This window comes from Eumetopias jubatus, unplaced genomic scaffold (genome assembly GCF_037043125.1).
Source record: "Eumetopias jubatus isolate StellerSeaLion01/CBP00866 unplaced genomic scaffold, mEumJub1_p1.0 scaffold_9, whole genome shotgun sequence".
NCBI classification, from domain to species: Eukaryota; Metazoa; Chordata; class Mammalia; order Carnivora; family Otariidae; genus Eumetopias; species Eumetopias jubatus.
The window spans coordinates 77170809-77314507 of record NW_028274815.1 but is presented as its reverse complement, the minus strand read 5'-3'; the positions used below and the strand labels follow the sequence as shown (position 1 = coordinate 77314507).

Genomic DNA, 143699 nt, shown 5'->3' with positions numbered 1-143699 from the left:
AAGAAGCTAGCAGGTGCCATTTCCCTCCCTACCCAGGCCCTAGCATAAACATATGTCTACGTGTGGGAACCAGCAATGTGCCAACACTTGCTACCTAACTGGCTAACATAGCTTCCTGCCACTCCATCCCTCCAGGTCACACTTTGACAGATCCACCTCCACCAGACAGACTTGCCTCAGTCCTGGTGCTGCAAGGCCACTCCCAAAGAGAAGCTGTGGCATGCAAAGCTTGCTAATGCCATGGCCTGCCACACCAACCCCCCCCCACCCCCAAATATCATGGATCTGCTCCCTCCAAAATGCTCTGGGCCAGAGCCCATCCAAAGCAGTGCTGCAAGCCTGGAAGTGTGGAAGCAGCCCTAAAATGGGCCAGCACCACCACTCCAAAGTGACTCCTGTCCCAGAAAGAGAGAAAGATAACCCCACACACAGTCAGACTGTGGTCCCAGCAGTGGGCTGGAGGCAGTCAACTGGTCTGACTGCAGGCCCCACAAACCAGTGAAAATTTCTCAGGGGACAAAACAGGGAAAGTGCCCTGCAGTTTGGTGCTACTGCATCTCTGGAAAATGCCTGGTCTGACTCAATTCAAGCCCAAGGCATTCCCAGAGGGGCCTATTAACACCAGAGGGACTAAACACTGCCCACAACTAGCAGAAAGAGGCATTGCAGATGATTGGACCGAAGGAGAAAGTGGCTCAGCTATAACAGCAGGGTACACACATCACACAGAGGAGACATCCCTCAAGTTCCAGGTTCTGGTGAACGGGGACACTGCACTTAAGGGCACTACAGGACCTCTTCTTCGTAAAGACATTGTTTTCAAGAACAACAGGTGCTGTGGATGACATTCCTAACACAGAGAAACAAACACAGAGAGTTAGACACAAAATGAGGAGACAGAGGACTATGTCCCAAATGAAAGAACAGGACAAAATCACAGCAAGAGACCTAAGTAAAATGGAAATCAGCACTATGCCTGATAGATAACTTAAAGTGATGATCATAAAAATACTCACTGGACTTGAGAAGAGTGTCAGACATAGTGATACCCTTAACAAAGAGATAAAAAAGAACTAATCAGAGATGAAGAACACAATAAATGAAATTAAAAGTATACTAGATGGAATAAATAGTAGGCTAGAGGAAGCAGAAGAATGAAGCAGCAACCTAGAGGGCAGACTAACGGAAGGTAATCAAGCTGAGCAGATGAGAGGGGAAAAGTTATGCAAAATGAGAATACACTTAGTGAACTCAGCAACACCATCAAGTGTAATAACATTCATAATATAGGGATCCCAGGAGAAGAGAAAAAAAGGGGGAGGGTCAGAAAATTTATATGAAGAAATAATAGCTGAAAACTTCCCAAATCTGAGGAGGAAACAGAAATCTGGATCCAGAAGGCACAGAGATCCCCCAACAAAATCAACCCAAAGAGGTACACACCAAAATATATAGTAATTAAAATGGCAAAAAGTAGTGATAAAGAGAGGAATTTTAAAAGCAATAGGAGAAAAGAAGACAGTTACATACAAGGGAAACCCCATAAGGCTATCAGCGGATTTTTCATCAGAAATTTTACAGGCCAGAAGGGAGTACATGGTATATTCAAAGAGCTAAAAGGCAAAAAAATATGCAGCCAAGAATACTCTATCCAGCAAAGCTATCATTCAGAACATTCATAATAGAAGGAGAGATAAAGATTTTCCCAGATAAACAAAAATTAAAGGAATTCATGACCACTAAACTAGTCCTGCAAGAAATGTTAAAAGGGACTCTTTGAATGGAAAGGAGAAACCATAAACAAAAGTAAGGAAAGTAAGTAGAACAAAAGCAGTAAAAAATAAATATTATCTATAAAAATCAGTCAAAAAACTCACAAAATAAAGGATTGTAAATATGACGCCGTATACCTAAAACATGGGGGGAGATGAGTAAAAATGGGTTCAAACTTAAGTGACCATCAACTTACTATAGACTACTATAAGGAAAAGACGTTATATACAAACCAAACAGTAACCACAAATCAAAAAAACAGTTATATGCAAAAATCAAAGAAAAAGGAATCCAAGTATATCTCTAAAGAAAGCCAACTAATCATGAGACAAGAGAGGAACAGAAAAAAAACTACAAAATAACAAAAAAACAAGGAACAAAATGGCAGTAAATACATACCTATCAATAATTACCTTGAATATAAATGGACTAAATGCTCCAGCCAAAAGACATAGGGTGACGAAATGGATATAAAAAATAAGACCCATCTATATGCTGTCTACAAGAGACTCCTTTCAAGACATAAAGATGCATGCAAATTGAATGTGAAGGGATAGAGAAGATTTATCACGCAAATTGATGTGAAAAGAAAGCCAGGGTAGCAATACTCATATCAGACAAAATAGACTTGAAAACAAAGATGGTAACAAGAGACAAAGAAGGACACTACATAATCATAAACAGAACAATCCAACAAGAAGATACAACAATTGTAAATATTAATGCACCCAACATGGGAACACCCAAATACTTACAGCAGTTAATAACATAAAGGAAGTAATCAATAGTAATACAATAATAGTAGGAGACTCTAATACCCCACTTACGTTGAAGGATATATCATCCAAACAGAAAATCAACAAGGAAACAGTGTCTTTGAATGACACACTGAACTAGATAGATTTAACAGATAAATTCAGAACATTCCATCATCAAACAGAATACACATTATTTTCAAGTGCACATGGAACATTCTCCAGAATAGATCCACCCATGTGGAATTTAAGAAACAAAACAAACAAAGGAAAAAAGACACAAATAAAAAAAACAGACTCTTAAATATAGAGAGCACACTGGTGGTTACCAGAGTGGAGGTGGGTGGGGTGATGGGTGGAATAAGTGAAGAGGATTAAGGGTAGACTTATTGTGATGAGCAATGAGTAACATACAGAATTACTGAATCACTATATCATAACCCTGAAAAAAAAAGTCATTTTGTTCCTCCCAATTATCCGCACTAGTGTTGGCATGTACATGTCCAGAGTCTTAAATACTACAGAGCAGACACTGTCACAACAGATGGCTCAACGTGTCATCTAATGGCCAAAGGGGGAAAAAGTAACTAGGTTGCAAGTGCAGACTATGTTCAATCTATGTTCAATAGACAGTCTTCAGACATTTCTTTTTTTAGATAAAATTCACATAAAATAAAATTCACCATTTTAACCATCTTAAAGTGTAAAATTCAGTGATTTCTAGTATATTCACATTGTGATTCAATCATCATCACTATCTAATTCCAGAAATTTTCAATAAATATGTCATAGGGAATATAATCAATAATACAGTTTGTATGGTAATAGATGGTAACCACACTTATCATAGTTAGCATTTCATAATGTATATAATTATCAAATCACTATATTGTACACCTGAAACTAACATTATATGTCACTTATACTCCAATTTTAAAAAGCATTTATAATTCCAGAACATTTCATCATCACTCTCCCCTGCCAAAAAAAAAAAAAAAATTCTCATTAGCTGTCACTTCCTACACCCAGCCCTGAGCAGCCACTAATCTACTTTCTGTTTCTATAGATCTGCCTACATTTGATATATCATATAAATAGAATCATACAATATAAAACCTTTTGTGTCTGGCTTCTTTCACATAGAATAATGTTTACAAGGTTAATAGATGTTGTAACACATATCAGTGCTTCATTACTTCTTATGGCTGAATAATATTCCGTTGTATGGATATACCACATTTTTTCCATTCATCAGTGGTTGGACATTTGGGTTGTTTCTACTTTTTGGCTATTATGAATAATGCTGCTGTGCACATAATATATTTATGTAAGTGTTTTGTTAAACCGATGTTTCTAATTCTCTTGGGTATTATCTAGGAGTAGAATTGCTGAGTCATATGTAAATGTGTTTAACTTTTTAAGGAACTACCAAATTGTCTTTGCAAAGCAGTTGTACCATTTGACATCCCCACCAGCAATATATAAGTGTTCCAATTTCCCCATATCTACTCCAACATTTGTAAAGTTTTTCTTTTTCTTTTTTTGAAGTGTTATCTCATTGTGGTTTTAATTTGCATTTCCCTAATGATCAGTGATGTTGAACATCTTTTCATGTGCTTATTGGCCACTTGTATGTCTTTGGGATATGAATGGACCATTAATGGGTGTTATGCCAAGTGAAATAAGTCAGACAGAGAAATATAAAATATATTTTTTCACTTATATATGGAATCTAAAAAACAAAACAAATGAACAAACAAACAAAAAACAGAAATGCACTCCATTAATACAGAGAACTGGTGGTTGCCAGAGGGGAGGGGGTTGGGGGTTGGAGAAATAGGCAAAGGGAATTAAGAGGGACAAATTTGCAGTTATAAAATAAAGAAGTCAAGGAGATGGAAAGTACAGAATAGGAAATATAAAATGTTGTATTAATGTTGTATGGTGGTACATAGTGATCACACTTACCATGGTGTAGTATAATTGAACTATTGAATCACTATGCCATACACTGAAATTAATATAACATTGTATGTCAATTATATGTCAAAAAAACTTTAAAAAAATAACCAATCAGAAATTCTGGAGCTAAAAATACAATAATTAAACTGAAAAATTCATTAGAGGAGGTCAAGGAGACTCAAGAAGACTTGAACAGGCAGAAGAAAAAAATCAGCAAACTTGAAGACAGGTTATTTGCAATTATTGAATCTGAAGAACAAAAAGAATCAAGAGAACAGAGCCTAAGGAACTTATGAGAAACCATCAAGCAGATCAATATATATACATTATGAAAGTCCCAGAAGAAGAGAGAACAAAAGGAACAAAGAAATTATTTGAAGAAATAATGGCTGAACATTTCCCGAATTTGAGGAAAGAAATGGATATAAAAATCCAAAAAGCTGGGGCACCTGCATGACTCAGTCTGTTAAGCATCCAACTCTTGATGTCGGCTCAGGTCATGATCTCAGGGTTGTGAGATCAAGCCTTGTGTCAGACTCCACGCTCAGTGAGGAGTCTGCTTGAGATTCTCTCTCTCTCCCTCTCCCTCTGCCCCTCTCCCCTCTCTCTAAAATAAATAAATCTTTTTTAAAAAATCCAAACAGTGAAAGAATTCCAAGAAGGACTAACCCAAAGAAACCCACACCAAGGCACATTATAATCAAACTGTCAAAAGACATAGAATCCTGAAAGCAGTAAGAGAAAAGTGACTCCTTATATATAAGAAGTCCCCAAGAGGACCATGAGCAGATTTCTCAGCAACCACCTTGGAGGCCAGAAGGCAATGGGATGATACATTTAAAGTGTTGAGCGAAAAATAACTGGCAACTGAGAATTCTATATCCGACAAAATTGTCCTTCAAATATGAGAGAGGATACAAGATGATGGCATAGGAAGACTCTGAATTCACCTCCTTTCATGGGCACACTGAATCTACACCTACATGAGAGCAATTTCTCCTGAATAAGAACTGAGGGCTTATTGAACAGCTAATACACAACAAGGATAGTGGGACCACATAGAGAATGGCTAGAGAGACAGAGAACCCGTAACAATGGGAACCCCACCTGCAATGCTATAAACTATAGAAGAGGATAGGACCAAGGGACCTTGCACAGATTTGCCTGACTTGGGGCCCAGCTAAAAAATAGTGATTTAAATGGCAACTAGACTTTAAGTGAAGGAAAACCATTTACTCTAGGGTTCTAGAGCAACTGCCAAACAGTAGGGAACTACTGGAACTCTCTCTGGGATCAAAGTGCTGGTGGGTACCATTATTTACATTCCCCCTTCACCTTGATGATACAGATGAGAGCAAAGTCTGCATGCTTTAGCTGGCTTGCCACCTCAGCAAGCCCAAGGCCTTTATACTACACTAGCTCTAAATGCTCCCCCAAGGCAGGCACCCCATCTGTGCCTGCACCAACTCCTTCTGTCCCACCAAGGCTGTCCTGGTGCAGCATACATCAGGACAACCCTGACTTACCATCAACTTCAGCTCTAGCTGTCCCACCAGGGCACCCCCTGCAGAGGACCCTCTGGCCTGCACCCACCTGAGCTATAGCCATCCCACCAGAACAACCCTGCTGTGGCATGCCCCAGGAACCCTTGGCCTGTGCCTGCTTCAGTCCCAGCTGTCCTGCCATGGTGGCCATAACACAGGGTGCTCAGAACCACCTGAACCATATCTACTACAGCTCCAACCATCCAACCAGGGTACCATCCACAGAGAGTACTCCAAGCCATACCTCCTTCAGCTTCAGCCACTTTGCCAGGGCAGCCTTAATGTGGGTTCTATTTAATATTTTATATCCCTTTGTTGTTCTCACAAAGGGTTTATCCATTCTTTTCTCAAGTCCAGCTAGCATCTTTATAACCAATACTTTTAACTTTTAACAGTAACAAATGAAAAATAGACTGGAGGGATTCAGTAGTAGATTAACAGATGCAGAAGAACAGATCAATGATCTGGAAGACAGGGATATGGAAAGCACCCAAGCTGGAAAGAGAGGAAGATAAGGAGGGAGACAGGGAGAGAAAGAAAAATAAAGAAAAGAAATGACAATAGGTTAAGGAATCTCTTGGATAACATTAAGCAATCATTCTCAATATAGGGGTCTCGGAGGAAAAAGAGAGAAAGAACGAAGACAGAAAACTTATTTCAAGAAATAATAGCTGAAAATTTCCCTAACCTGAGAAAGGAAACAGATGTCCAGGTCCAAGAGCCACAGAGAGTTCCAAACAAGATGAACCAAAGCAGGTCCACACTATGACACATAATAATTTATCTTTTTTTTGACAGATTTTATTTATTTATTTGAGAGAGAGAATGAGAGAGAGAGAGAGCATGAGGGGGGAGGGTCAGAGGGAGAAGCAGATTCCCCGCTGAGCAGGGAGCCTGATGCAGGACTCTATCCCGGGACTCCAGGATCATGACCTGAGCCGAAGGCAGTCACTTAACCAACTGAGCCACCCAGACGCCCTGACACATAATAATTAAAATGTCAAAGCTTAAAGATAGAATTTTGAAACCAGCAAGAGAGAAGCAAACAGTTACATACAAGGGAAACACCATGAGGCTATCAGCTGGTTTTCCAGCAGAAACTGTGCAGGCCAAAGAGAGTGCATGAGGTATTCAAAGTGCTAAAAGAAAGAAACCTTCAACCAAGAATACTCTACCTGGCAAGATTATCATTCAAAACTAAAGGAAAGATAAAGAGTTTCCCAGACAAACAAAAGTTAAGGCAGTTCATCACACCAAACCAGGCTTATGGGAAATGCTAAAGTGATTTATTTAAGTGGAAAAGAAAAGGCAATAACAAAAAGAAAATTATGAAAGGAAAAAATTTAATGGGCAAAGGCATACACATAGTAAAAGTAATAGACCAATCACTTATAAAGCTAATATGAATAAAACACAAAGTAATAAAATTATATCTGTGAAAATTAGTTAAGGGATTCACAAAGTAAAAAGATGTAAAATATGACATCATATACCCACAACATGGAGGGAGAGGAGTAAAAATGTGCTTTTAGAATGTGTTTGAACTTAAGTGAACATCAACTTAATATAGACTGCTACACATTTAAAGTGTTATATATGAACCTCATGGTAAAACTAAAACCTATAATAAATACACAAAAAATAAAGAGAAAGTAATACAAGCATTATACCTAAGAAAATCATCAATCCTAAGGGAAAAGAACAAGAAGAGCAGAGAAGACTACAAAAACAACCAGAAAACAATTAACAAACTAGCAATAAGTAAATACATATCAATAATTACTTTGATATAATTTATCTAAATGCTCCACTCAAAATATATAGGATGATCGAATGGATGAAAACACAACACTCATTTATATATTGCCTACAAGAGACTCATTTCAGATCTAAAGACACATACAGACTCAGACTAAAGGGGCGTTTCATGGTGTCACTTATTTCTCTGATTCTATTTTCATGGATTCTGAGTTGTTTTTCCCTGGCCTCCTCTTTTCCCTTTTTATCTATTAAATTGTCTTCCAGGTCACTAATTTGTTCTTCTGTCTCACTTACCCTAGCTGTTCAATTATCTAGATTAGATTGGATCTCATTGCTAGCATTTTTAAGTTCTGCCAATTCAGCTTTCATTTCTGCCCTTAGAGACTCTATGTTGCCATTAATTGATTTCTAGCTATTGTCTTCACAATCGCTAGCCTGAATTCCATCTCTGACATCTTGGTTATATCTAAATCCATTTGTAAATCTGTGGCATAAGTCATAATCTCTGAGTCTTTCCTATTTTGGGGGCTCCTCCTCCTAGTCATTCTGTTTAGGGGTGGTTGGAGGAATGTATAGAGTCCAAATTATTGACCAGAACCCAAACAAGGTGCACCTGTTTTCTAGGGACCTTAGGGTTGCTGGCCTGTTATTCTCTCAGCCTGTCTTCTGGGGGAGGGGCCTGCCACGCTGTTACTCAGGCAACCCTGTTTGGGCAGAGTTGCCCTGCCCCCCTGTGGCAGGGGATGGGCTCAGTGGGAACCAGTTTTGGGGGGCTTTTGTTCTCTGGTGGCTTTCCGCATCTCTTCTGAGAGTCAGAGCAGAAGAGACCATTTCCAACCCTCTGCCTCAGAGCAGAGAGATTGCAGTCAGTTCTTCAGTGAGCACTCCAGGCCACACTATCTCTGTTTCTGTCTGTGCTGCTATAAACTGCAGCATCCTGGGTTGTGCACCCCTCCACAGGGCTCCCAGTCCTGCCTCCAGTTCGGGACACATCTCTGCCCTTTGTGCTTCTAAAACCACCAGCCACCCCCAGTTTGCATGTGCAACCCCACCGCTCCAGGTTACCATTGGGGACCTGCCCTAAAGTCCTTTCCCTTCTGCTACTGGTCTGTGAGTCCGTGCCTGTCCCTAGCATGGGAGGCTCTTGCTCACCAGCGGTGTCAGATCCCCACGGCCAGGCTCCCTCCCGCTGCCATTTATCCTCCTATATCTGCCCGTGGAATCACGACTTCCCGCGTCGTACCTCAAAACCAACCACCTGCGATATTCTGTTTGTAGAGATCCAGATCTTCTTATATCTCAGGCTGATTTCGTGGGTGCTCAGAGTGGTCTGGTAGATATCCAGTTCAATTCTGGGGACCAGTTGGAATAGGGTCCCCTACTCCTCTGCCATCTTTTCCCCCCTCCTGCAATGGTATTGTAATTGAGCATCCAGAATATAAAGTAGTCCAGCTACAAGGTGACCAGCACAAGGATACATGCCAGTTCCTCCTAGAGACTGGACCAGCTAAGGATGACCAGCTGAAGGTTCATGGGTTTTAAGAGCTTCTGGCTCACAGAAGCTTAAGTGAGAATTTCTTTGCAATGAGTAGAATTTTCCTTCTGTCCCTTGTCACAAGTTTAAAAACCTGTAACCATTTGAGGTCTGCTTTTAACTTGGACTAGTGTAACTCCTTCCTTCAATAAGCTGAAAAGAACCTGAAGTCCCTCTTTTATTTTTTTTAAGATTTTATTTTATTTATTTAATTGACAGAGAGAGAGAGACAGTGTGAGAGGGAACACAAGTAGGGGGAGTGGGAGAGGGAGAAGCAGGCTTCCAGCCAAACAGGCAGCCCAATGCAGGGCTCGATCCCAGGACCCTGCGATCATGACCTGAGCCAAAGGCAGTCACTTAACCACCTGAGCTACCCAGGCACCCCTGAAGTCCCTCTTTTAAACAGAGGTCAAGCAGTAGGTGCCTGGCAGTGTCCAGTCTGAAAGCAAGGAGTAATGTGATGTTTTGGCCAAGCCCACAGCCCCAAGATCACAGACAGCTATGTCTGGCCAGAAGCTCCTTGGCTGTCCCTCAGTTCAAAATGTTACCACCTGAACAGCCCATGGTGAAGCTGAGAGGACAGGATGTGGTAAGACCACAATGGCAGCTGTGCTGCCAGAAGGAGTCATTGGTAGTCAAAGACAGATCCCTGGTGTCTCCAACCTGACCAGCTAGGCAGAGCTTAGAACAGCCACCTTCCCTGTAGTGCAGTGTGATAAGACATCTGGCTTGCCACCAAGGTCTTTTTGACCAGACATATCCTAGCTAATCGATGTCCAAACTCCAGAATGTGAGGCCAAACTTCTACCAGAGTTAAACGTTTGACAAGGGAGCAAACTTCAAACTGATGTAACAGTCATGTATCTAGCTGCAGAGCCTGTAATTTACTAGCAACAACTGCCCAATTCCATGGGAATATGCCAAAAACTTATGGGATGCAGTGAGAGCAATGGTAACAGGGAAATTTATTGGTGGAAATGCTTACATTAAAAAAGAGGAAAGGTTTCAAATCAATAACCTAAATTTGTACTTGAACTAGAAAACAAAAATGAAATAAAACAAAATCTAGCAGGAGTAAGGCAATACTAAAGACTAGAACAGAGATAAATAGAATAGAAAAACAAGAGAGAAAATTATTGAAACCAAAATTTGGTTCTTTAAAAAGATCAACAAAATTGGCAAACCTTTGGTTAGACTGACAAAGAAAAAAGAGAGAAGAACCAAATTAACTACCACAAAAATAAAAGAGGAAGTGTTACTCCCAATTTTACAGAAATAAGAAGGACTGTAAGAGAGTATCATAAATACTTGTATGCCAGTAAATTGGATAAAATGGACAAATTTCTAGAAATACAAAGTCTACCAGGATAGAATCATGAGGAAATAGAAAATCTGAATAGACCTATAACTAGTCAGGAGATTGAATAAGTAATCAAAAATCTCCCAAAAAGAAAACCCAGGTCCAGATGGCTTCCCTAGTAAATTCTTCAAAACATTTACAGAAGAATTAACACCAAACCTTTTCAAATTTTTCCAAAGCATTGAAGAGGAACAGTTGCTAACTCATTCTGAGACCAGCATTACTTGAATACCAAAGCCAAACACAGATACTACAAGAAAACTATAAATCAATATCCCTAATGATATTGATGCAAAATCCTCAACAAAATACTAGCAAATTGAATTCAACAGCATATTAAAAGGATTATGCACCACAACCACAATAGATACCACCACAATGGTATCTATTCCTGGACTGAAAGATGGTCTAACATATAAAAATCAATCAATGTAATATACTACATTAACAGAATGAAGGAAGAACATCACATGATCATCTCAAATGATGCTGAAAAAGCATTTAATAGGGTGCCCGGGTGGCTGAGTCAGTTGGGTGTCTAGCTCTTGGTTTTGGCTTAGGTCATGATCTCAGGGTTGGGAAATCGAGCCCCATGTCAGGCTCCATGCTCAGTGTGGAGTCAGCTTGGGATTCTCTCTCTCTTTGCCCCTCCTCACTGCTCTCTCTCTCCCTCTCCCATAAATAAATAAATAAATAAATAAATAAATAAATAAATAAATAAATAAAATCTTTTAAAGAAAAAAAAAAAAGCAGATGCCTGGGTGGCTCAGTCGGTTTAGCATCCGACTCTTGATCTTGGCTCAGGTCTTGATCTCAGGGTTGTAGTTTCAAGCATTGGGCTCCACAATGGGTATGCAGCCTACTTTTTTAAAGAATGCATCCAATTTGGAAAGGAAGACATAAAATTAGTTTTGTTCACAGATGATATGATCTTACATGCAGAAAATCCTAAAGATTTGAAAAAAAAAAAAACAAAAACCCTGTTAGAATAAATGAATTCAGGAAAATAGGATACAAAATGAAAACACAAAATTCAGTTGCATTTCTATACACTAACAATGAACAATATGAAAAGAAAATTACAAAAACAATTCCATTTATAGTAACATCAAAAAGAGTACAATACTTAGGAATTAACTTAACCAAGGAAGTGAAATGCTTGTACATTGAAAATTACGAAGCATTGCCAAAAGAAATTAAAGACATATACATGAAAATACATCCCATGTTCATGGGTTGCAAGACTTATTATTAATATATCAATAACACTGAAGTAATTTACAGTTTCAACACAATCCCTATCAAAATCCTAAGAACGCTTTTTGCAGAACTAGAAAATCCATCCTAAAATTCATATGAAATCTCAAGGGACCCTGAATAGCCAAAAACAATCTTGAAAAAGAAGCACAAGATTGGAGGCCTCACATTCCTGATTTAAAAACATATTACAAAGTTATAGTAATCAAAACAGTGTGGTAATGGCATAAATACAGACATCTAGGCCAAAGGAATAGGATAAAGAAACCAGAAATAAATCCCCTTGTATATGGTTAAATGACTTCTGACAAAGGTGCCAAGATAATTCAATGGGAAAATGACAGTCTTTTCAATAAGTGGTGTTTAGAAAATTGGATATCCACATGCAAAAGAACAAAACAGGGCCCTTACCTTACACCATACACAAAAATTACTCAAAATAGATCAAAACTTAAACATAAGAGCTAAAACTACAAACCTATTGGAAGAAAACACAGAGGAATTTATGACATTGGATTTGGTAATGATATTTGAAATACAACACCAGAAGCAAATTCAACAAAAGAAAAAATAAATTGGGTTTCATTAAAGCCCTGTGCCCCAAAGATACTAACAACAGAGTGAAAATGCAACCCATGGAGCAGGAGAATATATTTGCAAGCCATGTATCTGATAAGGAATTAATATCTAGAATATATAATTATCACAACTCAACAACACATACACACAAAACCTCAATTGCAAAATGAGCAAAGGATGTGAATAGACATTTTTCTGAAGAAGATATGCAAATTACTAATAAGAACATGACCAGATGCTTAAGATCATTAGTCATAACAGAAATGCAAATCAAAACCACAGTGAGATACCATTTCACACCCATCAGGGTGGCTATAATTAAAATAAAAATGAAATGAAATCATAAAATACCCAGAAAATAGCAAGTGTCAGAATGTAGAGAAATTGGAACCCTTGCTGGTGGGAATGTAAAATAGTGCAGCTTCTATGGAAAACAATACAATGGTTCCTCAAAAAATTAAACATAAAATTACTATATGATCCAGCAATTCTACTTCTGGGTATTTATCCAAAAGAATTGAAAGCAGGGACTTGAACAGATACTTTTACTCCCATGTTCATTACAGCACTAGTCACAGTAGTCAAAAAGTAGAAACAATCTAAGTGTTCATCAGCAGATGAATGGATTAAAAAAATATGGTCAATACATGCAAAGGAATAGTATTTTGCCTTTAAAAGGAAGGAAATTCTGACTCATGCTACAATATGATAAAATTCAAAGGAATTATGCTAGATGAAATAAGCTGAAAGGACAAATATTGAATTGTTTCACTAATATGAAATATCCAGAATAAGCAAATTTTAAAAGACAGAAAGTAGAAGGGTGGTTTTCCAGGGGCTGGAAGGTGGGAGGAGAATGGAGAATTTTTGTTTAATGGATATAGAGTTTCAGTTTGGGAAGATGAAAAAGCTCTGAAAATGGACGGCAATGGTTGCAGAACAATGTAGATGTACTTAATGCCACAGAGCTGTACACTTAAAAATGGTTAAAATAGTAAATTTTATGTTACGTACACTTCACAATAAAAAAATTTTTTTTAATTCTTCACCAAACCCAAAGTCATCTAGATTTTCTGTTTCCTTCTATAAGTTTTATACTTTTGTGTTTTACATTTAAGCCTGTGATCTATTTTGAGTTAATTTTCACGATAGGTATGAGGTATGTGTTTAGGTTCTTTTTTTGCTTATGGACATCTAATTGTGTCAGCACCTTTTGTTGAAAAGACAGTTATTTCTCCATTGAATTGTTAGTCCTTTCTTCTTTATAAAAGATCAGTTGACTACATTTGATTGTATCTATTTCTGGGCTGTCCTGTTCCACTGATTTATGCATCTATTCTTTTGACAACACTATCTTTTGCTATCTTGATTATTGTAGTTTTATAGTTAGTCCTGAAATTGGGTATCGAGTCCTCCAACTTTGTTCTTATTTAGTATTATATTGGCTATTCTAGGTCTTCTGCCTTTCCATGTAGATTTTAGAATCAGTTTGTTGATATCTACAAAATGGCTTATTGGGGTTTTGATTGGGATAGTGTTGAATGTATAGATAAATTGACATACATATTGACATCTTAACAATATTGCATCTTCCAATCCATGAACATGGAATATATATTTATTTAGATCTTCTTTTATTCCATCAAAGTTGTGAAGTTTTCCTTATATAGATCTTTTTTATTTCAAGTTTTTATTTAAATTCTAGTTAACATACAGGGTAAAATTGGTTTCAGGTATAGAATTTAGTGATTCATCACTTATGTATAATACCCAGTGCTCATCACAAGTGCCCTTCTTAATACCCATCGCCCATTTAGCCCATACCCCCCACCTCCCTCCATCAACCCCGGGTTTGTTCTGTATCATAAAGAATCTCTAATGGTTTGCTTCCCTCTTTTTTTCCGTTCCCCTATGTTCATCTGTTTTGTTTCTTAAATTCCACATGAGTGAAATCATATGGTGTTTGTCTTTCTCTGACTTACTTTGCTCAGCATAACACTCTCTAGCTCCATCCATGTCATTGCAAATGGCAAGAATTCAATATTTTTGATGGCTGAATAATATTCCATTATATATAGATATGTATATATATGCATACACACACACACCACATCCTCTTTATCCATTCATCAGTCTACGGACACTTTCTCTTTCTATAGTTTGGCTATTGTTGATAATGCTGCTATAAACATTGGGGTGCATATGCCCGTTCAAATCAGTATTTTTGTATCCTTTGGATAAATACCTAGTAGTGCAATTGCTGGGTCATAGGGTAGTTCTATGTTTAACTTTTTGAGGAACCTCCATACTGTTTTCCAGAGTGGTTGCACCAGCTTGCATTCCCACCAACAGTGTAAGAGGGTTCTCCTTTCTCCACATCCTCACCAACATCTGTTGTTTCCTGTGTTGTTAATTTTAGCAATTCTGACAGGTGTAAGATGGAATCTCCTTGTGGTTTTGATTTGTATTTCTCTGATGATGAGTGATGTTGAGCATCTTTTCATGTGTCAGCAATCTGTATGTCTTCTTTAGGAAAATGTCTGTTCATGTCTTCTGCCCATTTCTTAACTGGATTATTTATTTTGGAGGTGTTGAGTTTGATAAGTTCTTTAGATTTTGGATACTAACCCTTTATCAGATATGTCATTTGCAAATATCTTCTCCCATTCTGCAGATGACATGATACTCTATGTAGAAAGCCTGAAAGACTCCAAAAAATTGCTAGAACTGATACACAATTTTAGCAAAGTCACAAGATATAAAATCAACATACTGGGGCACCAGGGTAGCTTAGTCCATTAAATGTCTGCCTTTGGCTCAGGTCCATGATTCCAGGGTCTGAGATCAAGCCCCACGTCAGGCTCCCTGCTCAGCAGGGTGTCTGCTTCTCCCTCTACCTCTACCTCTCCCCCTAGCTTGTGCTCTTTCTCTCGCTCATTCACTCTCTCTCAGATAAATAAAATCTTTAAAAAAAATAAAATCAACATGCAGAAATCTGTTGCATTTCTATACACCAATAATGAAGCGGCAGAAAGAGAAATCAAGCAATCAATCCCATTTATAATTGCACCCAAAACTGTAAGATACCTAGGAATAAACCTAACAAAAGAGGTAAAAGATCTGTATTCTGAAAACCATAGAACACTTATGAAAGAAATTAATGAGGACACAAAGAAATAGAAAAACATTCCATGCTCATGGATTGGAAGAACAAATATTGTTAAAATGTCTATACTTCCCAAACCAATCGACACATTTAATGCAATCCCTATCAAAATACTAGCTATATAGATCTTATACCTATTTTATCAGATATCAGTTTTTGTATGCTACTTTAAATGGTATTGCTTTTTTATTAAATTTCAAATTCCCAGTGTTTATTGCTGGTATATAGGAAGGCAATTGACTTTTGTATACTAACCTTGTATCTTGAAACCTTGCTATACCTGTTTATTAATTCCAGGAGTTTTATTTTTGGGGGGGAGGGAGGGGGTGCTTTTTGGTTGGTTGATTCTTTGGGACTTTCTACACAATCATTTCCGTGGGAAAAAATTCTATTTCTTCCTTTTCAATCTGTATATACTGGATTTCCAATATAATGGGAATGTAAATGCTAAAAGACAACAGTCTTACGTTGTTCTCCTCTTAGGAGGAAAGTGTCCAGATTTTCACCATTAACCTTTGATGCTAACTGTAGTGTTTGTTTAGTAAGTCTTTAGAGTAGTTTTAGGTTCACATTGAAATTGAAGGGAAGGTATAGAGATTTCCCATATATTCCCTGCCTCAACACATGGATAGCCTCCATCACTATCAACATTCCCAACCAGAATGGTACCTTTTTAATAATTGATGAGCCTATGTTGACACATCATAATCACCCAAATTCCATAGTTTACATTATGGTTCACTCTTGGTGTTGTACATCTACAGATTTGGACAAAAGTGTAATGATATGTATCCCTCCCTATAATATCATAGAGTATTTTCACTGCCCTGAAAATTCTCTGTGATCCACCTATTCATCCCTTCCTATCCCCAACCCCTGGCAACCACTAAAATTTTTACTGTCTCCATAGTTTTGCCCTTCCCAGAATGTTAGCTGGAATCATACAGTATGCCATTTTTTGGTTGGCTTCTTTTACTTAATAATATGTATTTAAGGTTTCTCCATATCTTTTCATAGCTTGATGGCTCATTTGTTTTTAGCACTGAATAATATTCCATTGTCTGGATGTACCACAATTTATCAACTCACCTACTGAAAGAAATCTGGGTTGCTTCCAATTTTTGGCAATTATAAATAAAACTGCTTGAAATATCATATGCAGGTTTTCAACTCCTATGGATTAAATACCAAGAAGGACAATTGCTGGATGATATGGTAAGAGTCTGTTTAGTTTTGTGAGAAACCACCAAACTGTCTTTCAAAGTGGCTATACCATTTTGCATTCCCACCAGCAATAAAGGATAGTTCCTGTTACTCCACATCCTCAGCTCCATATCCACCAGCATTTATTGTCAGTGTTCCAGATTTTGGCCATTCTAATGAGTGTGTAGTGATATTTCATTGTTGTTTTAATTTGCATCTTCCTGATGATATATGATGTGGAACATCTTTTCATATGCTTTTCATTTACCCTCTATATATCTTCTTTAGTGAGGTATCTGTTAAGATCTTTGTCCCATTTTTTAATCCAGTTATTTATTATTGTTGAGTTTTAAGAGTTCTTGTGTATTTTGGGTAACAGTCCTTTATAAATGTGTCTTTTACAAATATGTTCTCCCAGTCTGTGGCTTGTCTTCTAATCATCTTGACATTATCTTTCACAAAGCAGTTTTTAATTTCAATGCAGTCCAGCTTATCAATTATTTATTTCATGGATTGTGACTTTGGTGGTATATCAAAAAGAAAATCATGATACCCAAGATCACCTAGGTTTTCTCCTATGTTATCTTCTAGGAATTTAAGTTTTGCATTTTATATGTAGGTCTGTGGTCCATTTATGTTAATTTTTATGAAGGGTGTAAGGTCTATGTCTAGATTTTTTTTTTTGCATGTGGATGTCCAGGACCATTTGTTGAAGACTATCTTTGCTCCATTTCATTGCCTTTGCTCCTTTGTAAAAGATCATTTGACTATGTTTATGTGGGTCTATTTCTGGGCTCTCTATTCTGTTCCATTATCTACTTGTCTATGATTTCACCAACAGTACACTGTCTTGGTTACTGTAGCTTTGTAGTAAGTCTTGAAGTCAGGTGGTGTCAGTCTTCCAACTTCGTTCTTAAATATTGTGTTGGCCATTCTGGGTCTTTTGTCTCTTCCCATATAAACTTAAGATTGTTGATATTTACAAAATAACTTGCTGGGAATTTAGTTGGTATTGCCTGGACTCTATAGATCAAGTTGGGAAGAACTGACCTTTTTTGTTTGTTTTATTTAAATTCAAGTTAGTTGATAAATAGTGTATTATTAATTTCAGGGTAGAATTTACTGATTCATCAGTTGCTTATAACACCCAGTGCTCATTACATCAAATGCCCTTCTTAATGCCCATCACCCAGTTACCCCATTCACCCACCCACCTCCCCTCCAGCAACCCTCAGTTTGTTTCCTATAGTTCAGCATCTATTATGGTTTGTCTCCATCTCTGTTTTTATCTTATTTTATTTTTCCTTCCTTTCTCCTATGTTTATCAGTTTTGTTTCTTGAATTCCACATATGAGTGAAATCATATGGTATGTCTTTCTCTGATTTATTTTGCTTAGCATAGTACACCCTAGTTCCATCCATGTCATTGCAAATGATTTCATTCTTTTTGATGGCTGAGTTATATTCCATTGTATATATACACCACATCTTTATCCATTCATCTGTTGATGGATATCTGGACTCTTTCCATATTTTGGCTATTGTGGACATTGCTGCTATAAATATCAGGGTGCATGTGCCCTTCAAATCACTATTTTTGTATCCTTTGGGTAAATTCCTAGTAGTGCAATTGCTGGGTCATAGGGTGGTTCTATTTTTAACTTTGTGAGGAACCTCCATACTATTTTCCAGAGTGGTTGCACTAGTGTGCATTCCTACCAACAGTGTAAGAGGCAAGTTGGGAAGAACTGACATCTTGACAAGACTCAGTAGTCTTCCTATCCATGAATATGCAGTATCTCTTCATTTACTTAGGATATGCATCAGTTTTTTGTTTTTTGTTTGTTTGTTCTTTTTTAAGTGGGCTCCATGCATGAAGCCCAGTGTGGGGCTTGAACTCACAACCCTGAGATCAAGACCTGAGCTGAGATCAAGAGTTGGACACTTAACCAACAGAGCCAACCAGGCACCCCTGATGTGCATCAGTTTTGTGATTTTCCTCATATAGATCTTGTACATCTTCCTTTAGATTTATACCTAAGTATTTCATTTTGGGCAGTACTAATGTAAATGGTAATGTGTTTTAATTTCAAATTCTACTTGTTCAATTCTGGTATACAGGAAAGCAATTGATTTTTTAACCTTGTGCCCTGTAACTCTACCATAATTGCTTATTAGTTCCAGGATTCTGTCATTGTTGATTCTTTTGGATTTTCTACATAGACAGTCACATCACCTGCAGACAATGACATTTTTTTCCGAATATTCAGTACTTTTTTTAAAAGATTTTATTTGTCAGAGAAAGGGAGCACGTGCACACACAAGCAGTGGGAGTGGCAGGCAGAAGGAGAAGCAGGCTCCACACTGAGCAAGGAGCCCAATGTGGGACTCAATCCCAGCACCCTGGGATCATGACCTGAGCCGAAGGCAGACGCTTAACTGACTGAGCCACCCAGGCGTCCCAGACAATGACATTTTATTTCTTCCTTCCCAATCTTTTATTTCCTTGTGTTGTCTTATTGCACTAACTAGAAACTCCAGTGCACTGTTGAACAGGAGTAATGAGAGGAGGCATCTTTGCCTTGTTCCTTTCTTAGTGGGAAAGCTTCAAGTTTCTCACTTGATGTTAACATTAAGGGCTTTTTTAAAAATATATGTAGATATTCTTTATCAAGTTGAAGACATTCTCCTCTGTTCCTAATTTCCCAAGAGTTTTTATCATGAATGGGTGTTGGGCTGTAGATTTTATGTATGTCCTTCACCAAGTTAGAAAATTCCCTTCTATTACCAGTTTGTTGGGTTTTTATCATGAATAGGTATTGGATTTTTGTCAAATGCTTTTTCTCCATCAATTGATATGGTCCTCTGATTTTTATTCTTTTATTCTTTATAGTACAGAGGTTCCTCACAAGGTTAAAAGTAGAACCACCCTATGACCCAGCAATTGCACTACTAGGAATTTACCCAAAGGATACAAAAATAGTGATTTGAAGGGGCACATGCACCCTGATGTTGGTGGATTATACTAATTAATTAAAGAGTTGAATCAGGGGGCACCTGGGTGGCTCAGTGGTTAAGCATCTGCCTTCAGCTCAGGTCATGATCCCAGGGTCCTGGGATAGAGCCCCGCATTAGGGTTCCCTGCTCAGAGGGAGGCCTGTTTCTCCCTCTCCCACTCCCCCTGCTTGTATTCCCTCTCTCACTGTGTCTCTCTCTGTCAAATAAATAAAATAAAATCTTAAAAAAAAAAAAAAGTTGAATCAGCCTGATACAGCTGGAATAAGTCCCACTTGGTTGTGGTGTATAACTCACTGTTGGATGAATTTGCATCTATGCTCATGAGAGATACTGCTCTATAGTTGTTTTTTTTTTTAATCTTGTTTTAGTATTAGGGTAGTGTTGGCCTCACAGAATGAGTCAAAAATTGTTTCCTCTGCTTCTATTTTCTGGAAGAGATTGTGGAGAATTGGTATCATTTCTTCCTTAAATGTTTGGTAGAACTCACTAGTGAAACCATCTTGTTCTGGTGCTTTCTTTCCTTCTTGGAACATTATTTATTATTGCTTCAGTTTCTTTAATTGTATAAGCAATTCAGATTACTTATTTCTTGAGAGTTTTTGTAGTTTGTGTCCTTCAATGGATGGTCCATTTCATCTAAGTTATCAAATTGTAAGCACAGAGGTGTTGGTAGTGTTCCTTTGTTACCTTTTTAATCATTAGTGATGACCCTTCTTTCATTACTGATATTACAGATTTGTATGTCCTTTTTTTTCTTAGTTTGGCTAAAGCTTTATCAATTTTATTGACATTTTCACAAGCTTTTGGCTTTGGTGATTTTTCTCTATTGTTTTCAGTTTTATTGATTTCTGCTATAATTTCTATTATTTCTTTTCTTCTGCTTGCTTTGAGCTTCAACTGCTCTTCTTTTTCTAGCTCCCTAAGGTGGACACTTAGATTATTGATTTTAGATATTTTTTCTTTTCTAAAATATGCATTTAATGCTACTAAATTCTCTCTAAATACTGCTTTTGTTCCCTCCCCAAATTTTTGTTTTAAGTTCATTCAGTTCCAAGTTGTTTTTTTTTTCATTTCTTGTGATTTCTTAAACCAATGGGTTATTTAGAAGTGTGTTGGTTTCCAAATACTGGGGGATTTTCCTTTCTTTATATTTTAGAAATTAAGCATTAGCCTTAAAGTGCTACAAAGCTGTACTTTTTATCAAATAAGAACCAGAAATTACTTTTAGAGTGGTATGGATGTTGGAGCACTCATACTATACAACTTTTCCTTTGAAAATTTTCTAAGAAAATGCCACTTAACTACTTCATACCAGACAACAAAGCAGAAGAAAAATTCCTATAAGACTCCAGAACACCTTCTATGTGCCACATACAGCCCAGAGTGCTGTGGTCACAAAGGGGTCAGTCCAATATAATCATTAACTTTGAAAGATTGATATTTCTACTTCATAGACAATAACATCCCTGCAGTTCAGCCGACTAGCCCTTGGCCAGGGTGAAGAAAAATCAGATTATTCATGGCTTATTTTCTTGAGTGAATTCCACTTTCCTCCTTACTACAGGAAATTCCAAACAATAAGAAAAGCCAAAGTAAAGAAATTAGGGAAAGGAAGAAGAAATAGTTATGACATATCAAAAACAACAACAACAAAATGAGTATCATCTTGATTACATAAAACCTGCTTTAAACTTTCCGAGCAGGCTGAGGTTTTTGTCTTTAATTACAAGTACTGTACCAACACAGCAATTACGAGGAACTGCCTTCCCATGTCATGGCAGCATTGGGTTTAAATCCCATCATCAACATCATAAATAATTATTTCCTTACTCTTGCTTTCTCCCCTATCCTTATGAATTAGTAATAGGCATTCTATGAATTTGAAAATTTCACTCCCAATATTGGATGCTACCTTATTATAAATAAATATAATTAATTAATGAGGAACTCAGATGCCACCTCAGCTTTATCACAACACATACAAACTACATTCCCAAATCACCTACCTCCACATGATCTCTGGTACTGTTAAAAACTGACACGTCAATTTGATTTCAAAGTATTTATCCTTAGATTCTTATTTCCCTGACCAAAAAATATTCATCACCTTCTCTGGGATACTGGACATCCATTCCTTCTGGAAATCTTAAACTGAGGAGTTTTTGGAATCTTCTAGAAACTACTAACTTATGATTCTTCAATACAATTTTTGGTCCCCAACCCCTAAAATGACTAACTAAAAAAAATATATGTGTTTACTGGGTCACACTCTATAAATTGTATTTCATACTGTGAGTAATAGTAAAAATAAATGTGGAAGCCACTGACCTAATCTAACCCCATACTTTGCCTATCTCCAACTACCAGGGCACTTCCATTTGGTTCAGCAGCAGCAGCAAAATTCTCTTAACTTCCTCTGAATGTTCTATTCACCTCTTGTTCAAAATGAAACCTAAAAACACAGGTTTCATAAACATAATTGTGGCAAAGTAGACGTCATTAGATGTCCTCTAAGCAGGAAACATTCTGCTTTATCTTGATTCTCACTGGACTTACATAAAGCACATAGATATGTGTTCATTTCTTGAAAACATATGAGTTTTTAAAGTTTGTCATATATATAACACAATAGTTGCCATTTTAACCATTTTTAGGTGTATAATTCAGTGTCATTAATTACACTCACATTGTGCTATTACCACTATGTCTAAAATTTTTCCATTACCCCAAATTAAAACTCTATACACGTTAACCAATAACTCCTCACTCCCCATTTTACTTAGGCCCTGGGAACGTCTTAATCTATTTTCTCTATGAATTTATCCATCCTAGATATTTCATATAAGTGGAACCATACAATATTTCTTTTGTGTCTGGCTTATCTCACTTATTATGTTTTCAAGGTTTGTCCACATTGTAGCTTGTGTCAGGACTTCATTCTCTTTTTATGGCTGAGAAATATTCCATCATACGTACACACCATATATTGCTTATCTATTCATCTGTTGATAGATATTTGGGTTATTTCTACCTTTTGGCTATTGAATAATACTGCAGTGAACATTGGTGTACAAGTATCAGTGTGAGTCCCTGCTTTAAATTATTTGGGGTATATACCCAGAAGTGGAATTGCTCAATCATATGGCAATTCTATGTTTAGCTTTGTGAGGAACCATGAAATTATTTTCCACTATACTGCACCATTTAACATTCCCACAGGCAATTTATGAGGGTTCCAATTTTTCCACATCCTCACCAACACTTGTTATTTTCTGGGGGTTTTTTATCTAAATTTTTTTTTTATTCTAGCCATCTTAGTGGGCATGAAATGGTATCCCATTATGGTTTTTATTTGCATTTTTATATCTTCTTTGGAGAAATGTCTATTCAAGTCATTTGCCCAGTTTTTAATTGGGTTATCTTTTTGTTGTAAAATGTAGCTGTTCTTTATATATTCTCAATGTTAGATCTTTATCAAATATATAGTTTGCAAAGTGTTCCCCATCTGTGGGTTGTTTTTTCACTTTTGTAATAATGTCCTTTGATGCACAAAAGTTTAGTATTGTTGAAAGCCAATTTATCTATTTTTCTTTGTTATTTATGGTTTTAGTATCATATCTAAGAATCCATTGCCAAATCCAAGATCATGAAGATTTACTTCTATGTTCTCTTCTAAGAGTTTTTGGAGTTTGGTTTTGTTATTATTGTTGTTGTTGTTGTTTTTGTTTGCTTTTGGGGGGTTTTGGTTTTGGCTTGTTGAGGTTTTTTTTTTTTGGCTTTTATATCTAGGTCTTTGAGCCATTTTCAGTTAATTTTTATATATGATGTGAGGTAGAAGTATGACTTCATTCTTTTGCATCTGGGAATCCAGTTGTCCCAGCACCATTTGTTGAAGAGACTATTCCTTCCCCAATAAACAGACTTAGCTCCCTTGTCAAACATCAATTGGCCATAGTTGTATGGATTTATTGCTGGACTCTGTTTGGTCCCCTTAGGTGGCTGGAAACTCATTCCCTCTAAAGTCAACTCCTTCCAGATTGGTTAAGTTCACATAGTTTTTCTAAAATGGAGCTAAAATCTGTCTTCCCTGGGTCCTTCCCTCATATTCTTTGTTCTTTGAGTCCATGGAGAATCTCTCCCCACTTGGTTTCCAAAACCCTGACGGACTTGATGAATCAACTGTCACATTTTTACACTCCGATAGCCCCCAGTCTGCTTTCCTCCCTGGAAGTAATGTTTATTAAGCACCTACTATGAACCAACCTTGTGCGTTTTCTCACTTCACACTCATCTAGCCAGAGAGATAAGTATGATTATTGACCCTATTTTATAGATAAGAAAACTGAGACTCAAAGAGGCTAAGTGACCTGCCTGAGGTCATATACCCAGACTCCAGATCCCACACCTTCTCTAATATACCAGGTTAAACCTTGTCATATTTTTTCACTTCTGCCAAGGACACAGTTTTGAGTTTGCCTTGTATATCTGAGGGATAGAGATACTGATAGCTGTTACTCCCCAGCTAACAGAATTTTTTAAAAATTGGCCAAGGAACACATAGCTAGCAATGAGTCAAAGCTGAGATTAGCACCCAGGCTGTTAGATGCAGGGTAATGGAGAGGGTTTAGCCAGATTATAATTCTCCTTCCTATATGTGTGTTCTTGAGCAAGTCAGACCACCTCTATGAGCTTCCATTTCATCTGTGATATGTTTATAGATTATAAAATTGGAGTTCTATTCAAGATAGCAAACCAAGTACACACTGAAACCACCCATCTCACTCCAAACCTTAGAAATGACAGGAAAACATGAACATGAACAAGAGACAATAGCAGAGGTGCCCAATAACAGGACTGAAGCCCCCACACACACCAGTGGGAGGCTAGGACAGTGTAGAGGCCACTAATATACAAGGTCAAGAGTACGTGCTCTCATAATGCCCTAACCAGGTGTACCTGGGAGAAATATCTTAAAGTGATGGATTCACAACCACCTCTTCAGGTTCCCACAAACTCCTCAACTGCAAAAATTTACCTCTGAAAAAGCAGAGAGTAGGAGCAATCTAAAAAGGACTTAACAATGACTATATTAAATGATTCAAAGGAAGGAATAACCACCATAAAACAAGAACAGGAGACTATGAAGCAAAAACAGGTGAACAGAAAAGAGCTCAGAATTAGAGCTCAAATATAAAAAGTACAGTTACTAGAATAAAAATTCAATAGATGGGGAAATAGAGACCCAGAACTGAGAAGGAATTTAGCAAAGTCACATCAGATTTTAGTGACAGACATGGAACTGGAACCAAGGCCAAACTCAGGAGTTAGGTTCTCTGAGGACAATGGATGTTCTATTTTTCTCTCCCTTTCTCATTTCTCTCTTCTTTCTCTGAAGTATAAGACTGGTGCTAAGCTAAATTCCACAACTCCTTCCTAAATGAGAGACAAGACTTCTATTCCTTGACTGGGCAGAGTGAGACAATAGGTTTCTCTTCAAGATGGAGAGCTAGCAGCCTCTCTCCTCTGGAACTTAAACAGAATCTTGATGTCTGAAGATGATTTGGTTAAGTGAAGACTAGAAAAGCAGCCAATGGAATTGTCTCTTACATATTTGTCATTAGATGCTGGGTTTGTGTCTTAACATCTGTAAGCCTCTGTTTATCTGTGAGATGTATTTAAGGGTCCCCACCATAGGCAGATGTTTTAAAAATTAAATGGGAAATTTTTTAAAAGATTTTATTTTAGAGGGGGGGAGCACGTTCATGAGTTGGGGGAGGGGCAGAAGGAGAGGGAAAGAGAATCTCAAGCCGACTCCATGCTCAGCATGGAGCCCAACACAGGGCTCAATCTCACAACCCTAAGATCATGAACTGAAATCGAGTCAGATGCTTAACCAACTGAGCCATCCAGGCGCCCCAAGAATTAAATGGGAAATTTATGTAGCACATCAGAATTTTCTCACATGGAACAACTTCCTGGGACTTCACAGCCCTGTCCTTTGATCTCAAAGACACCCCAGATAAGGACAAAGCAATAAGCACATGGGGCCCCAGCCAACAGAGAAGAGAGAAATTTAAAACTGTGAAGGGACTTAAAAGGAGGGGGAAAAAAGATAAATCAAAGAATAGGAATATTGCCACATCACTTCCCCACCCACATGGCCAAAGAGCAGAGCTTTTATTTTGTTCCTGAGATAATGCACATTCTCTGGTGAGAAAGAGGCCTCATAATACCCACAGGCATATTTGAAAACATTGTTGAACCATGCCACTTACAAGAGAAATGTTAATTTGTCCATTCACACAATAAAATAGTATTTTCCCACCTGAAATTTGAAAAGATGTTTAAATGATAAAACCCAATGCTAGGGCTTTCTGGTCCAAGATGGCAATATAGGAAGAACCTGAACTCTTCTCCTCCATGGAACACACTAAATTACACCTATTTATAGAACATTCCTCCTAAAGAACCGGGGATCACTGAACATCTTTTGCACAACCAAAGTTAGACCACATAGAGAAGAGCAAGAGAAATGAAGACATGGTAATGAAGGGAACCTCACTCCCAACACTTCAAACTGAATGGGGAGGGATGGTACTGAGGGACCAGGAACAGATACCTCTGTTCTTGGGCACAGAAAAAAAGCTGTGGTTTACAAGAGCAATTGGCATATAAAAAAGCCAGCTTGATCTCCACCAAATGGTTGGGGGGAGATGCTGCAATGTTCTCCAGGTGGAAGGGGGTGACAGATATGATCTACACTCTCCCCCACCTTGAAAGCAGACTAGTGCACAGCCTGGCCAGTCTAACTAGCCTGCTGCCTCAGTGAACACTGGGCTCATAGCTCACACCAGCCCCAGCTGTCCCACCAAGGTGGCCAGGACACCCCTGGTTAGCATTCATTGCAACCCCAGCCTTTGTGCCAAGGTGATACAGGTGCAAAGCACCCTGGAACATTCCAAGCCTACACTACTTTGGCTTCAGACAGCTTGCTAGGGCACCTCCAGTGCAGAGTGCTCTGGAACCTCTCTGTCGACATCTGCTTCATATCCAGCTGCTGTGTCAGGTGCCCACCACGTGAAGCACCCTGGAACACCCACACCAGCCTCAGCTCCAGTCATCGTGCCAAAACACCCACTGTGCTAAACACCTTGGGGCACCATGGTTTGCACCCAATTCAGCTTCAGCTGTCCTTCTAGGGCATATTTTGTGCAGAGAGCCCAGGGACCAAACCAGCCCACACTTATTTTAGCTTTAGCTGTCCTACAGTGTACCCCCTGTGCAGAGAGTACTAAGACATCCCAACTTGTACCCTGCCTCATCTCCAGGCACCTCTCCAAAGAACCCTTTGTGCCAAGACCCTGGAACATCTCAGTTTACATCTATTTCAGCTTCAGCTATCTTGCCAAGGTGCCATTTGTGCACAGAGCCCCATATCCCCCCCATGCACCCACCTTAGTTTTAGCTATCCTGCCAGGATACCCTCTGCACAGAAAGCTCAGAGACTTCCTGGTCTACACACCACCTCAGCTCCAGCCACCTTGCCAGGGCATCCTAGGATGCCCCAGGTTGCACTCATTTCAGCTTCAGCTAACTACAAGGGTGCCCTCAACACAGAGAAACCTGGGACATGCTGGCCTGCATCCACTTCACCTTCAGCTCTCTTGACAGGGTGTCCACTGTGTGGAAAACCCCAGGATCCCCATCCCACAGTAGCCACAGCTCCAGTCAGCCAACAAAGTCACCAACCACACACAGTATACATAGGGGACAACCATACACAAGACCTTCACTTCAAGTTTAAAAGTAACTGTTCCGCCTAACCCATAGAAACAAACACAGAAAGTCAAGCAAAATAGGGAGACAAAGGAATATTCACTAAAAGAAATAACAACGATAACAAACAACTCAGAAAAACTAAGTGAAACAGAGATAAGCAATATGCCTGATAAAGAATTTAAAGTAATGATCATAAAGATACTCACTGGGCTAGAGGGAATACTAGAAGAACTCAGTGAGACTTTAAATAAAGAGATAGAAAATATAAAAAAGAACCAATCAGAGTTGAAGAATATGAAACTGAAATAAAAAACACACTAGGTGGGGGGCACCTGGATGGTTCAGTTGGTTAAGTGTCTGCCTTCAGCTCAGGTCATGATCCCAGGGTCCTGGGATCAAGTCCCGCCCTGTGTTGGGCTCCCTGTTCCATGGGGAGTCTGTTTCTACCTCTCCCTCTACCCCTCCCCCCAGCTCATTCATTCTCTCTCTAATAAATAAAGTTTTAAAAATCTTTAATTAAAAAAACACACTAGAGGGAATCAACAGTCCACTAGTGGATGCAAAAGAATGAATGAATCAGCAATCTGGAAGACAGGGTAATGGAAAGCACCCAAGCTGAACAGAGAAAGGAAGACAGAAAGATGGACAGACGGACAGAGGAAAGGAGAGGAGAAGAGAGGAAAGTAGAGAAGGAGGGATGGAGGGAGGGAGGGAGGGAGGAAGAAAGGGAAGAAAGAAAAGAAAGAAAAGAAAGAAAGAAAGAGAAAAAAAGAAAGGAAGGGAGAGGTGATGAGGGGAAGGAAAGGGAAAGGAGGGAAGGGAAAATTTTTTAAATGAGGATACATTAAGGGATCTCTAGGACAACATCAAGTGAATAAACATTCACATTATAGGGGTTTCAGAAGAAGAGAGAAAGGGGACAGAAAACTTATTTGCAGAAATAATAGCTGAAAGCTTCCCTAAATAGGGAAGGAGATAAACATCCAGTTCCAAGAAGCACAGAGAGTTCCAAACAAGATGAATCCAAGCAGGTCCACACCATGACACATAATAATTAAAACAGCAAAGTTTAAAGGTAGAGATTATTTTAAAAGCAGCAATAGAGAAGCAAAAAATTATTTACAAGGGAAAACCTACACAACTATCGGCTGATTTTCAGCAGAAATATTGTAAGCCAGAAGAGAACGGCATGATATACTCAAAATGCTAAAAGGAAAAAACCTACATCCAGGATTATTCTACCCAGCAAAATTATCATTCAGATTTGAAGGAGAGATAAAGAGTTTCCCAGACAAACAAAAGATAAAGGAGTTTATCACCACTAAACTGGCCCTACAAGAAATGTTAAAGGGACTTCTTTAAGTGGAAAAGAAATGGCCATAGTTAGATGTAAGAAAATTATGAATAAAAATATGTAAAATATGACAGTATATACATAAATATGGAGGGAGTAAAAAAAAAACAAAGTCCTTTTTTTTTAGAATGTGTTTGAATTTAAATGACCATCAAATTAATATAGACTACCATATACTTAGGATGCTATATAAGAACTTCATGGTAACCACAAACCCAAACCTCTAACAGATAGAAAGCCAAACATAACACTACACAAGCTCATTAATCCAAAGAAAGAGAGGAAAAGAAGAAAGAAACAGAGAACTACAAAGACGACCAGAAAAGAAATAACAAAATAGTAATAAGTACATACTTATCAATAATTACTTTAAGTGCAAATGGCCTAAATACTCCAATCAAAAGACACAAAGTAGCGAAAGGGATTAAGAAAAAAAAAAAAAAAAAAAAAACAAGACCCAGGGGCAACTGTGTGGCTCAGTCCATTGAGCATCTGACTCTTGATTTTGGCTCAGGTCATGATCTCAGGGTCATGAGATCAAGCTCCATGTCAGGCTCCACACTCAGTGTGGGATCTGCTTGTCCCTCTCCCTCTGCTCCTCCTCCCCTCGCTCATGCATGCTCTCTCTCTCTCAAATAAATTAAATCTTTAAAAAAAAAAAAACAAGACCCAGATATATTCTGCCTATAAGAGACTCACCTCAGACCTAAAAATCCTAAGTGATTGGGTGGAAAAATGTTTACCATGCAAATGGAAAAGGAAAAAAGAGCCAGAGTAGAAATACTTTATCGGACAAAATAGACTTTAAAACAGACTGTAACAAGAGACAAAGAAGGGCATTACATAATGATATATTGATCAATCCAAGAGGATATAACAATTATAAATATCTATGCACCTAAATACATAAAGCAAATATTAATGGACATAAAGAGAGAAATTGATGGTAATAAAATAAAAGTAGGGAACTTTAACCCCCCCCTTACATCAATGGTTAGATCATCCATGCAGAAAAATCAACAAAGAAACAGTGTCTTTGAATGACAGACCAGATGGACATAACAGGTATTTAAAGAACATTCCATTCCAAACCAGAATACACATCCTTTTCAAGTGTGCATGGAACATTCTCCAAGATAGATCACTTGGTAAGCCACAAGACAAGCCTCAATAAATTTAAGAAGACTGAAATCATACCATGCATCTTTTCTGACCACAGCAGTATGAAACTAGACTTCAGAAGAAAAAAATTGAAAAAGACACAAACATGTAGAAGCTAAACAGCATAATACTAAATAACCAGTGGGTCAACGGAACAATCAAAGAAGAAATTAAAAATACATAGAGACAAGGAAAATAAAAACATAATGACCCAAATTCTTTGGGACTCAGCAAAAGTAGTTCTGAAGGAAATATATAATGATACAGGCCTACCTCCAGGAACTTACACCTAAACAAAGTAGAAAAATAAGAACAAATTCCAAGGTGAGTAGAAGGAAGAAAATAATAAGGATCAGAGCAGAAATAAATGACATAGAGACTAAAAAACAATTTTAAAAGATCAACAAAACCAAGAGCTGGTTCTTTGAAAAGTTAAATAAAATTGATAAACTCTTAGCCAGACTCATCAAGAAAAAAGAGAGAACCCAAATAAATAAAATCAGAAATGAGAGGGAAGAAGTAACAACTGACATTACAGAAACAGAAAGGATTATAAGAGAATACTACAAAAAAATTATATGCAAACTAATTGAACAAACTAGAAACAGATAAATCCCTAGAAGCATACAACCTTCCAAAACTGAATGAGGATGAAATAGAAAATTTGAACAGATTGATTACTAGCAATTAAATTGAGTCAGTAATCAAAAAATAAAGTAAAAGTCCAGGACCAGATGTCTTCACAAATTCTACCAAACTGTTTCAAAAAAATAGAAGAGGAAGTAAAGCTTCCAAATACATTCTATGAGTCCAGTATTACTCTGATACCAAAAACACTACAAAAAAGAAAACTACAGGCTAATAGCCCTGATAAACATGGATGCAAAAATCCTTAACAAAATATTAGCAAATCACATTCAACAATACATTAAAAGGATCACTCACCACAATAAAGTGGGATTTTTTCCTGAAGATGCAAGAATGAATGAATATTTACAAATCAATCAATGTGATACAAAATGAAGGATAAAAATCATATGATCATCTTAACAGATGCAGAAAAAGAATTTGATAAAATTCCTTTGTTCATGATAAAACTCTTAACAAAGTGGGTTTAGAAGGAATATACCTCACCAAAATAAAGGCCATATGTGAAAAACCCACAGCAAACATCTTACTTGGTGAAAAATGAGAGATTTTCCTCTAAGATCAGCAACAAGACAAAGATGTCTACCCTTGCCAATTGTATTCAACATAGTACTGGAAGTCCTAGCCACAGAAATTAGACAAGAAAAATAAATTAGAGGCATCCATAGTGGTAAAGAAGAAGTTAATTTGTACTATCACTACTTGTCACTTTTTGTAAATGACATACTATATATAGAAAATCCTAAAGACACAGAAGACATGAATAGATATTTTTCCAAAGAAGACATACGGATAGACTAATAGACACATGAAAAGATGCTCATCATCACTCATCAGGGAAATATAAATCAAAACCACAGTGAGATATCTCACCTTACACCTGTCAAAATGGCTAAAATCAAAATGACAAGAAATAACTAGTGTTGGTGAGGATGTGTAGAAAAGGGAACCCTCATACACTGTTGGTGGGAATGTAAATTGGTATGCTACTGTGGAAACAGTATGGAGGTTTCTCCCCAAAATTAAAAATAGAAATGCCATAAGATCCAATAATTCCACTACTGGGTATTTACCCAAAGAAAAGGAAAACACTAATTCAAAAAGATAGATAGATGCACTCCTGTGTTTATTGCAGCATTATTTAAAATAAGCAAGATATGGAAGCAGCCAAAGTGTCCATCAATAGAAAAATGGATAAGAAAGATGTGACACACACACACACAATATTACACAATCATAAAAAAGGATGAGATCATGCCATTCATGACAAAATGGATGGACCTAGAGGGTATAATGTTAAGTTAAATAAGTCAGACTGAGAAAGATAAACACCATATATTTCACTTATATGTGGAATCTTAAAAAAAACAACAACAAAAGCAAAATCAGACCTGTAAACACAGAGAACAAACTAATGGTTGTCAGAGGGGATGGGGCAGGGAGATGGGAAAAGGATAGGGTGAGGGGGAGTGGGAGAAACAGGCTTCCAGTTATGGAATGAATAAGTCACAGGAATAAAAGTCACAGCATAAGGAATATAGTCTGATATTATAATAGTGTTGTATGGTGACAGATGGGAGCTACACTCATGATGAACAGAGCATAATGTATAAACTTGTCGAATCACTATGCCATACACCTGAAACTAATGTAACATCATGTGTCAACTATACTTAAATTTTAAAAACTTAAAAAAAAAAACAAAACCCTATGCTAGGAAGGATGCAGCCAGGTACCTGGACCCAGGGGCTGGGGTTTGGGGTAAATAGTATGAATTACTTCCTAGCAAGCCACTAGGAAATACAAAAGGGTGCCACTTGTCTCCCACGGGGGTCACTGCTCCAGGGTTATCCCTCTACTGGCCTCAGCAGCCACGTTCAAATACAACGTTCTAGTCACTCTTTTGGTTTCCAAACGCCATGTTCTCTCACCTCCACATGCTGTTCCTTCCGCCTGGAACACTTTCTTCACCTCTTCCCCAGCCAAATCTCACTCACCCTGCAGGAGACTCAGCTTACACATTACCTCCTACAGGAAGCCCACCAAACTGACCCCTTCTCAACTAGGTCAAGAGCCTCCTCTGTCCTCAGAGCCCTGTGGGTTTCCACCATCACGGCAGCGGTTACTCTGGATCTGTGTTCCCCCGTGACACACATTTCCAGAATAGGCACACTGCAGCATTATATAGGAGGAGTGAAATCTCTTTTTGGAGAAAGAGGTGAGTTCTATGTCGTCTTGGGGCCTTGAAGAGAGGGATAGAGATCCAGTTTGGGGTCAGCATTTGAAAGAACATTCTAGGGGCGCCTGGGTGGCTCAGTCGTTAAGCGTCTGCCTTTAGCACAGGTCATGATCTCAGGGTCCTGGGATCGAGCGGGCTCCCTGTTCAGTGGGAAGCCTGCTTCTCCCACTCCCACTCCCCCTGCTTGTGTTCCCTCTCTCTGTGTGTCTCTCTCTGCCAAATAAATAAATAAAATCTTGGAAAAAAAAGAAAAAAGAAAAAAAAGAACATTCTAAGAATTCTGCCTCACTAACCAGCCTGAGCTAGGACCAGATTTGAGGAACTGAGCGACCTTGGATTGGAAAACAGCACCACCTGGTGGTACCTGTGTGGAATAGCACCTTCCTTCATTGGTTCGTTCAACATTTATTGCCAACACATGTAGTGTTTGCGGTATATTTGACAGAGGGGATCATTTTTAATACCTCCCTATAAAATTATTTTCAGCGATAATCACAAAATAAAACAATAATGATGACCATAAAAGAAATGCAAACAGTGAAAATGTACTTCCCTTCTGATAGAAAACTCTATGTAATAATGTAAATGATTGTCCAGTCACTAACAAGCAAATTGTAATAAAACTGAAATATCTGCAAACGCTACAATTCAGGAAGCCACAAAATCTTGCCACTGATGTAATTTTTTTTCTTGATTTGTTCGTTAGTTTTAAAACAATTTAAAAACAATGCTTGCATCTTAATGGTGTTACTCAAATTCAGTAATATAGTTCACGTGTGAACTAATATGCACATTTACCAACTAAAAGCCTTACAGGTCATGCTTTTCCAGACTTCACTGTTTTAAATATTAAGCACAAAATCTCCAAATGGTCACCCAGAATGACAAAATGGAAGTAATATGAGCTTGTGTGTTTTATCTTCACAATCAGTGTTTGTCCCTTTTGAATCTAAATGCAGGAATAGATTATCTCCCAGGACTTGGAGACCCTCAGACAATTCCAAACCATTATAAATTTCTCTCCAAATGAACGCACATAGCCAAGAGTCTTGGTGTGTCTGGAGTTGAGGGTACAACTGGGGGTTCTCTGAATTAATTTTCATATAGAGTATAAAGTGCATCCAAGAATATGCTAATATGAGGCTTACACATAAATTATTAAAACTCAACAGTAAATGGTGAAATCAGAGTAAGGTCTGTACCTAATAATCCCAATGTAAAGTTCCTAGCTCTGGGGTCTTCTTGCCAAGTGTCACCAACCTAGGCCTCATGCTCCCACTCCACACAAGAGATAAAGCCCCCGTCCTTCCCCGACAGTTCCACAAAACAGCCACAGGATTTCTAAACCTCCACAAACAAAAAGAAAACTTGCCTTCCCAGAAGCTGCAGAAAATCTCTTTGCCTTTCCCTGGCTCGGAGTGGGTTTCACGGCTGCCCTTGAGCCAATTGCTCTAGAGAATGAGACAATGGCTGGGAACTGGGGATGGGGCCAATCACAGCTGAGGAACGGGGAGCAAGTTCAGAAAAGAAACACGGGAGCCTAGCTCCATTTCACTCGACCTGTTGGGTTCTGTGCTCCAACATCCAATTTTCCATGTGGGGAGTGCTCGCTTTGGCAGCATATATACCAATTTTCCATGCGGGAAAACTGAGGCAGCAAGAGGCAGGGGACAGGACTTCTCAGTAGGACTGAGCCGGCACTTGGGACACCAGGTAATGAAGATCCCAGCTGTGGCTGTCTGTGTCCAGGGAGGAAGGCGGGGCAGCTGAGTAACGTTCTGAGTGATAGAATCACCTGAAGACACTTTAAGACGCACCAATGTTGGGGCGTGGGGCGTGGGGGGAGGGGTTGGCATTTGTTAAAACCTCTCCAGGTGATGGGATGCCTGGGTGGCTCAGTCGTTGGGTGTCTGCCTTCGGCTCAGGTCATGATCCCAGGGTCCTGAGATCAAGCCCCGCATCAGGCTTCCTGCTCAGCGGGAAGCCTGCTTCTCCCTCTCCCACTCCCCCTGCTTATGTTCCCTCTCTCACTGTGTCTCTCTCCGTCAAATAAATAAATTCTTAAAAATCTTAAAAAAAAACCCTCCAGGTGATGCTAACAAGCAACCAGCATGTAAAGCACTCACCTCACTCAATCCACAAAGACAGGGAAGCGGAGGCCTAGCGGTGCACCTGTCTCAGGTCCCGACTCCGCCATAGCTCCTCACTTGTACAAAGATGTCCTCAGGGCGGAGAAGTGGGAAGACCGGACCCCAAGGCCCTGGGGACCACGCCTGGGCCCACCAAGAAAAGCTGTTTTCAGGTTCTTCTCACTGACCCCTTCCAATGACCCAGCCCCTTTCCTGGTCCTCCTCTTCGCCCCAGAAAAGATGAGGGACTCAAACAAGAGAGAAGCTGAGTTTATTACAATGATTGAGGTCTTGCCACTTGAGAGTTCCTGGAGTCTTCCGCTTCAGAGCCCAGAGGAAGGAGGGTCCTTATTGTAAGCAATGCACCCTCAGCTCAGGGTTGCCCAGTAGACACCAGCCCAGGAGCAGGTTATACAATCCCACCCTCCCAGGGCCTTCCCTCCTCCTCCAGCCAAAGAGGACAGGTGACCAGGTGGGGAACACTAGATCGGTATGAGCCTGAGGCCTCAGCTGCCTGCCCTACCACAGCCCAGCTGGTTTGGGGAGAGGAGCTGAACTGACTTCAGCCAAACTGGAGGTCCTAGGATGGGGCTGAAGCTGGGGCATCGCAGCTTGCAGACCCCAAGGCAGGCTGGAGCTCAGACAGAAGCAGCCTCAGTCCCCTTTCCACACCCTGGGGGGCCTTCAGACTTGCTCGCCATACTGTAGTAGTAGGCCCGCATGCGCTGCTCCACGGCCTGGAAGTCTGGGCGGTCCTCCCACCTGTGGGGGTAAGGTAGATCCAGGCCACTGACCACATGCCCACAACCCAGCTTCGGCTGGAGAGTAGACACAAAGGGGGCTCAGAAAATCAGTGGGGTTGTCAGGGTGTGGACTTTGGGGTCATGGAGAGGTTTCTTGAATATAAGAGGACTAGAATTCAGGTGTTGCCGTACCATGTAATAGAAGAGCTGCCGACATACAGGATGTTGGGGGAACCATCTGTTGAGTGTTAACTGATGACGACTTAGGGAATTGAATTCATTGAGTGTCGAGGTAACAACTATCAACCAACGGGAGCTGGGATATTGAATGCTGAAGTACTGCACATGTGCCAAGGGCCAGTATATTGGGTGCTAGGTGCGGGCTTATATGGGTGCAAGGATGCTGCCCCTAATCTAGCAGAACATTGGAGCATTGACAGTGGGTTCAGCTAGTGGGGAGTTAGGCTATTAAAGATGCTAGCCTCTTTCAGTATTGGGGTGTTGGTATACTGAGTATTTCCCAATGGGGGCCAGGTTAACATATGTTGGATGGACTGATCATTTATTATTTATCATAAATAGGGTGTCTATTTAATCAGGTGGCTTAGGTGTTTGGGTGTCAATGTCATAGGTGTTGGCCAGTGGAATAATGGATGCTGGGATAGGAAAGGTATCAAATGTTAGAATATCCATGCATTGCATGGCTCAGTGTAGGACAATAGCTTTTTTGGGTGCATGTTGCCTATCTTCTGATGGGAAGTTGAAATACTGATGATTTTAGGAGTTGGGGTGTTCAAGTGTTGACTTTGAACACCAGACAGGGGTGGAGGTTTTGAATATATTGAGTGTTTAGGTTGCTGTAGAGGTTGCCTGTGAGAGTAAATAGGTGTTGAATGTTGGATGGTGGGGGACTGAGGAATTAGACTGGAGTATTATCCCATGCCCTGACCACTGGTACCATATTTTGGGTAAAAGAGTACTGACTTGTTTGAGAATGTGTTGAGTGTAGGCTGGTGGGGGACAGACGTTTTAGATGCTGGAGCACTAGATGTCTACAGGAGGTGGTGTTGTGGTGTTGGTCCATCAGAGCACTCTAGGGTCAGTGTGTTGAGGCACTGAGTATAGGTGCAGATAGTAAGGGTACCGAGGGTTGGAAAGGCTGTGAACTGGGCGAGTCTTGGGTGGGATGAGTTTTGGACTGTTGGGCACCATGACCTCCAGCCGCAGGTCCAGGTGTCAGTTCAGCTGGGTACGCTTCCCACCCACTGGCACTCACTTGTAGATCCAGCAGTCATTCATGAGTGTATACATTTCAGGCGGACACTCTGCCGGGCACTCCATCCGCTTGCCCTGATCGATGAAGGCTATGACCTCGGGGCCCTTCATCTTCTGCTCGAGCCAGAGCCAAGTACAATGTGAGTAACGGGGGCCAACTCACCCACACACCCCTTCCCACCCACCTACCCGCCTCTGCCCACGCCTGCCTTGTAGGGCTTCTGGCCATAGGAGAAGGCCTCCCACATGGTGACCCCATAACTCCAGACGTCACTGCGGCTGGAGAACTTGCGGAAGTTGAAGCACTCAGGCGCATACCACTTGAGCGGCCACTTCCCTGCCGAGCGGGCCTGAGAATGGGGAGATGCTGCCAGGGCAGGGCTCAGGGACCCTCCACCCACCAACCTCATCCACCTGGGTGCCAAAGGGGCGGGGGCTTACAGTGTAGTAGCTGTCATCGGCACCCAGTGCCTTGGAGAGACCAAAGTCACTGATCTTGGCGTAGTGCCGGTTGACCAGCAAGACATTGCGGGCCGCCAGGTCACGGTGCACAAAGTTTTTCTCTTCCAGGTACTTCATCCCCATGGACACCTGGTGCAGCAGCTCCGCCACATTACTGATGGGGATCTCCTCTCTGGGGTACAGGGGAAGACAGGGTCAGCTGAGAGGGGACAGCCCAAGTTCCCAAGGGGGCAAAGCCCACTTCTCTGACCCAGCTGAGGATGTGTTCTTGTTGGACATCTGCTGTGTGCCAGGCATAGGGCTGGGGATATGGTGGGGAGATGAACAAAAAAGGCAAAAACCTCTGTCCTCATCTAGTCTCAAGGTTTTACATTTCTCCCACATACTATGATTCCCAAACTTACACATTGACCTGCATCCTCTATATGCCCTTAGGGGAGATGTCTCACGGGCATCTCAAAAATAATAAAGACAAAGCTAGGGGCTCCTGGGTGGCTCAGTCGTTAAGCGTCTGCCTTTGGCTCAGGTTATGATCCCAGGGTCCTGGGATCGAGCCCTGCATCAGGCTCCCTGCTCATCAGGGAGTCTGCTTCTCCCTCTCCCACTCCCCCAACCTGTGTTCCCTCTCTAGCTGTGTCTCTGTCAAATAAATAAAATCTTAAAAAAAAACCTATTAAAAAAAAAGACAAAGCTAAGTTCCTGATTGTTCACACACACACACACACACACACACACACACACACACACACACAAAACCAGCTCTCCCCACTGTCCCCTTTCTTCTCCAGCAGCTACTTCCTTTCATTTACCTGGGCCAGAGCACTAGCCTTTCCATCAGCTCCTCTGTCTCACACTCAGCTTCCAATCTGTCAGCACTCCCTGGCTGCTCCGCCTTCAGAATCCCTTCAGAATCCTCCTACTTCTCTCCACCTCTGCTTCTGCCACCAGGGCCCAGCCCTCATCATCATTAGCCTGGACCAAAAGTTAGCCTGGACCAGAATAGTCACCTCTGCCCTAACGCCCCATGGTCTGTCCCCACACAGAAGTCAGGTCTGGCCGAGCAGCTCCCCTGCTCAGAGCCTCCCAGGGCTCCCACCTCACTTGGGGTAAAAGTCCAAGGTCTCCCCATGGCCCACAAGGCTCTGGATGATCTGCCCCATCACCTCCCTACCACATCAGCTCCCCCTCTCCTCTTCACGTACTGTGCTGCAAGCACAGGGCCTTCCTCACAGTTCCTCAACTACTCCTGGCACAAGCACACTTCAGGGCCTTTGCACTGGCTGTGCCCCCAGCCTAGACCACTCTTCCCCACAGCTGCACTTGGCTGTCTCCTTCAGTTTACACAGACCTCAGCTTCTCACTTTTCATCTCCCACCCTGACACTCCTAATCATCTTTTTTATAGGACTTATTGTCCAACATACTCTCTGTTGTATTATAATTATTCTTGAAAACCTCTCTTGCCAACCAGAACACAGGACAAAGATCTTTGTCTCTTTTGTTCACTGATGAATCCCAAGGGCTGGTAATAGTCCCAATTACAGAGAAATTGCACAGTAAACACCTGTGGAACAACTGACTGTGTGAGCCAGGTTACACCACAAACACGTGCACCAGTGGGGATGGGAGGTGATGGGCCCACGCCTCAGTGAGTGTAAAAGATCGTGTCTACGAGGGTAAGAGTTGGAGGCATGAGGACATCTTGCTGTTAACGGCTCTGCCTTGTGGGTGTGAGTGTGGGCGTCAGGGTGTGCGGGGGGTGGGGGCAGGAGTCAGTGAAAACAAGTGTGTGCTCATTGGATGGATGAGCCTGTGAGGCCCCCAAGCTCCACGTGCCCAGCCCACCCCGGGGGCTCACTTCTTCCCGAGCAGGAACTTGTGCAGGGGCCCACCGCCTGCCATCTCCATGACGAGCATGAGGGCCTCAGCCTGGCAGACGCCGATGAGCCGCACGATGTAGGGGTTGTCCAGCTGGTGCATAATCTGTGCCTCGCGCATCATCTCATCCTTGTCTGTCTTCTCCGTGCTGTGCTTCAGCACCTTGATGGCCACGTCGATCTGCTTCCTGCCATGACGCGCACCTGAGTCAGCCCGGGCCCCGCTCAGCCCCTCATGCCCACCCGACCGGCCTCTCTTCCCTCCAGACACATGTGGTGGATACTGTGGTTGGCCACCCGGCTCTCCCTTCAGGGCCCAGGCACACACTTCCTCAGCTGCCAGGAGCGTCGGCTAGGGACCGCTCACAGCCAAGTTCCTCACTGAGAACTACCCCTCCCTGAACAAAACACCTCAACATTACACCCTCCCCAGGGGCTGCCTGTAGCTGGGGAGCGGTCAGCTCAAGGGTACAAGGGGGGCCTCTCTGCAGCTGCCCTGGGATGGGCGAGGTCTCTGTTGCAACTGCAGCTCGGCCCACCTCTCCCTGTCCCGGGCTTGCCTCTCCCACACTCTCAGGTGCTATCCCTGAGCCCTCCCAGGACACCCCGAGCATGCAGTCTCCTGGCCCAGGGTCTGTCTCCCAGGAAACGGACGTTGCATCCTGGCTCCAGCCCCCAAGGCCTGGGGAGGCCACTCCCGCCCTCTGCCCACCCCCCACAGTGCTTCCCCAAACCACAGCAGGGACGGCCATACTTGCGCATGCGGTAGACGCCCTGGCGTACTGAGCCAAAGTTGCCACAGCCAAGTTCTATGTCAGCCATGAGGAGGTTCTCCCGCTTCAGGAAGAGCTTCTTGTCCTTGAGCTCCTCAGGGTCACTGTAGGGGCTCTCATACACACTCGTGTCCATGGGCATTGACTGTGCTTTCTCTGAGGACGCTAGGCGTGCTGGGCGCATACACACACAAGCACGCACTCCCAAGTCAGGATGAAGGCGTGGGATGGGGTGACAAGGAGCGCATGGCAACCTTGACACCCACGCGGCACATGCCCCAGACAGCAGTGCACCGTCCAGAGCATGCCCGGGCACATGGGTACATGTGTGTGCGCATGTGCATGTGTGCACTCGTGTGTGCTCCTGGTCCCATCTGTGGGTGAGCTGGGAAGCCACGTCCAAATGGACTCTAAAGGCATGTGGGTCTCTGTGCCAGTGTAGCCACATGTGCCCCTGTGTGCTCACACATATGCACCCACATCTCTGTGTATGATGAGGTCCAAAGGCATGTCTACATGAGTAACTGTTAGTGTGCCAGCTGGAGTACACACATCTGTGCGTGTGCGTTCACTGGCATGTCTGACCCTACCCGGGTCTGTGGATGCACCACATAGCCATGTTTACCAGGGCTCCAGGATGGGGCTCTGCGTGCACATGCAACCGTGTATGTTCTCTGCACACACACATGGACAGGCTTGCATCTACACGTCAAACACATTAGCGTCTGCAGCAAGGCATTTCAGGAACACGGGCTCTAAAGCCCACCTGCCCGGGCTCAAATCTCGGCTCCACTATTGCCGAACTGCAGGACCTCATTAAGTTACTTGCCCTCCTTTCTTATCTGTAAAATGAGAATAATTGCCATGACTACATCATCTGGCAAATCAGAAACATTCCAGAAGTGCAGACACGCGTGAGCGTGAAGCGTGACCGGCACATAGTAGGTGCTGGACAAATGTGTGTCTGTGGCCCAGGTGGTACTCCCCAGCATGTCCACGTGCCCCCCATGTACATGCATACAGGCAGGCATGATGGACACACACCCACGCGGACGTCTATAGGCACAGTGTATGCACGGGGCAAACCAAGTCAGGCCTGGCCCATATCCCTCCCCTGCCCCAGCCCAGAGCCCAGCCAGAGACCTTGACCGCAGCCTGGCATGAACCCCACACGCACACCTCCAGCTCACCTGGCTCAGGGGTATACCCATCTGAGCTGGTATCAATCCGTCTGGGAACCTAAATGTCATGAGGTCAGCAAGGGTCAGCAGGACCCTGAGCTGGGGGCACCGAGCCCCTGAGACCCACATCCTCTGAGCAGTGCTGGGGGTGCCCCACTCTCCACCCCAGCCTTGCCTTGGGCACAGGACCCACCACCCACCTGCCCAGCTCCACCCCTCAGGACCCAACCCTGGGGTGCCCGCTAACTCACATGGGCCAATGTGGATGGGTGAACTGGGAGTGTGGGTGCAGCAGCCTCTGGGGGAGCAGAAGGGACAGTGAGCGGTGGGGCATGGGGCCTCCCACTAACCCCCCGCCCCCCGCCACCCCCCTCACCTGCACTGGCACTGGTGTTGGGGCAGGCGTCCTTCAGGCAGTAGATGAGCCCATCCGCCTTCAGCTTCAGGTACTCCACCAGCTGTAGGGAGGTGGGCTCAGGGCCAGGGCTCCTCTCTTCCTCGGGCCCCTAAGCAACCCCCCAACCACAAGGTGGCTGGGCAAGCTTACCTGCCAGAGCGTGTCAAACTTAGTCCCCTCAGGGATACAGTATTTGCCCGCCTTGTCCTGGCTGATGAGGTAGTGGTACACAGCTTTCCCATAGATCAGGGACAGTGCGTAAGTGCCCTGCTCCTTCCGGGGCCTCAACCTGGCAGGGGGAAGGAGGAGATATCACCCCTATAATCACCTGGGCCTTTCCTGTGGTGACCCCCTGCTGGGTCCCAGTTTCCACACACACACACACACATGCACACACACACACACACACACACACACACACACACACACACACACCCATGGGCTCTGCTCCTGATAGTCTCATAGGGAAGTGGCAGGGACTAGGGGCCCCAAGGTCAGGCCCCACTCAACGTCCAGACTTCTTGGTAACAGGCTGGTGGGGTGGGGTGGGGTGGGGGAGGGGAATGAGAGGAGAATGGCAGGGTCCACAGGGAGACACAGTTGTCCGAGAGCCAACATGTGACCATCCATGGAGGAGGGAATATTGTCCCTCCCACAGTGGACACTCAGCCCCAAATAGCCTGATACTCAGCCACACACAGCTGAACCCTTGGCCATCCAGGGGAGAACACTGAGCCACCCACAAGCAGACACCTGGTCCTCCATGGCTGAATATGTGGCCTTCCATAGGTGACACTCAGACTCAACCATCCACAGGGGATACTTAGCCATCCATGAAGTGATATTTGGCCATTGATGGTGGACACACAGCCACTCACAGAGGACACACAAGTCTATGCAAGTAGACTGAAAGTATTCTCTTGGGGGAGAGAAAGCCATTTTTACATGAAGAACAACAAAGGTAAGCACAACTCCATGGCTAGCTCCCGGGGCACCTTTGCACAAATCAGAACAAGTCACCTCATCATCACAACAGACCCACTAGTTACTGTAACAGACTGACCTTTGACAGAATGAGACCTTTGATTGTCCCCTGCTAGAAATTTGCTAAAATAAATAAACAAGTCTTCCTTGTCCATGAATGGGAATTGAGCCCCTCAAAGATGGTGGTTTTGTGTGTTAAGAACCTGTCCACTCACACACATGTCCACATACACAGACTGATCTAACCACACACACACACATGTGCGCACGCGCACGCATGCATGCACTTAGAGGCAAATGCTTCTACCCTCTCATCCCACAGTGAAACCAATCAACATCTCCCACAAAACAGTTTTGTCTCAAGTCACCGGCACAAGGTTCTACGCCAAAATTAAGTGTAAATTTCCAATGGAGAATGGATAGCAGTTGGTCCTGGGGGTCTCAGGCCTTGTAGAACAAGTTGTAGGCAGCTGACCAAGAATGTTGGGACTTGCACTGAGGTACAGAAGAGCTGGCTAATGGCAGGCAGCAGGAAAGAGGCCTCAGGATGGCCTGCAGGTGTTATAAACTCTCTGACAGGGCTTGGGCCCTGCCCATGGATATTCATTCATTGGACAAATGTTTACAGAGTGTTAACCACATGCCAGGCACTGTTCTTAGGGCAGGGATACAATGGTAAACAAGAGAGATGTGAGCTCACCTTATAATCAAGCCCTTCCTTAGACCAAAGGGATGGGAAAAGATCCCCTAACTTGCCATGGCAAAACCTGAGGGTGGTACAGAGGAGCAGCAAGTTCCCCAGAGCACAAGGCAGTGAAGGATGATACTATTCCCAGGCTAGCCCACAGCAGTCAGTGAGACCTGAAGAGCTAGGAAACCAGGGTACAAGGTGATAGGGGAGCACCAAAGGGCAAAGAAGAGAGCCCACAACAAACTAAAATGCAAAAGTCCCACAGAAAGGAAAGCACTTCAATAACTAGACTGGTGGGCTAGCCTGGAGGTTACGGTCTCTAATTACTCAAACTTCAAAACCTGAAGTTCTGAACAGAGAGCAGAAACTCAACAGCCAGTACTCACTGGCAAACTCTCTTTGGAAAGAGATATGTGAGTTCATGAAAGAAGAGTGACCAATTCCCACATAATAACCACATAGGCAAAGACATGGGTGTGGTCACCACATATATTTCCATGCCACAAATTCTACTTTATTTACCAAAAACCCAGTAGGTGATAGCAGTTCTTTGTCCTTGCTGTTCAAACTTGAACTTAAGCTAGAAGTACCACCTAGGAAATCAATGTGGATCTCTACTTCCGAATATAGGGAACCTGATAATAGTGACAAAAATAAGAGCTACCATTTATTGAGATACTGGTTCTAAATTCTTCACACAGTTGTCACTTAATCTTTACAGCATCCCCCACAAGGTAAGTACTATTAGTGTGCCCATTTTGCAGATGAAGAAACTGAGGCATATGATTACATCTCCTGCACAGCTGGTTAACAGTAGAGCCAGGATTCAAATCCATTTCTGACTCAGTTAATTGCTAATAGGACCGACAGCCAGCTCTGTCACATGATCATCTGTGCCACCCCGAGCAAGTCACTGATCCTCTGTCTCAGGCTCCTGACATGTAAAAAGAGACAACTGAACTACATCAGAGGTTCTTAACCTGAAAAGCGCTCCGGGGCTGAGGATCAGCTTCAACTAGGATCTCCTAGAGCTGTACGCAAAATCTCTGGGATAAACATGTTTTGGGTTGAGAAAGGAGTTCAGGGATCTCTGGGTGGCTCCATCAGTTAAGCATCTGCCTTTGGCTCAGGTCATGATCCCAGGGTCCTGGGATCGAGTCCCATATCGGGCTCCCTGATCAGTGGGAACCCTGCTTCTCCCTCTGCCTGCCACTCCACCTGCTTGTGCTCTCTCTCTCTCTCTCTCTGACAAATAAATAAAATCTTTTTAAAGAGAGAGAGAGAGAAAAAGGGATTCAGCTTCAGAAACATTCCCAAAGGGGTCTGTGATCCAGAAGAAGTTAGGAAACACTTAACAATATCCTGTTAAAGGCCCTTTGCAGGGGTCAGGTTTCTTTTCAAGTTGAATCAACCAATACCACAAATCCTGCAATTATGCAGAAAGCTGTGACAGCAAACAGCATGAGGTAAAATTCCAGCCATTCTTCGGCAGCTCTGAACTGAGGTCAAGAACAAGCATGGCCCTGGTCTTAATTCCAGGCCTGAGTGGCATGCATCTTTCTATCACACCCTATACCCTTATCTCAGAACTGGACCCGTTCTGGCTTGTGACAAGCATCAGGATCCACCAGGGGTATTTCCCTCCCCACTGCCCCATGCGAGGTTCTATGCCTACAGCTTTGACCTTTAGCCCCCTAACTATCTCCATACTGAGAAAGCAATTCTTGACTACAGGAACCACAAGAAGAATCTACAACAGCCTCTGTCCAAAGCATGCCTTGCCTAAATTTCCAATAGTGTGGCGCAAAGTAGCTGCTTCTGGTCTCTTGACATTGGCCAGCGTGAGTCACTTGTCCCTAATAATGTCACTGATCCAACTGCCTCTGAACCTCAGTGTCAGCTCAGTCTCTACACTGTACCCGATCCTAGCTCCCTCAGCCTCAGCCTCCTGTGGCTCTTGCTGGCCCTACCTGCCTCTGTGACTTCAAGCTTGACATCCAAGGCACCCACAGCTGGTCAAAGCCCTTGGCCCTGGCTCTCCTGACTCCCCTCTTACCTCAGTAGACCAGTTAACTGTCATAAACTCTACAGAAAGTTTGCACAATTTTCCTTGGGGCATGGAATCTTCCATGGAAGCTTAAGACATAAAAGAGGTCAAAGCTGAGGTAGGACGGGGACAGCTGCTGGTTAAGTAGCAGAGCCTGGCTTCCCACCCAGGCTCTATTTCATTGATTCATCACTTTTGTCCTCCTGCTCCACAAGGACAGAGATTTGTGTCTGTTTTGTTCACTGCCATGTCCCTCAGTGCCTGAAATGGTGCCTGGCACATAGTAGGTGTTCAGTAAATATTTGTTGAATGGAGAGAGGAAATCGAAGCAGGCAGAAGTTCAGCTACTTGCCCAGCATCCCCAACTGGGAAGTAGCCCAGCTCTGGAGTCCTAACCACTGCAGATCTCTTCCCGTATAATGTCCCTTCGCACACTCAGAAACACACTACCGCCTTGCACATATTAGCACAGGTGCACCCCTCATGGCCCACCTGCACGTTGAGGTCTGCCCCAGCCTCCAGGATTCCGGCCAACAAGCCCCAGCCTCACCACCCCAAAGCCCCAAGCTTCAAGCCCCACATACAGGAACTTGCCGTCAGTCTGGGAGCCCGAATAGAGTTTGCGCTCTGCCTCCTCGCGCGTCAGGCTGCTGTGGTACCAGGGCATCCGCTCGTGAGCTGTTGTGGCAATGAGCTTCTCCACCTGGGGAGCCTGGCTGATGATGGCCTGCTCCAGGGCCTCGCCCTAAAGAAGGGAGGATCGAGGAGACTTGTAACTGTCACCAAGTGTCACCAAGGGGCCAAGTGCGCAGCCAGAGGAAGCCTCTTTCATCTCCTGGACCTTCCTAATTGCCACCGTTCCCCTGAAACCCTTCACCCTAGGCGCACCTAGGGTGAGTCCTTCAGGCTGCGGGGGACAGCCGGCCCCCACCCCCTCATCTCCACGATCCCTCTCCAATCCTTCACCCATCCAGCGCCACGCCCCAGGCCCCTCCTTACAGGCGGCCCCAAGCGCATCTCCAGCTTGACGATCTGACCCTGGTGCTCGTGTATTGCAGGCTGTCGAAGACCACCACCCACCACCCCCGCTGGCAGCGCCCCCAGCATCCTCTCAGGCCCGGCCCCCAGCCCCCGCCCAGCGCGACCTCCACAGGCCGGTCCAGCATAGAAGTGCACCAAAGCATCGCTCAGGCCCCTCCCTCCGAAGACTCCTTCTAGGTCCCGCCCCCACCCACTCCTCCGGCTTCCAAATCTGGCGTGGCACAGCAAAGCACAGGCTGGCGAAGACGGCCGTTCTCCCCTGCCCGCGCACCAAGACTCTCCAGGCTCGGGGGGGGGGCCAGTCGTCCCCAGGCCCAGCTCCAGGCCCCGCCCCAGGCCCCGCCCACCCCGGCCCCGCCCCCGAGGGCTCCGCGCTCGCACCTCCAGCTTCCAGGTCTGGCGCACGTAGTCGCGCACCATGGCGTCGCGCAGGCTGTCGAAGACCCCAGGCTGCGGCTCGAGTCCCGACGGCCGGTTGCATGGCTTGCGTAGGTTGCAGGGCAGCCCGTCCGGGTCGCGCGAGTAGAACTCGCAGAGCTCGGCGGGGCCGCAGTGCGCCTTACCGCCGGCGATGGCGTAAGTGCCGTTGAGCTGGCGCTCGATGGGGAAGTGGTGGAAGCGCACATTGTGCACGAGCGAGAGCACGTAGCCGCCCAGCGAGCGCAGGCACTGGCGCAGCAGGAAGAGCCCGTCGGCCATGCCCGCCAGCTTCAGGTGCTCCTCGGCCTCGGCGCGCGAGATGCTGCCGTAGAAGAAGGGCAGGTGCGCCGCGGGGTCCGGCATCGCCGCCGCCGCCCCTGTGCCTCGCCAGACCCTGCGCGTTCAGAAAGAGATGGAGAGCACGTCAGGGTCTCGGCTTGCCTTCTTGAACAACGTCCGTTGGGCCCAGAGATAGTGGGAGAGAGGCCGCATTGAGGGGCATCCGTGCCAATCGTGCAGAGCCTGCTTTATGCCAGAATCAACTTGGAGAGGAGTTCCAGCCTGCTGGGCTCAGATCGGAGACTCCCCAACCCTCCCCTGGAGCGCCCAGACACTCCCACTGGCCCCCACACACCAGCACTTGGAACCATTCGTTCACTTCCCAAACACGTGTTGAATTATTGTGTTTCAGGCCGGTGCTGGAGATAAGAGTGAATAAGACAGACATGGTCCTGCCCTTCTGAAGACAACAGTCTGGGGGATACATTAAACAAGAAAAGAGGCAGAAATAATTACAGACTGAGGTCCGTGTCATAAAGGAAATAAATAGAATGATACTAAGAGAGGGAAGAGGCCACTGTCACCTTCTCTGAGGAGGTAGCATTTGAACTGAGATCTGAAGGATAAGGAGGTGCCAGCTTTCCAAAAATCATGGAAGGGAGCACATCACGCAGAGGGAACAGCAACAACAAAGGCTCTGAAGCTGGAACAAGCTTTGTTCCTCAAAAGAATCTTACTCTATTAACCTTCCCATGGAGTCCCCTCGGCCTTAGAAATTCCCCTTTGCCCTGCCCCCTCTGCCTTCACGGACAAATTTCTAGAAAGTATAAATTACTCTGAATATCATCCATCAATAAGAGATTGGTTAAATACATTAGGGTTTAATTCCAATGTGAACTTTAATACAGCCACTAAATAAAATGAGATGTGCAATTGAAAATTATGATCCGGGGCGCCTGGGCGCCTCAGTCTTTAAGCGTCTGCCTCCTTGCTCAGGAAAAGCCTGCTTCTCCCTCTCCCACTCCCCCTGCTTGTGTTCCTGCTCTCGCTATCTCTCTCTATCAAATAAACAAATAAAATATTTTTTAAAAAAAAGAAAAGTATGATCCAATATGGAGAGACGGACTTAAAGATATTTAGATAAACATCTAGTAAGACAGATAACCCAAAATTATGTTTTGAACTTTCTGGGGTTATAGTATAATGACAGATATCTTTTTTTTAATAGATTTAATTTATTTATTTGACAGAGATATAGAGAGAGAGCACAAGTAGGCAGAGTGGCAGGGAGAGGGGGAGGGAGAAGCAGGCTTTCCTCTGAGCAGGGAGCTGGACATGGGGCTCGATCCCAGGACCCCAGGATCACGACCCGAGCTGAAGGCAGCCGCTTAACCAACTGAGCCACCCAGGCGCCCCATAATGACAGGTGTCTTGATAAGCATTGGATTGATTATACAGGTGTCTGAATTTCTCAAAGAATGTACTAAAATTTGTTCATTTCAGTGTATTTGGACTCTTCAGTTAAAAAAAGAACCATAAAATATTGAATGCTAGTTAACAATCTGTATGCAGAAATATTTAGGTCTGGTGGATACTGATGATTGTAATTTACTTTGAAAAGCATCCAAAAAATAACATCAGTTGATGGGTGGACAGATACGTAGACAGATACAGTCAAGTCTTACTATTCAGAGGAGTTCTGTAAAGTTATTGCAAACACTGAATTAGCAGATACTAAATGATTGCTCCTCGAGGAAATCCAAGGTTAAGTTCCTCAAGTCTCTGGTCACAACATTTTCATCACCTGATCAGTATATAACCCTGTTTCTGCTTAAAGACACAATTTGATATGTATTGATTCATGAACATTGACTGCTCAGGCAACAGGACTACAACTATAAGATTGTCTCACACATACTTTTCCTAGAAGACACATCACAGCCTTCTTGCACTTAGGAACACAAGACAGCACATCAGCACTACACTGCCATTTAAACAGTGAAATCACCAACAAAAAGCACAAAAATGTGGCACCAAATAGAGGACACTTGTTTACAGTATGAGAAAAGGCAGAGGAGTGTCCCCTTGTTTGACCTCAGTGGGAATGTGCACGTCAGTCGACTCAAATTTCTTGCTTCTCTGCATGTGTTCCTGAATGACTATGAAAGGGCCTCAAGTATTTGGGGGTTACAAGTAAATATTGGCAAAAGTAGGCTAAATACAGAATCTGCTAATATTAGGATCAACTGCGTGTGACAAAGGGAATATAACAATATTAATTATAGAATTAACGGGGTGGTTAATGGGTATACAACTAATTCTTCCCATTTTGCTGTATATTTGTAAGTTTTTATATAATACTGAAAAAACTTACCTCCCCATAACGACTTCCAGACATTTCTCTAAGGTGGGCCCAGCAAGACCACCCAGGCATAGGTTGTGTTCAGGGGAAGATCCTTGGGTGCCTTTCTTAGTTAAGCAAATGTAAGCAGGGGGTTCAAAGAAGGCTTTTGTGGCTTGAGAAAGGCTGCATTTCCCTCTGGGTGTCCAGGGACAGGCTAGGATGGGCACAGGGACTGAGAGGAAGATACTGGAATGGGAATCAGGTGAGGTCTGGGTTGGGGTAGCCAGAGGAGGAGCAAGAATCTGCATTCTAACCCGATTGCTCCTGACATTGGGGTTGGGAAGGCCAGGCTTAAGGGGATTCCTGGATGTCCCAACAGTTACAGGCAAGTGATTAATCAGGGACCACATTTGCGTCTCCACCTGGAGATGCAGGTCATTCCATCAGAGTGTTGAAGAGTCAAAAATGTTCCTAGGTATTTACCCTAGAGAAATGGAAACTTGCATTCACAGAAAAACCTACATAGGAAATGTTTATAGCCGCTCTGTTCACAACTGCCAAATTCTGGAAACAAATCTATCTCCTCAGATGAATAGATAAACTGTGGTACATCCCTACCATGGGATACCACTCAGCAATAAAATGGAAGGAAATGCTAATGCCCACAACACATGGATGAATCTCAAAGGCATCACGCTGAGTGAAAGAAGCTGAACTCAAAAGGCCACAAACTGTAATTCCATTCAAAACCATATCAGTGGGAAACAATGCATCAGTGGTTGCCAAAGGCTGGGGGCCAAGGGGAAGGATTGACTAGAAGGGACATGAGGGGATTGGGGAGAAGAGTCAACATTTTGATGGAGATGGTAGTTTCTCAGCTATATGCATGTGTCAAATCTCACAGAAGTTTTCACTAAAATGGGTGAATTTTCCTTATGTAAATTATACCATCATTTTTTAACGAAAGGAACTGGAAAGTATAGACAAACCAGACAGTAAAAATAACGACATAGGAAAGAAAATGCTGTCTACACTCCTGCTCTACTTTCTTGACTCCCACCCCCTCACCAGCCTCACAGTCTGCTCCCCACCCCCATCAGGATGCTCTCCAGGCTAGAGAGGAAGCACAGATATCACCGCCTGGTGGGCACGAGGCAAGCACCTAATGCCGCCCTCAACGCTGCGTCCCCTGAGTGATGGACGTTGGTGACCCCTCCCTCCTGCTTGAGCCTCTTGGCTCTCCCCAGTCCTTCCCTGACGTGTCTCCTCCCTCTCTGACCGTTCCTGCTCTGTCTCCTTCCCCAGCTCTGGTCCTCTTACTTGGGACGTTCTGTCTATGGCTATAAACATGCCACCGTGCCCACTTGTCTAGTCCAGATCTCTCTCCTGGGGTCTGATTATGCTGGTATCACCTCCTTTGATCTCCACCTGCTGTGTCTATTAATAAAACCTGAGATCCAGATCTAACTCACATGGTGTTTGCGGTTGGCTAAACCCCACAGTTTGTTTCCCATGAGCTGAGCTCCAGGGTCTGCAAGTTGCTTCTCGGCAATTTTACCCCGAGGCCTCCCTTGTTCAAGAACTTACTGTGGCTCCCTCTGCCCACTTCACTGAATCTAACTAAACTCTTCAACCTTCCCTCTGCTCCAGCTGGGCTGTGCTATTCGCCTTCTTTCAAATGCACTTCCATACTTTTATCCATGCAGTGCCCTCTACTGAGTACACCCTCCCTACTCCTCTCCATCCTCCCAAATCCAGCCATCCCTGCCTCACAGACTTGTATAACTGCTCCCTACACACAGGACACAGGACCAGGCAGCAAGATGGGGGCTTGTCCAGGGGCTGTGGGGAGGGGTGGGGGTAGTGAAGCTGGTCTCTGAGGCAGGAAGCTGTGGCAGGAAATTGTCGACAACACAGTTTGAGAAGCTCCTCCCCACAGTGGCCACAGGTGCAACCTGGGTAGCCAAAGACACGGTTCGTGCAGAAGGGGGGGGTGGGGAGAAACTGGCCCTTAGGGCCCAGTCCAGGGCCATACGCCATGATTGGCCATCTCAGACCAAAGGCCAAAGCATCCAAGAGGCAGGATGATAACACGACATTGCACAGCAGGTGGGTCCAGGGGTTCACCAGCCCCATGTCTGCTTTTGCCTTCCTGTGCCCTTCTAGGCTGTCCTCACTAGTAAGACAGGGGATGAGAGCCGGAGTGACCAACTTTCCAGGTACCAGAGATGCTGAGGAGGCCAGAAGAAGTAGACAAAAGGAGGCAGAAGATGAAGAGCCAGGGGGACAAGAGACTGGAACATTTGTCCACGCAGCACCGCTGCGGGCCAGGCCAGCATGGACCCTTTGCTTTCAGAGGAGCTGGGCCAGTGTGCAGCCTCCCGATGGGACTAGATGCGGTTGGGAAGATCACAGGTTTCTATCCTGAGTCGTGTCCCTACAGACTCCATGGCTTTCCGAAGAGACAAGCCCACCATGAGACTCCCTTACCCCATTCCTGCCCGGCCTGACCCCATCCAGCCTCCCCATGAGCTTTGAGTTCAGAGATCCTCATTTGGCCTTCCCCGAGTTTACAGCTCCACTGAGAGATGAGGGGACACCAGCCTTGTTTTCACAGCCCAGGCCCTGGGAAGAGAAGGAAGAAACCTGTGGTTCTTGGTCAGAAGGATCTCCCTGAAATTCCACCACTCAAGCACCCTCCTTGAGTAAAGGTAGGGTTCAGTTATAGCCATTCCGGAGAGACCTGAAACTCCAAGCACACTTCAAAGGAAAAAGGGCTCAGGTGGTCAAACACATTTTCAAAAGCCGTGGGAAGCATATGAGCATATCGAAGGCTCTGAGAGGCGCCTGGGTGGCTCAGTTGGTTAAGTGTCCCACTCTTGGTTCCTGCTCAGGTCACGATCTCAGGGTTGTGAGACTGAGCCCTGCGTTAGGGCTCTGTGCTGAGCATGGAGTCTGCTGGAGACTCTTTCTCTCCCCCTCCCTCTCCCCCTCACCCTCCATGCCCCCCTCTAAAATAAACAAATAAAATCTTAAAATAAATAGATAAATAAAGGCTCAGGGCGCCTGGGTGGCTTCAGTCAGTTAAGTGTCTGCCTTCAGCTCAGGTCGATCTCAGGGGCCTAGGATCAGCTTTGTCAGGCTCCCTGCTCATTGGAAAGTCTGCTTCTCCCTCTCCCTCTGCCCCTTCCGCCCCCACTTGTGCTCTCTCTCCCTCTCTCTCTCTCTCTCTCTCTCTAAATTAAATAAAAATCTTTTTTTAAAAATGTAAAAATAAAAGCTCTGAGAAGACCTGCGTGGAAGGACCGTTTTAGCTTTGTTTTATCCCCACTCCTATGTGGCAGAGCCTTGAGGGTCTACTATTCCACAGAACATACTCTGAGCATCAAAAGCCCCAATTAGATGTCCATTGTGAGAGCCCGGAGGGGAGACTGAGACAGTCAGACTACAGAGGGAATGAGCCCATCCAACTGGACTCAGTGGGAGGGGGTGGGATTTGCACCAGCCAGGCCTAGAGGCTCCATACGCTGCCCTCAGCCAATGACCCCACCAAAGGCACTGCTGGAATGGGGGCCCAGCCCCTCTCTGCCCATCCTTCCTCTCACTGATCCCCAATCTTCTGCCTGAGACCCGAAATCCCCCCTAAAGCCACACTTCCTGCTCTCTAGTCCACAATCATGGTGGGGCCCCCCTCTGCCCACCAATAGAGGCAGCACAAGGAATTTCAGCCAATAAAATGCCACCTTGGTTACATTCTATGTCACAGTGACAGCAGTTGGCATTGGGCTATGGGTGGCAACTGGTTCCCTCATATCTTTTTCCTGACACCAGGGGATCAGATTTCAACCATAGAATCAGGGATCTAGCGTGCAGTAGTGGTGTGGTCCTGGGCAGTGAGTTAAGCGCAGCAGACCCCACCTAGAAAACTGTGCAAGCAACGGTGCCTGGCACCGGGAGATTCCGGGGATTCCAAGGGATAAGACTCACCAAGCACCAAGCACAGCACCTGGCCTGCCATTGTGTTATCATGTCCTTCGCTGCTCTCAGCCCTCCAGGACTCCCACCTCACTCGGGTAAAGCCCAAGTCCTCACAGCAGCCCCCAAGTCCTTATGCAATCTGCCCAATCCCTTCTTTGTCCTCATTCACGGCCCACCAGCCCCATGGGCCTCCTTATGTCACTTGTTCAGGTCACTTGATCAAATCAGGTTTGGTCCAACCTCAGGGCCTTTGCCCTGTCTGTTCCCTCTGCCTGAACCCTCTTCCCTCAAAACCCCTCACTTTCATCGAGTCTCTGCTTAAATACCACCTCCTCCTCCAAGAGTTCTTCTCTGACCTCCCTCCCTAAAATCACCTCCCCTTCTTCAGGCTAGAGATATCCCTGACCCAGCTTTATGATCCTTCACCACCAAAAATGTGATTTCTCCATCAACTTGTTGACATAGGACCTTTGTCCCCTGCTAGAATGTAAGCACTGTGAGAGTGGAGATTCTGTCTCGTTCCCCAACCCTGCCCAGCAAGGCACATAGTAGGTGCCCACACCCTTCTCCTGGCCATATGCTTCCGTCCCCTCTGTTGTCCCCTCCTCCTAGAAGTGCTCCATGATCTCCACCCCTCCCTCCCCAAGCTGAGTCAGGAACCTCCTCTCTTGTCCCAGGGCCCGACCTCCCCACATCACAGCCCTGATGGCCGTGTACGACCACTGTCTGTTGACTCCTCTGTCTGCGACCAGGCTGAGCTCCCCGAGGCAGAGCCTATGGCTGCCTTGTTTTCTACCAGAGCCCCTGCTTCCTCCCAATAAGTACGTGTCAAACAGGTAACAACAGCAGCAGCTTCTGTGCCGGGGACTTTACTGTGAGCATCATCCACTTAATCTAAACCCTGCCTCAACTCCCATTAAATAGGAACTGTTAGCCCCATTCCTCAGCTAAAGCAACTGAAGCTCGGGGAGGTTAATGTCATGTTCAAAATCATGCAGCAGTCAGGATTTGAATGCAGGTGTCTGACCCAGCAGCCTGCTCTCACGACTCTGGAGAATGAATGTCCTTTAGGGGATGGAATCCCTCGTTCTGAGCTATATCCCTTGGGGCTCGAACCCTAGGCTGGCAGGTGTCCCTGCACTCTGAGCTTCCTTTGACCGTCAGGGCCCAGAGTGCTGGGCTGTTGTGGGGCTGGGATAGGTCCTTGCATCCAGCAGACTTGCTAAGTGTCCACTGATCCACTGGACAATGCTGTGATAACAGTCCCCCCCACCCAACCCCTGCTGCCTTGGTTTTAAGGGCCACGTGAGCTCAACAAGGAACTTCCCCTTGGAAGCCTGGGTGTCAGGCTCTGTGACTGTAAAAGGGAGATGAGGAGAGGCTTTGGGGGTAGGAGAGGTGGGATGATGAGTTGGGAGGACAGCAGGGTGTTGTCCTGTGCATTGTGGGGTGTTTAGCATCATTTCTGGCCTATATCTACTAGATGCCAACAAGACCCCCTGAGGCATGACCAAAAATATCTCCAGACATTATCAAATGTCCCTGGGGGGGTGCCAAAATTGGCTCCATTTGAGAACAACAGCCCTGACCCTGTGCTTTGGGTGGGCGGATGTGCAGGGAGGGGTCGACATGGAGAGGTCTGGCTGCTGCAGCCCCAGGAGAGTCTCCAGAAGCAACAAAGTCCAGAGCCTGACCTCCCAGAGCTAGTAGTGACAATTAGAATTACAGCAACGTGCTCAGAAAGCACCTACTATGTGCTGGGCACTCTAGATCTGCAGCTGACCCCAGAACAACCCGGGTTTGAACTGCTCAGGTCCAGTTACACGCAGATTTTTAACAGTACAATAAATGTCTTTCTCTTAGGATTTTCTTCATACTATTTTATTTCGTCTAGATTACTTTATTATAAGAATACAGGACATAACACATATAACCTACAAAGTATGTATTAGACTATGTTATCAGAAGGCTTCCAGTCAACACTAGGCTCTTAGCAGTTACGTCTGGGGGGAGTCAAAAGTTATATGCAGGTTTTCAACTGCGTGGAGTTTCGGCACCCCTAAGCCCTGTGTTGCTCAAGGGCTAACTCTATTCGTCCACACCCCGTGAGTGAAGGATTTGTGGACCCGGGACCTGACACACACAGAGGTACAGTGACCTGCCTAAGGTCCCACAGCACACAGAGCAGGTAGCTGAGCCAGGACTCGAATCGAGGCCGCCTGGCTCCACAGCGTACACTTACCGTCCAGGCTGTGTCCCTGCTGGCCCCGTGTCCCTGCCAGGGCTGCGTGTGGGAGGCAGGAGGACAGGCACAAAAAGGAAGGGAAGAATCGCACCGAGAAGAGCCTTCCTAGGTGGCACCCAAAGATTTTCATGCCAGGAGTCCCTGGCCCTAAGCTCTCAGCAAAGCTTTACTAAGCACCCACTCTGCGCTCACTACCCGGGCTGAGACAGAAGTAATGACGCGCATCTTGAGTTGTTCACCACAGGAACCCTGTTTCTTCCTACTGAGACTCTTTCCTGCCTGGGATATTTTCCCCAACCTCTTACCCAAGAGTCAAGATCCAGGCACCTCCAAGGTGCCGATATCTGCCTCTGCCTTTAACAGATGCACAAACTGAGGCTCAGAGACTCCAAGCAACCTGCCAAGGACACACAGCAGTTGAGCAGGATGCAGACTGTTTTCTCCTTCACCTTTCCGGGTCCCCCTTGAACCTGAGCTCCCTTATAAGTGGCTCAAGCCTGTCCTGGGCCCCCTGATAGGAATCATCTGCACTTGGTTGTTCAAGTTCACAGCCCTGTTGAGCCACCCTCATATTTATGGGGCTGGTGGGGGCAGGGGGCAGAGCACATGTTTGCTCTCTCTGGAAGATTCTCTGCTTCCTGGAGCCAAGGGTGTCACCCTGATGGGGCCCAGCAGGAAGCGAGGGACTGAGCAGGCATCTCTGTGTCCCCCGGCCACGACCACTCAGCTAACACTCTGGCAGGGAATCTGCTTCCCTCAGGGTGGCCCCAAGGGGTGTCTGCTTCCTCTGGACACCACCCATCCAATCCTACAGCCCCTCCTGGTCCTTCCCAGTGGCCTCCTAACTCCGTCTCCCTCCACCAGACCCAGGCTACCCATGGAACTGGTGGCCAGGTGCTGTTCCATCCAGGATGACTTACCTGGAGATGTGCAGATGATATCGAGGCAAATGGGCTACAGGTCTCTGGTCCCCAACGTCAACAAACAGCTGGTTCTGGATGAAGAATTGAGACCCAAGAAACTAACTTGGCTATCTCTGCAGCCCAAGCCCCCCGCCTGAGGCCCTGTGGCTCACTGCCCCCTCACATGCCCAGGCAAAGGGTAAGTAGGCCATACCCACAGAATCTTCACCCTCCACCCAGCTGCCCCAAGTCCCCCGGGGTGTGGCTGTGGTGACAGGACAGGGGCAGAAGGCCAGAAGGCGGCCACTCACCTGGGCCCGCCAGCAGCTGCACAAAGGCCCAAGCCAAGCAGGGACCAGGGCCGGAAGGCCTGGTGTGCTCTCAGCAGCTGGTTTCTCTGAAACTCAACTTATTTCCTTGTTGTGAAGACAGGAAAGGGGGCTGCGTCTGAAGTTTACGCCAAAGTCACAAAGTGCTGTGTTCAAGGAAAATCGAAAGTCATGTGTTCCAGGGAGGGCAGAGGGCATTTCCTGTGCCAAGCAGGGCCTGCCCTGCGCTGGGGGAAACCAAGGCTAGCTGCAGGCGGGGGGGGGGGGGGGGGTGGTATGCAAAGTGGCAATTCCAACAGCATCCCCAAAGCCGGGGAGGAGAAGGAAAGGAGTGATGTGTGCCAGAATGGGGGGTGGAGCAGTGGCAATAGGAGGCTGATCCCCAGGACTCAATGGAAACAGGAATGCTCCCACTCCCCGTCCCAGGGGGAGGGACATGGACCCAAGGCCTGCCTGGCCGAACTGCTCCTAAGAGTGATTTATTTATTCCACAGCCAGGTCAAAGCTGGAGAGAGGAGAAATTTGCTCAGTAGGGCCATACCCCAAAGGTTCAGAGTACCTACTGTGTGCCAGGCACTGGGACAGCAATGACAACCCTGTCCCTGCCCCAACATGAGTCAAAGGCTAGAGGAGGCAGCAGCTGAGTCAACAGGGAGATCAGGGCTGGGATGGTGACAGCCTGGGCACTATGTGTATTCAAAGGAGCCCCAGTGCATGTGGCAGGGGGTGGAGGTGGGTAGGGGTAACCAGAGAAAGATTCTGAGAGGGATCAGCCATTTTGTCAAGACAGAGACAGTATGTCCCCCAGTGCCCACCTGCTCCCAGCCTGCCCCACCTCGGACCCTCCCCACAGACTGCACCTGGCTGATCCCCACCTCCTGCTCTGGCCACAGCCTCCTCCTCATCTTCATTTCCTCCCTTCCCTCACACTCACACACACCCATGATGACAAAGGGGCCACTCATCACATCCACTCCCTGCTGCATGGCCACTGCTCATGCTTCGTCTCTTCTCTCCCTCCGGTGCCCCAAGGCCTCAGGGGGCTCCCCTCCACCACCTCCTTGCCCTCTTGAACACACAGGGACATCTTTAGTGGTTTGCCCACGCATGTAGCCTCAGGGGTGGAAGGGTGCGGCCATCCTAGACCCGCTGTTGAAACCCCAAGAACGTTTCTTCTCTGGGTTCTGCCACCCTGGGGGACGTGGGCTCAGCCCCCCACAACCTGCCTGAGGTTTCCTCCATGCTCCACCCCAGGCCTTCTGTCCTGGGGACCTCTCTCCAGTCTCTACTCTCCCCCAGTTCCCTAAGTCCCCCTCTCCCCCCTTCAAGAAATCTTTTTTTTTTCTGAGTTCCTGCCTGGGATACTTTTCTCCTACATCAGTTTCCCCAAAACTGTTTTTGCTAGAAACTTCCCCTTTCCCCACAGGCATCATGAAACTCAGGATGCAGAAAAAAAAAATCTGTTTCCACACTGGATAATCCTTTCTGGAAGGAAAGAAGAGTGCCCCAGCAGAGTGAAGAGAGCAGAAATCATAGCACCAGAATCACATCATGTATAGTCATCGGAGCAGCTTTTACTGAGCACTTTACTACATGCCAGACAACAATGTAGGCAGTTGACAATTTAATGCATATAAAACCCGCTTAATTCATTTTCCAAATAAGGAAAGAGAAGCCCAGAGAGGTTGAATAACAGATACCAAATGGCCAGGCGGGACTGAAGCCCAGGCAGTCTGGCAAAAGAGCCCACCCGCTGGTGGACGCGGGAGAAGGGAAAGACCTGGAAGGTGAGCAGGCTGCATGGGGAGGGCCTGAGGGCCGCCTCCAATCTCTGGGGACATCAGGCCTGAGAAGGGAACTCCTGGCCTCCTGTGAAGCACTGGTTCAGTGGCCCTCCAACCCCCTTGTGGTCGCCGGGCCGGTGCTCAGAGGCAGACAGTTTGAGATTGGCTTGCAGATAAGGCTGTGTGTTTTGCCAAAGTGGAAGGAGGTAGATGGGTCTTTTGAACGTTCACAGGAAAGAGCAAACGGATGACTGATGGAAATGTGGGCTGGGAGAATTGCAGTGCATTTGTCCCGGCTGGGTCCACACATGCAAAGAGGCTTGGAAGAAATTGGTGGCTTGCTGTCATGCCTCCAGGCCTTTGCCCACGCAGTGTCCCAGCCTGAACTCCCTTCCCCCACCTCCTCAACTGCCTGACTCCTCCTCCTCCTCCAGGTCAATGATGAAATGTGGCTTCCTCCAGGAAGCCTTCCAATCCTCAAACTGAGCAGGGCCCTGTGTCAGTTTCATCTGACTTTTGAGCAGGCCACACTCAGCACCAGACCGCTGCTGGGGAAACCTCTGGCATTTGGATGGAGTTCAAGGTGGGGTCGGGGGGGGGGAGGTTCCAGCCTGCCAGAGAGGGATCACACCTCAGCATAATGATCCCCAAAGGGAGGACACCCCCCCGGGGTCCCTCCTGAATTTCCTCCCACCTGGGGAATCACCTGGCTGACCAGACCACGGTGACTTTAATCTCCTTTCTCTTTCTGGTTCTGCTGCTTATACCTCAGGGGCCTTGAGCAAGCTACCTGGGCTCTCTGTGCCTTTTCTCACGTAGGATATGGGGATGATAATGGGACCTACCTCATAGGGCTATTGTGAAAATTAAAACAGGCCTCAAAGCAAATGCATCATTATTGCCATCATCATCACTGACTACCGAGTTTCCCAATATCTAGAGTGTGCTAGTGATGGCATGCACGCCCAAGGGCAGCAACGGGGTTCTCTTGCACCCTCCAGAGGCAGCTCTTGAGTACTATATCCTACCAAGCACCACTCAGGATCCTAAAGGTGGAAAGTGACACCCCTTAAAAATAAGTAATCCAGCATGGCTTAAGTCAAAAGAAAATTGATTTGCCACTCCAGCCATATGCTGTGCCCTTCCCTGGGGGCCATCAACTGTCTGGCTCCTTCTTAAACACTCAAATCACAATGACAGTGTTAACGTCTTCAGATAGTCCTTTTGGGCTCCCTATTTATTTAACACTGAGCACCTGCTCTAGGTCACTATACATCTGCTGCGAACAATGAAAATCGATGAAAATCCCTTCCCTTGTGGAAGTGACGTTCAACAGGGGGAGACAGAGAAGTAACAAATAAGTATTCTATCGAGTATAGCAGGTGGTTTCAAGTGCTAAGGAGTAAAATAAATCAGGAGAGAGTAGAAGAGGTATGTGGGTGTGTGATTTTTAACAGACAGGTCAGGAGAGGTCTCGCTGAGGCGCTAACCTGTGAATTAGGACTTGAAGGAGGTAAAGGAGGGAGCCATGGAGAGATCAGGGAAAAGCATTCTGGGGAGAGGGAACAGCAAGTGAAAAGGCCCTGGGGCAGGACGGTGACCGCTGTGAGGTGGGGACTGTCTTGTTCCTGGTTGTGTTGCCAACAACTGGAGTGACACTTAGCACATAATAGTGGTCAGTAAATATAGCATGGATGGACAAAAATCCCAGGTATAGCCTTTAGGAAAAGCTTGCTAAGGGCTCAAATGATGGTTCCAGGTTGTTACCTCCTCCACTTGAAGACTTCATTCTCAGACAACTTTTCTTTCTGTGGTCTGACATAGTGACTCAGCAGATCTTACTCAAAAAGCAAGAATCTTGAGTAAAAATCTGTGAGATCTTTAAAACTATGAGAATGGGATATGATTCACTGACATATTTTATATTTGGAAAATGTTGCAAAATACATATAGAGAGAGCTACCATTTATTTAAAAAAGAAGGAGGGGGAAGAAAAAAGAACCTATCTCTCAATTTTCCCAGCAGAAACTCTAACACAGCTCATTGGCTGAGTGGATCACATGTCCATCCCCCAACCAGTCCCTGAAGCCAGTGGATGGGATGTGAGAGTGGCTTAGGACTAGGTCACATGCCTCACGCACACCACATTGAGACGGAGGAGAAGAACCCAAGGGAAGTCAGAAGCTATGGCTGGAAGGAGAGAGAAAGGATGCTGGGCAGGCAAAGAGCCAAAGTGTTGCAGAATAATCATAAGAGCTAAGATTTATTTATTCCTTTATATTGAATGCTACTGTATGTTGACCCCAGCAAAGGTGCAATGCTCACAACAACCCCACAAGGTAGGTTAGCCCCCATCTTACAGATAGAGAAATTGAGGCCAAGAAGAAACTGAGGCTTGAGACTTCACAGCTAGTGAGAGGCAGAGGCTGGGAGCCCAGAGCCTCCACAGGGCTCGATCCTGAAATCCCCTGTGCTGTTTGGTGTCTGCCCCTCACCCGGCCAGGGTCAGGTTGGCTAGACCAACCACGGAGCTGACGGTGGAAGCCCCCAGCATGAAAGCAGACTAAGAACACAGGGAGACATCTCTTGGATAGAGGAAGACGCAAGGGGAGGCTCATAGTGGGCCCATAGGCAATGGAGAGACCACTGGCAGAGGCTAGAGGTCATTGGCCCTCACTTGTTCTTCAAATGGAAGCCCGAGGTAGGGGTGGGAGGCCAACAGGAGGATGGGCTGCCTCTCAGTTCTAGGTTTCCAAGAGGTTGGGATGACGATGGGATGAGGGTAGGGGTGCAACCTATCAGTAGCTCAAGGAAGAGTCTGGTATTTATGGTGTGCCTGCTGTATACCTAAGCCCTGACAGCCTTATCTCCTCCCAAGCTTCCAAGGGGATACCAGCAACCCACTGACAGGAAAGCTGTTCTACCAACTCTCCATGGTGTCCCCAGCACCCAGCCCAGCACAGTGCCTAGCATACAGCAGGTGCTTAATAAATGGTTCTTGCTGAATGAACCCTGGGAAGGAGGTAAATGCCTACCCCCATGGCAAAAATAAGGACACTGAGCCTCAGAGATGGTCAAGGCAGGACTGGTATTGGAGTCCAGCTGGGCCCAGCCTCCCAAGGGACCATTCGTGGGATGTGCCTGGACTTGTGAAGTCCCTCCCTCCTTTCCTCCCTCCCTGCTCAGTGGCAACACTCTTGGGGGCTTGGGAAGATGATGCCTAGGCCAGCACAAGATGGGCCCAGGGCTCCCAGAGCTCCAGGACTCCTTGCCCACATGAGACCGCCAGCCACCTTTGGGTATATGAGCTCCGTCGCCCTCAGACAGCGCTATCAGTTGCCCCCAGGAAAGCCCACAAAACCTGCCATGAGCAGGTACCTCTCACAGTCTGTCTTTGGAAGGGTCCCCTCCTATAGCCATTGATCCAACTCCAGGTTCTCAGAGCTTGGAAGGATTTGGTTCAAAGAGAGAACATATTGGGTGGGGGGAGGTTTTGTTTTTTAAAAAGAAGACAGAGGATCTCACTTCTCAAGGGAAGACCCTTGGAATTGGAGTGGGATGTATGCTAGAGGGTCCATGGAGTTTGCCCAGACTGAAACCAGTAGGGCTTGTCAGGGGTATTAACCTGGACTTAAAGAGTCACAGTGACTCCCTGGTGCTGGTCCATCCTCCAGGTCAAGGCTTGGACCAGCCCTAGTAGGATTCAAACAAGAAGAAAGTGGGCTGATCATTCACTGGGCAGAGAGGGGTGCAGAGGAATGTCCCATTCAGACCCAGCCTGGCCTTGACCTGTCCCCCAATTGCCCATGGCTTAAAGCTTTGACGGCTTCCCCACTTTGGGAGAGCAGACAAGGAAAACCACATGGCCGGGAAAACCAGAGAGGGTGCCCTTGATGTAAGCCACCCACCAGACCTGGTCTTCCAGAACCACCTCTATCCCCGGGGGGAATGCTTCACTCACTCCACCTCCCAAAAAAAGGAGACCAGATGTCCTTCCCACTCATTCCTCCTCAGCAGGTCCCAAGGGTGACAGGGGCCGGGCTACTCAAAGGTTACAGCACAGACCCCGGGTCTGGATTAGAATCCAGGCTGCCCCCTTAGCCTGGGGCCTCTATCAGGTGATCTTGGGTGTCTGAGCCTTCCTTTTCTTGAAATAAAATGACGATAATCATGCCTAAAGGGGCGCGCCTGGGTGGCTCAGTCATTAAGCGTCTGCCTTCAGCTCAGGTCATGATCCCAGGGTCCTGGGATAGAGTCCCGCATGGGGCTCCTTGCACAGTGGGGGGCCTGCTTCTCCCTCTCCCTCTGCTGCTCCCCCTGCTTGTGCTTGTGCTCTCTCTCTCTGACAAATAAAAATCTTTAAAAAAAAAATCATGCCTAAAGGAATTTACACGCACAATAGGTTCTCAGTAAGTTCTGCTTATTAAGGTGGAGGGAGGGTCCTAGGCTGAAGGTGACCCAGGAGACTTGTGAGCCAGGAAAGGAGCACCGAGGCCAGCACTGAGGAGGCCGGGGTTCTCTCCAGCCCGAGGGAAGATTAGCCTGGGCCTGCACCTGGGGAGACTCTAAGCAGCTGAGCAACAGCCCGTGGTGGCTGGCCAGCAGCAGCCCGGGGGACCTTCTTCCGTGGGGGTGAACATCCAATGCGCCTCCGGCTTTTAGTCCACGCCGGCCCCCGACACGCCCGGGGTTCTCCGTGGGCACTGGTTGCCCTTGGTCTGCAGGTGATGTGCCCCCTGCCCTCCTGAGGCCACCTGCCTCCCTAGAGCCCACTTCACTCCCTAGCGAAACCACCCACCCCCAGACACCTTCCAGCCAGGCCCCCCGCGCATCCTCGCCCGCCTGGACAGGGACCCTCTGCCAAAGCCACAGCCCTCCCTGACCGCCGCCGCTGTCGCTGTCACCCGACCTCGGGCCTCGCTCACGTCCTCGCCCTTCCGTTGTGACCACCGCCCCCACCGCGGCCCCCGCGGGGACGGCAGAGAGTGTGCAGCCGCAGAGGGTGGGAGCTGGGGCGCTCGGACCCAGCCAGGGGCGGCTGCAGCCTCCAAGGGCCCCTGCGCCAGCCCCGGGCACAACCTCTACGTCCCCATCCCAGGAGAGCGGGCGTCCCTGGACACCGCCTTCCAGCTCAGGGACAGGGCTGTTGGGTGTCCCCCACCACTCTCCCCTCTGAACCCCTGCAGATGGGAGCTCAGAAACCTAAGAACACCACCAAAGAGCTTCAGCCCGCTGTCTGCCCTCTCCTCAGAAACCTACGAGGACCAGGCCTGCTTCCAATACTTTTGGTGGCCGCATGTGTGAGATTGTCTATATATTAGGTGTTCAATTAATACCTGAGTCGGGGGATGGGTTAGCCTGGTGGAAAAAAAAAATACCTGCTCCCTGAACGGCTGAATCAGAGAACCGATGCTTTAATAAATAAATAAATCGGTAGTTGGTCAGGTTTGTCTTTGGGCAAATGTACTGTGTCTCCTGCACTAGCCATTAGAGCCATACCACACTATAAGCATCCTGTGGTACAACATTTGTGTCTTGGTCCATTCGAGATTGACAGAAGGTCAACATTTTGTAGAGCACACCTCACAGCCAGAAATCCAAATGCCTCTCCGTGGTGTCCAGGTGGAGAACTGCCTGGCCTCACAGCTTCCAGTCCTGGTTTGGCTGGCCCCACCAGCTGGCTTAGACACGGGATTTGCTCTTCAACAACCGTTTCTGTTTATCACTGTGTTTTCTGGGGTTCTTTTCTTGAAACTTCTGCCACCAAGTCTTCCCATTCAGAATAAAAATATTATATGTCATGTTCGCTGGAGAATGTCTAAAATAAAATACAACAAAACCATATTGCACAATGCTGTGTATAGGAATTCCTACTGTCTACTCACTGGGGAGTGACAGAGGCTGATGTTTCTGAGGGGTGAGCATTCTACTGCCCATCAGGAAGGTTTGTCATGTGTGAAACTCATTTTGCCTCTGGGCACCAGAGAGCCTCTGGGAAACTCCTTTCCCCCCACTTTCTGATAACACAGGCTCTCCACAGCTTCGATTTGCCTCTATGGGATGGAGCCACAGTCTTGACCACTTCTTCTGACATCTCTAAGAGGCACAGAAGGGAAATGACAAATCCAATGGATAAGCCCCAGTCAGAACTGTGAAGTGGCTCAAGCTTATTTCTAGAAGCTCTTTAAATCTTCCATCTCTAACTTCTGCCACCTTCCGGGCTCCCCTTTCACTTCAGGGGACCCAGTCCTGTCTCAGAGGAGGAAGCTGGGTATGAGGTAGTGGTGGCTGGCCTGAATAGCTTACCAGTCTCAGGAATCTTAGTGTTTTAAAGAACTCCTTTAGGGAAAGCAATGTCACTCTTGTGGGCAAATTTAAGTACCGTAGCCTCTGAGTTGGGGGGAAGGGACACTTCACCCCCCATGGCACACCACAGCCCCCTTTCTCTGTGGACAAGCTGAGTTACGCAAGACCCGAGGGACCTTGGGAAGCTGCTCTTCCCTGTGATTAGGAAGTGTGTCTCAAGGGATGCCGATGGAGGCACATAATTTCGAGATGCAATTATTGCAAATGCAGTCTTGTAAGCCATTTACTTTCTAGTGCCTTTCATGGTTATAGCCACTGTGTTGGAGCCCTCTCATCAGGGGGATAACGGACATATTTAGCAAGTGGTCCAGACAGCCCCTGACTAGTCAGCGTGGCCACTGTCAAGAGCACAGCCCTAAAGGGCCACTCCTGGGCCAGGCATGAACCCTTCATTGGCAGGACCCTGGGGAAGACTGGAAAGTCTGTGGGAGGTCCTGGGAAGCTGCTGTTTACCAACCAGTAGAGGGATCTTTCAATATTCTAACAATCAGGGCTACTGCCCAGGGTGAACAATCCAAACATCAGCCCTGTGCTCATCTCCTCCATGGCCTCATCCCTCCCTGACCTCATTGTCCTATTTTCCAATCTTTCAGCCTGAGGCTGTACCATCTCCTCTTTTAAGTGGCCCTCAGTGTGAAAACAGGTGTGGGGGCGCCTGGGTGGCTCAGTCATTAAGCGTCTGCCTTCAGCTCGGGTCGTGATCCTGGGGTCCTGGGATCGAGCCCTGCATCGGGCTCCCTGCTCTGCGGGAAGCCTGCTTCTCCCTCTCCCACTCCCCCTGCTTGTGTTCCCTCTCTCGCTGTGTCTCTCTCTGTCAAATAAATAAATAAAATCTTAAAAAAAAAAAAAGAAAGAAAGAAAGAAAAAAGAAAACAGGTGTGGCCTAACCTAAGGGATTCTTTAGAGGCAAGCATGGTCCAAGCCAGGAAATCCAAACCTAGCTGTGCATCACCACCAAGGCAGGGCTTAAAAACTCCTAGCCTGGGCGATCCGTACTCTATGAATACACAACCTAACTCCAGGATCGGCAGGAAGCTCTGGGGCAACATTGGCACAAATACCCACAAGTCCTTCGAAGGAAGGCGGGAGCTAAGAGCCACTCACGATAGTTGTTTCCTCCTGATGCATGTGGTCAAGGCCAGCAGCAGCAACACTGTAACCACAAGGACTCCCGCCACTGAGGCGGCAGCAATGATGATGTTCCTCTGGAGGAACTGCAGAAGCTGCGCACATGGTACGTTCTTATTTTGAACACCTAAATGAAAAGAAACATGGCAATGTAAACAGAAAGAGACAGCCCCATACAGATCTGCAGGGACGACCAGAACTGAAGACCTTAGAAACTTAGCTGCTGGCTCCAGAAGTCCTTCTGGGGACGAAACAGGCTTTGTTTAGGAAAATACACTCGTAAGCTGTTTGGCGGTGACATGGGATGCTGTTTGGTGGTGGAGGTCAGAAGCTGAGGGTATAAGCCAGCAAGCAGCAAAGCAACCAAAAAGAAGAGACAACAAGGCACAGTTTGCAGGAGGAGAATAGGGGAGAGGTCAGATGGAAAGAGCATCAGGAGCCACAGAGGTGGTGGCAAGTTCTGCAATGACTACTAAAAACAATGGAGTCAAATATTCAGTTTGAAGCTGGCCCCCATCACCCCACCCTCCCAGCTTCAGGAAGTTCTGCCATATATATAATCTGCCTCAAGTGCGTAAGTTTGGGGGAATTTCATGCACAAGGGTAAACATGCTGCCAGATGAACTTGAGCTCTTACAGCTTGTAGGGACTTGCAGAAATCTTGAGGGTAGATTCGGAATGCCACCAAATGTGGGCTTTAGAGCATAAGGCAATCTTAGCTGGAGACCCCAGCTGACATCAGGGACTCCTAGAGCTTCTGTCACTCCATTTGTAATGTGACAAAAGCAGGAATCAAGGAAATGGGGCACAGACATTCCATAACAGGAACTGGATGGTTTGGTGTGGAGAACCACTGAGGGGGGTGCTAGCCGTGCAGGTAGGGGGATGCTGGCCAAGGGCCATCTTGGGTTATGGGAAGAAAATTGGAAATGTCCAACTTGCCACTTTGATCTAAGCTACAGCAAGAGGCCGCAGCACCAAGCAACTCCAAGGGCCCTCTTGGAAAAAGTCAGCACATTGCCAGGATGGGCAAGCTTCTACCCATTCTGAATGGGCCCAGGCTCAGGTCATCCAAGGTTGAAGATCCAGTACTAGTTAATATTTGGATTTACTCCCTCCTACTTGTTAGAAAGCCTCAGTGTGCAGTAATGGCAGAGGCTCAGAAGATGATGCCTATGTTAGGAATGATCCTGGTTGGGTAGAAATGACTAAAAGCATCTTTTCGAAAGGGTGGTCAAATTCCCAGAGTTAGTTTAATTCATCATTTTACCAGCAGATTGTATGCTTTTGTGGGTAAATTAAAGGCATGCTGACATCTCCTTTGTTAAAATACCATGAGAGGCACAGATGCACTCTGAGGTTATCTATACTTAAGTGTCTTATTTAGTTTACACTATATAGCTTATTACCTGTCCTAACTGCTTCTTCAAGTGTTTCTTTATCTATAGCAGAAAATGGCTCATTTACATCTCTGTTGGAGAGAGAGGATTCTTTATCCCTCTTCTCTGAATTGTGACCTACAGAAGACAAAAGACAAAATGAGTTCATCTAAAAACAACCATTGGTCTGTGATTAGTTCTATTTTTTTTTAAGATTTTATTTTTAGGGGCACCTGGGTGGCTCAGTCGTCAAGCGTCTGCCTTCGGCTCAGGTCATGATCCCGGGGTCCTGGGATCGAGCCCCGCATTGGGCTCCCTGCTCGGTGGGAAGCCTGCTTCTCCTTCTCCCACTCCCCCTGCTTGTGTTCCCTTTGTGTCTCTCTCTGTCAAATAAATAAATAAAATCTTTTTTAAAAAAAGATTTTATTTTTAAGTAATCTCTACACTTACCGTGGGGCTCAAACTTACAACCCCGAGATCAAGAGTCACCTGCTCTAATGACAGAACCAGCCAGGCGCCCCTGATTAGTTCTATTTTTATGATAAAAATAACTTCCCCCAGGGGTGCCTGAGTGGCTCAGTTAAAGGTCCAACTCTCGATTCCCCCCCCACCCTGGGTCATGATCTCAGGGCCATGGGATCAAGCCCCGAGGTGGGCTCACACTCAGCACAGAGTCTGCTGGTCCCTCTCCCTCTGCTCCTCCCCTGCTCACGATCTCTCTCTCTCAAATAAATAAATAAATAAAATCTTAAAAAAAATAACTTCCTCTAGAATCAAAGTGAGGAGTTAGGGAGGATTTTGGAGAAAAGTCCAAATGTACATCAGTGTTTTGTTATTTTTTTTTAATCTAACAAATTCCTGGGTGACCCACCCATAGATTGAGACTGTGGTTTTCACATGTGAGTGTGCATCCAAATCACCAGGAGGCCTTAAAAGACAGACCGCTGGGCCCCACCCTAGAGTTTCTGATTCAGTAGGTCTGAGGAGGCTTGAGAATGTGTATTTCTCACAGACTACCCTCCCTCCCGCCAAATGAGCTGGTCAGGGACCACCTCAGAGGACCTCGAGAGAATCTTTCAGTCAGTTGTTGAGCCCCTCTGACCCCAGTCTCCACAAGCGTTAAGATAGAAATAGTAAGACCTACCTCACAGATAGCATAGTATTCGTGGAAACAATTTAAAAATCATGAAGTACTATAAAAATTTTTCTTAAATCGCAAGGGCAAGACAGGAGAGTGAATTACACTGACATATGCATTTATTGGGAGAGGGGCTATAGAATGGCCTAGTAGAAACAGGCAGGGTTGAAAATCAGAAATATTAGCATCCTAACTCTCCCACTGGCTATCTCTGACTCATTTGTATATGAGACCTCGTCAAAGGGCCTGAGTGAGGTTAGCATGAAGAAGACTGGGAAGCCAGATCTGTCTTTGTTCAACACAAGAATGGCCCTGGAAAGGGGCTGGGAGATGTTCTGAGAAGTTCCAGGAGCAAACCAGAACCAATGGGTAGGAGATCCAGTGAGATGTGTGGACTGAGGTTAGCAGTTAGAAAGTAAGGCTATTAAAAAGGGAATGAGAATTATGTGCTATGGTGAGTGCTGTGAATTGTGCAAGACTGTTGAATCACAGATCTGTACCTCTGAAACAAATAATACATTACATGTTAAAAAAAAGGGGGGGCAGAAGAAGATAGCAGGAGGGGAAAAATGAAGGGGGGAAATTGGAGGGGGAGAGGAACCATGAGAGACGATGGACTCTGAAAAACAAACTGAGGGTTCTAGAGGGGAGGAGGGTGGGGGGATGGGTTAGCCTGGTGATGGGTTTTGAAGAGGGCACGTTCTGCGTGGAGCACTGGGTGTTATGCACAGACAATGAATCATGGAACACTACATCAAAAACTAATGATGTAATGTATGGTGATTAACATAATATAATAATAATAAAAAATAATAAAATAAATTTTAAAAAAATAAAAATAAAAAGGGAATGAGGAGGGCGCCTGGGTGGCTCAGTCGTTAAGCATCTGTCTTCGGCTCAGGTCATGATCCCAGGGTCCTGGGATCGAGCCCCACATGAGGCTCCCTGCTCAGCAGGAAGCCTGCTTCTCCCTCTCCCACTTCCCCTGCTTGTGTTCCCTCTCTCACTGTGCCTCTCTCTGTCAAATAAATGAATAAAATCTTTAAAAAATAAATAAATAAAAAGGGACTGAGGAAGAGTGAGAAGTAATGAATCCTTTGTCCCTAGAACACTTCAAGGCTGGAGCCCCCAGCCCCAGATGCCTTTGAGCTGAGTGGCAGCTTTGGCGTGACTTTGGTGTATCTGCCTTGGCCTAGTTCTCAAAGAGGTGGGAATGAGACAATGTGGTTAACACAGCTATGGTATCAAACAACAGCCTCTTGAGGTCTTAATTATTTCTGAGGAAGGAGAAAAATGTGTTCCTTATTCAATTTGACTTAGAAAAGAGAGAAAACTTCCAACTTAACATGAATCATAATTACCTGACTTCAGAAACACCAGCTTGTCAAATCAGTCAAGATATTAACAACCACAGATACACAGAAAACTCTGAACAGTGCAGAGTTAGTCCACTAAGGGGTTACATTGGCCTTGCTCTTTCACAGAGGTGTGGAAAAGATAGACTCATCACTTGAACACAAATTTTTACCCTCCTTGTCTCTGTACCACAAACACAAAACCAGAATTAGAAGTCACTGTCTACATTTACCATCAATATGGGTTGTGATTTTGATCATTTGTTGGATTTTTTTTGGCGAGACAAAATAAGCACAGTTACCGAGTTTTGCCAAATATAGTCAGTTTCCAAACGTCGTTTCAACTACAGAAAACCATTAACTATGAGAGAAGCAGTAGCCCATTACAGGAGCAAGGACAACAAGCTAAGCCCCACATCCATGAGGTAGACTCAATTCAAGTGCCAATCAGTCACATCCTGGGCCTGGTACAAATGTGTCAAATGAGCCCAGAACCAAGAAATTTGGGCTTTGTGTTCAAGGAAATTGTCAAAGTCTTATGTCATAATTTCTCTCTCTCTCTTTTTCCTCTTAGGAGACTATCACTGAAATAAGACTTTGATTGCTTCTATTAAGAGCACCCTACTGCTGCACTGTTAACTAAGACCTAGGTTCCCTTCAGCAGAGCTAAATCAATAATAGCTGGAACTCGTTGCACACCTGTGCACACTTTAACAAGACACGTCACTTCTCAAAGAAAAAAAAAATCATTTCCTCAGCCCTCTTCCTACCCAGCCCTTTTTACCATTAATTTGGGGGTGGGGGGAATGGTCACAGCTGCTAATGAAGATTTGTGGATTTCCTAGTGTAGCAGAATAGCTTCAGAGCAGCTCCTGGCCTCTGAAGAGGGGCCTGGTCAGCTTCCTTTTCTTGTGTCATGTGACCTCTACTACTGTCTGCAGGGGGGTCTCTTCTTAATTCACTCTCTCTACTCAAAAAACCTTAGTTAGCAGACCTGCCTCTCTTTTGTCCTCTCAAAGCTCCATGCAAATACAACCTGAAGCACATTTTTTTAAAGATTTTATCTATTTATTTGAGAGAGAGAAAGAGCAGGAGAGAGGGGAAGAGTCAGGGGGAAAAGCAGTCTCCCCGCTGAGCAGGGAGCCCGACGTGGAACTCGATCCCGGGACTCCAGGATCATGACCTGAGCTGAAGGCAGTCGCTTAACCAACAGTGCCACCCTGAAGCACTTGTTAAGCACCTTCCATTTTAGCATACTTATAGCTAATAATTACGGATGACACCGACTTTCCTATTAGCAGTGAGCTCTTGGAGGACACAAGTGCCTTGTTCAGCTCTCTACTCCTGGCACAGCACCTCTCACCGAGTAGGAGATCAATAGCTAGGTCTTGACTGAGAGAAGGGATCTTGAAGACTCTTGACTGCAACCTCATGAGAAACTCTGAGCCAGAACCACCCAGCTAAGCCTGATTCGTTGGCCTAGGCTGCAGTCCTTTGAAGGCTGACTGACACCAGAGGGTCTGCTTCCAAAATGGGTCACTCATAGAGCTGTTGGCAGAAGGCCTCATCTCCCCACTGGCTGGAGGCAGGAGGGCCCGGTTGCTCACCACAAAGTCCTCTCCTTAAGTCAGTGGACACTGCTGGAATGTCCTCACAACATGGCAACTGACTTTCCCCAGAGTGAGCAATTCAAGAGATAGCCGGGCAGAAACCACAATGTCTTTGATGACCTAATCTATGAAGTAGCACACCATCACTTCTGTCACGTTCTATTCATTTGAAGCAAGTCACTCAGTCCAGCCCACACTCAAGGGGACGGATGTCAAAGAATTTGTGGACCTATTTTAAAACCACAGTAGAAATGAAATTCCAAGGAAGACAGCTGAACAAAGGAAATATTTGCTTATGTCTATATAAACATAAGGATTTGAATCAGCTACCTCAGGTTTTATGGATGGAGAGAAGTAACACCATTACAAAGGGATCTACACTCTGCAGGAAGCCTGGAATTGGGTATGTGACCCATCCCATTAAGCAGAGACGCCTGAATGATTGAACCACATGTTGAGGTTGAACCATATGAAATTAGAGCTATTTGACCATTTTTTAGAAAGATTTATTTATTTATTTTAAAGAGAGAGAGCAAGGGGGAGGGGCAGAGGGAGAGAGAGAATCTCAAGCACACTCCCTGCTGAGCACAGAGCCTGACGCAGGGCTCAATCCCGTGACCCTGAGGTCATGACCTGAGCTGAAATCAAGGGTTGGACACTTAACTGACTGAGCCACCCAGGTGCCCCTCAACCACTTTTGACCTACAAAAAAACATTAAGTTCAAATGATTCAACCTGACATTATAGTTCCAAGGGAAGTTTTCTAATCTTCTAATTGTGAGACTCCTAAAAACTCAACATCATGGGTTATCAAGATGAGTGTAATGATCAATTTGTAATGTGATGCTTTGTGTATTAAAAAAAAAAAAAAGGAATGGCCTCCAAACCTAGTTTAAATTGGCCACTGTACATGCTGGGGGTCCAGGGAGGTAGAGGAAAATAAACCCATTTTATACTCCGAACACTGAGTCAAGCTCCTACAAGGGAGAAAAATCACACAGTGAAAAAGCCAAAAGTAAACTTGAAGAAATGGAAAGACGTCCCCATTTCCAGCACAGAATGATTTACCACCAGTTTTCCCAAAGTGAATATTGTATTATAAATTTAATGTGATGCTAATAAAAATATCAACAGGCTTCTAATGAAGTTACACAAGTTGATACATGTGCAAAAACAAACATGCAAAACTAGCCAGGAAAACACTGAACAAACAAAAACTGCAAAGAAGGGCCTAGTCTCATAAGGCACTAAAACATACTATTTCAGCCTCTGTAATTAAAACAGTGTGGTACTGTTGTATACAGAAACCAGTAGGTCAGTGGTTAGGATAGAAAGCCCAGGAAGAGGGGTGTCTGGGTGGCTTAGTCGTTAAGCATCTGCCTTCGGCTCAGGTCATGATCCCAGGGTCCTGGGATCGAGCCCCGCATCAGGCTCCCTGCTCGGCAGGAAGTCTGCTTCTCCCTCTCCCACTCCCCCTGCTTGTGTTCCCTTTGTGTCTCTCTCCGTCAAATAAATAAATAAAATCTTAAAAAAAAAAAATCCCAGGAAGAGACCCAGGACATATGGGAATTTAGTATAAGATAAAGGTGGTATCTCAGATCACTGGAGCATAGATGGACTTTTTAATAAATGGTGTAGCATTTCAGAGAAAAATGGCATGACCTGGACTGTGTTGATGAAATCATTCGAACCCGTGTGTGGTTCTCAGTATAAAATCATCCTTTCAGGTCTCCTGGTGTAGACCTAGGTACCAAAGAGATGCTCAACTACATTGAATTTATGATTATCATGAAATTCACAGAAGGAAATGTATAGGACAAATTCAGGAATATTAGAGGTATTCACTTTAAAGAGAATTCTGTGGTAAATTAATCTCCAAAAACCATCTAGGTCAATGGTTCCAAATGTTACCTGTAGGCAAATCACTTGGAAAACAGGCATAATTGTACGGAACCCTGGACTCCACTTTTAGAAACTCTTGGTGGGTTCCAGAAATAAGGGTTTATAATCTCTTCCCATTTCTCATCCTCTCCTCTATGGTTGATGCATGGTCAGGGTTGGGAACCACTGACCTAGTTCATATTCTTACTCCCAGGAAAGACCACATATTTGCCAGCTTGGACAGTGACATAATTAGCCTATTTTCCCTTTGAAATCTTTCTATCTGCCTAGGGAAGAAATGCTTCATGGGATGCTAGTTCCTCATCCTGTCTTCAGAGCCAATCTGCCCCCACCATAATGGGGTCTGTGAGATGAGCCTTTGCTCATCAGCTAAAGGGGAGCACTTTCCCATACTCCTCATGGTGGGGAGGGAGAGAACTCCTCTGGGGTATCACTTCAAGAATGTGCTCTGCCCCTCACCAGTCCCCGCCCCCAGGGGGAGAAAGGGACTTCACAGGTAAGTTTGGGAAGAGGATTCAGGTACCTATGGCCAGCTCCTCTCTCTCTCTCTCTCTCTCTCTCTCTCTCTCTCTCTCTCTCTCTCTCGCATCCATTTGCCTCCAGAGAGCAGACATTCTGAACTGCTCCTCTATGCTGTGAATTTTACAGAAGCAAACTCTCTCATGGTGGGGGTTTGGGGAAACCACAGGTACCCTAAACCTCACCAGTGATTAGGCACTCTTCCTAATTCAAAGTGAAGCACCCACATTATCCAGCCAAGTTTTCTAGAGAAGATAGTCTGAGCTCCATCTGCTGGATCCTTAGCTCAGTCTCACATTTGGCTCTAAACTCAGGCACAAGGTATTGTGCCTGAGGTATTACTTATTGATGAGGTATTACTTATTGGCCCCCAACTCCAATTATATCCATTTGCATTTACCATTAATAGAAATTCTGTCCATGCTGCCAAGGAGAAACCTTGGTGCAGTAGAATACCCAGGAACACTGGTCCCTTTGGTGAAAACTATGGGGGAAAAAAAATGAAAGAGAAAAATTTGTATCAGTACACACTTCCGAGCACTTTGGGTCTGTATTTTGTTTTAAGTGTTACAATGTTAATATAGAATTCAACTTGTATTGGGAATGTATATTTGAAAGTTTACATGTCAATGTAGAGCGAGGCACCAGCTAGCTGCTGACTACAGAGACTGGAGCCCAGGCAGATATTGTGGGAAACCAACCTCAGGAACTGAAATTCACATCTGTATGCAAAATTCCAACACAGTGCCCATTACTCGGTTGCCCAGGGCACCTTCCTGTACTGCTGGAAGTTTCTGATGCACAATTCTATCCTTACAAACCTATGATCAAACAACTGTCTTAATTCTCAAACTGCTACTTAAAAAAAAAAAATCTGAAGCTGCTTTTGGGAAGTATCAGAAAGTATTTTTCATTTTTGTTATTTCTACTGGTGTGCCTAGGGCAAGTGATTTTTTTGGCCTGGGTCTTATCCCATTGGATGGGGGTACTAATGACTGCACCAGCTCTCCCCAAGGGCTAACCAAAGTATCAAACTATGCACGGGGAAGTACAGGAAGTATAAAGCGTGTGCAAGACAAGGTTATTACATTACTCAGGATTCCTGTTGTCAGGAAAGGTAAACACCACTTGCAATTCCAGTTCCTGTCTTCTGAATAGCCTCCAGAAAGTGAGAACCTACTTGACACATGAACTCCACGGATCCCCACTCCCCCAGCAAAATAGAGGGATAGGCACATTTTAGACCATAGATTTGAAGGTTATAGAGAGGTTTTCAGACAATTTTGTCCTTCATTTCTCAATTTGTCTTTGCCACCCAGGGAGCTGTTTTAACAAATGCTGAAATGATAGCACTGTATATATAATACGATACATAGACCTATAGGAATAGATGCACCTATAGTTTTAAAGACATATACTTACTTTCTGAATTCATGTCTCTCTTTGTAATTGATTTGCTTGATGTTCTTGCTTCATCAAATGGTGTCCCATACGGAACCTTGTAAAACACTTGCTGTAGAATTTCATCTCAAGTGAAGTAAAAAAAGCATGTTAATACCAGCCGTGGGGGATTGACATTTTTCTCTGCAAGTACCTAAAGCAGTCTACAAATACAGTAAATCAATGATATAAGCTCAGTGGACATATGATATTATACTCTGAAATACCTTGCCTTGGGAAGGGAAATCCTAACTCCTACAATCATTTCTGAAAAAGTGTGATTGCACTAGATGTCTTGAGCAGTAGCTATTTCCCACTAAAAGACAGGCAGTTAGAAACTTTGCCCCAAATCTCATGACATTTAGTGTCATTACCTTCCTTCTTGCTCCAATTGTCATTCTGACCCACTTTGTAGTAAGTTTTGAAATAAGGAAGTTAGATTCCTCCAAATTTTTTGTTCTTTTTTTTTAAGATTTATTGATTTATTTTAGAGAGAGGGGAGGGGGTAAAGACAGAGGAAGAGGGAGAGAGACAGACTCTCCAGCAGACTCCCCACTGAGCACAGAGCCTGATGCGGGGCTCAATCCCACAACCCATGAAATCATGACCTGAGCCGAAACCAAGAGTGGGAGGCTTAATCGACTGAGCCCCCCAGGAGTCCCCCAAATTTGTTCTTCTGGGTCAAGATTATTTTGATTACTTTGGGTCTACTGAGATTCTATAGGAATTTCAGAATGAGTTCTATTTTCCAAAAAATGCAATTAGAATTTTGATAGGGTTTGCATTGAATCTGTAGATCACTTTGGGGACTCTTGTCATCTTTACAACAGTAAGTCTTTCAATCCATTAACATAGGATATCTTTCCATTTATTTAGGTCTTCTTTCATTTCTTCCAGCAATGTTTTGTCCCTTTCTGTGTACAAGTTGTTTGCCTCCTTTGCTAAATGTATTCCTAAGTATTTTAATCTTTTTGATGCCATTGTAAATAGAATTGTTTTCTTGATTTCTTTTCCTTTTTTGGACTATTCATATCAGAATATAGAAATACAAACGATCTTTCTGTGTTGTTTTTATATCCTGTAAACTTTCAAATGGAGCTAGAGAGTATTATACTAAGCAAAATATAAGTCGTTCAGAGAAAGACAAATACCATATGATTTCACTCCTGTGTGGAATTTAAGAAACAAAACAAAGGAGAGAAGAGAAAAAAAGAGAGAGAGGCAAACCAAGAAACAGACATGGGTGCCTGGGTGGCTCAGTCGGTTAAGCATCTGCCTTTGGTTCAGGTCATGATCCCAGGATCCTGGATCAAGTCCCGCTTTGGGCTCCCTGCTCAGGGGGGAAGTCTCCTTCTCCCTCTGCCCCTCTCCCCTGCTTGTGCTCACACTCTCTCTCTCTCAAAAATAAATAAAATCTTTTTTTAAAAAAAGAAAGAGACTTAACTATAGAGAACAAACTAATGGTTTCTGAATTAATTTTTTAGCACTAACAATTTTTGTGAACTCTTTATGGATTTATTTTAGATCCTTTTATTTCTTTTTCTTGCCTAATTTCTCTGCTAGGACTCACAGTCTATGTTGAAAGAATTGGCAAGAATGTCTCATGGCTGATATTAGGGGAAAAACTTCCATTCTTTCATCATTATGATGTTAGCTGGGTATTTTTCATATATGGACTTTATCACATTGAGGAAGTGCCCTTATATTCCTAGTTTATTGAGTGTTTTTATCACAAAAGGATGTTAAATTTTTAAGTAAGTTTTTTTTAAGATTTTATTTATTTGAGAGAAAGAATGAGAGAGAGAGAGCACATGAGAGGGGGGAGGGGCAGAGGGAGAAGGAGACTCCCTGCTGAGCAGAGAGCCCGATGCGGGACTCAATCCTGGGACTCCAGGATCATGACCTGAGCCGAAGGCAGTCGCTTAACCAACTGAGCCACCCAGGCGCCCAAATAAGTTTTATTTTTAATTGTAGTAAAAAACACATAACACAAAATCACCATCCTAATAATTTTTTTGAGATCTTATTATTTCTATATAATCTCTACACCCAATATGGGGCTCAAACCCACAATCCTGAGATCAAGAGTTGTATGCTCCACTGACTGAGCCAGCCAAGTGCTCCTACCATCCTGATCATTTTTAAGCATAGTTCAGTAGTATTGTTTATTCTCCTTGTTGTATAACAGATATCCCGAACTTTTTCATCATGCAAAACTGAAACTCCATACTCATTAAACAACAACTCCCTGTTTCCACCTCCCCTACCCCAGCCCCTGGCAACTACCATGCTACTTTCTTTCTATGAATTTGACTTTAGCTATCTTTTATAAGTAGAACCATACAATATTTGTTTTCCTGTGACTGGCTTATTAAATTTGGCAAAGAAAGCACCCACTGGTTATGCTACAACATTCATGTTGTAGCATGCAACAGAATTTCCTTCCTTTTTAAGGCTGAATAATATTCCATTGTGTGTATATACCACATTTTGTTAATCTATTCATCCATGGACACTTGGGTTGCTTCTACCTTTTGGCTATTGTGAAGAATGCTGCTATACACATGGCAAATACCTCTTTGAGACTTCCAATTCTTTGGGATACATAACCAAATATGGGATTGCTGGGTCATATGGTAATTCTAGTTTTAATTGAGGAACAGCCATACTGTTCTCCACAGCAGATGCACCATTTTCCATTCCCAACAAGAAAACTGGATTTTCTAGTCAATATGCTAATCGCTGCCCTTTAATAAGAGTTTAATCCACTTACACTTAATGTGATTACTAATAAAAAGAATTTACTTCTGCTATTTAACTATTTGTTTCCTGTGTCCTATAAATTTTTTGTTCCTCAGTTCCTTTATTACTGCTTTCCTGTGGGAGTTTTTTTTTTTTAAGATTTTATTTATTTATTTATTTGACACAGAGAGAGAGAGAGCACGCACACAAGCAGAGGGAGATGGAGAAGCAGACTCCCTGGTGAGCAGGGAGCCCGATGTGGGGCTTGATCCCAGGACTCTGGGATCATGACCCGAGCTGAAGGCAAATGCATAACAGACTAAGTCAGCCAGGCACCCCAATTTTTTGTAATGTTATATTTCAATTGCCTTCTTTGTTACTGTTCTGTATATGTTTTGGTTCTTTTCTTCATGATTACTTTGGGAATTACAACTAACATTTTAAACTAATAACAACCTAGTTTGAATAGTACCAACTTAGTATATGAACACTCTGCTCGTATATATCTCTACCTTCCCCTATATTGCCACAAATTACATCTTTACACGTTGTATGTCCATGAACATAAATTTACAATCACTGTTTCATTCATCGCCTTTTAAATCACATTGTAAAAAAGAATGAAGTAACAAACCAAAATTACAATATTGGTTTTTACATTTACCTATGTAGTCACCTTTACCAGTGTTCATTTTACTCTCAAACTTTTGACTGTCTAGTGTCCTTTCATTTCAGCCCGAAGTACTCTCTTTAGCATTTCTTAAGGGGCAGATCTCTTGGCTTTTGTTTATCTGGAAATGTCTTAGTTTATCTTTTATGCTCAAAGAATAGTTTTGTCACATACAAAACTATTGGTTGACAGTACTTTTCTTTCAGGACTTTAAATATGTCATCACTTCTGGTCTACATGATTTTTGAGGAGGAATCAGCCACTAATCTTATTGAGGATCCCTTGTAAACAATGAGTAGTTTTTCCTTTGCTGCTTTCAAGACTGTCTCTATGTCTTGGGTTTCAACAATTTGACTATAATGTGTTTCAGTGTGACTCTCTTGCATTTATGCCTGGAGTTTCTAGAGCTTCTGGGATGTGTAAAATCATCTAATTTGAGAAGGTTTTGGCCATTATTTCCTCATATATTTTCTCTGCCCCTTTCTCTCTCTTCTCCTGCTGGGATTTCTATAATGTGTATGTTGGTACACTTGACGCGACCTCACAGGTCCCTTATCCTCTGCCCATTTTTTTTTTCTTTCTGCTCTGCAGACTGGACAATTTCAATTGTCCAAGTTCAAAATGATCCTTACTTCTGTCTGGTGAAATGTGCTGTCAAATCCCACTGGTGAATTTTTCATTTTAGCCACTGTACTTTTCAACTCTAGAATCTCTGGTTCCTTTCTATAATTTGTTTCTTTATTGACATTCTCATTTTGTTCAAACATTGTTTTCCTGATTTCTTTAAGTTCTTTCTCTCTCATTTCCTTAAGTCATCAAAGACAATAAATACACTGAAGATGGGTGCCTATTGCCCATTCTGGCACCAGCAAACTACACTGAGAATTCAGGCTGCCGACTACTTGGCTACCTGCTATGGGGCTGGGGGAAGGAGAATGGTAGGATCTACATGAATCACTAAAATTTACCAGTCTCTTCATTAAGCATTCCTCTGGACGATGCAAGTGTTCAACTAGAATCCAACAGTCCAAAATAGTTGCTTAAGATAATTCTTGGCAGTTCAGTCGTGACATATTCTTGGAGCTTCCTACCATCTTCTTTCCAGGCCTTGGTTTTCTCAAATGTTACATGAGAGACTTGGAATAGATCAATGAGTCCCAGCCTAGAATCACCTGGAGAGCTTTAAAAACTACTGGTGCAAATATCTCATCCTATGCCAGGGAATCCGATCAGGGGTCTTTTTAACAATCTCTCCAGGGGATTCTCATTCTCAGCTAGGGCTAAGGACCTGGGGAGAAGGTTGACCTCAGCCTCAGGGCCTCACCATCCCACCGCTGCAGAAATCTCCCAGGCACCTTGTCAGGCAGATGTGATGCAGCTGGTCTAAGGCGGGGTCTGAGTCAGCACTTGCAATAACTCCCACATGGTGCCCCTGTTCTGCTGCATGGACCCCTCTCTGAGGAGAAGAATCCTTTCCAAGTGTTTATTGTCTATACTTTGCCTAATTTCCTGGGACTCTGACACTTCAAAGAACTGGTTCTAGCCTCAAGGCAAGCACTTTCCCTCCCACCAAAGCATTGGGTTATCTGACAGACAACCCTGGAAAAGCATGACACTCTTTAAAACAGCATGGAGGCTTCACATGAGGAAATTACTTACTGAATAGTTTAGATAAATGTTCTCCTCGTTTATTTGAACTTGATACAAATTCAATATTTTTCAAGCTCTTTTTTTGAGGATAACCTATGGGAAAATAAACCTTAGCTGTGATTAAATCATTCATTGGATCCACATGAAATCTTTTTAAATCAATACTTTTTTACATGGTGTTTTGAGAGGAGCACCACGCACTTCACCTGCTCTAGGAGGAAGAGCACTGGACTTGGGTTCTAGTCCACCTTCTGAGTGCCTTGTGATCTTGGGCAGTAAAGTTCTGAGGGATTTGGTTTTCCCATCTGAGACTGGTGGGAAAGTTGTCAACCACAAGAGGCCTGTGAGGATGGGCTGAGATGAAATGTGCTGATGTCATCTGTAGATGGAAAAGTGCTCTCCCCTTATCACATCCCAGTGTTAGTATCTACTATGAATGGCAAGAAGGGGCACTGGATGGTTATGCTCAGTGCTCATTGTGGGAGGGGAGCAAAAAGACAAATGGACACACATCTCAGTGTCTTCTCAACACTTTCCCCTCCATAGGAAATGATGCCAACAAGCCATGACTTTGACCATCTTGGAAATGGGATGCCTTCTTGTTTTGGAGGGCAGAGAACAATACTGCTGCATGCTCTGCACTAATCCACACTAGGGTCTACGTTTGGAGGGGGTTCGGAGGGCCTCAGGCCACCCCTACCTGATCTGTTTGATAAGCACAAGGATTTCCTGATGTTGTCACTGACGAATACAAAAATGAAGGTATAAATGGAAAAGCACTGGGTCAATAGTCTCCCCTAGGATGCCATGGACTGACTTCAAGCCTTCTGCTGACACTCATGTGGCCACGTCAAGGATATGGATTGACTGTGCTCAAAAGCTGTAGCAACTCATGGAATTTTGAACTATATTTTCAGGATTTTCTTTATGGATGTTGTGATGTCTTAGTTGCTGCACAAATTTTCTTGATTCTAGGTAAAGGCCAGCCCTTTTCTCTGTCCCCAGGGGAGTGGGCAAAACCAGCAGGGAGGAGAAACTTATCCCCTATTGAAGAAGTTTCAGGGTCCCAGCAGCACCCTCCTGTCGTGACAGAGCATTCATGAAGTGTCTGCGGAATCTGAACTTTTAACACAAAACCAGTGACACCAGTTTTCACATGGTTTTCTCACAGATAATCTACACAGCCACTGAGTAATCTGTGGACATTAACTTGTACACATTGCAGCTTTCAACTCTACAAAAAAATGGGTAGGGAAGCCTGCATGGTGGATGCCAAATGATTTCAAGTACGACTACTTTGATCCAACTAGTGACAAATGCACAGTTCTCTAGAGATGAAACATTGGTGAATCATTAGGAATAGATACACTCAGTCATTCAACTTTGTCAAAAATGTGTTCTTCCCATTGTGTCAGCCAAGGGAACATAATAAAAACATTGTGCAGGATACACCATCATTATTACACAGTAAAATATTCACTTTAATCTGTGGTTTATAAAATGCACCATTGGTTACAAAAATGGTTTGCTAATAGTTTTATAATTTCAACACAGCATACCTGCCTGGATTGTCCTGATAAATAATTACTCAATCTAAATATGCACACAGTGTCCACCTTAAAGGGTTTCTCTGTCACTTGTGTGATTTACGCTAATGCACCTGTTTTCTGCATATGTGACCAGCTTCTTTCCCTCAGCTTTGGCATTGGAGCATCAGTCCAAAGGCAGAAATAGGCTCTGTCTCTTAGTGCAAATATTTTCCAAAGGCTAGAGTGTGGGGTGGGGAGATAATGGGGAGGGATGGGAAGGCTTTACTATCCCAAGCCAGTGAACAGGGCACACATGCACATTGAACTGTAGAGTGTTGTTGACTAGAAAAATCATTACATGACTCACAGCCAGTGTTACCAAGGACAGTGAGCACCACTCGCAAATCTGGTTCCTACCCTCTGAACAGCCTCCAGAGTGAGAGAACCTGCCTGACACATGAACTTCAGAGATCATCCCACAATACAGTGCTATTTAGACTTTACACAGACTCCCATAGTCAGTAGAAGGTTATAGAGAGTATATCAGATAATTTTTTTCTTCCACATCTCAATTTCATTTTGCTGCTATATACCTGGGTTAAGAATGTTAAAATGATAGGGTAGTACAAACGATACAATTCATAGGCCTTTAAAAACATGTGCGCTTATAATTTTAAAGACGTATACTTGCTTTCTTTCACTTCTCTCTTTGTAATTGACTTTCCTGCTGTTCTTGTTTCATCAGATGGAACTTTGGAAAACACTTGCAGTAGAATTTCATCTCAAGTGAAGCAAGAAAGGCGTGTTAATATCAGCAGTCCATGATTAATATATCTACTCTGTATGTACCAGAACTAGTCTATGAATTCAGTGCATAAATGATACAAATGCAATGAATATATAATGTTATGTTCTAAAATGCCTTGTCTGGGGAAGGAGATTTTGGTCTGTCTAAATTATTTCTGAAAAATTGAGATTTGGGGACACCTGGGTGGTTCAGTCAGTTAAGCATCCAAGTCTTGATTTTGGCTCAGGTCATGATCTCAAGGTTGTGAGATTGAGCCTGCCATCGGGCTCTGTGCTGGGGGTGGAGCCTGCTTAAGATTCTGTCTCTCCCTCTCCCTCTGCCCCTACCCCCTGCACACACACTCTCGCTCTAAATAAATAAATAAATAAATAAATAAAATCCCAATGGCATTTTTCACAGAAATAGAAAAAACAATCCTAAAATGCATTTGGAACCACAGAAGACCCTGAATAGCTAAAGGAATCCTGAGAAAGGAACAAAGCTGGAGGCACCATACTTCCTGATTTCAAACTATACTACAAAGCTATAGCAATCACAGCATACAAATTGTATGGCACAAAAAGACACATAGACTAATGGAACAAAACTGAGAGCCCAAAAATAAACCTTGCATACACAGTCAACTCATATTTGACAAGGGAGGCAAAAATACTCAATGGGGAAAAGACAGTCTCTTTAATAAATGGTGTTGAGAAAACTGAATAACCACATGCAGAAGAATGAAAATGGACCACTATAGTACACCACTCACAAAAAGACTCAAAATGGATTAATGACTTAATAACTGAAACCACAAAACTCCTAGAAGAAATCATAAGAGAAAAGTTCCTTGACATTGGTTTTTAAATTTGTTCTTTAAATTCATTTTAAGAGGAGTCTAGATGGCTCAATTGGTTGAGTATCCGACTCTTGATTTCCACTCAGGTCATCATCTCAGGGTCATGAGATCGAGCACCGACTCAATGTGGAGTCTGCTTGAGATTCTCTCTCTTCTCCCTCTGCCCCTCCCCCCACTCATGTGCTCACTCGCTGTCTCTCCCTCTCTCGCTCAAATAAATAAATAAAATCTTTTAAAATAATACATAAATTCAATTTAATTAACATATACTGCATTATTAGTTTCAGAGGTAAATTTAGTGATTCATCAGTTGCATACAACACCTAGTGCTCATTACTTCAAATGCCCTCCTTAATGCCCATCACCCAATTACCCCATCCCCCCTCCCCTCCTCCCCTCCAGCAACACTCAGTTTGTTTCCTATAGTTCTTGGCAACAATTTTTTGGATATGATATCAAAAGCACAGGAAACAAAAGCAAAAATAAATAAGTGGAACTACATCAAACTACAAAGCTTTTTTTGCACAGCAAAAGAAACAATCAACAAAATGAAAAGCAACCTACAGAATGGAAGGAATTATTTGCAAATCATATATCTAATAAGGGGTTAATATCCAAAATACATAAAGAACTCATACAACACAATAGCAAAAAAACAAACAATATGACTTTTAAATGGGCAGAGGAATTAGATAAACATTATTCCAGAGAAAACCTAAAAATGGCCAATAGATACTTGAAATGGTGTCAACATCACTTATCATCAGGGAAATGCAAATCAAAACCACATTCTTACACCTGTGAGAATGGCTATCATCAAAAAGACAAGAAATAAGTGTTCATGAGGATGTGGAGGAAAGGGAACCCGTATGCCCTGTTGGTGGGAATGTAAACTGGTATGGGCTCCAAGGGAACAGAATGGAAGTTCCTCAAAAAATTAAAAATAGAATTACCGTATGTCCAGCAGTCCCAACTATGTGTATATATCCAAAGGAAATGCACACAGGATCTCGAGGAGATTATCTGCATTCCTATGTTCACTGCAGCATTAGTCACAATGGCCAAGATGTGGAAACAATTTAAGTGTCCATCAAAGAATGAATGGAAAGAAAAGGTGATGATATATATTACATAATATTACATAATATATTAATTACATAATACTATTCAGCCATGAGAAAGAAGGAAATCCTGTTTTTTGCAACAACATAAATGGACCTCGAGGGCATTATGCTAAATGAAATAATTCAGACAGAGAAACACAAATACTGTATGATCTCACTTCTATGTAGAATCTAAAAAAGCTGAACTCATAGAAACAGAAAGTAGAACGGTGGATTGCCAGGGGTCAGGGGTGGGGGAAACGGGGAGATATTGATCAAAAGTTACAAAGTTCCAGTTATAAGATGAGTAAGTTCTAGGGATACAATGTATAACATTGTGATTATAGTCAATGATACTGTATTATGTACTTGAAAGCTGCTAAGAGAGTAGATTTTATATGTTCACAGCATAAAGAAGAAATAATTATGGGATGTGATGGAGGAAATTAGGTACACCATGTGTTCTTTATTTTGCATTATATATGTGTATCAATCACCATGTTTACACCTTAAACTTACACAGTGTTATATGTTAGCTGTGCCTCAATAAATGTGGGGAGGGGTACATAAGGTGGTATCACTGTGATTCATATAGCACTGTTTGGGAGTAAAATGTGGTCCAACTTCAAAATAACAGGACCAAAATAAACATTTGGAACCCAAATTGTACAAAGAAACTCTGTGTATAATGGTTGACATATATCATCAGCGCTGAATGGTTAAATATTTTAAAGAAGACAAAAACAAAGCAGACTGAGACACACTGCCTGGTCTGCATCTGTGAGCCATCCAGACACGTGGGAGAGGTAGAAGTACACACAGACACAGGCAAACACACTGACACAGCTGCACAGAGCAATATGGCAAGGGACAGGAGCAGACAGGAGAGAAAAACTAACTCAGCCCAAGAAAGCCAGAAGGCAGGCACTAGGCTGAGCAGACTGAGAAGAAGGAGTGGGTCCTGCCAGGTAAGGCTGAGTTCTGGAACCAGTTGACCATGATACTTATTGAGACCTCAAAGTCACTCCTGTATGTAGATGTTAGGTGTCAGTAGACTCCCTTAACCTACACTCTGGTGCTCACTGTGATCTCAGCAGCCCTGATGGGTCCGTACGTGACATGCAGGAAACCTGGGACTAGCCTCTTGGGGACACTAACTCGGTGAGCTGCAAGCATCATGAAAAGTCTTTGAGGTAGTCCTGGGAGGGCTGCTGCAGCCAGGTGACAGCCCCCACCAAGATCCCACATGACATTCCCTGTGCTTCAGAGAAGAACCAGGAATGAGGGAGGGGCTCACCCAGAGAATTCCATGTCACATCAGGACTGCCAGGACATGACAAACCCAAAGGGCAAGGCTATCCTCAGAGAGTTTCAAAATTCATTTACAAATGTTATATATGAAAACTGTACCTACAAAAATTGGGTGGAGGCTGGAGGAGGGGGAGAAGACTCAGCACTTATAGATCACAGTTCTACAAGTTCAGAAAACTCTTCCTTTATAAAACTGTTAGTACTTTTTATTAGTTCTATTTTTTGAAGTCTATCATTTTCTCTTTTTATTTATATATTTTTTAAAGATTTTATCTATTTATTTAGAGAGAGAGAGAGCATGAGCAGGGAGGGGGAGAGGGAGAGAGAGAATCTCAAGCAGACTCCCTACTGACCATGGAGTCCGAGGTGGGGCTTGATCCCACCATCCTGAGATCATGACCTGAGCTGAAACCAAGAGGTGGACACTTAACTGACAGAGCCACCCAGGCACACTTCTTTCTTTTTTAAAGACAGTGTCTATCTGTCCCTGGGGGACAATAGTTTCATTTTCTCCTTCTAGGTTTACTTTGCTAAGCCACAGAAAATAATCATGAATTCCATTAATACAGTATTTATTCTGAGTCCTTTTTCAAGGGCTGTTGGTACATTGGTGGGTGGTCTACTCACTTGGTAAAATAGGTGCTTATGATAGCAACACCAAATCAGCTATCAGAATTACAAGATGATGAGTTCTCATTACTAGCCCTTTCCCTAATAGATGTGTTGATCTACAGGATCCTAAATTGTTGCTCAGAGAGAACGTGTAAAGTTTATTGGTGGCCCACCAATGCCAAGGCCAACACGGACATGGCGCTGGGCAGGTCAGTAGGCCTTTGGGGGATGATGGGATCCTCCCAAACCCCAAACCAGACACCCATCTTCACACTCACTCACTCCCCTTCCACACATGTGGAATGGGATTCAGAGACATAGGGCTCCTGCAAGAAGGACAAAAGTCTTCTGATTCCCAGGTAAGAATTCCTGGAAGCACAGTAAGGGGGCTGCAAGAGCTATCTGCATCCCTTCACTCATTAAATCATGGTAACCTACCCATCATTCAATCAGCCAGACACTCAGTGCAGATTTACTGGAGCCTCTTTAATAGCACATGTGGAGGAAGGGCAAACCCAGAATTCCCAACATGGAGCAGCTCCTGGAAAAAAGGTCCATGTCCCGTGTAGAGAGATATCCCCTTTCCAAGCAGGATTGGCAGGCATAGTAGCTCTGTGATCAGAACATCCAACAGGTCCTAACCCAGAGGGAAGCCTCAGTGTTCACACTCCTGAGAGCTCTTTCCCAGACCAGATGTAACCCTCAGTGTCTACTCCTGACCCATACACAACACCAGAGAGAAGAGATTTCTCTGGGCAAAAAGTCTCAGGGCAAAATCATCCCACGCCAAGGAATCTGATCACTGGGGTGGGGGGAGAAGGGAGGAAGATCTCTTTTTAACAATCTCCTCAGGGGATTCTCATGCTCAACTAGGGCTGAGGACCTGGGGAGAAGGTTTATCTCAGCCTCAGGGCCTCACCATCCCACCGCTGCAGAAATCTCCCAGGCACCTTGTCAGGCAGATGTGATGCAGCTGGTCTAAAGCGGGGTCTGACACAGCACTTGCAATAACTCCCACATGGTGGCCCTGTTCTGCTGCGTGGACCCCTCTCTGAGGAGAAGAATCCTTTCCAAGTATTTGTCTTCTGTAATTTGCCTAATTTCCTGGGACTCTGACACTTCAAAGAACTGGTTCTAGCCTCAAGGCAAGCACTTTCCCTCCCACCAAAGCATTGGGTTATCTGACAGACAACCCTGGAAAAGCATGACACTCTTCAAAACAGCATGGTGGCTTCACATGAGGAGATTACTTACCGAATAGTTTAGACAAACCTTCATCCAAATTTTTTGAACTTGATGAAAATTCAGTATTTGAACCTATGGGGAAAATAAACCTTAGCTGTGATTAAATCATTCATTGGATCCACATGAAATCTTTTTAAATCAATACTTTTTTACATGGTGTTTTGAGAGGAGCACCACGCACTTCACCTGCTCTAGGAGGAAGAGCACTGGACTTGGGTTCTAGTCCACCTTCTGAGTGCCTTGTGATCTTGGGCAGTAAAGTTCTGAGGGATTTGGTTTTCCCATCTGAGACTGGTGGGAAAGTTGTCAACCACAAGAGGCCTGTGAGGATGGGCTGAGATGAAATGTGCTGATGTCATCTGTAGATGGAAAAGTGCTCTCCCCTTATCACATCCCAGTGTTAGTATCTACTATGAATGGCAAGAAGGGGCACTGGATGGTTATGCTCAGTGCTCATTGTGGGAGGGGAGCAAAAAGACAAATGGACACACATCTCAGTGTCTTCTCAACACTTTCCCCTCCATAGGAAATGATGCCAACAAGCCATGACTTTGACCATCTTGGAAATGGGATGCCTTCTTGTTTTGGAGGGCAGAGAACAATACTGCTGCATGCTCTGCACTAATCCACACTAGGGTCTACATTTGGAGGGGGCTCGGAGGGCCTCAGGCCACCCCTACCTGATCTGTTTGATAAGCACAAGGATTTCCTGATGTTGTCACTGACGAATACAAAAATGAAGGTATAAATGGAAAAGCACTGGGTCAACAGTCTCCCCTAGGATGCCATGGACTGACTTCAAGCCTTCTGCTGACACTCATGTGGCCACGTCAAGGATATGGATTGACTGTGCTAAAACAAAACAAAACAAAAAACAAAAAAAACCAAAAAAATCTGTAGCAACTTGTGGAATTTTGAACTATATTTCAGGCTTTTCTCTTTACAGATGTTGTGATGTCTTGATTCTAGGTCAAGGCCAGCCCTTTCTCCAGCCCCAGGGGAGTGGGCAAACCACCAAGGAAGAGATACCTATCCCCTCATGAAGGGTTGTTAGGGCCATAACACCCACCTACTGAGTGCCACAGCATTCATAAAGTATGGGCAAGAATTTGAACTTCTTACAACCAGTGGCAATGCCGAGTCTCACTTGGTTTCCTGACAGAAAATCTGCAGAGCCGTTAGTAATGTGTGCTCATGGCAGCTTTCCACTCTACAGGAAAACTGGTAATCAGGTAGTTAACAGTACACAGACAATGCTTCCAGTTCTGATGGCTTTCTGGTAAATGAAAGAAATAAAAAGTTCTCTTTTGCTAAGACATAGTGAATCATTAAGAATCTATACAGTGAAAGTGGAAGTAAGCCCAGGCAGTAGAACGTTTGTTCACAAAAACGCTTTGGTTTTTTAAAGTGCCCTGACAAAGAACAGTCACATTCTCCCCTTGTCCTGATGTCACCCCTGACATTTGTATAATGTTTTGATTTGTATAATGTACCTCCTGTCCTTTTTGCTTTGCTCCACAGGCCGAGTATCTTTACACTGAGAGAATGTGCCAGAATGCTGTCGGCCAATTAGTTTAGTAAATAGCAAAAGTGGTTCCAAATGCAGTAAAACCCTAAAAATAGAGGATGTAAATCTAATGTTCACTTTGAAAATTCTATGTTCCTAAAATGTTCTTAACAGCATGATTCAGATAGCTAAAAAGTGGTAACAACCCAAATGTCCACCAACTGATAAATGGATTGACGAACTGTGGCATTATGCATACAAGGGAATATTGTTGGGCCACAGAAAGGACTGAAATACTGACACAGGCTACAGGGTGGCTGAACCATGAGACCTGTTACACGAAAGAAGCCAGTCACAAAAGATCACACGTTGTATGATTCCATATAGGAAATATCCAGAAGAGACAACTCCATAGAGCAGTCAGTACATTAGTGGTTGCCAGGGGCTGTGGGAAAGAGGGAATGGGGAGTGACAGCTAGTGAGTGTGATAGTGCTTTATGGAGTAATGAAATTGTTCTAAAATTAAGCAGTGTTGGGGCACCTGGGTGGATCAGTCAGTTGAGCATCTGCCTTTGGCTCAGGTCATGATCCCAGGGTCCTGGGAAGGAGTCCCGCATTGGGCTCCTTGCTCAGTGAGGAGTCCGCTTCTCCTTCTGCCCGCCGCTCCCCCTGCTTGTGCTCTCTCTCTCTCTGACAAATAAATAAAATCTTTAAAAAAATATATTAAATTAAGCGGTGCTGATTCACAACTCTGTGAATATACTAAAAACCACTGAATTATACACTTAAAAGGGTGAATTTTATGTTATGTGAATTATATCTCAATAAAGCTGTTATTTAAAATGTGTGTGTATGTGTCTGTGTGTGTGTGTCTGTGTGTGTGTCTGTGTCTGTGTGTGTGTGTGTCTGTGTGTGTGTGTGTGTGTGTATGAGGGGAGAGATGAAACAAGATTGGCCTAATTAATGCACAGAGGTTCATACTACTCTTCCTATTTTTGTATATGTTTGAAAAATTTTGTAACAAAAAGCTCAGTGTGCCTGTGGGCTACCCTTCCACAGAGGTCCTTTGAGAAAGCTTCAGTCAGGAAAAATGTTAAAGTTACCCGCTTCCGAGCAAGAAGTCCCTACGGTAGATTCAGGGAGGTAAGGAAGGTAGAGGTGGGGAGAAATCCTGCGTTCACCATTTCCACCTGCAGGAGAACACCATCTTCCTCCTGATTTAGGTTCACAGGGAGTCTCTTACTTGGGTATCTGCCACACTATACCTGTGACAGGACCTTTGAGAGGGCAGAGCTCTGTACCTTGCCAACAGTCCAGAAAGAGAACAAAGAAGAGGGTCTCTGTTCCTCTCTTCTTTGCCATAGTCTGTATCTCTCCTAAAATCCTTCAGCCATAATGGCCTCGAGCTCCAGGATACTGTGGAACCAGAAGGTCTGTGAAGTCACACCAGGAAGCAAGGTGGGGGGCAGTTCTACAGGGGGAGGGGGCAGGGCCTGGTGTCTGTGGAGAGGGACGAGAAGGGGCCACCGGCCACCCTGAGGAAACAGGCTTTCCACCCACCCCTTCGGCTCTGCAGCACCCTCCTCCATCCTGTGTGCACTGCAGCCTGAAGATGGTAGGATATTAACCAGGACTCTTGAGTTGTACATGACAGAACAATCAACTAAATCAGCTTAAGTGAGGGGCACCTGCCTGGCTCAGCCGGTAGAGTATATGACTCTTGATCTTGGGGTTGTGAGTTTGAGCCCCATGTTGGATGTGGAGATTACTTAAAAATTATACACACACACACACACACACACACACACACACACACACACACACACACAAATCAGCTTAAGTGAATTGGAAGTAGCTAGGGTAGTCAGAAAAATCTTATGCTAAATCAAGATATTGCATTACGATAGTATTGTTATTTATTGTATTACATATGATTATAACTCTGGGGCGCCTGGGAGGCTGTCAGTTATGTGTCTGCAGCTCAGGTCATGATCCCAGGGTCCTGGGATTGAGCCCCACATCAGGCTCCCTGCTCAGTGGGGAGTCTGCTTTTCCCTCTCCCCAACCCCCACTCATGCTCTCTCTCACTCACTCTCTCTCTCAAATAAATAAATAAAATCTAAATATATATATATGATTATAACTCTGAAAATACAAACAAAAGTTGATGTTGTCACATGTGTATCACTGTTTCCCCTATTATGTTTTATAAACATAACTATTTTTAAAGGTAAAATCTTTATATTATAGCACATTTAACTGTACATTCTTCCCCACATTTTTATTTTGCACTGAATCCCACAAATTATGTAGCCAGCCCTGCCCTTTAGCCCTTAGGCTCATGCACTGTATGCAGTCGGGGACTGAAGAGATCTTTAGGGGACAAAAAGTTACACAAAAAGTTATATATTAGAATTCTGAGTGACTCAGGCATCTTAGCTTACTGGGACTGCCATAAAAAAGCACCACAAAATAAGGGGAGGCATGCTTAAATCATAGAAATCTATTGTTTTATAGTTCTGGAGGCTAGTAGTCCAAGGTCAAGGTGTCAGCAGGGTTGGTTCTTACTGAGGCCTCTCTTCTTGGCTTGTAAATGATTGTCTTCTCCCTACATCTTCATATTATCTTTCCTGCATCTGTATCTGTGTCCAAATTTCCTCTTCTTATAAGGATACAAGTCATACGGGCTTGGGACCCACCCTAAGAACTTCACTGTAACTTGATTGCCTCTGTAAAGACAGGCCAAATAGAGCCACATTCTGAGGTACTGTGGGTGAGGACATCAACATAACATTAGGAAGGGGGATACAATTCAACCCATAACATTAGGTAATGGCAGCCCCATAAAACCTACTTCTCTAAAATATCTTCACAAAAACAAAAAATAGAACAAAAGCAACATATAAAACAACACCCTCAGCGTACCCAAAAGACAGAAAATGTCCAACTTCAAATTATCAGTAAATAGAAAAATAAACACTAACTCCAGGCACTGACTCCCTCACTTCTGCCACTTGCCCTTGTTGTGAGAAAACACAGCAGCCCAAGATGGTCTAAAATCTCCTCCAGAAAGAGTAAACCTACCCTATGTGTGGAAATACCAATAATGTGTCCTGGTAGATGGGAAAAAAAATACCCAGGGGTGGAAAAGACATGAGAAAAGAGATGGGTGAAGCTTCAGTGGAGCAAAACCTTGGAAAGGGCTGAGTGTGGGCTAGGTGTGAGGTGGAAATGGAGTCCACTGGGGGCCTTTTACCGGGGAGACTTCACACAGTGCTGAGCGTTGTAGAAACCAAGGCAATGGAAAAAATAAGCTAACTTCAAACTCAAGAGGCACAGCCACCTAACTCTTGATCCCCACTGCCCACTCCTGTTACTTTCCCCATCTCAGCAACAAATCCATCCTTCCATGCACTCAAGCCAAAATCCAGGGTTCATCCTAGACTCCTCTCTTTCTCTCTCACCATACATCAAGTCCATGAACAAATCCTCTCTGTTCGATTTTCCCACACATCCCCAAGTCTGGCCACCTTCCCCACCTCCATTGTCCCTGTGGGGACTACACCAGCATCACCTTCATTTTACTGCTGATGAAATAAGAGGCCAGGTAAGTCCCCTTAACATTCTTCAGGCCACTACTGAATCCTAGGAAGTCCTATTCCCGGAATACTTACCACCTCCTCTCCCATGTTACCCCTTCCCTTCCCTTCCATCTGCTCACATCACCAGAGGAGCAGAATTCAGGCTGCTTTGCAACCTAAGTGCACCCTATGGCACTTACATTTAAGTGATCATTAGCCTTTTTCTGCCTCATTTCTCTTATTTCCAGGCAGATTTGTTGAGTATCTAGGCATGAAGGGAAAACATCTATAATTATGCAATCATCCAGGTCTAGAGCAGGAGTCAATAAACTTTTTCTATAAAAAGTCAAATAGAAAATATTTTAGGCTTCACAGACCACATATATCTCTGTCACATATTCTTCTTTGTTTGTTGGTGTTACCTTTTTTTAAAAGATTTTTTATTTATTTATTTGAGAGACAGAGAAAGAGCACGAGCAGGGGGGAGGAGCAGAGGGAGAGGGAGATGGAGAAGCAGACTCCCTGCTGAGCAGGGAGCCCGATGTGGGTGGGGCTCAATCCCAGGACCCCAAGATCATGACCTGAGCTGAAGGCAGAAGCTTAACTGACTGAGCCACCCAGGTGCCCCTACTGTTATCTTTTAATAACGTAAAAACCACTGAAAAAAATCAATGAAACAAACAGGGTTGCTGGAGTGGTGAGGGGTGGGAGGGATGGGGTGGCTGGGTGATAGACATTGGGGAGGAGATGTGCTATGGTGAGTGCTGTGAATTGTGTAAGACTGTTGAATCACAGACCTGTACCTCTGAAACAAATAATACATTACATGTTAAAAAAAAAAAAGAAGGGGGCGCCTGGGTGGCTCAGTTGGTTAAGTGACTGCCTTCGGCTCAGGCCATGATCCTGGAGTCCCGGGATCGAGTCCCGCATCGGGCTCCCTGCTCGGCGGGGAGTCTGCTTCTCCCTCTGACCTTCCCCCTCTCATGCTCTCTCTCTCTCTCTCTCTCTCTCAAATAAATAAAATCTTTAAAAAAAAAAAAAGAAGAAGATAGTAGGAAGGGAAAAATGAAGGGGGGGAATCAGAGGGGGAGATGAACCATGAGAGACTATGGGCTCTGAGAAACAGAGGGTTCTAGAGGGGAGGGGGTTGGGGGATGGGTTAGCCTGGTGATGGGTATTAAGGAGGGCATGTTCTGCGTGGAGCACTGGGTGTTATATGCAAACAATGGATCGTGGAACACCACATCAAAAACTAATGATGTAATGTATGGTGATTAACATAACATAATAAAATAAAATCAATGAGGGGCGCCTGGGTGGCTCAGTTAGTTAAGCGACTGCCTTCGGCTCAGGTCTTGATCCTGGAGTCCCAGGATCGAGCCCACATCAGGCTCCCTGGTCAGCAGGGAGTCTGCTTCACCCTCTGACCCTCCTCCTTCTCATGTTCTCTCTCTCATTCTCTCTCTCTCTCTCAAATAAATAAATAAAATCTTTTAAAAAAGTAAAAAAAATAAAAAAAAATAAAAATGAAACCAAAAACTGGTTCTTTGGGAAAATCAGTAAAATAGATAAACCTCTAGCCAGACGGATGAGGAAAAAGAGAGAAGACACCCATTGCCAATATCAGGGATGTGAGAGTAGACATCGCTACAGATACTACAGATGTTAAGAGGAAAATGACGTTACATAATGAACAACTTTTTGTTAATAGATTCTACAAGTCAGATAAAATGCACAGATTCCTTGAAAGATATAAACAGAACTTGCTCAAGAAAAAAAAATAACCTAAATAGCTCTCCAAAAAAGAAATTGTTTTTCTTTTTAAAAAAGAAAAAGCTTGGGGCACCTGGGTGGCTCAGTCGGTTAAACGTCTGCCTTCAGCTCAGGTCATGATCCCTGAGTCCTGGGATCAAGCCCCGCATCGGGCTCCCTGCTCCGCAGGAGGCCTGATTCTCCCTCTCCCACTCCCCCTGATTGTGTTTCCTCTCTCGCTGTGTCTCTCTGTCAAATAAATAAATAAAATCTTTTAAAAAATTTTAAAAGATAAAGCTCTATGTTAAAGAAACTGAATTTGTGGGTACAAACTTTCCCACAAAGAAAACTCAAAGTCCAGATGGCTTCACTGGTTAACTCTACCAATATTTAAGGAATAAACATCATCAACTCTATACAAACTCTTCTGAAAAGTTGAAACTGAGGAAATACTTCCTAACTCATTCTATGAGACCAGCATTATCCTAATACCAAAACAAAGGTATTATAATAAAAGAAAACTACAGGCTAATATCTTTCATAAAAGATGCAAGAATTCTTTTTTTCTAAAGATTTTATTGATTTATTTGAGAGAGAGAGCACAGCAGGGGAAGGGGCAGAGGAAGGAGAAGTAGACTTCCCGCTGAGCAGGGAGCCCGATGTCGGGCTCAATCCTGGGACCCTGGGATCATGACCTGAGCCAAAGGCAGACACTTAACCAACTGAGCCATGCAGGCGCCCCAAAGATGTAAGAATTCTTAACAAAATTTTAGCAAATTGAATCCAACAGTATTTTTTTAAAGGCTAACATACCACAACTAAGTGTGGCTTATTCCAAGAATGCAAGGCTGCTTGAACATTCAAAAATAGGTAACTGTAATTCATCACATTAACAGAAAAATCATATGATCATCACATTAGATGCAGAAAAAGCACTTGACAAAATCTACCATCATTTAGGATAAAACTCCCATTGATGTAAAATAAAGGGAACTTTCTCAGTTTGATAAAGGGCATCTATAAAAAATCTACAGTAACATATATCGTAGCAAAATGCCTTCTCCCTAATCTCGGGATCAGTGCAAAAATGTCATTCTCACCACTTTCATTCAACATTGTTCTAAAGGTCTACCCATGCAATAAGGCAATAAAAAGAAATGAAAGGCATATGAATTAGAAAGGAAGAAGGAGGGGCACCTGGATGGCTCAATCGGTTAATAAGCGTTAGACTCTTGATTTCAGCTCAGGTCATGATCTCAGGGTAGTGACATAGAGCCCCACATGGGGCTCCAGGCTGGGTGTGGAGTCTGCTTAATATTCTCTCTCTCAAAAAACAAAACAAAACAAAAGAAACTCTCTCTCCCTCTGCCCCTCCCCCCTTAAAAAAAAAGAGAAAGGAAGAAGTAAAACTGTTTTTATTCTCAGTTGTCTTGATCATCTACATAGAAAATTCTAAGAAATCCTAAGAAAAAATGAGTTTAGTAAGGTGGCAGGATACCAGGTCAATATTTAAAAATCAATTGTATTAACAGAATGGAAAGACAAGCCACAGACTAGGAGAAGATATTTTTGAAACACATATGTAATAAAGGGCTTGTATCTACAATATACAAAGAATTCTTGGAGCACCTGGATGTCTCAGTGGGTTAAGCATCTGACTCTTGATCTCAGCTCAGGTCTTGATCTTGGAGTAGTGAGTTTGGGCCCCATCTTGGGCCCCACACTGGGTATGGAGCCTACTTAAAAAATAAATAAATAGGGATGCCTGGGTGGGTCAGTTGGTTAGGCAGCCAACTCTGGATTTCGGCTCAGGTCATGATCTTGGGGTCCTGGGATTGAGCCCCATGTTGGGCTCCATGCTCAGTGGGAAGTCTGCTTCAGGATTCTCTCCCCCTCTCTCCTGACCCTCCCCCTGCTCACTCTCTAACTAAAATAATAAATAAATCTTTAAAAATTAATTAATTAATTAAAATATACAAAGAATTCTTAAAACTAAAAAAAATATTAAAAATGGGCAAAAGATCTGAACAAACACCTCACCAAGAAGATATACAAGTAGCAAATAAGCATGTGAAAAGATGCTCAACATCATGTGTCATTAGGGAATTGCAAATTAAAACAGTAATGAGATGCCATATACAGCTATTAAAACAGCTAAAGTCCAAAACACTAACAACAAATGCTGGTGAGTATGTGGAGCAACAGGAATTCTCATTCATTACTGGTAGGAATGTAAAATAGTACAGCCACAGGACACCTGGGTGGCTCAGTAGTTTAAACGTCTGCCTTTGGCTCAGGTCATGATCCCAGCGTCCTGGGACCGAGCCCCGCATTCGCTGCTTGCTCAGCGGGGAGCCTGCTTTTTGCTCTGCCTGTAGCTCCCACTGCTTGTACTCTCTCTCAGATAAATAAAATCTTAAAAAAAAATAGTACAGCCACTTTGGAATGAAGTTTGGTGGTTTCTTACAAAAAAGCATAGGTTCACCATCCACCAATCACACTCCTAGGTATTTACCCAAGTGAGTTGAAATCACATTTACACAAAAACCTGCATATGAATGTTTACACCAGCTTTATTCATAATTGCCAAAAATTGAAAGCAACTAAAATATCCTTCAATAGATGAATGGATAAACAAACTGTGGCACATTGAAACAATGGAATATCATTTAGCAATAAGAAGAAATGATCTATCAAGCCACAGAAACACATAGAGGAAACTTAAATGCCTAACACTAAGTGAGAGAAGCCAGTCTGAAAAGGCTACATGCTGTATGGTTCCAACTATAAGACATTCTGTAAAAGGCAAAACCAAACAGTAAAAAGATCAGGTTGCCAGGGATTCAGGAGGAGGGAGGAATGAATAAGTGGAGCACAGGTGATTTTTTAGGGCCATAAAACTATTCTGTATGGGGGCGCCTGGGTGGCTCAGTCGTTAGGCGTCTGCCTTCGGCTCAGGTCGTGGTCCCAGGGTCCTGGGATCGAGTCCCGCATCGGGCTCTCTGCTCCGCGGGAAGCCTGCTTCTCCCTCTCCCACTCCCCCTGCTTGTGTTCCCTCTCTCACTGTGTCTCTCTCTGTCAAATAAATAAATAAAATCTTTAAAAAAAAAACTATTCTGTATGATACAGTAATGGTGATTACATGACATTATGTATTTATCAAAACTCACAGAATGTACAAAACAGTGAACCCTAGTATAAGCTACAAACCTTAGTTAATAATAATGTATCAATATTGGTTCATAGATTATAACAAATGTACCACACTAAAACAAGATGTTAATAATAGGGGAAGGGGTGCCTGGATGGCTTAGTTGGTTAAGTGCCCCTCTAGTGATTTTGGCTCAGGTCATGATCTCATGGCTCGTGGGATTTAGCCTCAAGTTGAGTCAGTCTCCCTGCTTAGCAGGGAGTCTACTTGAAGATTCTCTCCATCTGTCCCTCCCCTCCACTAGTGCATAGGCACACACACTCTTTCTCTCTCAAATAAATAAATCTTTAAAAAAATAACAGGGGAGGATGCCTGGGTGGCTCAGTTGGTTAAGCGACTGCCTTCGGCTCAGGTCATGATCCTGGAGCCCCAGGATCGAGTCCCACATCGGGCTCCCTGCTCAGCAGGGAGTCTGCTTCTCCCTCTGACCCTCTTCCCTCTCGTGCTCTCTATCTCTCATTCTCTCTCTCTCTCTCAAATAAATAAATAAAATCTTTAAAAAAAATAATAGGGGAAAGAGGGTAAGGGGTAGAGGTATATGGGAACTGTTACTTTCTGCATCATTTTTCTATAAACCTAAAATTGCTCTAAAAAATAAATCTATTTTTAAAAATCAATTGTATTTCTAGATACTGACATTAAACAATCAGAAATTGAAATTTTAAAAATACTATTGATAATAGCATCAAAAATATAAAACATTTAGCAATAAACTTGATGAAAGAGTATAAGACCTATACACCAAAAAATTCTTAAAATAATAAATAATATCAAAAAACTACAAAAAAATAAAAATATAAATTAAAAAGTAATTAATTAAATTTAAAAAACAACAAAGCGTTGGTGAGGATGTGGAAAAATAGGAACACTTGTGCAAACTTGTGCCGCCACTGTGGAAAGCAGTATGGAAGTTCCTCAGAAAGTTAAAAATAGAACTATGCTATTATCCAGGAATCACACTACTGGGTATTTACCCCCAAAATACAAAAACACTAATTCAAAGGGATACATGCACCCCTGTGTTTATTGCAGCATTATTTACAATAGCCAAATTATGGAATCAGCCCAAGTGTCCATTGACAGATGGATGGATAAAGAAGATGTGAGATAGATAGATAGATGATAGATATATGCCATAAGAAAAGAATGAAACTGGACGCCTGGGTGGCTCAGTTGGTTAAGCGACTGCCTTCGGCTCAGGTCATGATCCTGGAGTCCGGGAATCGAGTCCCACATCGGGCTCCCTGCTCAGCAGGGAGTCTGCTTCTCCCTCTGACCTTCTTCCCTCTCGTGCTATCTCTCATTCTCTCTCTCTCAAATAAATAAATAAAATCTTAAAAAAAAAGAAAAGAATGAAATCTTGCCATTTGCAACAACATGGATAGAGCAAGAGACTATAATGCTAACAGAAATAAGCCAGTCAGAGAAAGATGAATACCATATGATTGCACTCATATGTGGAATTTAAGAAACAAACAAAAAATGAGCAAAGGTTAAAAAAGAGAAAGAGGGAGAAACCAAGAATCAGACTCTTAACTATAGAGAACAAACTGATGATTACCAGACGAGAGGTGGGTTGGGGGATGGGTGAAATAGGTGACAGGGATTAAAGAATATGCCTTATCAAATAATGATAATAATCAGAAAATTTTAAAGACCTAATACGGAGAGAGACATACTATGCTTATGGATCAGAAGACATTATGTGGGGGTGCCTGAGTGGCTCAGTCAGTTAAGCATCTGCCTTCAGCTCAGGTTGTGATCTGAGTCTGCCTGGCTCAGGTCATGATCCCAGGTCTTGGGATCAAGCCCCACAGCAGGCTCCCCACTTGGGGGGGGGGTCTGCTTCTCCCTCTCCCTCTGCCTCTCCCCCTGCTCATGCTCTCTCTCTTTCTCAAATAGGCAAAATCTTAAAAAAAAAACAAAAAAGAAGACATTATGTTGTTAAGATCTCAATTCCCCTCAAAGTGATTGGTAGATTTAATGCAAAACCAATCAAAATCCCAGCAGGGTTCCTTGTAGAAATGGAACAGCTGACCCTAAAATTGTATGGAAAACAACTGACCAAGAATTTCAAGTGGTTCAGGGGTGCCTGGGTGGCTCAGTCATTAAGTGTCTGCCTTCGGCTCAGGTCATGATCCCAGAGTCCTGGGACTGAGCCCCATATCGGGCTCCCTGCTCAGCTGGAAGTCTGCTTCTCCCTCTCCCACTCCCCCTGCTTGTGTTCCCTCTCTCACTGTGTCTCTCTGTCAAATTAAAAAAAAAAAAAAAAAAAGAATTTCAAGTGGTTCAGAACAACTTGAAAAAGAAGAACAAAGAAGGACTTACATGACCTAATTTTGGGATGTATAAAACTATAGTAAACAAGAACATGTGGTATTGGCATATAGATCAATGGTACAAAGTAGAAGGTCCAGAAATAAATGCACATATATAAGGTCAACTGGTTAATAACAAAGATGCTAGGGCAATTCAATGGATAAAATATATTCTTTTCAACAAATAATATTAGAATAATTTGATAGCAATAGGCAAAAAATATGAACCTTAACCCTTACCTCATATCATGCAGAAAAATTAATTCAAAATAAAGACTAGACCTTAATGTAAAAGCTAAAACTAGAACTTCTAAAATAAAATATAAGAGGAATTCTTACCGACCTTAGATTTGGTCTTCATCAAAACAAAACAAAATGTTTGTTCTTCAAAAGACACTGTTACAAAAAAAAAAAAAAAAAAGACAAGCCAAACATTGGGAAACAATATCTGCAAAACATATTGGCAAAGGACTTGTGTTTAAAGTACATAAAGAGGGCGCCTGGGTGGCTCAGATGGTTAAGTGTCTGCGTTCAGCTCAGGTCATGATCCCAGGGTCCTGGGATCGAGTCCCGCATCGGGCTCCCCGCTCCTTGGGAGCCTGCTTCTCCCTCTGCTTCTCTCTCTCTCTCTCTCTCTCTCCCTATCCCTCTCTCTCTCCCTCTGTCTCTTATGAATAAATAAATAAAATCTTTAAAAAATAAATAAATAAATAAATAAATAAATAAATAAGTACATAAAGAACACAACTTAATATAAATAGACAACCAGGGTGCCTGGGTGGCTCAGTTGGTTAAGCGTCTGCCTTTTGCTCAGGTCATTATCCTGGGGTCCTGGGATGGAGCCCTGCATCAGGCTCCCTGCTCAGCAGGAGCCTGCTTCTGCCCTTCCCCTCCACTTGTGCTCTCTCATGATCTCTCTCTCAAATAAATAATTTTTTAAAATAATAATAATAAATAGACAATTTAAAAATGGGATTGAGAGTTGAAGACACTTTGCTGAAGAAGACATATGGATGACAAATGAGCACATGAAAAGATGCTCAACATTATTAGTCATTAGAGAAATATACATTAAAATTGTTAGGAAGGCTAAAAGTTTAAAAGACTGACACTAGGGGCACCTGGGTGGCTCAGTCATTAAGCATCTGCCTCCCTGCTCGGTGGGGAGCCTGCTTCTCCCTCTCCCACTCCCCCTGCTTGTGATCCCTCTCTCGCTGTGTCTCTCTCTGTCAAATAAATAAAATCTTTAAAAAAATAAAAATAAAAAATAAAAGACTGACAATACCTAATGTTGGTGAGGATGTAGAGCAATACACTCCTGGTGAAAGTGTAATATGGGGCAACACTTTAGAAAACAGCATTTTCTTAAAACATTATACACGTATTTGCTATACGATCCAGCCATTCCACTTCTAGGTATTTACCCAAGAGAAATGAAGCATATGCCCACAAAATTATGCATGAATGGTCATAGCAGCTTTATGTGCAATAGGCAAAAGCTAGACACACTCCAAATACTCACAATAGGTGAATGGATAAACAAATTGTGGTATGTCCATGTAATTAAAGTTACTACACAATTGGGGCATCTGGGTGGCTCAGTCGGTTAAGCATCTGCCTTCAGCTCAGGTCATGATTCCAGGGTCCTGGGATGGAGCCCTGAATGGGCTCCCTGCTCAGCCGAGAACCTGCTTCTCCCTCTCCCTCTGCCTGCTCCCCCTGCTTGTGCTCTCTCTCTCTCTTTCTCTCCCTGTCAAATAAATAAAATAAAATATTTTTTAAATAAGATAAAATTACTAAACAATTAAAAGTAACAAACATGTTACACGCAATAACATGAAGCAATCTCAAAATACATGTGCTGAGTGAAAGAAGTCAGACAACAAAAGAAATACATACAGATGAGTCCATTTATGTAGTCTATTTATATACAATTTAAAATCCCACTATATTACAATTCATTCTATATATTTAAATATATAAATACTGTATTATGCATAACCATGTAATCATATACAATAGAGAATTCTAGAAAATGACAACTAATCTATAGTACAGAAAGTCCTGGCTAGTGCTTGTCTAAGGACAAAGGGGCAAAAGGGGGAGGAAAGGAAGGGCTTACCAAGGTGCCTGATGAACTGCAGGGCAATGTATATCTTCATTATCCTGATAGGGGAAAATGGTTTCACGGTGTATTCATATGTCAAAATTCACTAAACTGTATTCTTTATATATATGCAGTTTACTGTATGTCATTTCTATTTCACAGAGCATAAGAAAATGCAATGTATAACAAGGTGACCCTATGTTTTCACCTGTGAGATACACAGAAATGAAACAGAATGATAGGGTTCTGATTCGAAGATAGTAAATTACACCCAGGCATCTGACTCTTCAGGTCACCCCAATCTTCCATCCTAAGTGCCCAAGGAAATAATAAGATAAGATCTTAAAAGGAAATCCAACAGAAATCAAAGGGGAAGCACTCAGGCTACAGCACAAACTCATCCAATTTTCAGTTAATTTAGATGACAGTATTTCCTTAATAGTTTTGTTTGGTAACTAATTTTTCTCAAATCATTGGTGGCCACAGCTGGGTATCTGTAGTAGAAAGGATGAGGAGGTAGCATCAGGCAGAGCATTCCATCTTCTCTGTCTTTCTTTTGGGGTCTGTCTCTCAGGGAAATCCCCAAAACCCTATCCGATGGTTCTTCCATGCGTGCTAAGAACTGACCTGCATTGGTAACTTTTGTCTTTATTGAAATTGAGAAGATCTAAGAGCTAGGGAGCCATCCAGGTAAGAAATGGGGAGATGCTGAGAGAAGCTAGAAGGAGCAAGGAGGGAGTGGCTGGCCTTGCAGGTTTGGGGGATTCTCTCACCTTATCACTCTCTCCTGCCCCTCCCAGTTTTTCTTTCTCTTTGTCCCTTTCTCCCGCCAAAGTAAGGTTTCTGAGCTCTTCTTCTTCATGGTTGTCTCAGAGGATAATTGATGAGCCTGCCCTCCTGCCTCTGTAGCTGGGTTTGCTCTACAGCCTTCAATAACGTGTACCTTGGGGGCCCTTTTCAGCCACTCTTCCCCCAGCACTGTTGCCCCTGCTGCCCAGGGTTCATGGAGTTTCTTCGCAAGCAGAACCCTAGCACTTCTTTCATAAATGCTTGGCTGTTTGTCATGCAGATACTTTTCCACTTCAGTTTTTTTTTATTTCATTTAAAAAGTAATATGTCTGAAAGGCAGACATACAGACCAATGAAGTAGAACAGAGAGCCCAGAAATAAGCCCTCACATATGTGGTCAAACGATTTTGACAAATGCCAAAACCATTCAATGGGGAAAGGACAGTCTTTTCAACAAAAGGTGCTGGGAAACTGGATATCCACATGCAAAAGAATAAAGTTGGACCCTTACCCAACATTATATACAAAAAACCCAAAACGGGTCAAAGTCCTAAATATAAGAACTAAAACTATAAAATCCTTAAAATAAAACAGGGCAAGGGGTGCCTGGGTGGCTCGGTTGGTTAAGCGTCTGACTTCGACTCTGATCTCAGGGTCCTGAGATCCAGCCCTCCATGGGGCTCTCCTCAACAGGGAGTCTGCTTGTCCCTCTCCCTCTGCCCCTCCCCCGGCTCGTGTGCGTGCTCTCTCTAAAATAAATAAATAAATAATCTTAAAAAATTTTTTTAAATAAAACAGGACAAAAGCTTCAGGACATTGGATTTGGTGATGATTTCTCAGATATGAAACTGAAGACACAGACAACAACAACAAAAATAGACAAATTGGGCTTCCTGAAAATGCAAAAAATTTGTGCATCAGAAGACACTATTAACAGAGTAAAAAGGCAATCCACAGAATGGGGAAAATATTTGCAAATATCTGATAAAGGATTAATATCCAGAATGTGTAGAGAGCTCCTAAAACTCAACAACAAATAATCGATTCAGAAATGGACAAAAGATTTGAATAGACATTGCTCCAAAGAAGATATACAAATGGCCAATAAGCACATGAAAAGATGCTCAACCTCACAAATCATTAAAGCAATGCAAATCAAAGCGATGATGAGATACCACCATACATCCATTATGTTGGCTACTAAAAACAAAAACAAAACCAAAACCAGAAAATAATGAGTGTTGATGAGAATGTGGAGAAACTGGAACCCTCTTGGGCTGTTGTTCGGAATGTAAAATTGTGCAGCTGCTATGGAAAACAGCATGGCCCTTCCTCAAAAAATTAAAAATAGAACTACCATATGATCCAGCAACCCTATATGTGGCTATATATGCCAAAGAATTGAAAACAGGATTTCAAAGAGGCATTTATACACCCATGTTCATGGTAGTGTTATTCCCAGTAGCTAAGATGTGGAAGCAACCCAAGGTCCCTCAAGAGATGAATGAATAAGCAAAATGTGGTATAGTCATATAATAGAATGTTATTCAGCCTTAAAAAGAAAGGAAATCCTGTCACATGCTACAACATGGATGAACCTTGAGGACATGCCAAGTAGAATAAACTAGTCACAAAAGGGTAACTATTATATGATTCCACTTACATGAGGTATCTAAATGCATAGAAACAAAGCAGAACAGTGGTTGCCCTGGCCTGAGGGGAGAGGGAATGGGGAGTTACTGTTTAATAAGTACAAAGTTGCAGTTTTACAAGATGAAAAGAGTTCTGGAGATGAATGATGGTAATGGTTGCACAACATTATGAATGTATTTAATACCACTCAACTGTACACTTAAAAATGGTTAAGATGGTAAATTTTATGTTGTGTGTATTCTGCCACAATAAAAAAGATGAGGGGGAAAATATATACATGAACAAGTTAAAAACAATTCAATAGCAAAAAAAATTATATTGTAAAAAAAAGAATTCCCCCTTCATTCACCCACATTTACCAGTGGTCCCTTTCCCATGTGAGCCCTGAAGTTGCCTCATATACTTTTTGGAGACTCTCACACATAAAACATTTTGGACACTGTGTCTGGCTTTCTTTGCTTTGACTTAGCCCTATGTCCTGATGTGTTTCATATGAGATTATATAAAACTTCATTATTTTTAATGGTTGCACACTGGCCCATTTTATGAATGCATACTTATTATTCCATTTGCATAAAGTTCCTAAATCGGCAAAACTAACCTTTGGTGTTACAATTCAGCAAAGCAGTCACCTCGGAGGAGGAGCCGGGCAGCGACTGAGGAGCGGGTAGCTTCTGGGGTGCTGGTCATGCTCTGTTTCTTAAACTCAGTTATGGTTAGACAAGTGTGCCCACATTGTAATAATTCATTGAAATGTGATTTCTGCACTTTTCTGTATAATGTTGTGCTTCACCTTTACCAAATTTAATCTCACAGTTTAGTGGGAAAGGTGTAAGTAGAAGCAAATAACCATGGCTCAGTTTGGTAAATGAATTTAGGACTCGATCCCTTGCACCGTTGCGGCTACAGACCGCAGAGGCGCTGGAGGCTGCGGGCATGCTGACCCCAGCTGTTGCTAGCTGGATAGCCCCGGGCTAGTCACAGAGTTGTGAGGCCCCTCTATCCCCACATCTGCGAAATGGGAATAAGAACACAGCTACCTGACAGTTAGTGCAAGGATTTAATATAATCTATGTAAAATGGGTAGAAGTGCTCCGCAAACACACAGCAGGTGTTCGATTAACGCCAGCTACCAAGTTACCACAGAACTGTAATTTTTACATGGAAAAGGATTCTCCCCAGTGCTCGGTAAAGAAATGCCTTGGGTAAAATACCCAGCCCCGGCCTCCTCGTGGACTACACGCTCACGAAGTAGCGTGGTCGCAGGTGCTGCCGCTCGGGAACACGAAGTCTTCCAGGACAGGTGACTCTCAGAACCCCCTAGACTCTGCCCGGGTCCCCTTTAAAAGCCGAGCCATGACGTCACCCCGCCCCCCCAAAACACGGCGCAGCCTACCTTGGAAGCGCCCCGGCAATACTTCCAGGAGGCCTCAATTGGCTGGTCAGCACCCGGAGGCCCCGCCCCCTTGCCCGCAGCAGGCCCGGGGCGCTCGCCGTCAATCCGCACGAGTGGGAGCGGTGATTGGCCGGGGTGGGGGGGCGCCCTCCACCAAGCCCCGCGGGGCTAGCGTAAGCTGCGCGTGCGGGATGGGAGGGGCGCGGCACCGTGTCTAGAGCGGCCGCGGTCTAGGTCCGCACGCCCGCGGGTCCCTCCTGCAGCCCCGCGCTGGGCAGGGCCGGCCCGGCCGGGCCATGGAGTCCTACGACATTATCGCCAACCAGCCGGTGGTCATCGACAACGTGAGGCCCGGCAGTCGGGGGGAGGACGGGCGCCCTGCCCCCGGGGGCGCATGCGGCGGTGCCGGGAGGGACCCCCGCCAGTCTCCACGCACTGCCCGCCCGCCACGTCCGCCTAGGGCTCTCCTGCTCAGCTGGTTCTGTCGCCTGGGCCTTGGGGCCAGCCCCTACACCGGTGCAGCGGAACTCCTGCCCGAAGCGCCCCCCCCGTCCCCCCCCCCCCCCAGCCCGGCGGGGAGGTACTGGAGAGGCAGGGGATCCATCTGTCTAGCGACACTTGATCAGCATCGGGAGTGCTGGAGTGACAGCCTGGCGGCCCAGCCATGCACCCATGTGTCAGGCCTGGGGACGCACTCTGAACTCTTCTTGGTTGAGAGGGGGGTCAGTGGTTAGGTTTCGGCCCCAGCCCCTTTACCCTCTTCTCGGGCTCTGGGTGCCCCTCCTCACGGAAGAGGAGAGACAGCATTTGTCCTTTTGCACAGTGCTGGTCTGATCTTTCAGAGAGAGTTCGCTTGGTGACCTCCACAACAGCAGTTCCCAAGAGGCTGCAACTCTTAGAGTGTCCAGAGTGGACAGGCCCTCCTGGGCTCTTTGGTTTGGGGGGGATATATATATATATATTTTAAGTTCTGCCAACCACATATCCACCATCACCTGGTTGGCCACTTGGCTGCTTTGACCCTCTCCTTAAGTACTCCTTGCCGGTGCTGAGCAGAAATTCCACAGCTAGCAGGACAGTGGGGAGAGTTCAGGACCACTCTTCCCAAGACCTATAGCAGTTTGGGATAATGGTTTGGAAGCTTCAGAGAAAAGTTGCCTGGCTTCCTTGTGGCCTTGTCCTTCAGCACTGGGGCTCAGCATGTTTTCAGCTGCCCTCAGGATTTCTGACCTCAGAACTTTCTGGTCCATGGGAGGAAAATGAAAGGCAGGAGATCTATAGATCTGCCCCTAGCTGGGTATTTGCCTGAGCTGTGTGTGCCTTGGAGTTTTTGATTATGACTCACTCCTCTTACTGGGATGTGTCTCCCTCCCACATGACCCCCATGTAATCCTGAATGGCTTTTTTTTTTTTTCTCGGAGTATCCACGTGGGCTCCTTGAATCACAGCAGGGGGTGTTTAATAAGAAGGCTAGAACTGGGCTCGGAGGTCCTCTCCAATAGGCTACAGGAGGAACTAGGACACTTCCTTTCTTGGGCAGATCATTCACTTGGGCTAACCAAGAGGCTTAGGAGTTCAGAGGACAACCTTCCTGGTCCCCGTGGGCTTCCAGCCTTTCCTCTCTAACGTGAGGATGTTTATTTCTGCACTGCACCAAAAGGTTGTGACAGTGATCTGTGGGAAGTGAGGTTGAGAGGCTGATTCCTTCATTAGTGGGAGGTTTCTAGATACCAGGTTCCCTTTAAGATCCTAAGTCTAGTTTCCATGCTGGAGCAGTGGTGGGACCAAGTTCTTTACCTGTAGTCTTTGGAGAAGCCACTTGAAGAGAGGTGCCAGTTGTCACTGTGTACACAGTGATCTTCCCTGGGTGGGTCCTATATGAGGTCAATGTCTGCTGGGATGGGAGGTGGGGGTGGCCAGGGGCTATTGAAAAAAAACTATGCTTGGAGGTTGCTTCTAGATGACTTTGGGGAGTAGCTTATGCTGCTAGGGATTCCTCCTGCCTAGAACTGACCCTAGAGTGTGCAGAGGAGGATGTAGTTCATGTTTTCTCAATCTCCACAATATTGACGTAGATAGATAGTTTTAAATAATTCTTGGTGTGTGAGGGGCTGGCCTCTGTATTGTAGGATATTTAGTAGGATCCCTGGCATCTACCCCCTAGGTGCCAGTAGCCCTCTCCCCCTGCTCTCCCCTCCCCAGTCTCCAGACATTGTCAAATCTGGGAGGAGGGGTGCAAAATAACCCCCGAGTTGTGAATCCCTGGTGTCCTTGTAAATGATCTTGCCCTCTTGGCAGGATCTCAGACTTCCTCCCCGGGCTGCCATGATGGAGCAGCCAGTTCTCTCTACTGCAGGGCACTGCCTTCATCTGGAGGTGTATGTCAGGAGCTAAACATTGTTTTTCCTTGCAGGGTTCGGGGGTGATCAAGGCTGGCTTTGCAGGAGACCAGATTCCCAAATACTGTTTCCCAAACTAGTAAGTGTTGCTCAGGCAGCAGCCCTAACCTTTTTGTTGGATTCCTAGAAGAACATTGGCTCTCTGTCACAGCTCTCTTTGAAGCCAACTCTTGCCCCCCACCTATAAGGGAAAACATCAGACTTGTGAGGCTAATGCTGTTACCGGCTCTGGAAGGACAAGACAAGCGCTCTGGGCTTCCTCCTCTTTGAAGTCTCATTTGGTCCCTCCTTGAGCCAGGAAGGAAGGAGAAGCCACCAGCATTCTGTTGGGAACAGGGTGGCATAGCAGCAGCAAGAATGGAAGGGAGACAGCTCTGGGAGAAAAACCCAAACTCAGAGGAGAAAGAGTGGAATATTAATGCACAGCCATCCTTTCCTCCCAGGAAATGTTTCTTTCAGGGCTTGTTTATTTTCCAACTCTAGAAAATAATGGGTTTCAGTCAAGGGGAGTGTTTCCCTGAATAGAGCCGGTGACAGCAGGGGTAAGGGGGGAAAGCACGGAATAAACCTGGAGTGCTCCTTCGGCTACTGTAGCCCATCAGGAAGTTTTCCCTGGGTGGTGCTTCTTCTCAAATCCTGGAGGTTTTAGAGGGATTAGCCTAAGTGGGGGCACTGGGGGGCCCCAAAGTGGCTGGCTATACCAAGAACCCCACACCTGGTCTGGGGATAGGGCCAGCTTGGAGCACCAAGCACTCAGTAGGGCTTCAGCTTTCTTTTCTGAACCCCACTTCGGTACAATTAAAAGTTCCTATTGATGTGCAGGGAACTTGGGGCAAATTTTGGAATGGTAGGTCGTCCGTCCAGTCTTCCAAGAACTGAATCTGTATTCTGAAAGCCCTGGCAGTGGGCAGGGACAGGACCAAATGAATGAGAGAGAGGTGCACAAGGGAGCCATGACCCAACTTTGGGACCTTGGCCTGTAGACAGTGGCAGCAGCCCTGCCCTTCTGAAATCGAGAGTGTGGGCTGAGTCATTGTGGCTACAGAAGCTGACCCTCTGCCAGGGCTGGACCATGAAGGGCCGAGATTCCAGAGCTCTCCGCCCTCTCTGGGAGGGAGGGTGAGGAATGGAAAGGATACCTTTTCTTCTGACCCTGAGCATGCCATCCTGCCAAGGCCTGCTATGTAGGCCCCTATCCCCTAGGCCTGGGTTCTGGCCTTTGCCATGTGGCCACGTCCAGATGCTTTGGAGCAGTTACCCTTTGACCACAAGAGTTAGACTTTGGTTTTCCTGGACGTGGGCTCACCCACGCCCCCCACCCACCTTGCTGACTCGACCTGTCCTTGCAGTGTCGGGCGCCCTAAGCACATGCGAGTGATGGCTGGAGCCCTGGAGGGGGACCTCTTCATTGGACCAAAAGCAGAGGTAACACCTGTGGAGCCTGCCTTTGCCTGGGCTTGGGGTCTTCATAGTCCCGGGAACATGGGCTCGTGGTCAGACCTGTACCTCCCGAGAGGGAATCTGTTTTCTGGGGCCATCTGTCTGGTATCTTCCTGGGCTCTCAAGGCTTCAGCTCGGAAACACCCTGAGATGGCACGAGGGTTCCTGTATGGGGGAACAGACTACTTCATGCCCTGTCTTGTAGAGCGATTTGGAAGCTACAGAGGAAAGAATTGATTAAAAAGTGACTTAAGAGTCTGGATCCCTCAGACTTGATGACTGATAGAAATGAGTGTCATGGGGCCACCTCTTACACTCCAGGTGGGGTGGCTTGTCTAAATGCTCCATGGCCAGAGGAGGCCCTGGGGGGAGGAGTGGAGGTGTAGGGGGGCAGCAGCAAGTGCAGTTTAGGCACCGGGGGGACACAGTGTGGGGGGCGCTGAGCCAGGGGTGCAGAGATGCGGGCCTCTCAGGAGGTGGGGTCGGTAGGAGCCATGGCTGTGGGTGAGAGCGGTCCAGTGGTGTTTGGTGAAAGGGGGCACACTCTGGGGGCCCACCGAAGGGCAGGTCCGTGCAGGACGTGTGAGCAGTGGCTGAAAAGCTGGAAGGAGCAGTGAGCCACAGGTGACCACAGGAGAGAACAGCGTGGGATCGGCCACAAGGCGGCTCCTGGCTCCAGAGCAGTCACTGCAGAGTGGTGGGAAGGAAACTGGGCAGTGTGAGGGGAAAAGAGAGGAGAACATGTTGGTGGCAAGTAGAGAAGCCCCCGAAGCACAGCCAGGGGAGGAAGGGGAGGACTAGCATTGGAGGGAGCACGTCGCCACCCTCGCTGTCCCTTGCCAGTTGAAGCTGACTGGGCCCTGAGGGCCTGAGAAGCTGCTGCTGGACAGAGGAGGCTGTGCTGAGTGCAGGACCTGCCACCAGGCTTGGGGACACCCAGGAAGCAGTGGTGGTTCTATTCAGGGCAGATGAAGGGGTGGCTCACAGGAAGGCGGAAAGCGGTTGCTGGAGAGGGGCTCGGCGCTCCGGCTGACCTTCCCACCCTCCCCGACAGGAGCACCGGGGGCTGCTGGCCATCCGCTACCCCATGGAGCACGGCGTGGTACGGGACTGGAACGACATGGAGCGCATCTGGCAGTACGTCTACTCCAAGGACCAGCTGCAGACTTTCTCCGAGGAGGTGTGACAGGCAGCCCCGAATTCCCCACTCTGCCCTCGCTCTGCAGTCTCACTGCTCTTTCCTTCCTGGTTGTGCTGCCCCGCTTCCTCTGGATTTTATTAGCACCTGCTGCCTCTTCGTGGCGTGGATGCGGGTCCGCACAGTCGGTGGCTGCCAAGTCGAGTTCTCCAGAGAAAGCGGGATCTTTGGAAGGGGAACTGCTGACAGACAGTGGGCTCTTGCCCTCGGGCAGGACGGCAGGCTGAAGCAGCCTGTGCTCACAGCAGGGGGCTGGCCGGCTGGGAAGATCCTTCTAGGGCCTAGCACGTTGTCTACACGTGCCTAAACCCTGCCATCTCTTGTAGCATCCTGTTCTCCTAACGGAGGCTCCACTCAACCCAAGTAAGAACCGGGAGAAGGCAGCAGAGGTGTTCTTTGAGACCTTCAACGTGCCAGCCCTGTTTATCTCCATGCAGGCCGTGCTCAGCCTGTGAGTGCTCCCTAAGCCCTGGGGGTCCCCTGGGTCCCCGTCCTCCCTGCGGCCATCCTCCTGCTCATGTCTCACTTGCCCATAGAAACAGCCCCCTGGTAACTGTTCCTTTGGGGAGTTCCTCAGGTCCCTATTTCAGATCCAATAATGCCCATGTCCCAGGGTCCCTTCCAGGGGTGAGGAGGGCCCCGTGCCTCAGTGGCTGAGGTGAAGGGATGCTGACCTGGTGACAGGTATGCAACAGGACGCACGACAGGAGTGGTCTTAGACTCGGGGGACGGGGTCACTCATGCTGTCCCCATCTACGAGGGCTTTGCCATGCCGCACTCCATCATGCGCGTGGACATTGCTGGCCGCGATGTCTCCCGCTACCTCCGGCTACTGCTGCGCAAGGAAGGAGTTGACTTTCACACCTCAGCCGAGTTCGAGGTTGTCCGGACCATCAAAGAGGTGACAGATGGCAGGAGGGTGTGGAGGCAGGCTGGGTGCGGCAACGGGAGGTGGCGGCACCAAGGCGTGAGGCTGAGCCCCGGGTGTGGGTTTCCCGGTTGCAGCCTTCTGAGCATTGTGTCCCTGCCCACCGCAGCGAGCCTGCTACCTCTCCATCAACCCGCAGAAGGATGAGGCTCTGGAGACGGAGAAGGTGCAGTACACCTTGCCAGACGGCAGCATGCTCGACGTAAGTTGCCCGGCCTGGCACTGGGGGGCGGCGGTGATGATGCTATCTGGAGGAAGAAGAGGCCCCCTCAATCTTGTGTTCCAAAGGTGGGGCCAGCGCGGTTCCGGGCCCCTGAGCTGCTGTTCCAGCCAGACCTGGTAGGTGATGAGAGTGAAGGGCTCCACGAGGTGCTGGCCTTCGCCATCCACAAGTCTGACATGGACCTTCGCCGGACGCTGTTCGCCAACATTGTGCTTTCGGGTGGCTCTACGCTTTTCAAAGGTAGCCCCATTTGGGAGGTGGCGATCAAGACTAAGGTACCATCAGGACTTAGACCGCACCCCCCTCCCTGGAGCCTGGGACGTGGCCTGTTTTCTATTGGCTTTTTGGTACTCACCATTTATTTTTTTAAGAGAAAGGCTTAAAATTAAATTTTATTGACTTTGTAAGTAGGTGATAAGTTCACATAAGATCTGAAATGTGTGAGATGACGTCTCCCTTTCCCCACTGTCTTGGTCGCCCTGCCCCCTCCCCCGGCAGGTACAGGTTCCTCAGCTGTGCGCTCAGCAGCACTGTGCAGGTGTAAGCGAAAGTGCGTTCCCCTTGCTCCCGCTTTTACACCCATCATAACACGCTCCCCAAGCTGCACACCATGTATTTGTCACATAGCCCCATATCTGGAAGGTCTTTCCCCATCCATGTGAGCTCTTTCATATGGTCATGTGGCATTTCGCTGAGTGGATGTGCCGTTTCCCCCTTGACCTGCTGATGGCCTGCGAGGTTGTTGCAGCCATCTCTAATCACAGAGGTGCTCCATCGGACAACCTCACGCAGTAAGAATATCCCTAGGGGAAATCCCAGGAGACTTGCTGAGTCCGAGGGTGGGCATAGGTTCTTGTTATCTGGTAGCTACCACCAAAGTGAGTCCCCCAGGGCCCTCCCAGCACTGCGTGTGATCTTTGCCTCTGTGATGGGCAGAAATGGTAGATATTCCCCTGATTTGTCATTTACCTGTGACTTTGCTTTGGGTGGAAGAGCGCAGGAGCCAGACTGAGCTGTGTGACTCGGGGTTCCCTCTCACACTGGCTCTCTGGGGAAGCTGGGCCCACCTCAGGCATGGTGCTCTTTCCTGCCCTTGGGGTCGCTTGCCCCCCTCCTTGATCCTGGAAAGAACTAGTAAAAGAAGGGTGGCAGCAGCTGGTAAGGGGGTTCAGATGTGGGCCCTGGGCTCAGCCAGCCTTGTGTTCACAGGCTTCGGTGACCGATTGCTAAGTGAAGTGAAGAAGCTTGCCCCAAAGGATGTCAAAATCAAGGTGAGGTTACAGGGAGCCCCAGGGGGCATGGGGGTGCTAGGCAACCTTGACTGTGGGGGAGGAAAGGACAAATGCCACCTTGACACCCTCTCACTCCCAGCTCAGCCCAGCCAGCTCCTCCGTGTCCGGCTGCTGCCACTGCTCCCAGCTGATACAATTGCTACCTGGCCTCGGGCCCTCGGGGAGAGGCTCCCAAGGCTGGGGTGGGGGCTGCCGTGTGGGATGGACAATTACATTGCTGCTTGTTCCCTCTAGATCTCGGCCCCTCAGGAGCGGCTGTACTCCACGTGGATCGGGTGAGGCGGGGCTCACGGGGAGGGCTCTGGGAGGAGACCATTGGCCCAGGCCAGGTGGAGGTGGGTTCCCTCCCAGGTAAAGGAGATGGAGCTCTGAGTGCCCAGAAATGGTCGATGGCCGAACCTTTGGGTCCACAAGAGTCTATCCCTCCCTTCTCACAGTGGCTCCATCCTGGCCTCGCTCGATACTTTTAAGAAGATGTGGGTATCCAAAAAGGAGTATGAAGAGGATGGCTCCCGTGCTATTCATCGTAAAACCTTCTAGTGCCCGAAGAGGTGTAGCGTGTTGGGAGTGGGAGGAAAGGGGAGTCAGAGCCCTTACCCCTTTCCGGTCTGGGCTCACATCCTAGGCTTAGGGTCCCCTGCATGCCCTGAACCCTGGGCAGATGGGGCAGCCATGCTTCCCTGCAGCCCTCCTCTGCGCACGCGCACACACGCACACACGCGCACACACGCACACAGTAACATTTAGCTGCATGGATGGAGTCATGAGCTGGAACTTAGGAATTGAGGAGCCCAGCTTTGGATTTTTCCAGGGGTCTCCCCTGGCAGGGTCTTGTTCTGACCCCTGGGGCTGCTTCCCCAGGCTCCGAGGCCAGGATCCCACCCAGAGCCAGAGTGCCTGGATGCCTGCGTAGCTGGCCTTGAGGCATGGGTGGAGGGGTGGCCAGCAGCTCCCCACTGGTGCGTCACCGCTTCCTGTGCCACACCGAGGCATCCCTTACCCTATCGCATTCAGTGCTCCTGTCTTCCTAGGTGGATGCCTTGGTGTAGGCTGAGGACTGGGCAGTCTTCCATCCCCAGCCAAGGGTCTGGGGGGATCAGACCCTTTGGAGCCAGGGCAGAGGATCACGGGGTCCGGGTGGCCAGTTTATTGCGGTCTCCCTTCAAAGCACTTCATTGACACTGCTCCCTCTCCTTTACCTTAGTGCCCTGGATAGGAAAGGGTTAATGGTCTTCCATTTGTTGAGAGGAAGCCACTTAATCTGAAGTCAGACCTAGAAGGAGTAAGGGGGGCACATTTCCTTTTCCCACCTCTCCCATGAAGGAGGTTTTCATTGACCCTGTGGCCAGGACCCCCACTTCCCTCTCCCAGATATGTACAATAATTTAACACAGTTGCCTGAAAACCTTTTTTGTAAATCATTATAGTAATAATTATGGACAAGGCCTAGTGCGTGGCTCTGTTTTCTTGTGGTTCTTTGTGTTGTTGTTCACTCATCCATCCCTGGGGACTTTGAGAGAAAGGACCAGCAAGAAGGCAGCATGGCACTGGCTCTAGCTCAGGAGCCTGAGGGTTTCAGTGGTTGGCGGGGCAACGAGGCACAGGAGGCCCCAGGAGGTTGGGCTCTCAACCTGGTGGTAGAATTCCCCTGCCTCATTACCCACTTGCTGCAATCCACCAGGAGGAGTGGAGAACTCAGAAGCAGAGAACAAGGCTGCCTTCCCCAGCCTTATTCCTGGACAGGACCTCATGGCAGGCAGGCCTGGGGCTCGGGGCATCCGCACCCGCCCATTCTGTCTGGGCACCTCTGCTGGCCTGCTCAGACATGGCCGAGGCTGACAGACCCAACAGTGGTGTGGGCTCAGGGGTCAGGCCAGCTGGAAGGAGACTGTGGGGGGAGGTGGAGAAGGCTGTGTTGATGAGCTAAGCTCTGAAGGAAGAAGCTGAGTGGTGGGGGATGGGAGGGTACAGTGAGGCATGAGAGAGATCGGTGACTGTCTGCCCTTTCCTTTCCTTCATCAGGGATTTGGACACCTGCAGTATGTCCAGGAAGGTGCCACAGGTTCAGGTTTGAGGCCAGTGGCAAACAAGACATGTCTTTGCCCCCAAAAACGTATGGGTTAGGGGAAGAAGATGGACTGGCCATTTTGGTAGCATTGTGGGGCTGGGAAGAGGGGCATCTAGCCCAGCAAGTGGTGGGATGACTTGCACAGGTTCAGGAGGGGTCAAGCAGGTGGGGGAGGGTGTTCCCAGTTGAGGTAAGAACTCAAGGGGACGCCGGGGACCAGTGGGGCTTGAGAGGGCACGGACCCAAGTGATGCCAAGTTAGCAGGGAAGGCTGAGTGGCCTCCTCTGGTCATAATGCAAGATAAACCCAAAAGGGAGGTTGGGGCCAGCTCGTGGAGGGCCTGGAGAGGGTTTTTAGCTGTGTCCTAGGTGGTGGGCAGCTGGCCATGGAAGGATGGTTGTCATAGCCGTGTGTTGAAGGCATTTGGATTTGGTGGGGTTGAAGGAGGGCCGAGAGCTGAGATCAGGTAGTAAGGGAGAGCTGACTGAGGCCTGTCGTCACAGGGTATTTTACCAGGCTTTGTGGTCACAGGGTAGTTAAGCCTGTACGTGCCCTCAAGGGGAAAACAGTTTACAGAGAACACTTTTTGGGGTTGGGTTCATGGTACCACTTTCTCCAAACTACACAGGTTTGGAGCATTATTACTTTGACTCCTTCCTTTTCCTTACCTTCTCCACTTTCTGCCATTTACCAAGTTCTGTTGGTTCTTCTATGCCTTTCTATGCTCCTTTACTGTGCTGGCCTCTAGCACCCTGTCTTATGATGCTAGCTTCATCCTCCCCCTCCACCCAGTCCATTTGCTCTTGGATCTCAAGCCCACATAGCCTTGGTTCTGCCACTTCCTAATCCAAAATGTCAGGCAGTTCTCCACTGCCTGGCAGAAAAAAACTGAATTGATGTGCCGCAGGTGAAATCCCCTTCATGAACTACATGCTGCATTAAATTCAGGCCCATTGGGATCTGTTCCTTTCCTGTTGTAGGTCCACACATCGTCATGCTTTGCCCGCCAGCTTCTACTCTCTGCCGGGAATGACTTTCCCTCATGTCTGTCAAAACCCCATCCTCTAAGGCTAAGCACAATGCAGCATCCTCCCCACTCCCTCTTCCAGTAGGGACAGTATGGTTACAGATCTCTGGTCATGCCAGGTTTCCCACTGTTGGAGAAAAGCTACAGACAAAAAGGTGGTAAAGCAAGAATGAACTTTGTGGTATTGGATTGGGATTGGAGGTATGGACTCATGGTTTTTAATACACAGATAGGTGCTGAAATAAATAGGCTGCAGTGTGTGAATGCTGGGGTTAGAATATACGTGCGTATTTCCCAGCTGTGTCTGCTTAGAGGACCTAGACACAGTGACACCCCAGTAACAGGCACATACAGTGCTTCTAAATACCACTCTTCAGTAGAAGGAATCAGATCTGGAGGAATTCCAGATCTAGAGCAGAGAAAGTATAAAATGAGCCTGGACTATCTTGTGGTACCATAGAGTAAGGAAGTGCCCCAAAAAGGAGGGGGCTTGTTGTCTTAAGGACACAGAAACCAACTTGAAGGAGCACCCAGTGATCAAATCTGTGATGGATGACAAGCCACAGAATAAAATACTTATGAGTCCACTCTGATATAAATAAACCGAATAGATGTAAACATAGGGGAAGGAGGGACAGTTCCTTACAGTAGTTCAATTCCTGTAGAAGGAATAATGGAAAATGGAAATCACCATAGGCAGGCAAACACCACAGTACTAATTGTAGACAAAAATGGATGCAAACATTAGTGAGCAAAAGCAAGAACATTTGCATTGCTTCAGAGTATTTCCCCACAAGATAACTAGTAACTACAAAAAGGAAAAATAGTAACTTTATGGTGGAGAAACCTAGTGGATAGCACCTTAAGCCAATGATCAAAGTGTGCCTCCCCAGTCATTAGTCACTGTCTCTTGAGGTGCTGCACTAAGGGTGCAGTGTCACCCGTGCTATTCCCATCACCTCAGTCTGGCCAGGAACAAACAAGCAAACCCAAACTCAGGGCATCCTACAAATTTAATAGACAAGTTCTCTTACTCAAAAGTGACAGGTTATGAAGGTAAAAACAGCAACTGTCACAGATTGGAGAAGACTAAGGCATGACAGCAAAGTGCAATGTGAGGTCTGGGACTGGCGAGGACCTTAATGGGAAAGCTGGCAAAATCAGTGAATAGCACCGTGTGAGTGTGAATTTCCTGGTTGCAGTCATTGTGCTGTTAACATTAAGGGAGACTGGGCGGAGGGTAAACAGGAACTCTGTGCAGTCTCCGCAAATCTAAAATTACCTCAAAAGGGTGGGGGGCGGGGACAGCTCAGGCTCAAGCTGTGTTCTGCATTCACAATCCTGGCACCACAACTAGCTAGCTGCATAATCCTGAGCTGTTCCTAGGATTCCCCATCTCTAAAATGGGGGTGATAATAAGAGTACCTACCTCATGAGTTTATAAACAGCCTGGAAGGGTGAACCTAGAACATTTTGTGCCAGAAAATTAAAAAAGTGCTCAAAGAATGGTAGGGACATGTCAAAAGGCCACAGGTGCCAACTTGAAGAAGCTCCTACCAGCCAAATTTGGAACAAATTAAACATCAGAAGCTAAATAATAGTTACGAATTATAATCCACTGAATATAATAAAGCATGAGTCCATTCTGATATAAATCAAAGTCTTGGTGAGGAGCAAGTGACATTTCAAAGTGTTGCCCGCATAAGATACTTATTAAGGAGCAGCTGCACAGTGAAGTCTGGCAGACATTAGTTTAACCAGGTGACCAAAGTAAATCCTATCAGCAATGGGACAAGGCGACATCACACACCTAGCAGGAAGAGTGCAGCGTCACCTCTGCAGTGCTCGTGCCCAAGACGCATAATGCTGAACCCAGTCCTGGGGGAACATCAGACCAACCCGAGTTGGTGTAATTTTCAGAAGCCTGGAAAGACTGAGGAACTGTTCCAGAGGGGAGACGACTAAAGGGACATGACAACTAAAGGCAACATAGGATTCTGAACTGGCTCTATAAAGGATATTATAGGCACACTTAGCAACCCTTGAATAGGGTCTGAGGATTAAATGGCAGAACTGTGTAAATTGTAACTTCCTGATTTTTGATGGTCATATTATAGGTATATAAAAGAATGTCTTTGTAAAAAACATACACTGAAGTGCGATGGGGCATCAGATCAGCAGCTCACACTCAAATCGTTCCAGGAAACAAGTTCTTTATTCTGTACTTGCAGATTGTTTAATACTGTCAGAGTGAGGCTTATCTTCTTCCCTCGAGTCTATAGGCTGCATTCCTTGCCTGGTATTCCTTCGATTCTAGCCTCCTTCTTCCATCTTCAAAACAACAATGCTGCATCTCTCTGACCATTCTCCCACAGTCACATCTCCCTTCAACTCTCTTCTTCTGCTGCCCTCGAATTATTGAGCCCACCTGGATAATCCAGGATAATCTCCCTATTTTAAGGTCAGTTGATTTGCAACCTTAATAACTTTTTACTACATTACCTAATGTATTCACAGATTCTGGGACTAGGATATGGACATCTTTGGGGGGCCATTATCCTGCCTACCACAGTCTGGACGGGTACTGGGGATTTTTCTTTCTTTAGGGGAGAATATGTTTTTTTTTTAAGCAATCTCAACATCCAACCTGGGGCTCAAACTTACAACCCTGAGATCAAGTCACATGTTCCACCGACTGAGCCAGCTAAGCACCCTGAGAATTGGGTACAGTTTTATTTATTTATTTAAAGATTTTATTTGACAGGGAGAGACACAGGGAGAGAGGGAACACAAGCAGGGGGAGTGGGAGAGGGAGAAGCAGGCTTCCCATTGAGCAGGGAGCCAGACGTAGGACTTGATTCCAGGACCCCGGGATCATGACCTGAGCTGAAGGCAGGTGCTCAACGACTGAGCCACCCAGGCGCCCTTGAGTACAGTTTTAAACAGCAGAGGGTCTTGAAATTGAGGGAGGGAGAAGACAAATCCAATTAATGACATGGGGAGTCAAAAGCTCACCCTAAGAAGGGTGGAAAGGAAGACAGTGAAAAAGGAAGGGGGAATGCAGGAGGTAGGCCAGACAGAAGGGCTGAGTGGCGGTACAGAGTAAACTCTTGTTTAGAACAGCATTTGAGGTGGGAGTGGTATGGGTAGATTTAATAGATGGCTAGGTATTCCCCTTCCCAAAGGGAATGGCCTTGAATGGCAGACAAATGCTCTAGCATTTCCTGGAAACCAAAGATAATGACAGCAAAGAATAGAAACAGCAGCTCTGACTATACCTTGAAGAGGAAGTAAGGCAACACTGGGGGAAAGGGCTTTTCTCCCTAAAGCTCCCCATTATCAGCTCAGCTCAAAGACCTAGTCTGGGGCGCCTGGGTGGCTCAGATGGTTGAGTGTCTGCCTTCGGCTCAGGTCATGATCCCAGGCTCCTGGGATCGAGTCCCACATTGGGCTCCCTGCTCAGCAGGAAGCCTGCTTCTCTCTCTGCTTCTCTCTCTGTCTCTCACGAATAAATAAAATCTTTAAAAAAAAAAAGACCTAGTCTGAACCCATTTTGTGGAGAAAGTAACTAAAGCCACCTCTGTGGCTAATCCCAACAGAAACAGAAAGGTACCAACCAGTTCCATTTTACAAACAGCTTTTGAGAACTTAATTGTCCAGGCTGTCACAAATATAAAGTAGCCGAAATGGACTTTCTAAAATTTCTTTCAACTCTTATTTTTTTTATTATGATAAAGTTCAAACATACACAAGAGTAGAACAATGACCATTCTTCTACCTGGCTACAATGGCTCATTCCTACCCCAAACTCCTCTTCCTTTTCTTCCCACTGTTTTAAAGCTAATCCCAGACATATTTCACCCCTAAGGACCTCACCAAGAATCTCTAACGCATAAGTTAATTCCATTAACATCTAAAATTTAATAAATCCCTAAATGTCAAATACCCAAAGTGCAAATTATTCAATTTGTTTTCTTTACAGATGCATTTCTTCAAATAAAGATCCAAACAAGGTCCACGCTTTGCTCTTGTTCTCTCCCTCACATCCATTTCACTTGATAGGTTCTCCCTACTCTTTTTTTCCTCATTGCAATTTTTTAATTTTAAACTATTTTTTTAAAGTAGGCTCCAGGGGCGCCTGGGTGGCTCAGTCATTAAGTGTCTGCCTTCGGCTCAGGTCACGATCCCAGGGTCCTGGGATCAAGCCCCGGGCTCCCTGCTCAGCGGGAAGCCTGCTTCTCCCTCTCCCACTCCCCCTGCTTGTGTTCCTGCTCGCGCTCTGTCAAATAAATAAATAAAATATTAAAAAAAAAAAAGTAGGCTCCACACCCACTGTGGAACTTGAACTCATGACCCTGAGTTCAAGAGTAGCATGCTCTACCAACTGAGCCAGCCAGGTGCCCCTCCTCACAGCAATTTATTTGAAGAAACTGGTCATTGGTTTCTGGAATTGTCTCATATTCTGGATTTTGCTGATGGTATCCCCATGAACCATACCTTGAACCTCAAGTCTTCAAAGCCCCCAAGATTCTGGTCACAAGGTCACCCTATTTTATAACAATACTGTGAGCCATCTGCCAGGCTCTTTATATTTATTACTTCTAACACCTCACAAGGTTTGTTTTTTTTGAAAATGTAACCTACCCTCAGAGGGCATGCTCCCAGTGACAAAGCTAAATGATGGAGCCAATATTACAAGTGCAGTCGGCCTGACACCATAGCCCATGCTTTCCCCATAGCAGATGGTCCCAATCATTGTATTATGGGATTGTCAATCTCAGCATACACAAGCACGTGGATGGCAAAATAATATTAACAGATAGCTATTCCCAATGTAAGAATCCATGCCTCCCAAAAAATAAAGGATAGAAATAAGACCAGCCAACTATGGGAGAAGGAGCCAACACAATGGCTAGTCTTTATTGGAAAGAAGAAACTTCACAGCACATTTTGAGTAAGTTAGTGCAAAGGCTCAGTGGGCCAGCTGGTGAGGCACCAGCTTGTAATGGGTTCCACAGCTAGGGCATCGCTGGGCCTCGCCTTTGTGCAGCCAGAACCAGATGACGGTACTATTGTCCTCTTCACCTGAAAAGAAAAAGGTGGTTGAAGGCCATCCAACCTAGAAGTGGAGACTTCCAATATTAACCTCCTCAGACACCTCTAAGACACAGTTATGGCTGACATCTTAAAAGAGATCAATTCAAGCTCTCTCCTTCCCCACTTTTCAGATGAAGAAATGAGGCCCATTTACTTATGGGCTCACATCAGAGTCACTATTAGGTTCTAGCAGTTCCTCTGTCTATGTAGAATCCCAAAGCATAGTCCATTCTGATATATAGCCCTAGTGCCTAAAATGGTATCTGGCAAAGAGGAAGTACAATAAATATCTTCTGGATGAATACTCCTTCATGCTGCATCCCCAGTGAGCTGGTATTACTGATGTTCTATGCCTCTTTACAGTAAGGACAACCTACTTAATTAATGAAGGTTAATGAAGTTTGAAAGGGCCAGGGGACCCTTAGAATAACTCATTTACACATATATCCCCTTTACACACACACACCCCCCATACACACAAAAGATCTGAAACATCTTACTGACATCCTGTATAGAATATATTAAACAAATGGACAAAAAAATAGTGGTGAGGTACTTACAGATGCAGCCCACTATTCGTTTGTTGGTGATAGATGGGACTAAATTAGGGTCTTCCTTGGTGCCTGCAGCTGCCTTTGGGGCTAGCATATTGTATGGGTCCTGAAAAAGAATTAAGCCATTATGCCAAATGATCCCTACCCTCCAAAGGCTAGTGGTACCGTTCCCACACAAGTCAGGTTCCCTATCTCAAATGCTACCAGAGAGGAGACCGTCCTGATTCCATCATCCAAGACCATGAACTCCCGAGAAGGCACAGAAAGGAGTTTCTCACCAGTCCTTTCCGTGCAGCTATCATGACCTCCCTCTCCAGCCCAGTCGCCTGGTCATCATCAGTAGGAACACCACCTAAAGGAAAAAACGTGAATTATGATGTTGTCTGAATTATCAAGACGAAAAATGCACATACACGAATGTTTACATATAGTTTACAAGCTCTTCTAAGGGCTACTCAAACACACTCTCCTAAGAACCACTGTCATGATCTCCAAAGTGGCAGCACAGAGTAATCTTTTCTTCCTTCAACCACGGAGACCAATATTTCTACACATTTTTTCTAAAATTAAGTCAGAGTCCTAGTGGGGTTCATCCAACTTGATGTGAGCGCGGTTCTGAAGCGCAGCTTGGCCTCTCCGCATCCCACTTGCAACCCGTCCCCCAAGGTCACCCGGCACCTCAGTTGAGGATTCTTCCGCAGCGGGGGTCAGTTCGGTGGGCGGCAGCACAAGCGGCCAGGAATAACAGGGAGACGCCCGCCGAGCCTGAGGCACTCAGGGACCCGGAGCAGTCACTGGGGCCCCGAGGAGCTGAACGGCCCGCCCCGCTTCGCTGCCCTGGCACTACCCCGGGAGGGCAACGGCGCCGGTCCCTGACGCGCCGAGCGGGCCGAGTACCTCCAGATGCCATGGTGCGCACCGCGGCGACTCCATTGGGACCGCGGGGCCTAAGGGCCTGCACGGCCAGCGCTCCAACTCCGCGAAGTAACCTTGAAGCCATCACGCCCGCTACAAACAGCAGCACTTCCGGGAGCAGGCTCCGGAAAGAGGCGTGATTTCCGGGGGAGGGCTTACCCCCCCAACCGGGTGTCGGACTTCCGCTTCCTCCGGGCCTCGAGCCCGCCCCAGTCACGTGACTCTGGCAGGAGGCCGGGAGAGTCAGCGCGTGCCTGATTCTCGCTGCCATCCTCCGCTGCTCGGTCCCAGAGGCCCCGGGGCCCTCTCGGTATGAAACGTAGGCTTCTGAGGCTTTGCCCTTTACTAACGCGAGGGCAGCTCGTTTTGCGCCCTTGGGACTCCGTGGCCTCCTCCATAGAATGAGGCGACCACAGTGGAGTTCCTGTGCGTCTTTCCTGCTAGGAGGCATCCTGATGGAACTTGTTAAGCTCGAGTCTGTCAAGAGACTTGCTGGACCCCCAAATGATTTAAATTTATTTTATTCTTTTTCCCCCAGATGACTTACATTTAGGAGCGGGCTCCTGAAGTCCACTGTGTTAACTGTTACGCGGGTTCGCCGGGCAGTGTGAGGCATCGCGAACTTGTTGCATTGGCCCAGTCTGTAAGAACTTGAGCAGGACCTACCCGCAGTCCTAGCATCAGTTTCCTGTTACAGTGGCGCTGAGATGATGAAGTCGTTGTGGGTGATGATGAGGTCCAGGCTTGAGGTGGGACCGGGGAGGGGAAGGAGGATTGGGCCAGATTTAGGGCCCCTCCCAGGACCAACACCTTTGGTGATGTGGAGTGAGGGGGTGGGCTACACCCGGAGGTTATTAACCAAGAAACAAGTTAAGGGACGCTGTTGTGTCCTGACTTGTTATGATTTCAAATCCATGTTTTGAAAGCTTGTTTTGGACAAAGTTGTTTGTGGTTTGAACTTGTTTCAAAAGTTGGGTATTAGGATTTAATGAACTCTCGCCCCTGGCGTGGAGAGGACTATTATGTCCTTGACACCATTGTAACAGCAGTGGGTCCATCATGTAACAGACTTTTAAATATTAAAAACTAAGAGGTTTGACCGACACCTCGAGAGTGTTCAAGGCTACTCTTTCTTGATCTAAATAGTTCTCTGAAGATCTTGAGACACTTTCTCCTGCCCTAGCGAGGCTACTTTTGGTCAGCTGTGGTGTTAAACCCTGCAGCAGTCTTAGAGAAGGGGCATCTGTCCCAGCCTTGGCACTCCTAGGCAGTGGCACAATCCGTTTAGTGATCTCTTCGAAGCAGCACACCTTCCTGCCAACACTGGTGCTCCAGGAGTGAGGAACCTAAGCTGGAAGCTTTATCCAGCTTTTAGTTGGAAGGATTGACCCTACCCAGTGTGGAAAGGTATACCTCAACTAAATTTGGACTTTCATCTCCCCTTTGCCTGGAACAATAGCGTAATTAACCTGTGGCTGGTTTGAAGTATGTTATTTCTTTATTAGCTTATAAAGAGACATCCTTATGCTATTGGCTTGTGAAATATAAATTTTAATTCCCTCAATGAACCTGTATTAAATAAATCATTAGTAAAGACAGTCTCAGTCTCTGAGCATAATTTGCCCCAAACAAAATAGGGGAGCAAGAAGGGAAGTTGATAATGGGAAATGGAGTCACCAAAGGTACCTGGGCCAGAGTTCTTTGGTTACAACTGAAAACATCTTCCATAGCTCCCATTGCCCGCAAGCTGAGGTGTGCAAGCTTCTTAGAAGGGTGGGCATTCAAAACTGTAAACACTGCCCCTCATCGGCTGCTAGGACTTTGTTTACATTGTCAGTATAGCCCTATCTCAGTCTGACTCCATGGAATATGTTTCCCTACCAGATGGAGATTCCCTTCAGAGCAAGAATTATGCTCTATTCATCTTTGAATCCTCAAGTGCCTTCTAGAGGCCCGGCATGTAACAGGAGCAAGTAAATTTTAGTCACTTTACTTCTTGGAGAGATTATATAGAATAAGTTTTCTAGGACTTCTCCTGGCCCAGTGAGGTCAATTTGAGGTACACTGGGGAGGGTTGAAGTCCCAGGTGTTTCCATGCAGGTTATATTTTCAAAAGGACCTGGTGGAGCATTCCTTCACAGGAGCACATTTGGTCTTCATGGGTGCCCCCTCCACCAAGCAAGAAATGGTCCCTCTTCTGAGGCAAAGAATCTCTTGATCCTCTTGAAAGGTGGGTTTTGCCTTGAATGGCTTCCAGTGTTACTCCCTTCTCTTTTAACCTCCAGTGCAACCGCTCCAAATTAAATTGGGAAAAAAAAAATTCCATAAATCTTAGGAACGTTCCCCAAGAATCTAGAGTTGATTTGTACCTGTGGTTAAATGTTTAATGCTAGGGAAAAAGCATTGGTCTGAAATACAGGTGTCCTGGGATGGAACCACACCAGTTAGCCTGGCCAGTTACTTTTCTTTTGGCCACCCATTTCCTCATCAGTAAAATTGATTAGACTAGATCAGTATTTCCCAGAAACCTAGTCTCAGGAGATGTTGTCAGTAAAAAGGACTTGGGAAGTCCTGCATTTACTGAATTCCCTCTTGGAGATGCACATTCTAGCACATTAAAGGCTCTGATTAGGCCTGCGGCAAAGAATCCTGTTTAATTCACCTGTGGTTTAAGCCAGAGTTTTTCCATCTTCATTGACCCCTCTTTGCCGAGAAGCACCTAACCCAACTCTCAGCAGGCCAGTGAGAAATGCAGTCGTGATGAGTTATGATTCCCTGCTGCCTGACCACAAGACTGGTTCACTCCAGTCTATGAAATGGAAATAAGGTATTTATGCCTAATCATAGGACATTTTTGCAAGTCCTTATTCAGCTCACAAAAGACCTGGGATTCTTCAGACTTTGCAGGTGAGCTCCTGTCGGACCAGTCTTTAAGCATCCCCACCCACGCCCTGCTGCCTCCAGCTCCCACCACCCTCTGCTCACACCCCTGCCCCCTAATGTCTCCTTGGGAAAGTCTCCCCTACTCTGGCTCCATCATTGTCTTTGCCAAAATAAGAAACGTTCACTGAGTATTATATTTTTACTTTTATAGGATAATTTTTAGTGGTCAAAATAACAGATTGTAATAAGTCAAACATATGATGAGTAAGGAAAAGGTTCAATATTAATGGTTTGTGTTTTTCCTTTTTTTTTTCCTTTCTCTATGCCAGGGTTTCTCAACTTCAACACTATTGATATTTTGGATTGGATAATTCTTTCCAGGGTAGGGTGCAGTCCTGTGTGCATTGTAGGATTTTTAGCATTTCTGCCATTAGCATTCCCCAGTGGTGACAACCAAAAGTGTCTTCAGCCATTGCCATGTGTCCCCTGGAGGGCAAAATCACCCTGATTGATAATCACTGCTCCATGCTCATATAGACGTATTCAAACAAATGCATGTATAAGGGATGTTTCTTTTTTTTAAAGATTTTTTATTTATTCATTTGAGAGAGAGAGCAAGCAAGAGCATGAGTAGGGGGAAGGGGCAGAGGGAGAAGCAGGCTCCCTGCTCAGCTGGGAGCCCGACGTGGGGCTCGATCCCAGGACCCTGGGATCATGACCTGAGCCGAAGGCAGACACTTAACCGACTGACCACCCAGGTGCCCCCTAAGGGATGTTTCTTAAAATATACAGATATATAAGTGAATATCAATTACAAAAATATATATTACCATAAAATGTATTACCTATCCAGAAATGAAGAAAACATTTTTTAATTGGCTATTCATATTCTTATTAGAGGAGGTCCTTTATCTTAATTGACTTGCAGAGACTCTGAATGTTAAGGAGGTTGTATTGAGTCCTTTCCATGGGCCAAGGTTGGTCCCTATTCAAAGGGAGTAAAACGTGGCTGCTGCTTCTTCGAATCGATCACAACAAAGTGGAAGGGGTGAGGACTTGTTCTTGGTTTGGGCAGAGTTCTCACAAGCCTGAAAGAATGGGGTCATAAAAGGGACTTAATCTGCATTTCTGTTGCTCTAGCTGGGCCACAGAGACCCTGACCACTTACAAAGGCATGTGTAGGGCCAATTTTTAATTATAACAAGTGGGGTAAGGGGGAGACAGTTGCTGTGTGCAGGCCTGCTGGGATCCTGCTTCAGCCAGGGACAGCCCAGACCTCAAGGGCCACCTAGGGAGGCCTGAGGAAGGTGTGATAAAGTGGCTGAACCTCCTGCAGCCTGCTGGGAGCTAGGACTCTTCTGGCAGCAAAGCCAGGTCAGAACAAATGAAACGTTTTTGTGCAGATGCCACAAATCCGAAATGGGTCACCTGGAACTGCAGTCAGCATGAGGCCTGGCGGTCGCTGGGGCTCAGAGGGATCAAAGGAGGATTATTCTTTAAGTGTGTGTGTGTGTGTGTGTGCATGCGTGTGGGGGGGTGTGGGGGGGATGGGTGTTTTTTTGTAAGAAACAAAAGCACTGGTTGTGGTCAACCAGTGGGGCCGTCCAGGCTCAAATGTGAATTGCCACCCTTCCTTTCCCAGAACCCTTCTCTCATCCCATAACCCTCTGCCCCATTCCGTGGAGCCCCCTTTATTCTTCCAGAGAGGAACATAAGCTCCACCTGGGAAATCCTCATCTTCCTCTCCCCCACCATGCCATCTCTTCCTTTCCCCTCTTCCCTCCATCTCCCTCCATCACCATCCTGCTGGGCAGGCCCATGGGATCTGTTCTTCCTGGGTCAGTCAGGCCCCAGTGACCCCCACAGAAGAAATGAGTAAAGGGCTGTTTGCAGAGGGGTGGCAGGTTTTAGGCAGCCCCCAGCGATCTTGAGAACCAGGGACAGCCACCCTGGGCCCGATGGTATTTACACCTGGGGAGTGCTGAGCAGCAGGAGGAGCTGCTAGAGCCTTGGCAGAGAGGGTAGGGTGGAGGTGAGGAGCAAAGTGACCCTAACTGGCAACCAGAGGGCAAGGGAGCCCCTTGATGCCGCCCATGGATGACAGCCCACCAGGCGAAGAGCAGGGGTGGAGGGGGATCCAGAGGGGCACACAGAGAGTGATCAGCATGGGTCTCTGCCTGGGATGATGTCCTGCTCAATGGTTCAACTACACTGTCATTCCCGGGTCCTTGCTCCATTGTCCATGGTACCCAATGCTAAATATGCCCAACCGTCTGTTTTCTGGGTCCCTTCTTCCAAGTTGGCAAGCACTGCCAGAGAAAATCGTACACCACGAGAGGCTTGTGACTGTCACTCTTGGCTGAACCCTCCATGTTGGGAGCTTGGTGGTTCTTTCCTTCACTGTCCTTGAGCCCCAGCCCTGCCCATCTTGTATTTCACTGAGAGTCAGCCTCCCTTCCCTCCTCTTCTTCACCCTCCTCCTCCGTTCCCTTCATCCCCTTCCCCCTGGTCTTGGAGGAACGGGGTCTCTCCTCCCCAAGGCTGCCCCTTCACCTCCTGGGCTCTTCACCCTCTCCCTGCATCAGGCCCCTTCCCTTGGCTTCAAGGATGCTGAGACCCAAGTCTTTCCTCAGGTCAGTGCCTCTTCCATCCACTTCCAGACTTCTGGAAGAACGGCTCCCTCCCTGTGTCTGTCTACCTCTTCAGTGACCACTTACGATGTCACCCAACCTACTGTTTGACCCCACTGTACCCTGAAATTCTGTTGCTAAGTTCACCCTTGGCCCCCCATTTGTCAACCCCCAGACTCTGTTTATAACCTCATTCTTTTAGACATCTTCCTGTTGTTAGCTGCCTTGTCCTTGCCTTCACTCAAACTAAGCTTCCTCTACTTTGCCTTTCAGTCTCTTGGCTCTTCTTCCTCCACTGGACGTTGATCTCCAGGGACATTTCTGTCATTCAGGCCTTACCAGAGCCCTCGTTCCACTCCGAGCCCGCCCTCCCCAGCTAAACTGCCTACCCCCATCTCCACCTCTCTCTGTTCCTTCAGTACTCAATCAGCTATCCTGCCAAGAAAACCCTTTGTATGGCCCTCAAGGTTCCCCTCAGCCTGGCTGTCACCTACGAGTTCTGTCCTTCCCCACTGATCACTGACAATCCAGTCTTCAAACACACCATTTACATTCATGCCTTCGCACATTCTCTTCCCTTTTCCTTGAATGCTTCTCCTTCTTTTGGAAATGAGTTGGTATTCCAACTCCAACTCCAAGGCTGTGGGCAAATGTTATCTTGCCTGTGAGGTCATCAGACTTCTACCCATGGGGTTGTTATCCCACTTGTGTGTGCTGCTAGAGTACTGGGCCTGCTTCCATTAGGGGATTGATTACACAGCGTAATTACCTTTTTGTGTGTGTTTTGCATCTAGGCAGCCAATGCGTGATAGCTGCTCAGTGTTTGTTGAATGACTACTGAATGGATGGATGCATTACCCAGGACAACTGTTTATCTGTCTTTTGCTGTACCTGGTTATTGAAATTTTTCTTAATTTTGTTTCATAATGTCCTTGTATAAGATCCTACATGAAAAGTTACTTTTGTAATTGAAGATAAGGAAAAACTTTTATTTCCTTCTACCATAGAGACTCTGTATTATATAGAGAAGCATGTAGAGCTTTGTGCCCATCCCCCCCAACACACTTTTATTTCTTGCTTCCAAGAAGCTCAGAGACAGGCTTAATATTCATTAACATAATCACATTAGCCCTTCTGGCCAAAATGTGGCTCTTCCTTCTCTTTGTGGTTTTGACTTTTTTTTTTAATCTTTTCTCCAATACCTCTTTTGAAATCAAACAGTGGAGTATGGAAGAAAAGGTATACACTGCGGGGTCAGAGAAACATGGGTTCAGATGGTCTTGCAACTAGCAGCTCTGTAACTTGGGCAACTTAACCTCTCTGAACCTCCAATTTCACTTTTGTAGGGTCATTAAAAATGATTGAATTACAATGTATATAGTGCATGTAGCACTTGCTAGATGATCAATAAAAGATAATTACATGAAGGAGAATAAATGAATAAAATAATTGAAAGTGTCCCTCCAGGCTGGCCGATGGAAGTCAGGGTCCTGGGAAGGAGCCAGGCCAACTTGCCTAAAGCCACTCTCCCCTGGGTCAATCCCAGCTCTAGGGTCACTATTCAAAGGACTCTTGGGAACACAGCTTTTTAACCGGGCTAAGAGATCAAGTCACCCCATAGCATGTGGTTCTGCAGAGCAGGGGTTGAAGGAACAAGAGATCCTAGGAGGAGGAGGAGCCTGGAGCAGGTCCTCAGTTGGCATGACCAGGCCCAGAGGAGGGCCTCTATTGGAGTCCCTGAGCCACCTGAGGCAGCCCTGTTGGCCAAACCTCCTTTACTCTCCTTCCAAAGTCCTCTGGTTATTGAAATGTGGAGGAATGTGGAGGGCCTCAAGGACCCAGGGCCTCAACACAAAGAAGTGAGAACAACAGGTACTAAAATGAGAGCAAAACTCTGGGAGACGTGGGGAAAGACATGCCAGTAGCAGTGAGAGCCCTGGGCTTAAATGTGGGCTCTCATACCCCAGTGTATGGCCCTAGGCCAGGCAGGTGGCCTTCAAGCCTCAATTTCTTCCCTGGAAAATGAGAGTAGTCAAAGTGCCCTCCAGCTCACAGTGAAGACGAAACAAGCTAATGTTGGTGGAAGCATTTGTATCCTGAAAAAGGATTATTCTTCTGCAGGCGCCTGGGTGGCTCAGTCGGTTAAGTGTCTGCCTTAGGCTCAGGTCACAATCTCAGGGCCCTGGGATCTCAGGGTCTTGGGATGGATCCCCACATCAGGCTCTCTGCTCATTGGGGAGTCTGTTCTCCCTCTGACTCTCTATGCTCTCCCCTCTTCTTCCATCCCTCTCTCTTTCTCAAATAAATAAATAAAATCTTAAAAAAGAAAAAGAATTATTCTTGTATAGGTTAATATTTTCAACTTTGCCGGGGGCTGACTCACTCGGTTTCTTCATATTAAACTTTTAAATGACACTCATTAAAATGAATCTACCTACGTATGTTTAAAACATTTAAAATGGCAGGAGTAAAAAAAAATTTAAAAATAAAAAATAAAATGGCAAGCATTCTCCAAAGAACAGGAAGGAGTTCAGATGGGATCCTTTCAACCTCTTCAATATCCCTTTTAACAAATGGAAGTCAGATGAATAAATGAGCCCAAACTCCTAGCGGAGCTGATCAAAGGAAGTAAAGGTCAAGAAGCAGTGTTGCTAGGAAGGCCTTCCAACACACCAAGGCCTCTGCCTTCTCTCTCTCACGTCCTGGCCCCGGAAGAGGGGCTCCCTCAGGGTAAATGGGCTTAGCCAGAGTGCCCGCGGTAGCTTTGGCCAGCTCAGCACAGCTCTACCGCCCTCCTGCCTGGAATACCACACAGGAGGACGATTAATTAGCTATTCATGATGCCTAATTAAAAATCAGTGCCCCAGATGAGTAGGATATGAGTTTTAATTGATGACGGGACGGGCTGAGGATGACGAGAAATAATGTGTGTAAATGGCCTAGCTCGGGGGCAGGCAAGGGTGGGGGCTCGACCAGTTTGTCGAGTGTGAATCTGCCAGGGCCAACATCCTCCAAAGCGCGCACACAGCCGCACACACTCACACTCAGCTACACATGCCTAGGACAAACACATCTGTTCTCAAGCAAAACGCGGTGAATAACAATCACCGACAGTGGTTATAAGCAGCGCGCTCTCAACACACAACACGGTCAGTGTCTTTACTTGGCAAAGATCCCAAGTGGTCTGATGTTGGAGAGGCCTTCGTGGGCCAGGGTTCAAATCTTGGCGTCACCCCCTTCTGTCGGTGTGCCTTAGCAAGTGGCCCTTTCCCTCTGGGCCTTCCTGTCCTCATCAGTCTGGAAGCCCTGGTCCCCAGGTAAGGATCCGGCGACTTTACTGCACGTTAAGCGCAGGGGGCAGAACAAAAGCTCAGGGAGGTGAGCCGGTGCTGGGCATGGCCCGAGGGCCTCTGTGGCAGGGAGCACCGCCCACCCGTGGGCTTCCCGCGCTGCGCATGGCGTGCACGTGGGGGTGCACGTGGCGGGGGCTGGGGGACGCCGGCGGCGCGCGCTCGCAGACGCTGGAACGGCTGTTACCTGCCTAGGTGCAACCTGCTGGTTGCAACGTTGGAGACACGGGAAGGCCCTGGCGGCCCTGAAGGTAGGAACCCGCTCCCCGCCCCAGCCGGGTCTTCCGTCGTTCCAGCCCCACCGTCTCGGAAGCCCGCACCTGCTTCCTTTCCCCGCCTAGCCTGCCCCCTCCTCCAGGCCCGTGCCCGGGCTTCCGCAGCCTCCCGGCCCTCTTAGCCCTGCCCTGCCAGGACTGCAGACTGTCCCAAGGTCAGATCTGGCACAGCCGCCCAACTCCTTGTTGCGCTCTCGTGGATTTGCCGGTTCAACACGTGTGCTTGCGTGTTACTCCGACCCGGGCGCCTTGCTGGACCCAGGGCTGGCCCTCCTCTCCTGGGTGGAAGTGTCTCCAAAGCATCGTTCGCTTTGTTGGGACGGAACTGTCTTCAGACTAACTTGAGAATTGGTTTACATTTTGGTTGATTTGGTGGTTTTGTGTGTGTGTGTGTGTTTTTCCAGTGTTTCCCTAGGTCACAAAGGGTAGCTGCTATTTTCTTTCCAGAAAGGATCTCTGTTCCCAGCCCATGCCTAGTTTGATGGATGTGCAGTTTATAATAGTGGAGACTGTTTGACTTTTCTTTGTGGATAAAACTCATTTCATCTTTTAGATTGCGAGCTGAGGCCTCGCTAACCAGAGCCTCTGCCCTCACTAAAATTCCTTAGCTATTAAATATTTGTTTAAAAGGATGGACATAAAGCATGGTGTTAGGAGTAAGACATCTTGAAAAAAGCAATATTCATAAAAACAGAGCTGTTGTCATAGTCTCAGTTAATCTTGGATCTTTTTTTTTTTTACATCAAGGCTCAAAGCATTTTGGATTCCATAATTATCTGACCTCATGGCTACACTTTAAGACAGGTTATTTTATTTTTCTTGTAGGGAGGAAAGCAAAAGAACAAAAAGTGGGGCAACGTGTTGAAATCACGCCGTGGGGCAGTGATGGAGAGTGGGAGGGTTGCAGAGGGAGGCTGAACGTTCCAGGCTTTGGGCTTGGGTTTGCAGAATTTTGGGGTTTGCAGTGGGATGAGGTGGGCAGATGGAGTTGCAGTCCCTGGGCTGGATGGGAGAGGAGGGAGCATGGTGAGACCAGATGGCTTCACATCTTAGCCTGGAAAGGGTATGAGTGCGATGGAGGAGGAATAGGTCCTGGCTGGTTGGTGTTGGGGGCTTGGGAGGGAGAGGACAGAAGGAGAAGTGAAGTTTAGATGTTGAGTGTGTTTCCCCCATTTGACTGGGATGGCCCTCTGTTTCCTCCTGTGTTCCTGTCTCAACACCTAGCACACAGCGCTTGGAGCATGTCAGATTAACCAGAATGATCATTTTTTATTGATTCCTGCGTGCATCTGTGTTGACATGTTAACAGCTATTGAAGTTGGGCTGTGTTGTCTTCCTTTGTGTCATTGTTCACTTGGCAGCTTTTTGTCTTCCTTGGTGGCATAGAAAGTCATGATGCTTGGGGCAGCTGGCTGGCTCAGTCATTAAAGGATGCAGCTCTTGATCTCAGGGTTGTAAGTTCGAACCCCCACATTGGGTGTAGAGATGACTTAAAAATAAAATCTTTGGAAAAAAAAGTCATGATGCTCTTAAAATTGTGGCATCCCAGCTCTGATGAAGTATTATAGCCAGCTGTGGCCTTGGTCCAGCAATTGCAGGTTTCAGAGTTGGGGACTCAGGCAGAAAAGATGCCCTTTTATCAGAATGTACCCTTCTACTGTTGTTCATTTCTTCTTTGAAAATGCTAATGTTTTCAAGGAACATGACAGGGGGTTGATAAAAACAAGAACAACAGATACAAATATGAAAAATGTATTACTCTGTGGGTTGGAGAGAGAAGTAGCTGGTGGATGTGTCTCCCTTCCTGGTAAAATTGGACCACCATATAACCACTGGTAGATGGATACCTTTGAGTGAAATGTGCTTTGCCACAGCCAGGCTTAGCCGCCCACTGGGCAGGCAGCCCTCACCCTTGAGACTGCTCATGACCAGCCAGTCTGAATACAGCTGTTGGAACTGTGGGGCCCATGCTCCACCATCCACTGGAGTCTTGGTGACCCTGAGTCGGCCCCTAGCAGAAGCCTCCCATTGCTGTAAGCTCTCAAGGGCAGAGGCTATATCTTACCCATCCTTGGTTCCCCAGTGCTCAGCAAGATGCCTGATGTATCAGACGTGCTAACTTGGGTCTTGCTGAGTAAAACTGTGCTGGACAAGTTGAGGCAAGTTGTCTTTCTGGTGCTTCAGTCAAAGTCTTCATCTTGCAGGGATCATGTTCTAGGTGAAGGTTTCCTTCTCAGTCCTCACTCATCTGTGCAACTGCCCTGTGAGTTATTGGTTTTGTGAGCTAAGCTGCAGAGACCACATTTCTCACCCTTGGCTCGAAGGATGAGCTTTTGGGACTCCGTCCACTTATAAATTGGAACCTGCTTATTTGTCGACTCACTTGGTGACTTTGCTTCCAGGAGCCTCACTAGTTAACCCACAGGATATTAGGATCTCTATGGATTGATTGTGCTGGGTCTGCTGCTTAAGCAGGTGAGCAGGTCCCGGCCTCCAGAAAGCTAGAAAGGTGAGTGAGAATCTCCTGGAAACAAAAGGGCAAAGTTCACCTTCTGCTTTTTCTCCAGAGAAGACACAGGCTGAACCCCAGGGGCCCTCAGGATCTGCAGGACTTGACCCCTGCTCCCCATTCTAGGTGCTCCTTCTAGAATGAGATGCTTTGAGCATGCAAAACATCTTTTCTCAGCCTGCACCAAGATGGTCTGGGGGTGGTTTGCACAGAAGTGGAGACTTGTAGGAGAATTCCTTTTCTGTCTTCTTTGGCTGACTCCCAGGCTCCCAGGGGGTGGCTGCACTTTGCTTGAGAATGCCACCACCACCAGTTTGCCAGTTTTATTTTTTTTAATCTTTCAAGGTGACTTTGGGGGTATTTTTACGGATAAATGTCTGGTGATCTTCTGGCTTTCAGTTGGATTTGTGAGAAATCCTGATTATCGCTATAAGATTTTTTGAAAAATTTGAATGTATTAAAAACAAACTAGTTTTCATCACTTCCATAAAAATTATTTCAGGCAAGAATCATGAACAGAATAACACTGTATGTTAACTATCCTGGAATTAAAATTTTTAAAAAGAATCATCAATGGATGGTAAAACTAGGAAATGAAAGTAGGACGAGAAACAGGATATTTACATAATCTCAAAGCATCTTCCTGTAAGACACTGATTAATAACAAAGGGGAAAACAGGGGTATTACAGTGGAGAAACCTGGCAGAAACTGCCTTAACCAAGTGATTAAAATTAACAGCAGTAGAGACAAATCACCATCATGTGCCTTCTGATATGATGTACTGAGAACACAGCATCACATCTGTGTATTCTTGCTCCAAACACATAACCTGAATCTAATTGTGAGGAAATATCACATAAACCCAAATGTATAGAGTCTACAAAGTAACAGCCTTATACTTTTCAACAGTGTCAAGACCACACACATACACACACACACTCTGACATGCACACGGGATAATTAATGATAAACAAAATATAGTGAAATGTTGACATGGGGGAATTTTGATACAGAACATATGGACTTTTTTTGTGTTGTTTTTGCAATTTGGGGTATGTCTGAAATTATTTCAAAGAAGTAGAAAAGGTTTTCACTTTTTTTCTAATAAGAATTGTGGATGTGGGAACAATTAAAATATGTTATATGTACTTGACAGGGAGAGCTTGACAAATCTAAATGGTTTTTGTAGTATGGTAACATCAAAATTTTGTGTATCCTGGTAGACAGCCAAAAGAAATGAGTATTTATATCCTTCAAAAGACATGTACAAGAATATTCATAGGAACTTTATTCATAATACCCTGAAATAAGAAACAATCCACATGTCCATCAGAAGGAGAGTAGATAAATAAGTTGTGATGTAGTCATATGATGGAATACTCTACAGTAATGAAAATGAATGAAGAGCTGCAACATGCAGCAATGTGGATGAATCTCATATGCATAATGTTGAGCAAATTATAATCAGACACAAAAGAGCACCAAATACATGCTTTCATGCATATAAAGTTCAAAAACAGGCCAAATAATTGATGGTGTTACAGGCACAGTATTGTTACCTTTGGGGGTTATTGACTGAAAAAGGTATGAGAGATCCCTCTAGGGTGTGAGAGATGTTCAGTATCTTGATCTAGGTAGTACACACACACACACACACCCCCACACACACACAAGTTGACCCTTAAACAACATGAGGGTTCAGTCATCAACTCCCTGCACAGTCGAAAATCTGCATTTAACTTTTGGCTCCCTAAAAACTTCGCTACTAATAGCCTTTTGTTGACTGGAAGCCTTACTATTGACATAGACAATTGATTAATATATATTTTGTATGTTATCTGTATCACATACTGTTTTCTTACAATGAAGTAAGCTAGAAAAAAGAAAATGTGATTAAGAAAATCACAAGGAAGAGAAAATTTATAGTACTGTACTGTATTTATAGAAAAAATCCACATCTAAGTGGACCCACGTAATTCAAGCCCATGTTTTTTCTGTTGTTTTTTTTTTTAATATTTTATTTATTAGAGAGAAAGAGAGACAGTGAGAGAGGGAACACAAGCAGGGGGAGAGGGAGAGAAGCAGGCTTCCCATGGAGAGGGAGACCAATGCGGGGCTCGATCCCAGGACCCTGGGATCATGACCTGAGTTGAAGGCAGAGGCTTAATGACTGAGCCACCCAGGTGCCCCATGCCCATGTTGTTTAAAAGTCAACTATGTGTACATTTGTATATATGTGTATAAATTCATCAAGCTGAATAGTTAAGATTTGTGCACTTTCTCTAAGTTACACATCAATAAAAATTAAAATGTGTCTTGTGAGAGCTATAGATCCAAATGTGAATTGTAAAATAATAAAAATTCTAAAACTTGGGATGCCTGGGTGGCTCAGTCGTTAAGCGTCTGCCTTCGGCACAGGTCATGATCCCAGGGTCCTGGGATCGAGTCCCACATCGGGCTCCTTGCTCAGTGAGGAGCCTGCTTCTCCCTCTCCCTCTACTGCTCCCCCTGCTTGTGCTCTCTCTCTCTGATAAATAAATAAATAAAAATCTTTAAAAAAAATTCTAAAAGTTGACATGAGAATATGTTCATGACTTTGGGATGGGGAAGATTTCTTAAACAGGACACAGAACACACTAATCATAGAAGAAAATGTTGATAAATTAGACTACATTGAACTTAAGACTTTTTTCTTTATAAAGACACACCATTAAGAGAGTAAAAAGACTAAGCCATACAGTGAGAGAAAATATTTATAACACACAAAACTGACAGGGTTCATCTTGAGCATGTATAAGAATGCCCACAGATCAAGAAATGTTAAGGACAACTCAGTAGAAATTGGGCAGCAGGTACTTTATAAAAGAAGATACCCAGGTGGACAACACAATATGAAGAAAGTGTCCAATCCCATTAGAATCAGGAAAATGAAAATTTATAATAAAAAATGCAATGAGGGGCACCTGGGTGGCTCAGTCGTTAAGCGTCTGCCTTCAGCTCAGGTCATGATCCCAGGGTCCTAGGATCGGGCCCCGCATCAGGCTCCCAGCTCAGCGGAAAGCCTGCTTCTCCCTCTCCCACTCCCCCTGCTTCTGTTCCTTCTCTCGCTTTGTCTCTGTCAAATAAATAAATAAATCTTTAAAAAAAAAAAAATCCAATGAGAAACCAGTACATACCTACTAGAATGGTAAATGTTTGAAAGACTGACGGTCTCAGGTATTGGCAAGGGTAGGATGAGGAGAACTGGCAAATGGCATACGGAGGGTAAGTTCATGCTACCACTTCGAAACTGTTTGACCTTATCTACCATAAATGAACATACCTATCCCTGTGACCCATCAGTTTGACACCTAGGTACACTCCCATCAGAAATGTGTGTGATTGGGTGTGTGTACAAAAGGCAAGTATACCAATGTTTGTAGAAGCATTATTCATAATTGTCAAAAACTAGAAACAGTGAAGATGTCTTCCAACAGAAGAGTTAAGCCTATATTCATGCAACAGAGTACCACACAGCAATGAAGATGAACACACACAAACGTAACAGTGGACAAAAGCGAGACAAAAAAAAAGAATCCATAGTGTGTGATTCCACTTATGCATTATTCATAAAACAGGCAAAACAAATCTGTGGTGTTTAGTTTTGTTTGGGGGGCGGAGGGTGGGAGGGCTGGCTGGAAGGGAGCATGGAGAGGACTCTGGGCTGCTGGTAGTTGTCATCTTTTTTATTTTGGTAATGGTTACCTAGGGGTGTTCACTTTGTGAAAATTCATCTAGCTGCATTCTTACCCTGGTACACTTTTCTGTATGCACATTTGCTTTAAAGTTGATTAACTTGATTTACATTTAGTGTAGTGCTGCTTTTGGCATATTGCATGTCAATATGGATTGAATTGTGTCTTCCCCCAAATTAATGCATTGAAGCCATAACCCACAATATGATTATATTCAGAGATGGGGCCTTATGGGAGGTAATTAGGGTTAGATGAGGTCTTGAGAGTGGGACCCCATGATGGGATTAGTATCTGTATAAGAGGAAGAAGCCAGCACACAGTTCTGTCTCTCTTTCCCACAAGCACACCAAGGAGGGGTCCTGTGAACCAGCAGGCAAGTAATCTCCCACAAACCATGAGAAAAGGCCTCAGAAAGAGACCTGTCTTGCCAGCACCTTGATTTGGGACTTTCAGCCTCCAGAACTATGAAAAATAAATCTGTTGTTTAAGCCACCTAGCCCATGGTACAGGCATACTTTGTTTTATTGCACTTCATTGTGCTGCACGGATAATGCACTTTTTTTTTTTTTTAACAAATTAAAGGTTTGTGGCAACCCTGCATTTAGCAAGTCTATTGGGGCCATTTTCCCAATAGCATTTGCTCATTTTATGCCTCTGTGTCACATTCTGGTAATTCTCATAATATTTTGAACTTTTTCATTGTTATTATATTTGTTATGGTGATCAGTGATCTTAGATGTTAACTATTGTAATTGTTTTGGGCGCCATGAACCTCACCCACATAAGACGGCAAACAATAAATGTTATGTGTGTTCTAACTGTTCCATGAGCCGGTCATTCCCTCATCTCTCTCCCTCTTTCTCCTTAAGGCCTCCCTATTCCCTGAGACACAGAAATATTGAAATTAGGCCAATTAATAACCTTATAATGGCCTCTAAGTTTTCAAGTGAAAGGCATAGTTGCACGTCCCTCACTTTAAATCAAAGCTAGGAATGTTTAAGCCTAGTGAGGAAGGCCAAAATCTCCAAACAGCCAAGTCGTGAATGCAAAGGAAGAGTTCTTGAAGGAATTTAAAATCGCTACTCCAGAAAGAAAGTGAAAGAGCCTTATCGCTGATCTGCAAAAAGTTTGAGTGGTCTGGATACAAGATCAAACCATCCTCAACATTTGCTTAAACCAAAGCCTAATCCAGAGCAAAGCCCTAACCCTCTTCATTCTGTGAAGGCTGAGAGAGGTGAGGAAGCTGCAGAAGAAAAGTCTGAAGCTGGCAGAGGTGGGATCATGAGGTTTAAGGAAAGAAGCTGTCTCCATGACATCAAAGTGCAAGATGAAGCAGCTAGTGCTGATGTAGAAGCTGCAGGAAGTCATCCAGAAGATCTAGCTCCGATCGTTAATGAAGGTGGCTATGCTAAAGAAGAGATTTTCAATGTAGACAAAACAGCCTTCCATGGAAAAAGATTCTATCCAGGACTTTAATAGCTAGAGAGGAGAAGTCAATGCCTGGCTTCAGAGCTTCAGAAGACAGGCTGACACTCTTAAGAAGCTAATGCAGCTGGTGGTTTTAAGTTGAAGCCAATGCTCATTTACCATCCCCCAAATCCTAGGACCCTTAAGAATTATGCTAAATCTACTCTGCCTGTGCTCTAGAAATGGAATAACAAAGCCTGCGTGACAACACATCTGTTTACAGCACGGTGTACTAAATACTTTAAAACCCAGTGTTGACACCTGCTGCTCAGAAAGAAGGATTCCTTTAAAAATATTACTGCTCATTGACAATGCACTTGGTCACCCCAGAGTTCTGATGGAGATGTTCAATGAGATTAATGTTTTCCTACCTAACATCCGTTTTGCAGCCCGTGGATCAAGGAGTAATTTTGACTTTCAAGTCTTATTGCATAAGAAATACGTTTTATAAGGTAATCATTGCCATGCATAGACAGTGATTCCTCTGATGGATCTGGGCAAAGTAAATTGAAGACCTGGAAAGGATCCATCCTTCTACATGCCATAAGAACATTCATGATGCATGGGAAGAGGTCAAAATATCAGCTTTACCAAGAGTTTGGAGGAAGTCGATTCCAACCCCCACGGATGACTTTCAGGGGCTGAGGACTTCAGTGGAGGAAGTAACTGCAGATGAGGTGGAAATGGCAAGAAAATCAGAATTAGAAATGGAGCCTGAAGATGTGATAGATTACTTTGAGTCTTAAAAACTTGGTGAGAAGTTCCTTCTTATTGATGAGCAAAGAAAGTAGTTTCTTAAGGTGGCGTCTACTCTTGGTGAAGACGATGTGAAGATTTTTAAAACATCAACAGAGGATTTAGAATAGTACATAAACTTACCATCAACTAAGCAACGGTAGGGTTTGAGAGGACTGACTCCAATTTTGAAAGAAGTTCTACTTTGGATAAAATGCTCTGAAACAGCATTGCATGCTACAGAGAAATAGCCCATGAATGGAAGAGTCAGTTGATGCGGCAGACTTCACTGTTATGTTAAGAAATTGCCACAACCTCTTCAGGCTTCAGCAACCACCACTCTGATCAGTCAGCGGCCGTCAACATTAACGCAAGACCCTCCACCAGCAAAACAGTGGACTTGCTGGAAGCTCAGATGATGGTTACCAGTTTTTAGCAGTAAATTATTTTTTAACCAAAGTATGTACATTGTTTTTTCAGACACTGCTATTGTACATTGAATAGACTACAGTATAGTGTAAACATGACTTTTTTATGCCCTGGGAAACCAAAAAACCCATTGGATTCACTTTATTGCAATATTCACTGTATTGCAGTGGTCTGGAACGGAACCCGCAACATCTCTGAGGGAGGCCTGCATTTTGCTATGGCGGCCCAGGCAGACCGAAGTACAGATACATGTACCGTGCATCATACATGCATCAACCACCTAATTTTCTGAGAATCCATTCTGCGCTGGGCCCTGGGCTGGGCACTGGGATACAGAGACAAGGCTTCGTCTGTGCACTTAAGTGAGTCAAGAGGAACCAAGTCATCAGTGTGGTAAAAATACATGAAGTGTTCTGCGGGTGAAGAGGAGGGGCCGAGAAATGGTAAGTTTCCTCAGGCAGCAATGACACATTTACTCCTCTTTTGTGCTTGAAAGTGCTCCTCCGTCTTGTGCTCCATCTGGAGGGGTGACCTGCTGAACTTTCAGAAACCAGAGTGTGCTGCTTTTCATGATCTTGAGGAACAGCCAAAACTGGAATGACAAAACCCGTCCACTCCGGAGCAGAACAAAGACCGGGGTTGTGTTTCCACACTCAGTGAGTTCTGCATTTTCAGGAGGACATAGAAAGCACTTGTGCTCAGAAAAGAAACCAATTGAAAAAGAGAAAATATCCTTCCCTCCCACCCTCCCCAGTTGCACTCAGCTTTTACTGCATGGATTTGGTCTCAATGCATCAGCAGTTTCTGATTCTTTTTATATTTTATCGTTTCTGTGGGCACTGCAACATTTGCTTGGGTTACGGTGGTTTTCCTGTCTTTGGCAAATGTTCCAGACTCGACTTGGTATACTTTAAGTTCCCCCAAAGAAAAGGGTTTTTTAAAGAGCAGCCTTAAGAGGCGCCTGGGTGGCTCAGTCGTTAAGCGTCTGCCTTCGGCTCAGGTCATGATCCCAGGGTCCTGGGATCGAGCCCCGCATCGGGCTCCCTGCTCAGCAGGAAGCCTGCTTCTCCCACTCCCCCTGCTTGTGTTCCCTCTCATGCTGTGTGTCTCTCTCTGTCAAATAAATAAATCAAATCTTTAAAAAAAAAAAAGAGCAGCCTTAATCCCTGCACCTTGTATTCTCAAAAGGCACTATCACTTACAGAGAATATTACTGAGAGATTTTAGTGATACTTTTATTTGTTTTTTCTTTTCCTTCTTGCTTCTTGGTTAGCATCAACAATGTGAACAGCTTTTAGCAGATTTTCCAGCTTCCTGCCGTGGTCCTTTGTCCTTTGGAAGATTAGCATCAGCAGCAGCATGGACCTTCAGTTTTCCTTCTCTTGTACTTTCTTTTTTAAGAAAACAGTTTTATTGAGATATAACTCCATACCATACAATTCACCCACTTAACGTGTACAGTTGATAGAACTGTGCCACCATCCCTACAGTCAATTTTAGAACATTTTCATCACCCGAGAAAGAAACCCTGCATCCCTTAGCTGTCACCCCCCACAACTTCCCTCCTCTCTCCCAAGCCCTTACTTTGCTGGATTTGCGTGTTCTGGACATTTTATGTAAACGGAATCACACAGAATGTGGTTTTATGAGTTGGGCTTCTTTCACTTAGTGTAAGGTTTCCAAGGTCCATCCATGTTGTGGTGTGAGTCAGTACTTCATTCCTTTTTATAGTTGAGGAATACTCCATTATATGGATATACCACATTTTTTTCATCCTCTCAACAACTGATGGACGTTTGGGTTGTTTTCCCTTTTTGGCTATTATGAATAATGCTGCTGCATTATTCATGGATAAGATTTTGTGTGGACATATGTTTTCATTTCTCTCTTGTTTATACCTAGGAGTGGAATTG

At 45.0% G+C, this 143699-nt stretch overlaps 4 protein-coding genes across 7 annotated transcripts; 1 reads left to right on the top strand and 3 right to left on the bottom strand.

The window, feature by feature from the left end:
• Positions 1-35477: 35477 nt before the first annotated feature.
• On the bottom strand, positions 35478-57263 carry ZAP70 (zeta chain of T cell receptor associated protein kinase 70). 3 transcript variants are annotated; one of them, XM_028103792.2, is made up of 14 exons: positions 57172-57263; positions 56879-56952; positions 47074-47506; positions 46236-46396; positions 42080-42218; positions 41909-41990; positions 41784-41830; positions 41542-41590; positions 40333-40525; positions 39560-39766; positions 37682-37874; positions 37450-37590; positions 37242-37354; positions 35478-35984 (listed from the first exon to the last, which is right to left on the bottom strand). In XM_028103792.2, exons 3-14 carry the CDS (start codon positions 47473-47475, stop codon positions 35861-35863), a joined length of 1851 nt encoding a protein of 616 aa, XP_027959593.1. In that variant the 5' UTR covers positions 47476-47506; positions 56879-56952; positions 57172-57263; the 3' UTR covers positions 35478-35860. The 3 variants fall into 3 exon arrangements, with proteins under 3 accessions (XP_027959593.1, XP_087882683.1, XP_027959595.1); XM_088026557.1 differs by lacking the exon at positions 57172-57263 and adding an exon at positions 56264-56355 and having other exon boundaries at positions 56879-56956; XM_028103794.2 differs by lacking the exons at positions 56879-56952; positions 57172-57263 and adding an exon at positions 55956-56058.
• Positions 57264-64653: 7390 nt separating this feature from the next.
• CUNH2orf92 (chromosome unknown C2orf92 homolog) lies at positions 64654-91187 on the bottom strand. The gene is made up of 7 exons (XM_088026215.1): positions 91127-91187; positions 88328-88390; positions 80882-80965; positions 75793-75897; positions 67877-67984; positions 66444-66594; positions 64654-64791 (listed from the first exon to the last, which is right to left on the bottom strand). Exons 1-7 carry the CDS (start codon positions 91185-91187, stop codon positions 64656-64658), a joined length of 708 nt encoding a protein of 235 aa, XP_087882341.1. The 3' UTR covers positions 64654-64655.
• A 15590-nt stretch (positions 91188-106777) lies between these two features.
• Positions 106778-115561, top strand: ACTR1B (actin related protein 1B). Its single transcript, XM_028104066.2, has 11 exons — positions 106778-106976; positions 109046-109110; positions 110381-110456; positions 111526-111651; positions 111996-112120; positions 112354-112570; positions 112707-112799; positions 112886-113060; positions 114030-114091; positions 114347-114387; positions 114550-115561. Exons 1-11 carry the CDS (start codon positions 106929-106931, stop codon positions 114650-114652), a joined length of 1131 nt encoding a protein of 376 aa, XP_027959867.1. The 5' UTR covers positions 106778-106928; the 3' UTR covers positions 114653-115561.
• A 6532-nt stretch (positions 115562-122093) lies between these two features.
• COX5B (cytochrome c oxidase subunit 5B) lies at positions 122094-132579 on the bottom strand. 2 transcript variants are annotated; one of them, XM_088026556.1, is made up of 4 exons: positions 132450-132579; positions 123137-123210; positions 122865-122964; positions 122094-122292 (listed from the first exon to the last, which is right to left on the bottom strand). In XM_088026556.1, exons 1-4 carry the CDS (start codon positions 132577-132579, stop codon positions 122180-122182), a joined length of 417 nt encoding a protein of 138 aa, XP_087882682.1. In that variant the 3' UTR covers positions 122094-122179. The 2 variants fall into 2 exon arrangements, with proteins under 2 accessions (XP_087882682.1, XP_027959862.1); XM_028104061.1 differs by lacking the exon at positions 132450-132579 and adding an exon at positions 123756-123904.
• Between the last annotated feature and the right edge of the window lie 11120 nt (positions 132580-143699).

Excerpts from the sequence above, each read along its gene's own strand:
- ZAP70 (XM_028103792.2), bottom strand. The coding sequence starts at position 47,475 with ATGCCGGACCCCGCGGCGCACCTGCCCTTCTTCTACGGCAGCATCTCG. Across the intron at positions 46,397-47,073 it reads GCCAGACCTGGAAGCTGGAG|GGCGAGGCCCTGGAGCAGGC; the intron begins GTGCGAGCGCGG and ends TCCCTTCTTTAG. Across the intron at positions 42,219-46,235 it reads CAGACTGACGGCAAGTTCCT|GTTGAGGCCCCGGAAGGAGC; the intron begins GTATGTGGGGCT and ends TCCCCCTGCCAG.
- CUNH2orf92 (XM_088026215.1), bottom strand. The coding sequence starts at position 91,187 with ATGGCAAAGAAGAGAGGAACAGAGACCCTCTTCTTTGTTCTCTTTCTG. Across the intron at positions 88,391-91,126 it reads CTTTCTGGACTGTTGGCAAG|GTTCAAATACTGAATTTTCA; the intron begins GTACAGAGCTCT and ends TTTTCCCCATAG. Across the intron at positions 80,966-88,327 it reads AGGTTTGTCTAAACTATTCG|GTTATCCTCAAAAAAAGAGC; the intron begins GTAAGTAATCTC and ends ATTTTCCCATAG.
- ACTR1B (XM_028104066.2), top strand. The coding sequence starts at position 106,929 with ATGGAGTCCTACGACATTATCGCCAACCAGCCGGTGGTCATCGACAAC. Across the intron at positions 106,977-109,045 it reads AGCCGGTGGTCATCGACAAC|GGTTCGGGGGTGATCAAGGC; the intron begins GTGAGGCCCGGC and ends TTTTCCTTGCAG. Across the intron at positions 113,061-114,029 it reads TGGCTCTACGCTTTTCAAAG|GCTTCGGTGACCGATTGCTA; the intron begins GTAGCCCCATTT and ends TTGTGTTCACAG.
- COX5B (XM_088026556.1), bottom strand. The coding sequence starts at position 132,579 with ATGAGGACAGGAAGGCCCAGAGGGAAAGGGCCACTTGCTAAGGCACAC. Across the intron at positions 123,211-132,449 it reads CCACTTGGGATCTTTGCCAA|GTGGTGTTCCTACTGATGAT; the intron begins GTAAAGACACTG and ends TTTTTCCTTTAG. Across the intron at positions 122,965-123,136 it reads TAGCTGCACGGAAAGGACTG|GACCCATACAATATGCTAGC; the intron begins GTGAGAAACTCC and ends ATTCTTTTTCAG.